The following is a 144,179-nucleotide window of genomic DNA, read 5'->3' as shown; positions in this document are numbered from 1 at the left end:
TCAGAATGTAATTCATGAAAAATTGAGTATGACAAATTTGCCAGGTCCCTGAATAAGAGGAATTGCAGTTGCATTCTCAGAATTGTTCTACAGACATTAGCTGTATTTTAAAATATATAGTAACACCTTACTTTGGAAAAAAATGACAATTTTTTTTAAGGAATGGCTGTTGCTTGTTTTAACAGTGCTGAAATTGCATTGGCTTTGCATTCACAGTCTGACAGACATCTGAAGCACACTTCAAAAAAAATTCCTCTATGTGCCTGGCATTTTTGAACTGACTGTGTTATTGGTCCTCTCCCACTGACCGATAACATTCATGAGTAACTGAACAGATGTCATTTTCAGAAAATATATACATACCTTTAAGCGCAACCGATACTAGAGTCTGACTCATTTTTTCAGTGCTTATTAGGCATTCAAAGTGTTTCTTTATCTTTTGAGAACAATGAAAATATCTTACAAGACTTTTGTCTCATAGTGTATTTCCCATTTGCATTCTTCTTCACATACGTTCTTCTCATAAACTGTCTCCATATATGTGTAAGTTCTGATAGAGAAATCCTTATGCAACTGATGTGTAGGAAAATGGCATGAAATTGTTTACAATAGCTATTTCCCTGTGTGTGTGAATCTTGGTCTGCCAACGACTTCTTCAGGCTTGAACAAGTAATGTTTTCTTACATTCTTCTTGCAACTGCTTTGTGGAAGCTGTTCCTTTTCAAGGACCTGTAGTTACCATTTAAAAAAAAAAAAATTAAGTTTATTTTTCATTTATTCTTGGAAAAGAATGACATATGATGTATTTCCATAGAAATTATTTTATTTAATTCTGAAATATTTAAGACACGCAGGTTAAGGTTATCAATCATTGAGCTTTAGGAACTCAACAAAATTCTGGCTTTTAGAGAACTAGTTAGCTTTTTCTTGTCAGTTAACAGAAAAGTTGGAGATATCAACGGAAGAAAATGTTTCGGTGGATCTATTTCTGTTGCTTCTAAGAAATACAAAATAAACTGTAGTCTTTGTGATATGGAGCTGTATTGAACTAGATACACTAACAAGTTTCCAGTGCTCTGGATATACTCTATAGTCTTGACTGAGACCTCCTTATGCAATTCACAGCTCCTGCACGTTTATGTACTTTGCAACTTGAATTATGCCCTTGCTACCACTTGCTATCACTACATTTAACAGGTCTTTTTGGAGATAATTTAACATCTCAGATTTTCAGGACATTAATATATATAGTAGATGTATCTTAATCTAATCACAGTGGAACTTTTGATCACGAGGCACTTCCTACAATATGTATTCAAAAGTGCAGGAGCTTACAAATTTACAGTAGTTGACATACAGCTCGGTCAGTATCTGCAGAATATCCTTCGCATCAGAATGCATAGGAAATTCTAGTTATTTTACATCTATTGTACACTCAACCACTGATTTTGTATCACATCCTAAAAGAATTTTGTATGGTTGGGATGGAACAGACTTCATTTGTAGCAATGTTTGTGCATGAGCCATGCTTACTTCATGGGACTGTAGCTGTGCTTTAGCCTAGATAGCCAGAAACTCAGTAGATTGCTGCTAAAATAGGCAGGCCTGTGTAACTGATTTAAGCCACTTTTAACCACCTAACTCTTTAACCAATGTTTTTCTAATGATGATTTGGTTTATATATATATATGCCTATATATATAGGCAATATTCCAGATGGGGCCTCATGAGACAAGGGTAGAGAGGAACAGTTACCTCCCTCACCCTGTTAGCCACCCTTTCCTGCAGCCCAGGATTTCATCAGCCTTCCAGACTGCAAGTACTGCTTGCTTACATTAAGTTTTTCATCTGCCAGGACTCATAAGTCCTTCTCAGTAGGACTATTCTTAAGGAGTTTTTCTCCTTGAAGAGCATATCTGGTATTATCACCCTGACCAAAGTGCAAAACCTTATTGGTTGTCCACTTCTGTAAAGGAAGATACATTTCAGAAAAATTTGATGAAGGCTAGAAGCCACTTAATTGAGAATGCCTGAAGAATGACTAATCATTTTGATTGTTAAGGTGTTTCTTCTCTGTAATCTTGTAGCAGCATTTTTAATTTTTTTTTCATAGCTTTGCAAAAATGTCAAATTTTTGTTTGTTTTCTGTACTGCTGTACATACACTGTGGAAAGAAAAATGTTGCCATGATTGCACAGTCCATATGATCTCTTCTGATCTCTGGTTTTGGGATTTGCTTCCTGGAAAAGAAACAGTCGATCAACAAATAGGATAGTTGATGGTTGTTTTTTTGGTTTTTTTGTTTTTTCCTGAAGAACATCTTGATCACCTTGTTTAATTTATTCCTCCTCTGCTGGCCAGTGTCAAGAATGGCAGGGGCATAACTGCTTCTGTCTTTACAACTTAATTAGATTGCTGAAACAAAATATTTAAGGAGCCACTCATTTTCTTCATTTGGAGTATAAGCCTAAATGCTGAGCTGAATATTCCCAACCTGAATGTTTAAACTTCTCTTACTATATCTCAGTCTTATTATATCTGTCTTCTTCAAAACATATGTGATTTGCTGGCGAATGTATTCTTGGAGTTTTTTGTTGTTGTTGTTGTTGTTTTTTTCTGTTTATTGTTCTTGTGGATAATGCTGGCTTTATGCAAAATTATGCTTTAGAATTTAGTTTTAGTACACTATCACTGCTGTCATTCTGAACTATTAATTTGAGTATTTTCTTTTTATCATTCTTATTAAAAAGTGCTTTCAACACAGTTGTGCGACTGATCATGTATGCTGTTAAGTTTCACAGGAAACTTACTGATGATAGATGATCAGTATTTGTATTGATACTTCAATTTTATTAGCTTTTGTAGCGACAAAAAATTAAGCTTTTTCTTTTTCTTTCCCTTGCAGCATCTCAAAGATACTTAACTTTTAGCACCTTTTCCTTTTTATATGTTCAACCCTTTTTCAGTATAGTTACCATATACTACAAAATACACGCATAACATCTTGGTGCTTTCCTTTTTTGTGTTTATTTTGTTAATGGTCTGCACCCACTTTCCATGTGCAAGAGGTAGTGTTGGATGGTAATGATGGTTTGGTGTGCTCTTGTGGATTTCTGCTTTCAGGAAGTTATTGAGTTCCTTTCAAGGACAGATTGGAGAGACTCAAATACATAATATAACATAGCATAAGAACAAGATTTCATCTAAAATGATCTTTATTTTTTTCACTAATAATCTATTGTGATAGAAAGCTTTTAAGATTGTCTTAAGTAATGAATAATGAATAGTGTAATTACACAGAAATAGCATTTAATTTTCTTTATTATTATTATTTATTTATTTTTGCACAGTGTGACCTATTAGCACTAGTTATTGAGGCTCATTAAACTGACAAAAGCTTTCACATAGTGTATCTTGGTCATGCCAGAAACACTTTGTACTATTCTGTACTGCTTGACATTGCTTTATTATGTTTGAATGACTGCAATGAAATATGAATTCTATTGTAGCTGAAATTAAAAATTCAAAACCAATTAATATTTGAAATAAATCTTTGTAATCCTAACATAGCTCCAGAATATTCTTTCAACATAACTTTCCAATTCCAATGTATCAAAACAAAAGGAATAATAATTTGTTAATGGAAAGGTATGTGGAAAATTAAACACTAATCATAGGCAATAAACCACCCTTTGCCCCAAATTAGCACAATCCATGAAAAATATACGGGGCAGCAAACAGTTAATGAAATCTCAAAATATGAATATTTAAATGAATGACTGTACATTCAGAGTCACGGATATCAAATTTAGAAAATTGAAAGGCTTTTATGCACCGAGGAAGCAACCATATGTAGTACAAGAATGAGTAAGGAAGAATTCATTCACTCATATCAGTGAAAAATGCTGAAGAATTAAAAAGAAAAGAAAAAAACCCTAAACATTTGAACGAATTGCAGAGCTGAAATATAATAAACGGCCAATCTACAGAAAGTCAGAAGTGCTATGAGTAATACTCTTCACTGTCTGCCTGAGAGAATCTGATTTGATTTCTAGATTTGTTATTTTCCCTTATCAGGCCACCAAGTAAATGCAGGATTCTAGCCAACATCCCCTTTGACTAAATCAGCCTGTGTCTTTGGATGTTGTCCAGCCTTTGCTGAAAGCATAATGACTGCTTTATTTTTCCGTACAGTTGTTGTCCCATCAGGATTTAACTCATACTTGGTAAAATACCAACCATCACGAGTGTGAGAAGAGCTAGTTAGGAGTAGAACCCTTCCCTTTGGTTGCTCATGGGAAAGGAGGCTGTGCTATGTAGTATAATGCCAGGGTGTGAATACTCAATAAAAATAAATCCAGAAAATCATATTCTGACTTCAGTGAGAGCAGGAAAAGTCAAGTATAGCTTCCATAATGAACACTGTGATACAAGCTGTAAGACTGCTATCATAAAAGTACATTCAACAGTAACTGTGCCCCACAGCTGAGTTGGCATGCCAAGCTTCACAACCTTTTATTTATTGAGAGTACAAAGAAGCTAATGACATGAATAAGATTATACTGTCCTCAGCACCTCATCTCACTCAACCTCTTCGAAGGCCTGGTGCTGCAAGACTGGCTGACACAAACAACCTTTGTAATTATGGCTAGACCCATCCTTTGCAATGAATGTCAAGCACAGAGGAGGAACAATTATTTCCGTGTGTAGAGAGCACAAAGGTTTAAATATCTCATTGAGACACAGTTGCTCAAAGTGAGCTGAGAAGATATGGAGATCTTTAAATGTGATCATTAAAATATGTAAAACAAATGCAGAGATAGAAAAGTCAACTTTGCAAGGTGTTGGAACCATACCAAGAATCTTAAGGATAAGCCATCTATTTGAAGTGAAATAAACCAATGACTTCAAATATGCACATATCTTAAGCAGCGCAGCCACATTATTCCAGTCTTGTTTTACATAAATCTCACTAATCATACAGTAAGGAATAATTAAGAATCTCAACTTTGATTAGAGTAACAATTAAGTTATATTTATTTTTCTCATTAAAAAGTCCAAAAAGATGTAACTGTATTAGAATGTAATCTTCACGTTGGTCAATGGCAGACTACTATCTTTCATTTGCAATTTAATTTGTGCTACAGCATACTGTTGTGCTGGGAGTAAAGCAGACTATTCAGCAGGAAATGGTATTTATGCTAATATGAAACAATGGATTAGCACTGCTGCCTCCAGCATCACATGCAGCTGTCTGGAAAGCTACTGTTCTCCAGTGCTCAGCACTGTAGTGCTGAGAATATGAGGGTTGAATGAGGATAAGAATTTCCTCTCTTTCCACAAATATGCAAGTATTGAATCAGAATTATTTTTAGGGCATCTGTATGTTCTTGAGAAATAATGGTTCGAAAGAGGAAGATTGTCGTCCTTGCCAGTTAATTTTAGGAAAAAGTACTTTAAAAAGTCTAGGAGAATCTCTCGTCTGATTATCTTTTCATTTGAAGAGCAACAAACCAAAGTCACTTGTAAAAATATTTGGCAGCAATATCAGCTGGGATCATTAGAAGCTTTAAAATCCCAATGAATTCTTGCTGCTTGGCATGCTGCCAGTGTGAGTTTCCAAACTCAGAAGCTTAATGCAGGTTATGTAAGACAAGATATAGAAAGAAGACTAGATAATTCCAACTGTTTGACACAATATACTTATAGAATATGCAGTGGTACTATACAAGACAGTTTCTATTTGGGACATGTTTAGAATGCTGCAGGTGCTTTAGTTTAAAGCACAACCTTCAAATAACGACAGCTATGATGCAATCTGGGATGCAGCAGCTGCTAATGTGTATTAATACGGCGCAGGAAAAGCAATTGTTTTTTTTGGCCAGTCGAGCTGGCTTTGAGTAGAGAAACGTAGCAGAAATACTCAGTTAAATGATTCTGTCAGAAAAACTGCCTGTGGATCACATTCTTTGCTTTGCTGATGAGTATTTCCAGTGCACAACTGAACCTGTATAATTTCTTGTCAGACTTGCTAACTCCTGTAGGAGTTTTAGCTTTTTATTATTCTTTCCTTAAATATTTCTCTTTTATAAGCTTTTAATAAACTGAATTACTGTGTCATTGCAATCACTGCTGAGTGAATGCAGTCATATTACAAGGACTACAGCAGAGGGTAAAGAAACTGTTGTAGCAGCTATTGCAGGGAGATATATTTTATACTCAAATCAATCTTGTCCAACTTTAATTTTGTTTATTTTTATAAACAGTGGATGAAATGCCTTGTTTTAAGATGTAGAAATGATATAAATGGTATAAATCTCCACTTTTACCACACCTTCACTATTCCATTGGCTTACATTTCCTCTGTGAGGAAAAAGTGAGCAGCTCTCTTTTAAAGATCTAACTGACCCTGGGAGTCAGTATTCCTAAGTGTCAAAAGGCAGTCCAGACACAGCAGCTGCTGTCAGGAACAATAAGCATCCCCTTGCTAGTCCTTGCTCACCAACTGACTTGTAAAAATATTTGAAAGCAAATATTTGAAAATATTTGAAATTCAGAGCAACAATATTTCACTAATTTCTGTTATCAATGGCTGTGAATTTACAAGGATTACTGAACTCACAGCTCAGTGCCTTGATTGCAGAAAGATTTTGAACAGAGATGAAACAAAATTCACACCCTTTCCATGTTCCTATGTTCCACGTTTCTCTTCAAATGTTAACAAAGATAAAGAGAATCAGCTGCCACCTGAGATGCAAGACTCCTTCCTGTAAGTTGTCATTCCTTTGAAAATGCTTGTATCAGGGAAAGCATGAGGACAGGGGAAGAGCAGGATATTACTCCTTCACTTCGGTGTAAAGCTTGCACTGCATTCATTGGCATACTGGCACTAAACCTGCTGACCTAACTCAAGCAAAGGCTTGAGTTTGTAGGAGTACGTCCTTTATACAAGTTGTACAAATAATAGTCTGTTTTCGTTCTCATCCATCATCCTCAGAATGAGTAACTAGCGGATGCCAAATTCAGAGGAATGAGAGCAAAGTCTGACTGTACTGCTGTGGATTTGCAATGGATAACAGTTATATTTCTTGAACTATTTAATTTATTTGGAAATCTCTAATTTCGTTTTTGTTTGTTTGTTTTCTACCAGACGATATCTATCAAAATGGAAAGTGTCCCCCAGCTGTGATGGTCTGAAAAAATCCTACGCCAGCTAGCATGACTATTTCTTTCTGAGTCTGAATTTTCTTTGAGGTATGTTTATGACTCTTTTATCTTCTAAGTAATATCTCTAAACAAATCACATGAACTGTGGAGACATTTACATTTATTTTGTTCAACTTCAATAAATTTGCAAGATAGGGTGAAGGATGTTAATTCTGGCAGAGATCAGCTGATGTACTCTATTATTCCTGGAGAAAATTGGCCATGTGCTTAAGCCCATATAAGGCATAAAAAGTGATGGTTAAAAATAAAAACAACAAAAAACATCTTGTTCTACTGAATTTGTGGCAGTAGATCTACTCTTTTGCTTTAAAGCAGCCCAAATCTTTCTGCTAACAATTCTTTTCTATTCCCTTATTTACCATTTCAGTCAAGCAAGAAAAAGAATTAAAAAATATCGGTATTGCCTAGATGCCCACCTACTCAATGTATGTGGGGCACAACCTTGTTCAAAGCACCACAGTATATACGCTACTGTGATATAGAAAGGGCAGGACTTACTAAAGTCTCTCATTTCTTTTGGTTCTCTTTTAATTTACATGTGCTAAGGAAAATACAGATCTTTTGAGGGACAAATTTTTCAGACCCTTTTCTCACCAGCATGATCTAAAACTGAGTAGTGTTCTTTTTCATTTTTCAGCTACCAAAAACCTCAGTTGCCCATACAAGAGGAAAGTTTAGATTCATTTACTGTGAATCCCTCAGACAGGAGAGAGTCCTAATGAACCATAAAAACTGAAGGCTTTGATATCTTGCTGTGAAAAGGTGCCCAGCCATTTTCTTTGAAAATTTTGATCAGTAAAAATCCAAAACTTCGTATTAAAAAAGAGTAAGGTGTCCTTCCTTAAAGTCTTTAAATACAGCTTTCAGTCATGAAATGTACTTGCTGCTAAAATCTGAATCACTTTGAGCCTATTCAGATACCCAAGATGATCTTTATCTGAAATAGTCTCTGTAGAGTCACTATCTGTAGATCACTGTTTCTGATTTTTTATATAAGCTTTAAAGTAAGTATTGAAAGGAGGCGCACTTTTTTCCTAGAGCTGCTCATGGGCTGTTGCCTTTGGAAGGATTTTACAAAGTATTTTATTATTGGTTGGTCACTTGTTACTTGAAGGATATCTTAGGCTTGAATTGATGTACTTCAGTCTTTCCCATCTAATAAACAGCACTAATATCCCCAAAATGTTTGCAGATATGAAAAGGTCTCAGTACTAGAAAGACTGCTGGAGAGCAAGCAGAGGAAATATTGCTAACTTAAAGTGAGGCTTTCTTTAATCAAGATTTAACCTTACTAGGTATAGAAGTGAAACTTAAAGTTTCATTCTAATTTTGCTTCTGGCATCACAGTTTTGGAGTGCAACCTGAACAAAGAGAATTGGACAAAATAACTCTTCTAGTTTTTTCAAGAATTCCTAAAATCCTTGTATTTTTAATCATTAGTTTATTCACAATCTCATCAGTTTGGTTACCAAGAAACTGTTCTTTATTCTCTCATCCCAAGAAACAATTTCTTGTAATTTTCTTCATTTATTATTATTATTTTTTAAATATTACTATTCCAACATGTTAATCAGAATCACAGAGTCATCTAGGCTACAAAACACCTTGAAGATCATCTAGTAGTTCCTTACATCCTTTCTTATACGTCCAAATAATCAATTTCTGTAAAGGATTTCTGCAAAATATGTGAGAAATTTTTCAAGTTTTTACTGGCAGCTTCTGAAATCGTATTTCTGCCTTCAGGCTTCAGTTAGCAGGAGAAATCATTAAAGAAGTTATACAGAATAAAAAGCAGATAGCCTTTGTTAATGCAAATTCGAAATAAGATTCTGGTCATTGAAAATCTACAAGTTAATGCAGAGATTCAAACTCTCAAATGGTACTGAATTATGATACCCTATGTAAATCTTTAATACTGAACTGCTGTACTCTGACCATTTGTAATAATTTTTTATAAATTAACCTGAACTAAACCTTTACTACAACATAGCACTTATAATTTAGAGTGGTTGGGTTTGGGTTTTTTTTTCAATGATCTAAAAACTAACTAAGTACAGACACGAGCAGCTTTACATTTAAGGATGTTGGAGTAAAAGTCTATAACTAGGCTTCTCTGAGTTCCATGATTTTCATACTTACAGCTTTGGACATGAACATAGCTGCTTGAACTAATTTCCATTTCACTGAAATTTGTGGATGAGTAGAATTATTTAACTTCTCTCTATATATATCTCTTGCATTTTTTGTCCTCCATCATATCTTTTTCATTCACCACTCCCCATGGAAATTGAAAGAACAAAATGTGAAGACAAGACAATTTATTTGTCAGTAACTGATTTTGATGGTTTTGTTTGTTTGTTTTGCCATAGCTTAGATTTTTTTGAAGAGGGTTAATCAGAATCCTAAGCAGAAATCTATACAAAATGGGAGCTGCAATGAAATTTTAAGTTAGATTACAAATATGAAGGTATATGTTAAATTTACAATTTTATGGATGTACCCTGCTCTGTGATATGGTATTACTGATCTCCACTGAATTCTACGGGAGGAAAAGTGCTTTATTACCCTTCTAGAATTCATTATTAACAGAGCAATACCTTAATAAAGATATCGTTCTCAATTTTTTTTTATTATTATTTTTTAATTTTTTTTGGTTAAAGAAGCAAGAAAAAAGTTGATGTGTCCTGCTGCATCATCACAACTGAAAGCTTCTGAAAGAATTGAGTTTGATTATTAAAGAGAAGCTACCTTTGGGCTAAGATCAGAGAATTCCTAAGAATTTAACTTGTTCTTTGTATGCATGCAGAGGTCAGACTGTTTCTGCCTGTTCTTTTGGGAAGCTTAGTGCTGCCAATTTTGTTCTGTATGACAAATACAAGTGAAGATAAATGACCTTCATTTCCAGAGTTAAACTGAAGTCATTTTTCCAGCAAACTAAACTGCAATTAAAGAAAAACAAAAGTGTGGTTCACAGCTCTCTGCTGTGTTATAGCGATTGATCTGAATAATCACTACCTGTTTTATTTCTACTGCTTGAGACAGATTTTTAGAAGTGCAACATACACAAACAAGAAGTCTTATCTACTTGTCAAATTATTTGTTAAGCCACTGATTATCAAGGGGCCTGACCAAAGATTCTGAAGACAGAAATTGTATCAATTGCCACAGGTAAACAGATATGCAGGATTGAGTAAGAAGGAAATCAATGTTTTTGAGATTTTGAAAAACTCTATTTAAGAAGAAAGAAAAAAAGAAAGAAAGAAAACAACAACAACAAAAGACCACTAAACTTGTTTGTTGGCTTGTTTCCTTGTTGTTTTCACAAGGAAGGATGTAACTATTCACTGTTTCCAGGAACAAATTCCCATTCTACTCAAACCATACATAGAACTTCAAATCTGTTCTTCTAAATTCCAGCAAGGACTCTAAATTTTAAGTTTGGTTGCTGTTCTGGTTCATCTTATGTAAATAATTACCCTGAACAAGTGTGCAAAATCGCATGTTTCCATGTAATATATTTGGCTTAATGAATCAGCAGTATATCTCTTCTGAGTCTTGCCTTGTCAGCTTCTCTTAATTCTTTCTAGAAGTACATGAAGGAACAATTTATTTTCTTTTTAGCTACACTGTTGACCTTTGCTAAGCAAACTCACAAGGTATTTTTTAATTTCAAACACTGTAATAATATTTTCAATCTTGATTTATGCCCTAGCTAGATCAGTTTTACACCTATATTATTAGACAGTATTTTCACTGAACAATTTTTATTTATAATTCATCTCAAATAGTCTGAAAGGGATGCATAGTTATCTCTTCACAAAAGATGTGTAAAGATGTTCCAAAGTTATTATGGGTTAGTGCTTTGATTATGTTAATTAAATTACACTAAACCACTGTGTAGAGATGGTTATTCAGAACCACAGGGTTTTAATTCAGATTAATGTGTTTTGAAGTGAACTGCACCAAATCAATTATGCCACTTATATTCAGAATGAGCATGTTCATATGGTTTGTACATAAGTTTAAGTAATGTACTTTAAACTCACATGTTTAGTTAACTACTTAACTTTTTTGACTACATCCATACAGCATGTTAAATGTCATGGTCTCTAAGTCAATTTCAGCATTTATACAAGCACAGTGAAATTTAGTCCTCATTCTTTTACTTTTATTCAGGCATATATTTGAGAATAACTAGAGAGAATGTAGAATATTTTTTTTTAATGAAAATCCTTTCTCCTTCTAACAGCTTGATTAAATCAGATCAAAGAGTCATTGAACATATTTCACAAATTAAGTATTACAATAATTATCCCTTAGTTGCTTGATCTTTAAATAACTGTAGAAGTATACCTACTTAGCAAATAATATTCATCTAAGTTGATAGTCAAGGCAAAAGCCCTTCTTAATTGTTTCTACTCTCTTCAAACAAAATTTAAGTGCAGAATCTTCTCTCTGAGTAATTCTCTTCTAGCTAGTTTTGAGCCAAGGAAATTAAATAACATAATACATTGCTAATTAACATTACTGATTCTCCTGCTAAAAAATAAACAAACATTTATGGATATCACTTCAGGTTCCCTCCAGGCCACTCTCCTCCCCTCTTTCCTGGCTGCTCACTCCCTTGATGCAGGCTGTACTCAGGCCTATCAGAGTGCTGATGAAGATCAGTGCCTTGTGGTTCCTGCTGCTCCAAAGTCGTTCCTCATCCTGAGTTTCCAATTTGTCCCTGCTCAACTGGCTGTTTTGCTCCTGCCCTACTTGGGGCTGCTAGCTTTCCTTCAGTGATTTTCCTGTTCTGCTGTCCTTCCTGTCCTGGTTTTCTTCTTACTTGTCTTGCTCCTACTCTAATGATATTTTTTGCTCTGTTTTCCAGTGTCTTTCCTGCTCTTATCCCTCCTTTGTGTTTTTTCCTGTCTATCCCTCCTGCTCTGGGATTGTTTTCTCAGCATTTAATGTCCTTTCTTAAATGCCTTCGCAGAGACACCATAAGCTTATCTAATTGTTCTGCTGCACAGTGATCTGTGCTGTCCAGAGCCAGATGGAAGCCACTGTGTTCAGCACAGTTCAGACCCTGATTGAACTCATGCACAGGCCATTCCTATTCCTTTTCCACTACCAAAACCCTGCCAGTTATGCCCTGTACTGTAATGGGCTCCTAAATTTCTTGTTTGGTCAGACTCAGACAATAAACTTGTCAAGACTTTCCCTGTGAAAAACCTTTAGAAATCCAAAAGGTGCACAATATAAATGACAGATTTCCTGTTATTTATTTTACACCCTTGTAAGCCTGAAGTGATTTTGCTCCTGTCAATGACCAGTTTAATAAGCCATTGACCATTTTTTATAGTCTTCACCCAGACAAAATTTTCTTGGCAGCTGGCAGGTTGGTGTTTCCAAAGGGACACAGCAATGTCTCCTGCCTTATAAGGCAAATAATGAAGGCTTTGTCATGTTCAAGCCAATTGCTTGCAAAAATGGTATCAACTCATAAAAACCCATTCTGTCAAGAGTGATTAATTGATTGCAATGTAGAAATCAATTCAGAATATTTATTTTTTTAATTTTGAGTTTTACTTAGATCTTGACAGTCCCCACCTAAACTAAAATGACAAACATTTCCTGAAAGATTTGGTATTCTTCACATCAGGCTTTCATCATTTGTTGATTGGTAACTGATGAACTAAATCAGGAAGAAAATACAAAACAAATACCAATCATTGACTTCAGCGTGGAACAAAGGTGTAAATGAGTTGCTAAGCTGAAGAAAGTGTAAAAATTTTCATGGAGATAGTGAAAACCCATATTGACTAATGCTTTCATGAAATCTGGAGCTAAATCTTCCTGCTGCTCCCTGGCACATTTTCATTTTTTCTTGCATTCTCAACAATCGCTTGATGCTCTGTTAAGCTTTTCAAAGCTGCCCATTTAGTACAGGAGGAAACTTCTTTGCTCAGTATTTTTGTTAGGAAATGTAGGAAATGTAAATACTCTGTCCACTCATCAACAAAGACCAGAATATTTTCTCACAAATTAAGTATTTGGAAACAAAAGCTCTCGTAATAAAATCTGATTGTGAATCTAGAGCAACGCGTAGTTGAGGCAAAAGGAAAGAAAAGATGTGTTTGAAAGAGTATGCCCAGAGGGCTTCAGCTTGATTTAAAACTTCAGAAATGGAAATTAGTTATATGTGACTGAATGTAAAATTAGAACTAGGCAACCAGAGCTGAACCACTTAAAACTGTCTGGTGGTGCTCTGATCCAAATATATATTTTTTGCATCTCATACTTAAGTTAAATCACTGGAAAGTAATGTTTCCACATCAAAGGGCAGAAGATTGCAAAATTAAATTTTGATCCACCAGTCATAGAATATCTGAATGAAATCGCAGATTAACATACCTTAATCATTGGCTGTCATTACCTGACTAATGTTCTAATATATGACAGGTCAATAACTTACTCTGCTTCTTAGTTGATAAAATCCATTCAAGGACATCTCAGGTCATTATTTTATTGAAGTTAAACAATTCTCGAATCTGCAAATAGTACTCCTACACTCAATTTAGATATAAACACTTTTTTGTATGGTCTATAATAGTTCACGTAAGTGTGACATTTTGAAAGTCTTAATTCAAGTGAAAGAAGATATCTTCTTAGGTTTTTCACTGCTATAGAAATGCACTGAATATAAGCTAGATTAACTGTACTACGTACTCATTTTTCGGAGCTTTTAGAGGTTACAAAATCAGTTTTAAAAAGTTTTTCAACTCTTCTCAAAGAGTGACTACTAGTTTATAGAGCTGCAGCTAAAAAGGGTTTTGTAAGGAAAGTTTCAAACATGTGAAGGAAACTGTAAGCGTCATTATGCAGATCATCATTTAGCAGCCACTCATATCTGAACAGATGGTGAAATCAATTCAAATGAATATGTAAACATATTTTCAAAGATCACAGCACCCTAAAGGAGAGTGCTAGAATTTATTTATCTTGAACATTTCAGATATCTTAAAATAAGACAGAGATAAGACTACTGAGGCAAACGTTTTCACTGATGATTACCATTTTAGATGTTTAAATACAAAGTATAGATCCTGGTCCTTAAAATCTTTTTATAGCTTCAAAGGTTTCAGAATTTCCCAATTTCAATTTTCTAATGTTGCATGACCTTTATGCAACTAAATTTCTGAAATGGGGTATATCCATGTCTGACTAAATTTTATCTTTTAATGCTTGATTTGCACTAAGGGTCAGGGGACATTCACAGGCTGACTATTTATGTAAAAGACATGGCTAAAGTTACACCCTCTATTCTTCATAGACCCAAATTTTGAGAGGATGAAATCCTTTCTTACAACTCAGTCCACCTGGAGAGTTTAACTGGAGTGTGGGAGACACAAACCTTGTTTTTTTCTCATCTATGCTTCTTAACTCTTGCTACCCTTTCTTTTCCTTTTGTGCCCTTCTGTTTTCCAAAATTTTATTCTCTGATTTTGAAAGCAATTTATGACTGACTGGTATCAGAAAGCTGTATTTTTCTTGGGATTATACGCTTTAAGTGTTACACTTTGTCATTTTGTATCACAGCAAGACTCTGTCACTGTTAAGAACGTTCAGTTGTCTGAATCTACCCTATCTTTGACTTTTTTCTTTTGTCCGTTAATCTTTTACAGTAGAAGTATAATGAAACTCTCTTGTTTTGTGTGCTAGTGGTTCATCTAAAAATCCGAAGCTTATCTGGTCTCTGAAATATCTAAGCACAAGCAACTATAGATCTAGAGATCCCTAGTCATAATAAAACTGTTTTTTGATACACAGTCTGAACTATTTTAAGATATTGATTGGTTGCTCACATTTAGCTAACAGTTTACATAATGAAAAATACCTGTGAATCTCACTATTTTCACAGATCTATTATTTTTTAATTGTAAAGCAAGGATAGCTATCTTGTTACTTGCTCTTGCCAGGTTACCATGTAAACTTTTTGACTAGTATGTTGAGATGTTTGTATAAGAATAGATGCCATTTTTTTGTTTGAGTTTGAGCTCTTGGATTCTTTAGAGGCTTGTGGCCAAGATGCATTTTGCCAAACAGATTAAGGAGCCCTTTCTTCCCTCCCCTCTCTCACCCAACCCCCTAGTTATTACTAGAGGGCCACTGAGAAGAAAGCAAGAACCAGCTTTTGTATATATGTAGCAAAAGGCACATACAATCATGCACAATCCTTGTGTGAGATGTTAACAGTCAGTACAGATAATTTAGCCACTATGGTAACCTTTTAAAGTTTAACTGACTCATATCTCTTTTTCATCTTCTCTGTAATTTCAGTCTCATCTGATACGTGTCTAGTTAACAGGAACAGAGTATCCTTAAATCTGTCTTGTCATATTCTTTTCATCTCCCAGTGAAACAAGAGTTCTAGTGCCAATTCAGTGCATCTTTTTTTTTTTTTTTTTAAACTCCACATGCCTTTTTTTCACCCTACAACATTACAGCTGCAAGTACAGCAATTCATCAGAAATTGGCCATAGAATTTGGGTATGGAGAAACAATAGTTGAAGTTACTTTTTTTTTTTTTTTTTTTTTTTTTTTTACAGTGGTCTGCATATACTTTTGTCTGAAGTGTTTCACTCTTAAGTGTTCCTGTGTAACAGGAAATTAGAAATTCTGATTGCAATGACAAACTGTATTTATGAAGATACTCACACAAACATATTTATATAAATGGGCACCAAATATAAATCCTAGATTGAAAGAATAATTACCATTAATCATGAACTACAAGAGAGCATGATCCACATGACAAAAAATTTACCTTTAGAACATTTTGTAGAATAGTTGATCGGGAAAAAAAAAAAAAAAAAAAAAACAAACAAGGAAATTAAGCTTTTCCTACTACTCCACTATAATCAAGATTTTAATCAAGCCATGCAGATTCATCATTTCATTTGTTGTATGTATCTGCAATAGTCCTCACAGTAAAGCATCTGGAGATCTGCTATGTTACATGACAGAGTAATTGTCTCAGATTATGGTAACCTCAAATGATCAAAATTGTAGATTGCAAAGGCTGAAGTATTCTAGGATTCTAGAAAAATATTAAGTAAAGTATCTTGAAGGAATAAATCAAGAAGAACCCAATCAACATTAATATCTTAACAATCATAATAAAGAATCAGATATTTTTAATGTATGCATTTTCACTCCTTTTATATTTGTTGCCTTCTTCTAGTTTTCTTTTGTCCCTGACTAAAAAAAGGCAAATGTCTCATATCCTGTAAGGCTGCTGTATATGTAGCAAAGTACTATTGAAGCTCATCTAACAGCAAGAAAATCTGAAATGGAGAAAGATACACATTACAAAAAAGAGAACTTGTGCAGAATTTATATTGTGTGTCATGAGATGATACTACAAAAACATTTTTCTTTGGCTTATGCAGCAAGCTGACAATCCAATTTATGAAATATTATTGGGAAAAAAAAATAAGCATTTTTTTTTTTAAATCCAAACCTAATATATTTATATTTTAGTCTGATTTATCCGTTATGTCAAGGCAGAGACATGCCACTGTAAGTTTATACTCAGTGCTAAAGGCCTAAAGAAAAAATAAGATTGTCGAAAGATTGTCAGTAGCTCTGATTTTATGTGCCAATATGTCTCTTTGTTAGATCCATATTTGATTGGTTTGATACATCCTTTTCCAGATTATGGTAAGTGCTTCATATGGTGGAGAGATCTCTGCAGTACAATATTACCATTTCTTGCAAAAAAAAAAAAAAAAAAAATCTGTCTATCTACAAGTAAAGGAATTGAGTTGCCTTATTTTTCTACTTAAGCATGCTCACTGGAAAATCTTGAGACACGGTTTATTCTTTCTATAATATTTGTTGGCTTGTGAATTCATGTACCTAATCTGCAAGGATTTGTTCATGTAATTTGTTAATCTACTTTTGTAAAGCCATTCAGGAATAAGCTGGTCATTCCTAACTGGAAGACAATTAGGTCACTAATTGTTTTTAACTTTGAAGAAAATCTTAGGATGTTTATAATATGTGTCTGAAAAATATATGGTAGTGAAGGGAAGTCTTTTGTTAGTGTGTTGCAGTTTACTTTTTGTTCATTTAAATATTTCCATCATTCCTGTCTTTTTACTTAAAACAGTGTAAGTTTTATTGGTAAATTCTGAAATTTCTTTTATTTGTCACTGGAAAACTTCCGGACACTGTATTAGTGATCCTCATTCTTGATTGTCCTTGAACAGAGAAAGTAAGATAGTTCTATAAAATTATAAATGTAATACAAATGCCTTAAGGAAAATACCTGCACAACCTTATTCCTATCTAATATTTTTGAAAACAACTTCCAGAAATTTGTTTCTTGAATCGTCTTCATTTCCCTTGATTGATTGATTGATTCCCTTGGTTTTCCCTTAAGACTGCAAGTATCCAGGTGGCAAACACAGAATGGGCTGCTTAGTTATTCTTCAGCTTAAATATACTGATCATCCTAAGTCTACCAAGTGAAATGCATAGCTGCTTTGGAAGATCAGAGAAAAGATCATTAAATAGTTCATAAAATTTTCACCTTTCATTTTCACAGTATTTCAGAACATGTGTTCCAGAACAGAACTGCATTCACAGGTAATAAATTATGCATGAATTAAATTCAAATTATGATACATGGAAGCAGGGAAACTGGATGTGTTGATCTTCTTTGGTACCTTGATCTCCTGAGATGTTTTCAGAATAAAGTTGCTATCCCATAATTGTCTGATCCCTTCTTTGTTTTTGGCTCAAAGCTTGCTTTCTGAGACATTTCTTGTGATAAGACTGACTTATATAGGAGATGAGAGGTGGTTGTTATCATGTGGCAGTTGGCATCACTATGAGGACAATTATACATTTGAAAGCTTTTCTTTCACTGAGGAATGGCCAAAGGAACTGGAAATGTTCAGTCTGGAGATGAGGAGGCTCTCTTTAACTACCTAAAGGGAGATTGTAGTGAGCTGAGTGTTGGCCTCTTCTCTCATGTAACTAGTGATAAGATTAGAGGGAATGGCTTCAAGCTGTGCCAGGGGAGATTCAGGATGGATGTTAGAAAATACTACTTCTCTGAAAAAGTGGTCAGGCACTGGAATGGGCTGCCCAGGGAGGTGATGGAGTCACCAACTCTGGTGGTGTTCAAGGAATGTTTGGATGTTGTGTTGAGGGACATGGTTTAATGAGAGCTATTGTTGATCAGTGGATGGTTGGACTGAGTGCTCCTGTGGGTCTTTTCCAACCTTGGTGATTCTACAATTCTATGATCCTCCAGAGCTGTTTGCCTTCAGAAGAGAGTGCTTAGGACCGTTTACTGGCCTGTGAACAAAATAACTCCAGCTTGCTATGGGAGACTGGGGTATGATACCATTTTATCCTGTGAAGGCAAGATACAAGTTGGCACCTCCGTACTACCTCTTATCTGCTGGAATGGCCCAGAAGATAGGAACAAAAGGAGTTCCTGCTGAGATCCGAAAGCCAGAAGCTGTCACTCTAAAAAGAGCTGACTCTTGAGTCACTTTGGACTTATTTGTAAGTTTGTACTGCCATTGGAAGGCATCGCCATTGTCACCATTCTCTCTGTGGTCACTGTCATCATTGTCAACCGAACAACAATGCCCAATGATCCACCACTACTGAAGATCAGTGACTGAACTACAAACCACGCTAAACCCATGGTGACTATCTCCCTCTTTTTTTTCCTAAAGAGACTCCTTGCTTCCATATCCTGTCTTTTCTATCACCCTTCTTCCCTTCTCCATCTCCCTGAATGACTAGGATTTGTTATAAACTGGTTGGGCTAATGTTTGACCCATTGTGTCTTAATCTTGCCATCAAGTATACATGTATTAAAAGAACCTCCTCTCCCTTCTATAAATTGGAGTGACACAATCACCTATAAATACAGGATACTTTTCTTCTCACAAGCACATATGATCAGAAATGTTTCATAAAGCATTTTGAAAATATTAATAGAAGAAAATTATATAGCTCTGTTTCTTGACTCATCTAAAATTGATTCAGTGACCTGATTAATCAAAACTGAAATGAATGGAGGTATAACCACCTTGCTGTTAAATATGTTCAGAGTTGTTTCCGTCTGGACTATGAATTCATGTGATAGAGATGTTTTGCTTTATTTCATTTGAAAGAAAAAAGTTCTTGCCAGGAAAAAATTATTATCTGTAACTTTTAGAGGTCTTCTGAAACTGTCTTGGCAAAAATAGATCAGAGTGGAGACACAAAAAATATACTCAGAAAGAAGTAATTGTGACCCCATCCCATGTCAGAACATCTTTTGTTGTATTGCATCATTTCTCATGTTGGTGAAAATCTCAGGATGCTTGCTCAAGGTCCTGACCTGCAGATAGAAGAATTTTTGATTGAGATTTTTCAGTGTTGTCTGAAAACTTTTTTGAATCCTCTCATCCAAGCGAATATCCTGACCTTTAAACATAAAGGGCATACAACATCCTTAAAACAGTCAAAGGTTTTTATTTTATTTTGAATGAAAAGATGAGCATAAATCTTAAGAAGAATGAAATTATTCTCTTCCACTATGTTCTATTAACAGATCCTGCAGATCCTTAGGGCAATGATCTATATCAGCTTTATAGAGGATTACAGCAGTCAGTTGGTAGTTTATAAGACACCAGAAATTCAAGTGTTTGCTTATTTTCAACTTGTAATGAAAAAGGGCCCAAGGACCTGCTATTAATATCACTGTATCATTCATGTCACTATCATGAGACTGCCTTTAGCAACTTTCTAAATGGTATTTACCCTCAAACTGGTACTTGAACAGCTTGTGTAATATTTGCCTCCCTCAAAAATAAATCACTATCAAAACTTTCATATCCCCAGACATGTGACTATACCATCAGCACTGTCTGTTTTCCTACATGACCTTTTTCAATATATTTAGAACTGTCTTATTATTCTTGACACCAACATCATTTCACACCACGTGAAAGACTTCAAACTAAGTGTCTGCAGGTGGAACTGCTAAATGAAATCTTGTCTGACTTTTCATTACCTCCTGGAAGAACTATATTCTCTTTTTGCAATGGTTATCCTGTAGGAATAGTAAAATATATTGCTCAAGGGCGTTTTGCAGAGAAGTATTTGCTGCATTGAATGTTTTTACATCATGGAATACCCTGATGATTTTGAAACTCTAACATTATGTTAATATATCTGACAATGTAAGACGTTCTTGCGCCTACATCCACATTAGTCGTGAACCTAGATATGTCTTATCATCTCATTTTTAAAGCTACTAAAGAATGCAGAGATAAATAGCTACACATTGCTTGCCCCAAGGACAGTGAACTGTAGGTGTCAAAGCAGAGAAGACTAATTAGTCACCATCTACTACCTCAAGGTCAGAGGAAGAGGTTTTCTGTAGCTTGCATAAAGTGATCACCTACTCTGTCCTATGGTCAGAGTGTTCCCCTCAATTTTTTCTTTCTCTGTACCTTCTGTCCGGGCAGCCATGAGGAAAAACCTCCAGTATTCAAGTCCTATTTTTGCAAAGTGCTTTGTTCATCACCAAGTCTTTGAATAATACGTAATTTATTTTCCTCATAGAGTCAATTGATCATGCCGTCGCCTTGGCTGTATTTCAGTAACTGAGGGGACTGGCATTGAAGTCTGTTTATCTTCTCATGCATTCTCATGTGTTTTGGTTCTTTTTGATGCATGCCAGGATTGTGCAACTCTATAGACTAAAGCCATATTGTACTTCTGTGTGTTCAGTGTGCATGCATGGTAAACAATTGTCCATCCTCATTCAAATTTTCCTATTTATAATGTCTTTGAAATGGCTTTATGCTATATTAATACTGAAAATAAGTTAATCATCATTTCTAATACACTGTCATACAAATTCATTCATTGCCATTAAAAATTTCAGCCAAGTAAGATTTTTGCCATTTACAAGAATTTTCCTTAAAGCATACTGTCAATGTCACATTTTACACCATTCTGTATTTGACTAGATAAAGCTATTGCTTAAGTAAAAAGAAATGAGTAAATAAAATAATAATTGAATTCTCTCTGTACTCCTGTGATTAATTACATGCAATTTCAGTGAAGAAGCAAGTATTCTTTTTTAAATGGGCTTATCTTACTTGTAAAAGTAGGACAACTCTTCTGACCTCGCCATGTGATTCTAGTCAGATAATCTGCTACCGTATTATTATTATATTTCAAGAAGGGTAAAAAGGATGGACATATTTGATTTTCAGGAGAGAAGGATCTTCTTTCTGTAGGAAAATCGTGTAACACCATCATATAGGAGAAGTGTGTCTGATGCACCATATTCAGAAATATGACCAAATATTATTAAAGCTGTTCTAAAATAATTCATATTCACAATGAAACAACACTCCCTTTCATTTAAGGCATCTTTAAGGTGTATAACAAAGTTAACCAACTAGCTGGCATCATCACTGTGCTTCTATTTCTGTTTCTGTTCTGTTTTCCCTTCATTTAGTCAATCACATGAACAGAACATTTGCTCTCAAGCCAAACATTGTTCAAACCTTAAATCGGTTTCTTTTCCATTAGGTCTGTAACAAATCAGAAGGGATACTACATATATCAGTTGTAAGTTTGTGTTAAATCAAGAAAAGAAAAAATTCAGATGATGATTAAGGAGAGGTTATCTTTTAAACCAGGACAAATAGCTTTTTCCTAACATTTAGGTAGGAACATAACATTATATATTGCGGGTACATCAAGATTTTCAGGATGTCATTTCTGCAATGCTTTCAAAACACCTGAAATCATGACAATCATGTTAAGAACGACCGAAACTTCTGAGAAAAATTGCATTTCTTTCCATCTGTATCTCAAGTCATATGATGAAAGTGAATTTCATTTTTTTCTCTTTGAAAGATGACCTCTCTATATAGTATTACGAAAAGGGACAAAAGTTGAACAAATTATTTCACTCAAGACTGGGAAACAGATAGGAGAAGATTATTCCACAAATGCAGCTTTTAGTTAAACAAACTGCTAACTTTTCTGTAAAGTTTTGCAAAAAACATGTAAGAGTCCAAGTTCTAATCAAGTTGTCTATTTTGTTCTTTCTTCATTCCTAATCATTGATAATACTCATTTTGTCTTTTTGCTTGCTGAAAATTCTAACTGATATCATTCAAGACCTCACCACAAAAATTCAAGACCTCTTTAATGCATCTTAGTAAACTACAGTTTTTTACTGCATGTCGCTGGGTGATTTCTTTTTTAGATGTTACTTGGTGTTACATCTTTGAGTTAATCTGCCGCTTTATCTTCTATTTTTGATACATCACCAAATATTATGAAGTTCTGTAATACATTCAGCTTTGACTGTTTTGCATTATTTTTTATTTTCAGCAAGCTATATTGCATTGTTTTCCATAAAATTTTCAAATTTAGATATAAAAATGTACTTAACAACAAAGAACTATTGAAACTATTTCTTTGAAAAGTCCCTACAGCTGTGAAAACTGCCCATTTATTTCAGCATTTTATTTCTTACCACATTGGATTCATCCCTGTTGTCACTGAATGTGCACACTGTGTTGAAGAGCCAAGAATGGTCTATTAGCCAAATAGCCTTTCATTTTCTTGCATGTTCATTAGTACCTTAGAGAACTCTGACAAATATGTCAAAAAATTACCTTCTCCAAAAGCTGTGTGGATACTTTATACCATAGCATATTTATCCTTAGGTGATCCTTGACTCTCATTTCTGCCATTTTGCCTTCTTTTAAGCTCAGACTGATCTGTGGTTATCCAGATCATTACCTGGTTTTCTTTCACAAGCAGACATCACTACATTTATTCCTCTATCAACAGTTTCAGTTTAAGTAATACTATATATTCATCCATAAAAAAAAGTTTCAAAGAGAAAATATCCTCACCTCTGTGATGAAAAAACAATACAGAATTTACCTTCTTTTTTATTTTTCTGATAGAACTTCATCTTTCTTGCATATTATATGTATAATGTCTTTACCTGCCTTGTATATCTAAGGATCTACCCTAACAGATTTTTATTAAACTTTGAAGTAATGGATACCAAATGATTGCATTCTATTTTTTTGCTGTATCATGTATTTCTGGTTCTGAAAGGTATCACAAAATCCAGTGCTAATCCTATTAAAGTTTTCATTTTATGACTCAGAAAGTGAATGTGGTTTGTGGTGTACTGTGGCAAATACAGCATTTCATTAAATAAAACAAGAGTGATATGTTTATTTGGTTCAAATCTGTTATGAAAATTCACTTATTAAGCCTGATCAATAGAGTTGGGGCATTTTTTCGTTTGTTTTTTAAATGATTAATTTTGCAGAGGTAAAGACCCTTGCAAACAGTGCAGTTATGATGAATTTGTGGTCATCTTTCTAAATTACACTGCAAAAAAAGTTAAGGACATACAATTTTTGTAACACACTAAGTCACAATAGAAAATCAAGAGTATGCAACTTGTAAGAGCATTTTTGAATTTTATCACCTATAATTTCTCACTTTCTGTATGGCAGCTCATTTCTGAATATTTTGAAAAGGCATTGGTATGATTAATGAGGATTACTATTTTATTATTTTCACAAATGCAGTTATCTGCTTGTCCTTGAGATTTTTTAGAAAATTTAGGTATTATCTGGGAATTACTTATATTCTAGCAAGCATGGTCTTGTGTGAAACTCTGCCTTGACATTATATGTTGTGGATAAAGCATAAGGACTTTATCATTTGTTTCTTTTCTTGGTTCTGAAAGGCTTATGCAGAAATGGGCTGTGATAAACCAAATTGTGATTTGTAGCATCAGCCAAAACAAGTAAGTTGAACAGTAGTGATGGACTTGTTCCATGTACTGCATTAAGTAGATGGGAGAGAAATGAGGGAGGAATATTTGGCATCCCAAATGTCTCAGGCATGTGGTGTCATATTATATCCATGCCACATAGTGTTTAAATGGTGTTACAAAACTAAAACTGCAATACTTTCCATAAACCACTGAGAAATCACTTTAAAAGTTCCACATGTAGCTTGCTCGAGCAGTAGAAATTTGACAAGGAGCTCCTCTGCAGCCCATCTGGAGGTATTATAAGTGTTAAACCTGTGGTTTATGCTTTGATGTACCCCATTTTGATATCTTCTTGTGAATTCTGTTTGAGCCAAAGACTAAACTAATCATAAAGTTTAAGTGCAAAATCTAGCTCCCTTAATGGGGGGAGTAAGCTTCCAATGAGTAACACCATGATATTCAGATCAGTATAAGCTCATACTCTTGTAATGCTTAGACATGTTCTGTTGGATGGTGTACTTTGTCAATGTATGGTTAATTTGCATCCAGAGATTCAGGTTAGATATTAGCATAATTATTCTAATAATAAGGTCACTGAAGCATGGAAAGAAATTGCCCATCTAGACTTTGTTATCTCCTACACTAGGTATTTTTAAGGGTTGGCTTCACAAGCAGGCATCAGGAATGACAAAGATATAGTAGTTTTTCCTGCCTTGTGCCAGAGAACTCAGTGACCTCTTGAAGTCCCTTTCAGCTTTATTTTCCTATGATTCTATGAAGATTTGAAAATAAATATAATAAAAGCTTTGAGATGCTCACAGACTTCAATATTGGAGCCATATTATGTTTTGAATAGATGACACAAGTGCTCTGTTCCTGGGACTTTTGCCAGCTAAAGGGTTTTGAACTATGGCTTTCCTGAATACTTATACTGCCGAATCCCTCAATTTATCTCTAGTGAAGCCTTTATTCTTAAATCCATATAAATAAATTAGGCATCTGAACAGAAGAGAGCACACTCAAATTGTTGGGAATTGATTAGTATGCTGCAAGTGCTAATAAATAGAAATACATACCTCTACAGAGGACGTTTCTCTAATTTAGTCAATTTCCCCTTTCACCTGCAGAGACCTCCTTGACCTCTGATCTCTTTGTGGGTCATCAGATCAATTACAAGCACATGCAGATGTAAAGATGTAAAAACTTGTCTTTTAAAATTTTGAAAATTGCCTTAAAATGTACATGGAAATGTCATTACAAGATACATTCAAAAGTTAGGTAATGCTATATGTGAATTATTTTATTATCTTATTACGATACCTTATTTGTGTAAGTTGTGTGGATTTATACTTATCACAACCTAATATTTTTCTAAAAAGATTTTTTCAACAAGAGCTAAGCAATAGCACCATCTAGAAGAAGTATTGTTTCAGTTATATGTTAGTTGCTACTGTTTCCATCCCTTTTTCCTTCTTGATGGAAGATAACTCTAATAAGCTTCTGAAATTAATTCTAAGTCTTTTAATTTAGTCAAATTTGGGTGGACATTTATTAATTTGCACAAGGCATTAGAGACTTAATGTAAATTCATATTCCTCTATGTAAAATGAGGTTTCTGTAAAACTTTTCAGTGAAATAATTATAATAAAGAATTAATGAAGAGAACATTTTTCCTGTGCATCAGACTGAGAAATGGCCGAACCATTCTAGGCATTTTTCTAAAGTACAAAGATAAAATCAGATACTTGGAAGAAGGGATAAAGCTTAGAAAAGTATAAGAAACTGAGATTGGACCTTAAAATTGAAAAAGCTGAAAACTCAAGATAAGCATTGATACACTATATGGGATATATGCTCATATCAATAACATTGGGCCAATACTAACATGTCACATGATAATGTAGCTTAGTTAGATAATACCATGATAGCCCTGATAAACTTTTCTCCCAGGAAAAAAAAAAAAAAAATAGAATGCATAAAATTTTATCTGTAGGCAAAGATTGGGTTTTCAAGTGTGTAGCACACCAAAAAAAAAAGTTTCACTAACGCTGGATCACTGAATGGTTGAAGAAGTGAATGGTTAAACTCCAGAGAATGAAGGATTGAACATCCCTCTCTGGATATTTATGCTGGTACTATAAATTTAGGAGCCGAGTTCAATAATATTAGTTCTATGAATATTTATGCTTAAATTTGGAGATTCAGTCTCTCTAAATTCCAGAAATTGGAACTTGGCACTTGAGCTACAGAATCCTCATGAACTGTCCAAAACAGTTTTAGTCAGTCAGTAGCCAGTGTATCTAGCACCATTCAAGTGTTTAATGTATTTTAGAAGGTCTGTATTTTTTTTTCAGGGAGGAGACTTATGGAAGATTTTTTTTTTTTCCCTAGAAAAAAAGGGTTCTCAAAGTGAAATTTTTAATGTCAATGTGCATACGTACCTGAGTTAGCACCAAGCAGTGGTTACACAATCATAGGGCAAAGTGAGCACTCTATTCTAGAAAATAGAATATGTTTCCCATAGATGGCTTGTAGCTTGAGCTCCTTCAGGCCATGGTCATTATCTTGATGAAAGTTCTCATCTGGCTGCAAATGGAATCAAAGCTAGTTCGGGAGCTGCCATGCTATGCTTCGTGACACACTGTGGACAACCCACTGAGGCTTTCATTGCTCTCCTCAAGGAAATGAAATCACCAAAAAAGACACAGCAAAATTGTAGTACAAATTGAATTGCCTAAAACTCATGTTTCTTCAGAGGTAGAGTGCCTCTCTTATATGTAACATAAATGATAGCTAACCTGGAGAAGCTGTAAATTTAAAGAGAATAGAAACCACAATTCCATAGCTTCACATGAAAGGTGTTGTGGACCTTAATTTTTTTTTAACCTACACATGGCTATTTCCATTACTTCACAACTGAGATCTGTTATTTTATGCAAAATTAATATGGTAAGGAGATCTACTATGTACCAGTTGTTTTTCCAATTTAGAATGAGTTGAAAGAGAATCAAAAAGAAAAATAGCATAGCTAAGAAATATGATGTATAGACTTCTACTTTTTTTTTTTTTTTCTTTTGGGTCAGTTTATAAATATCAGGAATGTGACATATGTCTTTAACATATTTCAACTTACATTTAAAATGCATTAAACATAACTGATTTAGACTGGTTTTTTATATTCTAAGTACAAAGAAGCAGGACATTAGTATTTAGTGTGCTTTTAATTAAAATAGCAGTTTACTCTAAGCCCTGGAATTAATTACTTTTTGAACTGCTTCTCTGCTTTGCTAATAATGTTTGGCAGTTTTAAAATAGAGTAGCTAAACTTGAGGCTATTCATTTTAGAAAGCTGATGCAGAATACATTGGATAAGCAGAACTGTAATTAAAAAAACTGTCATGTGCAAGTTCATACAATTAATTTAACCATGAAGACCACTGTGAAAAACTGCATATGTGAACTGTGAATGAAAAGCTGTTCAGAAAATGGAAATCAAAGCCGACTGTTGCATTATTGACCTAATGACACAAAATGTTGCCCTAGCGAGGATTTTAAACAAAGATGATTACCTTTCCACAAGCTTTGCCCTTGGAAAGAAACAGTATGTTTTGCAAGAAATGTGTACTACAAATACTGTAACACTGTTTTTTATCATATTTAACTGTGGAGAATTATTACAGAATTAAATAAAAAGACATGCATTTTAAAGTAGAAATTGAGAAATGTTTTCACCTGTTAACAATGTGCTGATGTAAAAAGTAGTCAAGGAAGGATTCTGTATTTATAATTAGCTTGCAAAAAATGACTACCTTGATACCTATTAACATTATGCTTCATTTAGAGTATTTTGATGCCAGTCTCCTAAAAGCAAAACCACCAGTTATGTGGAACAAGAAATACTCTCCAGACAACTTTAGGCATTAATTAATAGGTTTCTACATAAGGCAAATAAACTTGGAAGTAATACAGAGACCCAAGGATGGACAGATGTGGAATTAGTGTGTCAGTTACTGGCAGGGACTGGTAGTTTGATTCACATTGGTATATAAAATTATAAAACAGTATCGTCCAGTTGCCAGTCGCACTTGTAGGTGATGATGTGTCAGTGGCTCTCTGGAGTGCTTTTCCTCTTCTTCCTAGGTCAACTACACCTTGGATTTGCTTCGACATGATTCTGTTTTTACTCATGCTCATTGTGTTTAAACCTCAGAAACCTGCTGAGTGGTGTAACTGGATGAGATGATCCTGAATAAATCCATCAGAGGTTGCCAGTGAATACATGAATTCAGATCCTCAAAAATATTTAATTTTCACTGCCAGTTGTTGGTTTAATATTTAATAGTGAAGCTTCCTGTATTCGGATGTATTTGTAATGAAACAGTGCTATCTGAGAAGATTTGTTTGCAATGGTACATATTAGGAGGGTGTTCTGCTTATCACTACATATCCAGTCTTTCCAATCTCTGCCAACCTTCCCTCTTCTCCCCACCTCAGGATTAAGAGCAGAAAAGTACAATGCCAGTTTAAACTATGTGTTAATCTAGAAGCTGGTAATTAAAATTGAACTTCATTTGGACTGATAAATGTGTTTCCAACAGCCTCAGTGAAATTTTGTTGATTTACACGTGCTGACCCAGCTGGACATGTACTTCTAATTCAGTGTTCCCGTATAACTCTTCCTCTTTTACTGTCATCTCAATCTAGTTACCAGTACATCATTTATTTACTTGTAGCTTTGCTGTATATGCTACATATATAAACCTTGTGATGGATATCACAAAGACGCTGACTTGGCAGTAAAAAAATAACATGCAACATTCCAATTCTTTTCCTCTAAGACATTATAATTAAGTCTTTTTTTGAATGAGGTTTACAGTAATGAGCATTTCCATGCAATCTAACTATAATGTATTTCTGTCCGAAATGTGTGACCTGCCACTACCTCCCTTATTCTCTCACAAGTATAAAATGTTTGACTAGACAGCAAGATTCATACTCTTCTTTCCACTACATGAGATTACAAGCATACCATTTAAATAATAAAATAGAGCCACTCTGCCTCCCTAGTGTAAAAAAGGAGTATTTGTCTTTAAATTTGAGTCTTATTAACAGTTCCCAGGAAAAATGAACTAAAGCTGTTCCAATTGAACATTAATGAAATAAGAATTAGTTTAACTTTCCGATTAATTCTTTTAAGATTCTATACTGTCAGGTAGGAGAAACCATGCTGTTCAGTCTTAATAAAGACTTCATTTCCATTGTCATTGGCAAAGAGAATATTTAACAAACTTGAAAAATCCAAGTATCTTCATGACAAAATTAAACTTTGTTATAACATACAGTAGAGAGCAAGTACTTTCGTACATTTTTCACACAATCTTTGTGTAAATCATTATTTTTAAATAAAAAATTTCAGGTGGGACACACATTTGCTATTGGATATATTTCTCCCAAATGCATTTGTCGGAAGAACAGTTCAAGCAAAGCTGTAATGAGATGGTTCAGAGTTAACTAAGATGAATTAGCTAATATCTAATAAACCACTGAAACAAGGATATTCACTGTGGTGCATAGTGGACTTTACCTGTACATCGTGCCAAGATCCCAATGGCATCGATCAGTAGGCTATAAGTCATTACCACAGCGGTTATTTCTAGACGTTTTCCATTCACATATGGCAAAAAAAAAAAAAAAAAAAAAACCCACAAATGAATACTCTGTTAGAGCATTTGAACATTATTAGTTAAAGATGACTGATGTAGGAGAAATTTTCTGTTCCTCTGTGAATTGATAGGGAGGGTTATATTTCAGAACACCGATAGAGGCAATGCCCAGAACTATTTCACTTACACTAGTAGAAAGTTCCTGAAGTCCATCAGCAGCTTCTATTGGCTGCCTGCAAGCACTGGAGTCCTCATGAGGATGAAGTCACTTGATTTTATTGAGAAGACCATCCTACAGTTTACACTTCACTCCTCCACTTGGCATCCTCATGGTTTTATCTGGTGTTTTCATTTTGGATTAACATTTTCGACTTATCAGGATTCTTCCCCTCAGACTCCCACCATTTATCCCTGTACTTCTCCCCCCCATTTTTTTTTTTTTTTTAATGTTAAGATTGAGCAAGATTTCAGAAAGGATTCATTTTAATTCATGTAAATGAAATATTTAAGTGTGTTCTGCCTTGTATGAGTATTCGTATTTGAATTAGCATAGTTCAAATAAAATGAAGTCAGAAACCTCAAAGTTAACTTGTAATCCTCATTATACAAGATAAAGCAGTTCTACTAGGAATACCTAATTTCAAAATTCTGCATATGCATATGACTGTGTTTATGCAGATACGTAGCATTTGATTTTAGCAAGATTTAGAAATCTGAAACACAGTTTAGGATGTAAAATGAAAGATGGCCTACATATTTTGCAAGTTTGAAAAACTCCTGGAATATTTTCTTGTGTGTGCAAATATGAATCACACAAGAGAATATTTTTTCCAGTCAAAGGATTCTTTTATAGATTTAAAAATGGCTATGTATCTATCTAAATATTTTGTGTGACCCTGAATTATTCTTTACTATCTGATCCTGAATCCTTTAGTACCTCATATCATCCTTGAATCTAGCAGTCTTTCATAGTATTAAATGTTAGTTTTAATAATAAAGTACTTAGAGAAGGACTGATAAAATATTTGCAAATAATATATAGTATTTGTAATTTATTACTTCATAATGAAAATCAAATAGTTACAGTCCTTTAATGCATTCACCCAACGTAACTTTTTTGCTGTAAACACGTAAAATAATGTTGCATGTGATTTTGCAGTTGGTCTTTACTTACAAAACCAATTTTTGGTTATATGGTGGTTATTAGGTTTAAAGAGTCAATGTTAATGTTAACTAATAAGCCAATTAATGCGGTGTGGTCCCAAAATCTAGTAAAATGTTTTTAGTAAGACTGATCTTTGTAAAAGAGATTTTCACAAGCATATAATATGGCTGTTTTTTGGCAACTAGGTAGAAAAAAATATTTGGGGAAAAATGCAAGTAGCAATTTTAAATTAAGTTTTCATTGTGTTGCAAGTTAAAGATGTAGATTTTTTGAGGAGGAAAATATATATTTTAGAATTAATTTTAGCTTCTGCCATTTTGGTTTCCATTAAGCACATTCCTATGGTTTGTATTCAACAGATTTCTTAAAATTCTTAGTCTGTGATAGATGACTCAGAATGTAATCTTGGGAAAGTTTTGATGTGAGATTTCTGTACTCTTAAAATGTCTTATTTGGAAACTGATTATGTATATGTTTTTTTTATTTTCACTTTTTTTTTTTTTCTAAAACTTTATTTTGATCACAGTGGTAATCACAAAACTCCTGCAAAATGAATTGGAAAGGAATCTTTCCAATATTTCTGTTTAACAACTTTCTTCCAGATTCTGTCAATAATAAGCATGGAATTTCAAGAGTTCTTTCATATACCAATATATCTATGCTTAATGATAAAACAATTCACCAAAGTGTGAATATGTGAATTACCAAAACAAACAAAAAAAAAAACCACCAAAACAAAAAACAAACAAACAAGAATAAAATAATAATTGAATCCTGGCTAGCACTTTTGCAACTATCATTACTTCAGACATAACAGCTGGCAGTGGTTTTCTAGGTCAGTGATCCCCAAAAGTTTTTGTTCATGAATCTGTTTTTGTCCATGAATTTGCAGTATGTACCTTCCAATACACATATATTTTACTTATACATTATACACATATATCACTGTACTAGTATATTATGTACATTATGAAATATATGTCAAAAAAAGAAATTAAAAGATTAAATAAACCTGAAAGAAACACATTTTTTTAAATTGTTTGATTTATTTAGTTTCATTTTCTAGTGATACAAAAAATACTTTCTTCCTCCTCCTCTCCAATGGACTGTCTCATGCATCTGCAGGGGTGCATCCCACTTTAAGACAACCATTCTAGTTAAAGCAAAGACTGAGTGCAAAAACAGTCTTGTCAATTCCTGTGTCACCCAACAAATATATTTTAATTAATTCAGTTTCTGAGTGAGCCTAGATCAGATGGGAATACTCTACTATCATTACCACCACCATCATTATTACTAATGCTGAGCTAAGGATCCTGTAGAAAGATGTCTGTTACCTCATTGAAATCATGATCTTATATATATGAGATGCATAGAGCAATTAGCTTGTAGTAAATGCTGGGCTAATTATGAGCAACACTGCAGATAAAAAGCACCAGATCTCTCTTCTTTCCTTGTTTAGATTGAGTTGCTTTTTTCTGATATTTAAGTGTTATAATACAGGCTGCCTTTAAGAGCAGCAAGAAACAAGAAATGTTTTTCCAATAAAAGCTAGTGAAAAGTGGTGCTCTAACCCTGCTATGTTCAGGGCATTTGGTTGGAGGCATGGAGCCTCAGAGTCCTTTTGCACTTATGAGAGAGAGATTTGTGAATGCCCAGAAAATGGGTAATAAGAGAACTGGTTTTAATGGTGACCTGAAGATGCCATTATCCTGACATCAAAGAGGACCAGTTTCCATTGTTTCAACTTCTGTCCTAACTGAAAGAAATATTGGGCAACACCAGGCTAATGAGTTATTCTGTGCAAAAAGATTTTACTCAAAAGGTGAAATGGGTGTTGCTGAGATCTTCATACTGATAAGGTTATCAGTATCTGTTTTGAGGGGAGTTTCTTAAGTTTAGCATAACTTTCTCCTGTGCTGCTTTCCCTTCAGGTGCTGGCAAACAAGACTGCTCCTGAAACATCTTTCAGTTTAGTTTCATCCATAAGTAACACAACTCACACGCTAATAGGCTGCTCCAATTTGCAATCCAAAATTCAGTAAGTGGGGGCAATTGGGAGATTCACTTCAAAAACACCCTCCTGATCTGAACCAAAGCATGAATGTAGATGTGATGATTGGCTTGGTGATTCATTTTAGCATTTCCAAATGTCAGGCTGTGTACATTTGTATTATTATGAGCCCGTAGTTTGGAATCTAGCAACAAAAAACATTTGCAGAGATCATAACGAAAAGTACATTTACGATTACATACATCAGCATAGAATTCACACTATTTTTTTTAAGTGTAGAGAAGTGAAATATCATTCTTATTTCTTCTTTCCCACCTTCAGAAGGGTAGATTGCTATCCATAAAACTGTAGAACAAATTCTCCTCCATTTCAGAACTTAGCTGTTTCTTGCGGTTCTAGGCATTTTATGTATAAGAGTGTGGGAGTGACTCATATCTACTTGGAATCCTTAAAGTTTTTTTTATCTACGCCAAGAGGAATTAATTCACTTAGTTATTAAAGGACATAGTAATCAATGGTAAAGTAGGGCTAGGATAAGACAACCTAAAATGGCCCAGGAAATAAGAAAGATTTTAACTGATAAATTTACAGGGGCAATTTACCTCAAGTACCTCCACATTGGGAAATTTTTGACTGAGACTGAGTAATTTTCCAAACTATATCCTCTGGTTCAAGGAGAAAATCATTCACATATGTTGCTAATTCTACTACATGTTACAAGTGAAAGCAAGCTAATTCAATCCTGATATTTAAAGAGATTCTTCTTCTCCTTTATGATAAAAAGGAGAAAATCCTTTTTATCCCTTTCATCATGCTTCTTCTTCCCCTGTGCTTAATTCTATTTATTGTATAAACAAAGAGATTAACTATAGAAGGAGAAAGCAAGACAGAAATCTTATTTTTTTCTTTTCTTGTGATTGAAACACCGCTAAACACAGTTCCAGAGGAAAAGATTTTTATCTATTGAGTGTCCAGTCCTTGACTTAGCACTAAATGAAAGACTGCACACTAGTGCTTCTGTCAGAACTGTCACAAATATTTTCATACTTGTTTGTCTTTTCTTTCACTTTACAGATCTCAGCTAAAAAATCTTCCATATTGCCTAAATTTGTGTCCATATGGTTGGTCTTCTTTCTGCCATCCTATCCATCTTCTCACTGATCAGTGCCTAAGGAACTACAGGACTTTAGGAAGGAATTGCTCCATATCTTGCTGAATAAAATCTTCTGAGCCCAAACAGACCCTCATAAAAATCAATAGAAAAACTCAACTGTGAAAGTGAAAGAAGGAGGCTGGCAGAGTGTGCTATGTAGAGAGATTGCCACATAATGGATGGTTAAAACTGGAAAAAAAAACATTGCACTGTATGTACAGAATCAAGAAACACAATTGTGTTTGGGTGCTTTGTTTATTTTTAGGAATAAGATTTCAACTGGCAGCCAATAAAGAGCTAATAAAAGATGAAGCTGTCACTTTTTGTAATAAAATAAGGTGATGTTCATATTCTAAGGAAAATACAAAACTTAACTTCAAACTTGAAAAAAAACAACACCCAACATCTTAAAACCAATTAAAAATCAATTGGAGTTTTACCAAACAAAATCCAGAGAATTCCAAAAAATAATAAGATGTCATTTGAGAAAGTATGCTTATTCTTTCCCATTTAAAAATTATAAATCTTTAAACAGGTCACCCTTTATTAAATGTGAATACATTTATTCCTTTATTATTATTATTTATTATTATTATTATTATTAGTTTACTGCTCAATAGAAATGTAGGACATGGTTACTGGCTCATTAAAGGCTGAAAAAAGAGTCCACACTAATTATATGAATATTTACCTACACAAAATCAGTGCAGTGAAAAACGTATGCTGGTTGATGAGCTGCCACTTTTTCAGGAAGAGTATTTATCAAAGCTGATACAAACAGATTCTGTGACAAAATGAAACATAAAGCCCTCCAGAATGTGCTGGTGAAGACTATACTGGTTGTATGAAGTTCAAAATTTTGTACTCTCTGTAAGAAAGAGCTCTGTATAATTGGAAAGTGGTTCTGGTCAGTCTCTAACTTGCAAACCCTGTGTGAAGGGGAGTTGGGATAAACAGCCCCTTTAATGGCCCCTTCCTACTCAAACTATTCTATGATTCTATAAATACATTTGAACAAGCTTTTTCACATCCAGTTATGTAGGTCCTGACATGTCCCCAGGATGCATCTTTAGTAGAACAGGTAATGGTCACTGTGGCCATTCCTCAGCTTTCCTGTAGATGTCTTACTCTGTCGTGACAATTGCTGATTACATTTTGGTATAATTTAGGCATACCTGCAATGTAGCAGTCACTATCTGTCAATACTATTGCAGTGGTAACCTTCAAATAAAGAGTGCCAACCAAAAGATTTCTGAGATATTTGAAGATATAAGCCCCCAACTCAGAAAAGAAAAAAACCCTAAGGCTTGCTGTTGTACAGTGTGACACAGCACATTTCCTCAGAAGAGCAAAATCAGCTGTTTTGTGCCTACTTGTTCTTTAACCTTCTTTTAAATAACTATAACTTGAAACTTATCCATATGGATGGCTGCATCACCCTGCCAAAAAAACATCTGACTGCCTATAAACACTTCTCTGACTGTTCTCAGCATTATCCTTTTTCAGTTATTCTACTGTTGCTTGACTAAGGCACACTGCACATCTGTAGTACAGAAGTTTATCCTATGGATAAATCAGAAGACTTTCAATTACGGAACAAATGAAGTTCTTTAACTTGAGGTGGAAGAGAATAGGGAAGGTCATAGAAAGCGCTGAGAGGGCTGAAAAGCAGAGCAGGACAGTTTATTGAGATTAACAGCTGCAGGCTTGATGTCGCTAATGGCAAGATAGATTGCACAAAACACAGGTGAATCTTTTCACAGTCTTCTTTTTGCTACACTCCTTATTGTAGAGTGCTTTCTGCAGAATCCTGTGGCTGTGCCCTTCTCACCCCACATCACTCGCGAAGGCACAAGGCCAGGCTGAAGGTGTAATGGCTGATGGCCACATTAGCAAATAATTCTGCCAGCCAGGATCCCCTCTGCTCCACCGCCAGGTGCAGGCTGCTGCACTGACTGCCTGCAATCATAAGGGCCAATGGAAAAAATTTCCTTGATTTCAGAGTACAGAGCAGACAATCCACACTGTGAATAAAAATGATGTTCTTTGTTATAGTATGGAGACCTAATGGGAAAACAACAACAACAGAAAAACCTGAGGGTTTCATATGGTTCCCCTCCTCAATTCAGTGCTGTCCCAAAGGCGGCAAATAATCCCTCGGCTCGTTAAAAATCTGCCCTAACACAGTGGTCCCGCAGCTGGTACTCTCCCCTCCCCCAGGCAGCAGCATTCCCGCTCCGCGGGCGCGCATCGCCCCTCCGCGCCCGGCTGCGGGCACGCACCGTGCCATCTGCTTGCTGCGCGCAGGTGCGGATCCCGGGTCGGATTTTAGCTTCTCTCTCTTTGCAGCCCCTTCCCTGGCAGCTCCCCGCCCCCAGACGCGCTTTTCCCGTAGAGCATCAGGTGCGGGTATGGAGCAGCGGCCGCCCGCTTCCCCCGCACCCCAATGGCACAGATCCTCCTTCCCCTCACTCCCTCGTGCTATGTGCCCCCTCCATCCGCCGCCCTCTCCTGCGGGAGTCTGCTCTGTCCGCCCCGCTTTTTCTCGCTGACATCCTTTCCCCTCGTCTCAGTACTCTCAGTGTATTTGCCCCTCTTCTCCCTCCGCAGCCAGAGGGATGAGGGCCTGGGGGTGGGGGGGGATATAGCTGAGGAAGCGGATAAGCTTGGGAGAGGGAGGGGGGAAGCTAACGGGAGAGATTTTGCTGTCGTCTAAGGGCTGATTGGAAGAGGCAATCATTGTATCTGCGGTTGGAGGATTAGAGGAGAAACTTTTATTACTCCCTTTTGTGAGTGCATGCGTGCAAATGGAGAAGTCTCTTCTCCAAGGGGAACATCCTTTCGGTTGGCATAAGGTGCAGCTCAGGGAGGGACTGAGAGCATTTCCCTCATCCGTGAGCTGAGGGACGAGGGGAAACGACCCCTCTTCTCTCACTCTTCCTTCTCCAGTTCTGAAATCGTTCCTTCTCCAGCACTGCCGCCTCCCCGTTCCTCCCCTCCCCTTCCCTTCCCCTGCTCTGGATGAGTGGAATAGCCTCCAGGGTTTCCTCCTGCTCCTCGCCCCGGACCGGAGCAGTGAGGGGACATCACTAACCCTCATCCGTCTCCGTCTCGCTCCATCCGTTCCCGAGAGGACTTCAGACGGTGCCATGTGTTTTCAGCCTCTCGCCGCTGCAACCACTTGATACCACGCAACGCGCAGGGAGAGAGAGGCTTTTGCAAAATGGATTTGTTCGATTTTAAAGGATTTCTTCTCTAATAAGGATCGCATTGCACACAAATATGACTAAATCCCCTATTTGGTAAATCTTTCTTCCCCCACCCCTCCTCTTTGGGTTCCCTCCCTCCCACCCCCACCCCTTCAGAGGAGCAAGCACGGGGAGCTGATGACGGACCCATTAATCCCTTCTTCAATGCATCAAAAGAAGCCGAAGGGCTGGAAGTCGCTGGGCTCGGAGTCCTGCAGGAGATGTTTCCCTCCGCTCTGGGTTCTGTATGAAGCTGGGGACTAAGGCTCGGCTCGCCCCGCCGCCGCTCGCCGGCACCTGGAGGCGCGGGTCGCCGCCGTGCCCGCTGCCGCGATGCTCCGCTGCCGGCAGTGCTGCCGGGAGCTCGCCGTGATGGGATCGAGCCGGCCGTGATCGGTGGAAGGCGGCGAGGGAGAGAGCGAGCGGGAAGCAGGGCTGCTCCGCTCCGCTGTGTGTGGGCTCCGCGTTTTGGTGTTTTTTTTTTTTTGTTGTTTTGGTTTGGATTTTTTGTTTGTTTGTTTTTTCTTTTTTCTTTTCCTACTTCCATCCTCTCCCTGCCACTGGAAGTCCTCCCGTATCTAAATGGAATTAGTGGAGACCGAAGCCCCTTGTGTAAGGCACAGACATGACCCATGGGCGCAGCTTCCTTCACAGTGAGTATCTCCTCCCGCCTAGCCTTACCTTCCGCTGCCCCCACAACTCGTCCTACGGGACCCCATGGCAAACTCCCCCCCTCCAAAGCACCCCCTTCTCCCCTTCCCCAGCACCCCCCTGCGGTGCTGTGGGGGGAGGTCTGTGTCTCCCCCGAGCTCCCGCTCGGGCTGTCTGTTGGTTTTCACCTGGGTGCGAAAATGGCTTTCTGCGTGCTGTGGGGGAGAGGGGAAGCGGCACCCCTGCTGCCCCACTCGTGACTAGAACCGGAGGTCCCAGGGGTGGCCATGGGGTGCGAGGCTCCAGCAGCGCTGCGCCCATCGCCCGTGGGCTCTGCGCCGGCTGTTCCCCCCCAACCCCCAGAGGGGTCCTCCCCGAGCAACGGGGGGCACAGAAACGCACCGAGACCTCGGGCTGCGTGGTAGGACCCCCTCCTCCTGACACAGTTTTGGAGAGGATCCTCACTGCTGGAGGGGTACAATTCTTTCACCACCTTGCTATGCGCCCACACCTGTAAAACAGCAGTGCTACGACTGGGTGTAGGTTTTCCAAAAACTCTTCACTAGGCTAAACCACATTCATGCCAAATCATAGCCTCCAAAAGGCTTCCTGGCAGAGAGATAAACCTCTTAATGTGAGGTTTGCAATGGGAAAACGCACAAATCCATAAAGATTCAAAGATGCGCAATCAGTGGAAATAGAAAGTGTGATTATAATCACACTGATGATTAGGAGAGGAAAGAGAGGGAGAAGGCAGAGAGAATGCAACAAGAAATTTGGTGGAAACTCTTTGAAATAATTCCCAAACCCAGATAATGTCAATATTGTTGGTGTACTGCTAAAGATTCCCAAGTGACAGCTTTGAATGTGTAAAGACAGTGTGATTGGTCTCTTTGGAGGGGTCTTTTTATTTTATTTTTTTCCTGTGAAAATGTTCTTTTCTGATGGTTTGAAAAAGAAAAATGCAAGAGATCATAGCATAGAATGGACTATCATGACTGCTTGAGTGAAAGGTATCATGTTATCTTTCCCTGTCAACCCTCCAGTTTTAATTACTTTCTGGCACCATATGTATTTTGGCAATGCTGGTGTTAATGCCACCATGTCAAGAAAAAAATCTTTTTTTTTTTTTTTTTAGACGTGAGAGGTATTTCATTTCAAGTGATGGATATGATATATATGCAGAAAAAAATCTTTGCATCTCTCTCTCTTTTTTTTTTTTTTTTTCATTTTACATTTTATTGTCAAATTTATTTTGACTGTGATGATAAGTCAGTGTAGCTCCCTGCTTTGGAATAACACAGCTCTGCAACTTGGAAGCACTCTTTCTAGCGGTTAGCTGGAATTGAAAAGACCTGTGTTTTTCTATCATATCTGTAATTATATCTCAGTGACTTGGACCAAGTCTCTTTAATTTTCTTGACTTCAGTTTTTAACATTTAGAAAAGAAGAGTTGATAGATAAAGGGACCCTTTAAGAAAAAGACATGAACTGTGATTAATAGCCTTAGAAGAAACATTTCTCACATAGGGTTTGTTAAGCTACTGTTCTGCCCATTCTAGCTTTCATAAAGAATGCTGTCTCCACATTCTAGCACCAAACCTCCTTAACTAAGGAGAAATTTGGTTTCAGCTGGTGAGAATTATGCACATAGATGCAGTGTGTTCACTGCATGAAACACAACTAAGTAAATGAGCAACGCACAAAACCTTCATTGCCTCCAGATTCTGACATAGCCAATGGTCAGAATCCCAGCAAGAATGCATTTCCAGAATCCATCCCTGAGGAGCGTAAGGGCATGAATGGTTGGGTAGCATCCAGATCTGAGCAGAAGATGCGATGTTCTCACTGAATGCCCAAGATGCAGAAGAGTTTTTAACTACCAGCCCTGCCAACATCCTGTCTCTGTTAGCTGGGAGAATCAGAAAGACACAGGGACTGTGAGCCTGACCAAGAAATGGAGAATGTGCTGCCAAGACTTTATTTGCCCAGCACTTTAACCTTTTTTTGCTTAATGAGGTAGTCGACGTGCACACCTAAAACCTTCTGTCACATGGGAAGGGTCAAAGGCATAGAAATAAATCTCAAAGCTAAGCTATTTCCAGAAGGACCACTGAGGGTAAGAATAGGAAAGCACATCATTCAGTTATATGTGTTGAAGACCACCAATTCCTCCATATAGTCAACGATACAAACACAAGCTGATGTATCCAAAATACTCAGGATAAACAGGCAAGTTCATCTCCACTTTAACTTTAGTCTTGCCTGGGCACTAAGTTTGGGCTTTATGCCAAACTCACTGGGGTAAAAATCTTGAGCACTCCAGGAACTCATGCTCTTGCTATCCCACTTTCTCCCGGAAATAGCTAGAGAAGACCAGGGAGGTGGGAAAAAAAATCATAGAACTATGGAATGGCTTAAAATTGGAAGGGCCCTCAAAGCCACCCAGCCCCACCACGTTCCAAGGGCAGGGCTGCCCCCACCAGCTCAGCCGCCCAGGGCCCCATCCAATCTGGCCTTGAGCACCTCCAGGGATGGGGCACCACAACTTCTCTGGGCAGCTGTGCCAATGCCTCAACATCATCATTCCGTGATTTCTTCATCAGAGAGCTGGTTAGTTATTTTGGTCTTCTGAAGCAAAATTATCTGAACTACTATTGATCTGAACATTTCCCTCTTAGCTTTTTCTAGTTGAAACATTATATTCTGTAATACCCAAAACTCAAGAATTGTCTCCAAATTGAATTCTATATTTGTTCCCAAGAGCCACATCTGTCCTATCATGGTTGGAGATTATTTATGAAACAAACAGAAGCTTAACTGCTGCATAAAGCAACATACTCTGGTCAAGTCAAACAAACTAAATTAATGAGACTATTAAATACACACAATAATTTATTTCACTGAGGATTTGCATATGAAAACCTCAGCCCTCACTTCTTTCAAAGTCCCAGTGCTTATTTTTTAATTTTATTATGCCTTGATAAGAAACCAAAGTGATTCAGTGGCACTGAAACTTAATAGGTCTTTGTCTACTTTGGGTGAATACAGCTTTTTTTTTTTTTTATTACTGGCCCAAGCTATGATTATATAAATAAATATTGCTAAAATGTTTTGTAATATTAAAAAAGGGAAAATAAAATAAGAGGCAAACATTAATGCTTGGAAATTGTATTTTAAGCCAAATAGTCCTCCTCTTTATTTGAATACTTTTACAAAGATAAACACTTACGTGGGCAGATTACATGCAAATGAGTTCATATGAAAAGTGAAACTTAAGGATACAAGTACACATGAAATACTGAATTTTTTACAGTAATTCTATTTAATTTGTGTTCTTTTCAGATGTTTACATTTGATTTGATTGCAGACACTATTACACTATTATATCTAATGCAAATCTCTCTTTCAGTCGTAGCAAGTCTAATCATCCTACATTTGTCTGGGGCAACCAAAAAAGGAACAGGTATGTAAACTTCAGACTTGTTTTTCAGATATTATATTACAGTCTTAAGTTTGGATGCAAGTTGTTAATGTAGGTCTGGAAATTGTTTGTAGTCCACCTACTTCCAGTGTCTGTAGCTTGTTCATTTGTTTTCAGTCTGTAAACTGCCAAAAATCCAGTGGTGATTTTTTAACAAGTTAGTGACCTTATCCATGGCTAAATTTAACTAAAGGCTCGACCTGACCTTATCTAGTGGTTGCAAAGTGCCCTCTCTTTCAGACTAAGTGTTCATATTTGGTACCAAGTAATTTTGTCTCAAAATCTTTTTGATTGCTGAAATAGAATTCAAAATGTGAAATCAGGCTTCCTGGCTCCTTGTGCAGCGTGGGGATAGAAACACGGCCTTCAAAACCCTGCATGCTAAGTGAGCTGATGGTCAAGCAGGGAGGATGCTCAGCACAGTGTGTGTCTGAATGTATGTCTGAATGCTCACTCCCTGCAAACCTGAATTCATTTCAGAGGATCAGGATCCATTTCATTCTTAACTTGTATATGGACCATGAAGAAAGAGAAATGCATGCAGAATCTAAGGCAGATCTCAGGTGGTTAAAATCATGCTTGAAAGGTGCCTGTCTCCCTCCATTGATCTTAAGAACCTCAAATAATTCGGCCTTGAACATGAAAGTCTTGGTGGGACAGACTTGGATACAGGCACCTGGCTGGGAGCTAAGCATAGGAGGCCATTTTTGATTCCTGTGAACTCTAAAACCTGGTGCATTTCCTAGAGCCTGCTGTCCCTTCAAGTCTAAATTTTTTTTCCTCCAATAAATCCATCTTATTTTGGCTTACTAGTTAAAGCACAATGTCCAGAAAGCAATTCTTCATCCTTTTCAGCCTGAAAAGATTAAAATCTTAAAGTCTTCAAGCTCTCTGCCAATGTGCAGAAAGGGAACACAGAAGTTTCAGGGCTAGCAAATGAGGACTGACCCTGCTCTCTGATGACTCACCTTGGAGGAGGAAAGTTCTGGGCTGTGACCCTGTCTCTGTCAGGTCAATCTAGGCTCACAACACTGTGAATTAAAAACAGTTCTATTAGAATTCTGGAATGGTTTTTTTTTTTTTTTTTTTTTTTTTTTTTGCTTGTTTGTTTCCTTAATTTTGTGTCTTGTTGAGAAGGCACACACTTGGATTTTTTGAACTACACAAGTGAGAAACTCATGTCTTCGATTCTCGAGCATGTAATTTAAAAGGTGATGTAAGGATGACTTCCCTCAGATATTCAAGACTCCTCTCTGCTTTGAAAAAAATATTTTGAGGGAGAATATCCATAAAGAACAGTCTAATTTTCTTCCAGGTCAATGATCATACTTAGACACAACTGGAAAAAGCTGAGACCACCATCAGATGGAACTATTTTGTTCTGTAGAGGAGTTCAAAGTGTCAAATAGCCGTCATAATTTTTAAACTAACCATATGATTTTTAATGTCATCATTTCACAGAAAAGCAGACTACTGCCGAAGGACAGAAACCAGTGCAGTGTGGAACTTGGACAAAATATGCGGAAGGAGGCATCTTCACTTCTCCCAATTATCCCAACAAGTATCCTCCTGACAGAGAGTGTGTCTACATTATAGAAGGTGAACAGTCAATGAATCTTTGTAGTCTATCAACTGTCAAAAAAGTATTTTATTTTGCTGTATGTGAAGGGTAGATAAAGCTTCTAAGTTCATGATAGCATCAAGAAGCAAGATTTAGAAAAGTTCTATCTCAGCAATTTTTTTTAATAAAAAAATTAAAAAACATTGGAAAGCATACTAGGAAATACTGGAAAATGCTAGCTTTCCTAACAGACTAATAAAATAGCTTAGTATACATAAGTCACTTAGGAATAAACAGTATTTTAGAGAATGAATAGAACCTAAAATCTGTAATACAATAGAAACCAGAATATTTAAAATGAATAAAAGGCATGAACACAGGAAACTAAAATGCTCTTGACTCCTCATATCAATTTTTAAACATGTCATAACTGAATCAGGGATGGCAAGCACAGCTAGGTGAAGTACAGTAAAGACGATTATGCAGAAAACATCCATACAGTGAGTATAAAAATATTTTCTACCCAAGTAATCATAAGAAAATAAGGAGATTAACAAAATGAAACAACAACTACGAAAAACAGCACAGAAAATAGTAGATGTAAGATTCAGTTCTCAATGAGTAGATAGTTGAAGGTCTGGAGTTGATGTAAAAAAGGCTTATTACATACCTGTAATTTCTTTTCATGAATCTTAGAAAAATGGATGCGAAGGGATTCTTGTATAAGGAATCTGCTGAAGGTAAGAAGAGATTAGATACTGTTGGAAGTTAGTAACAGAAAAGATGAATCAGGAACAGAAGTGGTAGAACTCTGAAGCTAAAAAGATTAATAAGTTGTGATTACATGCAAAATGCTACACTGGTGATTGCCCTATCCATGCTGAGTTGGACAGAACTATTAATTCAACGTGCTGGAATCAGGAATTGTAGAAATACTTATTTTTTTTTTAAAGATGCTGATTGTTCCAAGAGAGATTCTGAAAGCTGTATAGATCATTCTAACTAAATTAGCTGCTTTAGAACCCTCCAAAAAACACTTAGAGAATACAGTTTGTCTTTCCAAACCTAGTGCTGAGTAGAAACATAATTCATAAAATAAATATATTTCATAAAATAAATAGAAACATATTTCATAAAAATCTTTCAGGGAAATGATGGATGGTAAATGTTGTATAGTTTGAAAAGAAAATAAATAAATAAATGAGATATCTGAATTATACTTTAGTGATAAGTAAACTGACTGAAGTCAGAAGTAAAGAGATGGTTATAAATAAAGGAGTCAACAAGCCCTTTGAGATAAATTTATGCTTCTACAGTCTTCCATAATTCTTCCAATATATGTCTGGAATTTAAGCAGATGTATGGTAAGCATCTCAGTTCTTTCATAGCTTAAAAATCCTTTTAAAACAGCAATGAAAATCAATAATAATAATGAATATATAGGGTCCATATGTTCTACTTAGTATTATATTTTTGTGATATTTTTGTATCATTTATGTTGCTACATCCAGGTCTTTTTGCACACTGCAGTGAAATGATCTCAACATTGCTCTAAGGAGGGGAGGAAACATGCCTGTTTTATTTTCTAGGAATTGAGGCGCAAAGAGAAAGGTGGTGGGAAAAAACAAACAGAAAAACAACAACAACAATAATAAAAACCCATCAATTCTGTAAACCATAATCCAGTCTCTTAAGCCACGAGGAATTCCTTCTGTTAGTAAGAAGGTGCCAGAAAAATATTTATTGTAAGGACCTGTCTTTATTATTTTAACTACTTATGAAAAGATAATACAATGAAAAGTGGTAAAATCTGCTATTAAAATAGACTGCTTTAGAATAGCTCAAATTGGAAATGTCAAAGTATAGGAAGGAAATATTTAATCAAACATCTGTGTTCTAGATGGTGAAATTATATGTTGACAATTTTGTGGTAATTTCTACGCAGTGCAGGAAATAATCTGAATTCAACAGACATCTTTATATTCTATGGGATAAATCGATTTTAGGCTTCTTGCTTCTTGTCCAACTGTACTGAGGAGTCTGGATTCCAACTGGATAATTTAAAAGCTATGATGATGCCATCTGTAATATGTAATTTAGTGGGAACCATGCATACTGCACAACACCTTTGACTCTGCCTATTTTTGTCTTCCAAAACGGTCAAGAATAGAATGTTTTCAAAAAAACACCAAAATGTAGAGATGTCTTAGAAACTATACTTTCAGTAGTATCAGTTTTGGAAAAGGCCAAAAGGAGACACACTGAAGTAGAAAAAAATAATCTTCTGTACTTAAAGTAATGTATCTGTTCCAACTCTTTTTACAACTGATAAAGACAGCATAAAATGACAAAGAAGGCTAGCCAATGAAGATATTCTTGCATATCTTTTGTACGTTGTAATATTTTCTAATCCAAGACATTAATGTCTATAAACATCTCTCTTTACATCTCATTCCTATATTTATTATTGAGATTCAGCATGCTTGGAGTAGCTTCTGTCTGCTGTTATCTTCCAAGTATCAAATGACAGGGACTGTTGATGTGATCCAGACTAGCATTCCTATACTGAGATCTCTTCTTTGCATTTCTTAGCTCATTGTGCCAGTACCATAGAGTTTTGACTACTGTGTAACCGACTATAAATACATATATGGCTCAGCAGGTCCTTTCCTGCATGCTTTCTTTCTTTCCTTCATTTTTTGCTATCAAGTACTATCAAGGGTAAATTCTGATGGCTTCCCACAAATACAATTCTGACTGACTTTAAAGGATTCAAGTGAGCACTGCAGCAGATAGTCTGTTATAATAAAATTGATTTTCATCTCACGATGCAAGTTTTCCCCCATATTTTAAGTCATCTTAAGTGTATGCAAGCCTTTTATCATTTCAAAATTATATTGGTGAAGTAAAAAGCTGGCAAAAATTGCCGTGATCATACACAGTGAGCTTTTAAAAGTGAAGAGGATTTTTGATTGTAGAGTCTATACTAGCAGTCAAAGTTGCAAACAGATCAAACAGCTAGAACTTTCTTTTTTCTTTTTCCTTCTTTCCTTTTTTTTTTTTTCTTTCCTTTTTCTTTCTTTTCCTTCATTTTTTCACTTCTCGTTTGGTTGTAATGACAATTAACTTTTGGAACAAGCAGAATTTTTTGAAGTCCAGGTTGGATGCCTTTCTAAAAGAAGTGCTTTAGGTCATCCAGAAGTCATGGACTCAGTACAAAAAATTTTATGCTATAAAGCAGCTTCTGGTGAGTCCCATCTACCTTTCAATATGAATCAAGATTTTTTTTTTCTTTGTTGTTGTTGCTGTTGCTTTTTGTTCAATCCTACTGGGCATATAGAGAACATAGGAAATAGCTGAATGTACACATTAAGTTCTCCGCTGGGACTAATTTTACCCTTGTTTCACATGTTCATGACTCTTACCTGGCAAAATTCACAGCTGCTTGGAACAAACGCAGGAGCAGCACTAGACTTTGCCAGACTGCAGAAAATTGGGCACACGTACTGTAGAAATTTGGAAAACCAAATAGGAGTTTTTTAGAAGCAATCTTTTGTTGGTGTTAAAAATATGTGGGCAGTAGGACCGTCATACTTTACGTAGTATATTTTAAGAGCTGTTTTGGAAATAAATAATGTTAATACTTATATGTTTTTATCAGCTCTTCAGTTTTTACTAAATAAATGCTTATGTATAAATAGAGTTATGGACCAGAACTGCTTATGAAGGAAAGCATCGCTTCACTTATGAAGTAAATCTTACACTTTATATCCTTGTGGAAGTTCAGAGTAAGTTTTTTTGAAAATCTTCCATGTTTTTTCCTAAAGACATTAAACTCTTTACTCCTAGATATTAACCTGTATAAAAATTATCACCTCTCAAAGTTCTTTCATATTTCAGGTTGATTTTCTGTGTTCAAAAATATTCATCAAAACAAAGAAAAATTCCTCTTTCAAAGGAGATTGTAAGTGTCTTTCCCATCAACAATAGCTGTACAACCAGAAATACTACGGATCATTCGAAACTGTTAGTACTGTAGTATCCCAGATAGATGATGTTTGATTTTTCATTTCTATGCTGTCTGGTAAATTGAAACATTTTTTGCTTAAATTCCTTTGTCACTTACAGTCTCAGAGACTGATCAGAATCTAAATCCTAATCGTGTGTTTTGTTGCAAATGTTCTTCTTTAGCTGGAACTCAAATGACTTTTTTTGTAAAATCTTAGTACAGCTCTTGTAAAAGATAATTAGATTTAAAAGATGACAAATGTAAACATTAAGTAGCTTTTCTGCCATATTAAATGTCTTTGAAGAAACATAATTGGAAGTTAACTACAGAAGAACTTATGATTTGAAATTTCTGAGGTAGCTTCAACATAAAGCTTCACTATGAAATTCATTTGAACACAGCAGAAACTTTTCCTGTGATACTGTAGTCACAAAATAAGATTCGAAGATGTTAGATGTGAATGTGATTTACCTGTGAATGAGGATCATTTCATCCCTCCTCCTTTGATTAGACAGTGGATTCCAATCCAGTATGGAATAAATGCTTTTCTTTTTTTCTTTTTTTTTCTTTTCTTTTTCTTTTCTTTTTCTTTTTTTTTCTTTTTTTTTCTTTTTTTCTTTTTCTTTTTTTATTTTTTTCCTGTCTGTTTACTTGATTTTCGTGTGTGTCTGTGTGTGTGAGTACTTATGCATACTTTGTTCTTAGTCATTATTTTAGTCACTGTATTTCCATAAGGCTTACTGTGATTATATTTGCATACACTGTTGCAGAAAGAAAGCTGTGACACAAGGTATATATTCATAGAGTGCCTGCTTTCTTTAGTTTGCTTATAGCAAGGAAACCTTTTACTGATCTCAGAGTAAAACTGTGAAAAGATTTTTGTTTGTTTGTTTCTAAAGTGTAGATAAAGCTGAGAGTTTGAATTGTGTTTTTATCTCTTGTTATCATTTTCAGGAAGGTCTGGATCACTTTGGTAGATTATTGCAACAAAATGTTTAACCTTTTGCTCTAAGATGAAGCAGGGAAGTGCATATAAAAGTAGAGAAAAGGTAGCATGAATGCTTACTTAGTATCCCTTTCAATCTCTGCCCAGTCTTCTGTAATCACCACAGTCACTGTAATTTTGGAAACAGAAAGTGTTGCATTCCTGAGAAGAGTCAGGAGAAAAGAGCCATCATCCTTTGAGCTAGTGTGCAGAGAAATTTGTGACACAGACTACAATAAATTGGGAAGCATTCATTGGGTTTAAGACTGATTGGTGCAAATCTGCAGGAACATATAAGCTCCTTTCATCTTCCCAGTGACCAGTACAGATCCAAACCATTTGTTGTGAATGGTCCTTGGCTGATGAGGAAAACCACATCATGCCTAAGAAGGCTTTCTTGGAATTCTGACTGTCACGGGCCAAAATCATTCTAGCAGGTGATTTTAATGGTTATGGAGTGAGAACTGTCGGTTGCCAGCTTCTAGACTCACTCCCTGGCCTTCTTTTATTTAGCAGTGGAGAAGCAGAGCTGATGAATGGTCAGCGCTCCATTCTTAGAGCAGAGCAGCCTCTAAGCATGGGAGACCTGGTGGAAAGATAAAAACTCTTCCCTGGGCACTCTGTAAGCTGATGTGATTTTCTTCGATCCTTTAGCAAGAACTGAGGTTGACTGAAAAAATCCTTGTCTTGGCTTTGTTGGAAAATAAGCAAAAGCAGAGGAGAGTAAGCTACAGCAACATTTTGATCCTAAAACTAGTTGGCCTTGTGAAATTCAGATTTTTAGTACCTATCGCTAAAGTGTTTTTGTTTTTTGTTTGTTTGTTTGTTTGCTTGTTTGTTTTGTCCAAAATGGCCACTATAAAGTTTCTTCAAGGTTATTCTAAATAACATTTTTTTGCTCTTTAGTAAATTACTTTTGCTTCATCTTCATTCTTAAATGTGAATTAACTTTACTTTTCCATGTTTTAATGAGATAATTGGTATGAATTGTACTCAGACCTGCATTGACTACCGTATGTATGGGAACAGAATTTGTGCTTAGTGCTATACCACAGTTCCGAACAGACTTTTCTTCATCTTTGTATTAATTTTAAAAGTATTCTGATTCATATTTCCCCTCAAATAGAAGACAAGGCTGTTTTTTTCAGATACATAAGATTCTTAGAAAGCTGTTGTGTTTTACATAATTGTTCCTAAATTATATTTTGCTTTACGTCATAGATATCTCCTTTAATTTTACTAAAAAATTACACATTTTTCTGTGAATAGATGAGTAAAACAATGTGTTTTTTGTTGTTGTTGTTGTTGTTTTAAGTAATAATTTTCAAACATAGAAAGGGGTTATTTTGTTTTGTTTTGTCTATGGACAATGTTAAAATTCGTATGTTAAGGTGTATAAAAATTGTTTGATTCTCTTAATTTTGTATCAAGTTTGAAGGATTTTGCTTTAGAAAATAATACAGTAATTTTCTTTCCATCTCCAGCTGCCCCTAGACAATGCATTGAACTACACTTTGATGAAAAATATTCCATAGAGCCTTCTTGGGAATGTAAATTTGACCACATTGAAGTGCGAGATGGACCTTTTGGCTTTTCTCCAATCATTGGACGTTTCTGTGGACAGCAAAATCCACCTATGATAAAATCCAGTGGCAGATTTCTGTGGATTAAATTTTTTGCTGATGGTGAGCTGGAATCTATGGGGTTTTCTGCTCGATATAATTTTACACCTGGTAAGTATAAAACATCACAATTATTGATAGAGAACTTTGCTTTTAACTTTGCTTACGATGTACAATGTATAGTGGTATGTTATTTAATATCTTTAATGGGGTCTATCTTTAATATCAAAGAAATTATTAATAGATAGGAGATAATAGAAGATACATTTCACGTAATAAGTAGGGCTTATTCAAGCAAGAACTTTTCAGTACAGTTCTATCCAACATACATATACTCTGGCTCTGCAGTTTTATAAGAATTGTTTTCAACAAAATTCTATTACAGTAAATCATTCAAAATATTTCATGGGAAATGCTGTGCATTATGCCTGACTGTTACACTGTACAGCTTATCCTTCAAAATTATTATTGATAAAGTATTCTAATAAAAAAACTAACTACCTCAGGAAATTCCATCTTTGCATTTCCACTTTGCCAATTATTTCACCAGTTGAAGAGTGGACTAGTTCTCCCTTTTCAATAAAGTGATTTCATATGTTTTGCCAGAAAAGTGTGAAATACTAAATTGTATTAAGTAAATCTTAATTGTAATTATACAGCTATTCACTTGTCACTTTTAAAACTTAATTCATCAAATTAAAATAAAATTCATGGTCATGCTTTCCAACTGTTTTTTCTCCCACTTATCAACAAAAGATTGCTGCCTTTAAATTTCATTTTTGGCTGAAGCTACAGTATATTGCACTGAACTGCTGGATTTGACGTGCTTCTGTACCTTCTTATGTATTGAGTGATGAGTCATACCTTAATATAGCTTGCTCTAAAGCACTACAATTATAATGTAATTTTATCAAGTATGTCACCATTGATTCAATTAAATTATTGTATTAGGTGGAAAAATATTCTTTTATAGACATATATATACATATATATATATATGTATATATATATAGATAGATAGATATATAGATATAGATATATAGATATAGATATATATATGTATATATATATCTCTGCTAAAAATAAAGAACCTCAGATTCTGCTTGCTTAATTATTCCAGCAGCATTACAGAAAATACCAAGGCTACTTGAATGTTCTTCTATGTGGCTTTATTTCTCTAATGCAAAGAAAATAGTTATAAAATTAATTAGAGTAGTTCAATCTTCTTTAATGTCAAATATTCTGGTTTCCAGAGGGAAAGCATACTTAGATAATTCAAAGAGCAACAGAACACAGAATTTCTGTAGGAAATAACCTATAAACAGGTAGATGTATATGTTGTAGATGCAAGATAATACATGAAATTGCATTATATCCTTACACACTTGTCTCTGAAAAGTGAGTTAAATTAGTATGTTTCAGTTGCCATGGCTCTCTGGACTTTTGCCATTTTCCTCTCCATCTTCCCCAGAAGTTCTTTGCTTCAGATTTCATTTCCTTCTTTTTCAAAGGGATTTGTGATATGGTTGAAAATATGTCCATAGCATGACCTGCAGTTTAGTTTGTCTAAAAAAATTCTCAAATGATTATTTCATGGACAATGTTTTATTCTCATTTATTTTCTTCTGATGTAAGGTGGATTTCTACATGGAGATCAATGCTGTTAAATTTCTGTAACAGCATGAGTTATTCCAGACTTCAGATGGAAAAGCTGTCTTTTTTTTTTTTTTTTCCTCTTAGATTTTTATAGGAAGCTTTGTAAATGATAAAGGGTTTCTATGAATACTGGCCAAAATGAGAATATGGTTAGTTTTACAAGTGCAAAGCAGCACTGCTGCCTCATTAATCCTCAGTAACAGGATCCAGATCACATTCTGGATGAACTGCTTGACCAGTTCTTTGTGATATAAGAATGGATCAGGCCTCATATTTTGAGATGTACTGTCCAAGTATTTGCAGTTCAAGGGTTTGCTGTCAACTCATCAATGACTGACAGCTTTCAAGAGGGTGTAAAAGAGAGGCATTGCCTCTAGAAAGTAGCATCTAAATCCATCTTTGACTATTTCTGCAATTAAACTATTTACAAAGGAAAGGTCAGAAGAAAAAAATACAGCTGACTTATTTTTAAAGAACCTCAAGAATATGACTGAAAGTAATTTGACAATTGTTGGTATCTGGAGCAGCTTAATGATAGCTGAGTGATAGTTTGTTACCTCTACCTGTATGGGTGTAAAAAGTACTTACAGCTCTGTGTAAGAGGCTTCCTTCACTCTTGTGGTAAGCACTACACAATTGTCTTTTTTTGTAGCAGCACTCTTTGATGTTTCCCCATGTGAATTGTCCCCCAGAATTCCCCAAAACTTCCTCAGTTGCCATTTTTGCTCTTGGTGTCTGATGGATGTGTTGGTTTGTTGATGAAAGAAACGTAGTGCTGAGTGTGTGGGTGTTTGTGGTGTTGTGTATGATAAGATTTACAAAATAAGTAAGTAAATTTGGCTAAATTGAAGCTGTAACCATTTATTATTATTTGACTAGTACATGGAAAAGTAGAGAGAGAGATTATTTACTTTGTCTCCAGGGTGTACAGAAACAGCTCAATAGATGGAAGTTGAAAAAATATCAATAAGGGCATCTAGACAAATGTTCCAATGAAGATCTATTAGTCTGTGTAAAAGGAAAAAGCTCTGAGGCATTTTAAAACTAGTTTAGATTAAGTTCTAATAAAAAATAATTTATGTAGAAGAATCCTAAGGAATAGAGTAGTATTTTGCATTTACTAAACCTTTCCTGTTTAATTTCTTTCACTTTTGGATTTGAAATGATTGGAGCCCTAAACCGTATACATAGATAGAACTTCTTCTGCCAAAGCAAAATGCCAGTCTAATTTCAGCAGTTTCCCAACAGGTTAGGGTTTCAGGCATCTTTAAACAAACATCACTGTCTTGTCATATACTCTATTTAAGTGAGACCACACTTTCATTCCTCAGATTACTTTTCAGCATTCTGAAAGATGAACTCTAGGAGGACAAATGACTTTTATGACAAAAATTTCCAGAAGTCTATATAAAAACAACATAATCATATACCAAATAAGTGATAATAAGTGTCAGGTCCTACATTTTGGACACAACAACCCCAGGCAGCCCTACAGGCTTAGGGAGGAGTGGAGGAATGCTGCCTGATTGAAAGGGACCTTGATGTACTGATGAGCAGTCAGCTGAATATGAGACAGCAGTGTGCCCAGATGGCCAAGAAGGCCAATGGCATCCTGGCTTGTATCAGGAATGGAGCGGTGAGCAGGACTATGGAAGTCATCCTGCCTCTGTACTTGGCATCAGTGAGGCCTCAACTTGAGTACTGTGTTCAGTTTTGGGCATCTCAGTACAGAAAGGACATTGAGGTGCTGGAGCAGGTCCAAGAGAAGGGCAATAAGGATTGTGAAGCACTTGGAGAATATGCGCCACGAGGGGAGACTGAAGGAATTGGGGCTGTTTAGTCTGAGGAAAAAGAGGCTGAGGGGAGACCTTATTGCTCTTTTCCAATGTCTGAAAGGTGCCTAAATGAGAGCGGGTTGATCTCTTCTCACTGGTGACAGGTGACAGGACGAGGGGAAATGGCCACAGGTTGTGCCCGGGGAGGTTTAAGTTGGATATCAGAAAACACTTCTTTACAGAAAGGGTTGTTAAGCACTGGAATAGGTTCACCAGGGAGACGGTTGAGTCACCATTCCTGAGTGTGTTTAAAAACCCTTTGGAGTGCTGCTCAGGGACATGATTTATCAGAGGGTTGTTAGAGTTACGGTAATATTGTTAAGTCATGGTTGGAATTGATGATCTTTAAGGTCTTTTCCAAACTGAGTGATTCTATGATTCCATGATTCTATGATTCCATAAAACTACTGACAACTGCAAAAAAGTAGGCTTCTGGTTTTGTGATTTTATAAGCTATAGGGTTAAGTATGATTAGGTTGAATGGTATAATTCTTGAATATTTTTAACGTTAAAACTCTGGGTTAAAGGAAAGAGCTTTTTATTTTGTTATATCTAAGTACCAGTAACAACCAGATGCAATTTGGATATAAAATATCAAACATGTTATATGCCTTTATGTTTTTAAAAGTAAAAAAAAGTTTAGTCATTCATTTTATACTAGTTTGATTTTATATTTATTGTTAAGTAGAATTACTATCAAATAAAGATTAACTTCAATCATTTCTAAATGAAACTATATGAACCTATTAAATCTTTCTAAATACATATACAACCTTTTATTTTTACTTTCCAATCTCAGGTATGAAAAAAAAATGACAATACAGTATTTTGATTAATATTTGATATTCAAAATATTCTACAATATTTTGAAGTTGGTCTTTGGTTCATTCTGAATGCAAAACATATTGGTTAGTGAAGTACACAAAATGTCCCTTGCTCTTATTTCATTATTCTCTGGACCACTGAAACATCTATAGCTTTCAAATACATGACATTTCTGGGTCTTATTCTCCATCTCTTGTCCTCCTTTCTCCCAAAAAAGTTATGTCTCAAGAGCATTTTCCCAAACGATGTTAAATTTTTTGTCCAGTGCGCCACATGATGTTATGATGTGGAATACTGAAAACCAAAAATCACAAAACCATGACATCTAATCTTGCTGTTTCCAGCAGTACTTCGAAGGGACTTATTCTTGACAACCACTCTTTAAAATGACTCAATTTTTCAGAATAGACAAGGATTCACATCGAGAGTGGACATATTTATTCCATCCCTGCTACTCAGCTAGAATAATCAGATTTTTGTTTATCCTGGTCTCTGATTTTGCAGGACAGTGGCTTAAGATAGCACATCATTACTTTCAGTTCCATCACTTAGTAGAAACCATCTGTGTTTTTATTTGTCTTGTTAATATAAAGGTCAGACAGTAATGTTTTCTGTTCAGCTGCCTGATAACAGAAAACTGAAAAAGCTTTATACTCTTATTCCCCAAAAATGGACTGTAAAACTCTGTCTATTCAGAACAATGATTCTTTTACATCCACATTGCACTGGTACAAGTAGATCTAGAAAGACAGAATACAACAATAACATCAGCTATCTTGAGGGAAACAAAAAGTAAACCCAAAAAGAACAACAACAAAAAGTCTTCTTGATCAGGGTAGGTCTGTATTTTAGGAATGATGAAAAATGTTTGATAGATAAACTAAATTGAACTGTAATTCTAGAGAACAGTCATTTCGACACATAATATCCTTGTCCTTCTTTGTGTGTATTTAGGCATCCCAGACACCCAGGACAGGTGAAGAGTGCTTGTGAAATCTTGCTCACTTTCATGTTATTTTATTTCATTTTATTTCATTTCATTTTATTTTGTTTCATTTTGTTTCTTTTCATTTTGTTTCATTTTACTTTAATTCCCAGTTCTCTTCAGACATTGGTCTAATTGCTTCTAAGTTAAAATCAGCCACAACAATTTTTAACTAGCTTGTAATCCATTTAAGTTTTCTGGGAAATAATGAACTGTCTCAGAATGCATGAGACTATATGTGTTTGCCTTTTCCTCTAGGAAATTGTCTAACATTGTGAAAGATGAGTCATTGTAAATCTTCCTTTAAGCTTTTGAGCCAGAACAATATTTTTTTTTTTTTTTTTTTTTTTTTTTTAATGTGTGAGTTTGTTGCATTTATTTCTAGTCCTCAGAACTTCAAATTGTTATAAAATACTTATTTGAATTATGAATTTTTAATGTGTTCATGCAAGTGTGCAGGAGACAGCACTGCACTGCCTTTTGTAATGCATGTATTAGGACTTACGGTCTTCTGAGTGAAAATGAATTGCATGTAATATCTAGTATGATATATTTGCTCGTTAGAATGGACGTCGATCAGCTACATAAATGTATTTTCAAGGGAATTTGTTTTGCGCTCTTCTGTTCTACAGACCCCATTAATTTCCATGAACTGTAGGCTTACGTCAGAGTATTTCAGTACCATACATATTGGAAGGTAATGAGATAATGAGTTTCTTTCAAATACCAAGAGAAAAAGAATGCCTTGAGTGGAACAAATGAGTATATGGAAGTTCTCAAAAGATTCTCAGGTCCCATGTCACCTCTTTTTATCACTTTTCTTCCTCTTTTTATTTTTTTTTTTTTAATTTTTATTTTTATTTTTCCTTTTTTTCTAATAATACCTTGCAGAACTTCCTGCTATAGAAATCTCTGCATGCTGGAAGTATTATACTACTAGCAGAAAGAAGCTGTACACTGAAGTCCCTGCTATGATGAACTTTGCTGTAAAAATAAGGGTAATAGAAATAGATGACGTGGCTAATATTGAAAAAGAGAAGAAACCTATTGCAGAGTTTGGTAACAACTGCGTTAACTGGAGGCATAAGAGTTGCATTTGCATTGACTATGCGTACATAGGAGTGAAGGGACTTTCCAAGATGTGTGGTCCTAACACCAGGACTGCAAGCAATATGTTTCTAACTCAGTGTTTTATTTTATTTGGGTATCTTCTGCCTCAGACACTCCTATGGAAGTCCTATTGAAGCTTGGAGATGATAGTCATACAGAATCATAGAAATTACTCAAGTTGAAAAAGACAAAGATCATCAAGTCTATCCACAACCTGACCATATTGCCCTAACAACCCACTGCTAAATCATGTCCCTGAGGACCATATCCAATATACTTTTTAAGATGCCAGTTTTCTTAGTTACAAAAGCTAAATTCTTCTTCCTTAATGCCACGTTCCTTTTGACATCACTACCGTCCCTCTTCCCTCCACAAGTCTCTTCTCCGTGTCTGTTCCACAACTACTGAACACAGAATACTAGAGGAGGTTGAGCAGGATATTTTACAGTATTATATGTGCAAATAATTGTTCTCTATCTCCACTGGAAAAACTTTTCCATATATGTGTGGTATTTATGTGATCTTACCAATAAAGGTGATTATGGTTTTTCATTGCTAAATATTTTTAACTGAGGAACAGTGTTTCCCTGACAAAGAATTTGTCTTTTCAGAATCACCTAGGAGGAAAATTTAACAAATTTATATGTATGTTCAAAAATAATCCAAGCAAACTTTTTTTAATATTAATCCGTATTTTTACAACACCATCTTCTCAAAATAGTTTATATTACTACTTGATAGAGAACAATTAAAATGAAATCTTAGAGGCAGAGGAGAATTTTCTTTAAATATTATCTTTGTTATGCTTTTCCCCTAGAGACACTCTTCTGTCTTTACATAGTTACTACACTGAGTTGGTAAGCCTCAGGTCTGATTTAGAGAGGTCATCCTCTGCTTTAAAATGTAGAAATAACCAGTGAGCCCTAGACATTTATTTTCCTTTTTAATGTTTGATCTGACTGTAATATTTGTGAAGCACTTGGAAGTGATAGAATAGGGGAGATAATAAAGAATTTGTACTGAACAGAAGCCTGGGTAGTCTTCTTCCACAAGTGCTTTGGAACAACTAGTCTACTATGAGCATTTTCATTATTAGTGTATATATTCAGCATATTACCTCCAAAATTTATAAGTCATCTTCACAATTCTCCTTCAAATATTTTCACACCTATTTCATCAGGTAAAAAAATGAGAAACTTCTTACCTAATATGTAACAAATAAGTATCCAAAATATTTTAGTTCACTATAGCTCATCTGACTTCCTTATCTGTCAAATTTTTGGTCTATTTTTACTGGGATGCATTTCTAGATGATTGTATTGTGACCCCACCCTGGAAACACTTCTGTCTGTAATGTTTTCTCTTGGTGTCCTTGGCAATGTGAATGTCCAATTCCTCTTTACTTATCCATTCATTAAGTGGTTGAATTTTCATCTTTATGTATTGAATCTACAAGTTTCTGAGGTGTATGGCCAGTAAATCTTGACAATGATCTCTGTCCTTTTGTATAATCAGCATGACTGTGACTCTACTGTTAGGCAGAGAATCTGTTTCCTATTCTAGCCACAGACCTGCGAGTAGTCTGATTCTTTAGCTGTCCGTATTGAAAACTATGCTTTTATGTTAGGTACAAAAACATGTTTATATCACTTGTTTTCATTTGTCAGTTATCATTTGTTGTTAATTTGACATCTGCATAAGTGATTGTTGATTTTTTTTAAAATCACATTATTTACTGAAGTATTTCTCAAATCTAGCAGTAATAATTAAGGCTTCTTATTGTTATTCTTCTTATTATTATATTCAGCTTTTCTTAACAGATTTTTGCTTTCTTTGTATAGTTCTTCTGCCTAACTGTCCTTAAAGAAATTGAAACAAACCTTTGTTTTAAAGTTCTATACTCACCATAACTGAGAAAAAGTGTTCTTATCCAATAACTAGGAACTCTTATTCTGCATAGTGTAGTCTTTGAAAAAGTCAGTCATATTTCCGTTTCTAGAATTGAGTATTTTTGCAATATGAATAGTAAATTAGTAAATGCATCAAATTCAAATTGGCTGCAAATCAAACTAGTGGGGAAAAAAAAGAGCTTGAATTAAGTTTCTAAACACAGAGATTATTCTCAGCTGTCTCTCCCAAACTCTTCATAATTACAAAGCTCTGACAAATCAGAATTACTAACATAAGCTGCTGACAAGCTCTATTTGCTGTATTCATCTTTACCTGCACTAAGGGTTTATGAACAAACCCCATCTCAGTAACTTTAACTTAGACATATAGTAAAAGTAGACATACTGTTCTAAAAATCGTCATGAAAAACAGAGAAAGTGAGAAGTTGAATTTTTAAAAGTGAAATCTTAAAAGAATCTAAACTTTTAAATCTGAAATTTTGTAGGGAATATGGATATGAAGATAATAGTAAGTTGATGCAAGAGTCATTTGATTATTGTGAGACCTGTTCAGTATTTGTGTATGCTAGGTTAAAAATGGTTTTTCTTCTAACGTTAATTCCCTCTGTGCACTGATACTCCTTTACAATCTCATATATAGCATATTCTCTAGGTCCAAAGCGCAAGGCTGACAAAAAGTTCTATTGCCAAATATAGGACATAGCAGGGCTCAGTGGTAGTTCTCCACTGCTACTCAAAATATGTGGTAGATATCAATTTGGTGACTGTCAATTTAATAATTACCATAAATCTAATATAACCTTAAGAATGCTAAGTTTATTCACTGACTCTCAGTTCTCTCTCTCTTTTTTTTTCTTTTCTGATGCAATAAATTGAATTTTGTTGGTGTTAGAACACCACAATTAGTGATTTGTCTGTCTTCCTCAAAATCATCTGAAATGAAAGTACTTTCTTTATGTAAAAGTGCATCTTTTTTTTTTTTTTTTTCAAATGTGGTTATTGGTTAGTTCAAATACATTTTTTATCCCAGTTCCATTCGTCAATCAGTTATACCGCTTGTAAAATGAAGTGATAGAAGTTCTGCAATAACTTGCAATGATTACTGGTTCCTCTCCTTGTATTTAATGTTTTGAATACAAAACAAGTAGATTTTTGCTACATTTCCACTACTGCCAGTTGGACTTTCTGAAATGAAAGTGTCTGAGAATGTTTTTTGAAAGGAACAATTATTGATAACAAAAGAGGCCTGTGACTTTTGCTTTCAATTTTTTAATTATTTTGTGTGTTTATTTTATTATGTGTTCCTTTCTCTAAAATTGGAAATTAAATTCCAGACAAAATTTTCACTAACAAGAACTACCAAGCAAAAGTCATGATGATCTTCAGTGTCTTGAGCTGTTTACAAAATCTCATTTCCTCACCCTATCTGGTGTTGGAATTTAGTAGAAGTCAGGATTGAGAAGTTATGTATATTGCATGCTTTCCAAAAATGAAGAAAAAAATTTCTTGAGTCTGAGCTAGGTCAGCTACAGATTTTCCATAGAGTGGTGTCTATCTTCCACATTATATGGTGGGAGCTGGCAGCTGTGTTTGCATATCATTAATTTACTTATTCCTTAGTCACCTCATTCATTTATCCAGCACTCTGCAGACACTTAAAATATCGTTTTGGTTTTTTTTTCTCAATTCATTTAGGAGCTAGTGTAAAGACATTTTGATGCTAAAATGTCTCTTGAAAGAAAAAGAATTTAAGTAAAATTGGATTTAGGAAGATATGAATTAAAAATGATTATTTTCTTTATGGGTCTGGCAATTAATTATCTTCCAATTACATTTTATGTGTTTGCACTGTGTGCATTTTCTTTCCCCTTTAAGTACAAAGCAAAAGAAATCTTGTTTGCTAGAAATTTCATTCTGTTAAAAGGTTATATTCTCAATTTATTAATAAAAGGTGATACTTAAAACTACTTTCAAATTTTGTATTTATGATTAGTAAATGAAAACAGAATTCCTTAATCCTTCATGTATTCCCAAAAAGTGCATCTTATTTTTCAAAGTGATTTCACTGCAGTACAGTGTTGATTTAATTAGTGCAATCTTATTCATAAAAGCATTGTCTACAACTTTATACAACACTGAAAAGATTTCACCTAAACAGAACAAATTCTTCTTCAGTGTAAAGATGGGACTGTAGTCATATCAGTGATATTATTTGCATAGTCAGAGACATTAGATTAAGTCTAGTTTTCCATTCTGGTGTGGTATTCCTAATCTAACCAAAGAGTGCTTTGCAATTTTAAGGACATACAGTTTAATTGATATTTTTTAATTAAAATTATACTGATTATTCATAACTATGTCAATAACATTACTGTGAGCTAAATTACATCTGTCCACATGTTCAGTTTCTTACAAAAAATGTACAGTATAATAAATATCATAAATATTCAAATTCACAAAAACCTTTTGAAATCAAGTAATTCTGTTCCCTCAGTTTTCTTTTTGCTCTGAAGACTCTACTCAGTTATGCCAAATGCACTTTTTTGAATGGTAGCAGCTTAGTTTAGAACTCACTAGGTAAATGAGGGTCTGATATTAGCGTTTCCTCAAATAGATTTGTAGAGAATTTAACTTCAGTGAGCAAAAATGTTTTAGTCTGTGCTACATGGTGTAAAATGGACTTGCAGTTACAGAAAAATTTTGATATTTATAGTCTACCAGATAAATGAAAATACTATCTGAGAGGAAGGAAAATAATGGCAGATTTCCAGAAATAAGTAAGCAAATGCTATTCAATAACTCTCAAAAAATATTACTTCAGAGATGTTATGCTAGATATACATAAAGGTTATTTGAATGCTTTGATATCAAAAGACTATTTTGTGTTTGATGTTAAGAAAGACTGCTCAAATAATGAGAAAGATGATGAGAACAGAATGGCCAAATATTTTTTTGAGAATTCAGATTCAAATAAATGAATGGCATGGAACATCCATTATTAAAAATCTGTGGTAGCATGACAAAAGCAGGCAGCATGAAATGTGCTATTCTAGTCACATATCAGCCCCGTAGATGACAGTGAGAAGCCAGAAGTTGTTGTGTAACCGGACTTACAAACATAATTTGCCAGATGTTATCTGATAGTTGAAGCTCAAGAGACAATGTTATCAAATCTGCTGGTTGCGGTATGTGGGTTAATAAAAGATTGTATGATACCACTTCCGGTTTGCTTTTGAATTTTCTTTTCCTTTATTTTGTGTAGTTCATTTCTAAACTCTAAGTCAAAATTAATATTAAACGAGAATGCAACAAATTACTCACATAATTGTTTTGCTCTTTAATGCTGATTTAATTTTATGGATTAAACACTTGGTCATTAACTGCCACCAACTACAAAGTTCATGATGAAATTATTTAAAATAAGTAATTTTTTTTTTTGTAAAATACATACTGATGCAGCAGTTTAAAAATCAAGATTCAGGTAACTTTGAATCTCTTTCTCCTGTGTGCTTGCTCGATCTCTACAATGATCATCCTTAGCAGTAATATACTTGTTTGTATAAAGTTTTATTCATGTTGATGGCTTTTTTTTGTTGTTGTTGGGTTTTTTTTGTTTGTTTGTTTTTTTATCACTACAGCTTTAGATGACTCTTTTAAATCAAGCTAGGAAAAATCCTGCTGTTTGGCAGCCAGAAACCTGGTCTAGTCAAATGAAATGTAATTATTGCCTGCCTGCTGGATAAGCAGCTGACCTATACGTAAAAATCCTGGGTACTGTGACTGACCAATTTTCACTCTTTCTAAGACACTGAGCTAGAAAATTGCTGTAGCATTCAATACACAAATTGCTAAATTCAGGTCGGATTGTGGACATAATTATCTGTATTGATTAATTACTTGAATAATATTAAGAATGCCAGCAAATCCAGTGGAAGTCAAATTGTTGCTTTGGATTGGTAGTTTTTGAATAGAGCAGAAAAAGTGCAGATTTGTTAAATTACAGAATCACAGAATTGTAGGGCTTGGAAGGGATCTCTGGAGCTCATCTAGTCCAACCTCCTGCTAAAGCAGGTTCCCTACAGTAGGTTGCACAGCAAATCATTCAAGTGGGGTTTGAATATCTCTAGAGAAGGAGACTCCACAACCTCTTTGGGTAGCGTATCTCAGGGAAAAGTAGATATAACTATGGTGCTAGTAGACATCAGTTTAAAGCTATTCAAACTCTGGATTAAAGATCTCCAGCTCTACAATGAGCTATATTTTTCTAATTTCCATGATAAACCAGCTTCAGAATCATTTAATGAATACTGAGCATGTGGCATGAGTGATACATAAAATTACTGTCAATTGGTTAAAATGTTCTAGTTTACAGAAAAAGTTTGAAGACCCTCTGATTTAGAATTTATCAACCTGTTGATTTTTTTTCATGTGGGTATGTAACAAAAAATGTCTTACTGCTCCTGATTAACAACACTTATTAAGTATTTAACTGAAGTGGAAATCATTTGGGGCTAGGAATAGTATGAACTATGTTTATTTTAGACATATGTATGGATATCGTAGGGATTTCCTCATCAAAATAATAGAAGTCCCAGATGACGTAGTGTCTTGTTTCTAATAGATTGTCTATGCTATATAAGTATTAGCAATTAATTGTGGTTTGGATTTTACTTTGTCACTTTTAATTGGAGCAAAACTGTCAAAGAAAAGGAAACGTTACCTTCATGAAGTTTTAACCAACAGGAAGCAACAGAACCGTAAGGCAAAAAACTAGCTGTAAATCCTTAGGTAAACCATGAATTCACAATCTGCACATATATTCTCCTTCATTCCTTCATGTTTTTTGATTCTTCCTTAAGTGTATGAGGAACCAGAATGACCTTTCCAGCATTATTCTTCCCCAGCATCTGCATCATGGCATCTGTCCCCTGATCAAAAGGCATTGCAGAATCTACGTGGGGCTTGAACTTTGTCTAAGTGTTTTTGTCCCAAAATCTCAGAAATTCCATCAGGAAGTAGAGAAGTGTTATTGCTCCCTCCTTATATATTACGTGTATCTTCTTTATATCTTGATTTTATCCTGTATAATGAAATATAAAATTCATAACTATATGTGAAATTTAAGTAGAAACTCACAGGAGTCAGTCTTTTGAGTTCTGGAATATATTGAAACTCTTCCCCATAGAAAAAAAGTCTACTCCCTGCTGTTAACAGATGAAGAAAAAAAGGAGAGTGAAAGTACGACTATCTCCAAAGCAGTTCTACAGTACAGTCTACATCTCAGGCTGATATAAACCCACCTTCATAGGCCATATTACATTTAAGAACACTGCTGTGGTCAGCAGCTCAGTGCACTCAAAGGAACATGATTTCTAACCAAGAAAACTCCAAAAAGTAGCAGAAAGAAAAAGAAAAATGGTATGACTGAGAGTTATAGGGCTGGAAGGGCAGGACAGATGACTTATGACTTCCCTGCAGATGTTTCATTGACTTGCTGTTGAGCTCAACAATTCCTCATGTTATAGAAGTTTCACAGCTCCTCCTCTTGCTTACTGAAAGTGAATACTTAAGCTGCCACATCTCTTGTGGTAGGCACACATAATAACAATTGGATTTAACAATCTGGTTTAATTTTTCTGGTTTAATTTTTTTTTTTTTTTTTTTTTTTTTCCCCTTCTTTGGAAACAGTGGAAATTCAGGCTACAATGAGAATGGGTGAAGCTCTAAAATTCTCCCTCTGGTGCTGAAAAAAATGCATATTTCTACTGGATACTAAATACATTTTAAAAACATCCTACAGCTCTACAATATGCTTTATCCATTAACTTTCAAAAGTCTAGCAGCTACAGAGTAAAATAATGAAAAGCTCTTTTTCTATGATTACTTCTTTCCACTCTAAGGATCACATATTCAAGAGCATTATGTCTGCTTTATCTTTCTAGTATCTTATACAGACAGATGATTAAGCAATCAATTGTTTTTGCACGTTCAGCTAGATTTATTTTCTTACAAGGTTATTCACTATAGAAAAATACACCTGGTTCTCTGCTAGGTGCTAAGAGAAAAATATTTGAAAATGGCAAGACATCTGCTCTTAAAGTGGAAGATGAACTGTTCACTTATGACAATTAGGATCTGTTTAAAAACCGTTTGGATGTGGTGCTCAGGGACATGATTTAGCAGAGGGTTGTTAAGAGTTGGGGTGATGTGCTTAGGTTGCGATTGGACTTGATCTTTAAGATCTTTTCCAACCTGAGCAATTCTATGAGTCTATGTACTTTACAGCCTACATAACATTGCCAGCTACAGCAAAGGGATGTCAGTTGATGTAAGCACTGCTGACATTTCTATTTGTATTGAAAATATGTTTTAACGTGTGGTCAGCTAAAGGTTATTCAGACACAGACACAACTTGAACCAGCACAATTAATAATTTCATTTGAATATAATAGCTGAAAACAAAGTAGCACTTCAACAGAATTGAGAGTTCTCTTGAATGTTCTGGTTAATTTTTTAAAAATAAATATTATGTCCAGAATACAAATAAGAGAAAGCCTTTCCACTACAATAAAATCACAACAGTTACTTTACATTGCCAAATTATTCCCATACATTTCTTCCATCCTGGTAAATCCACTCTATGGTCTAATATATCATGAACAGCTTCTCTGAAAAGACAATGTGAGTTTTCACACAACGGTAGCAAGAAAAACCATGTATGAATTGATTCAATCTGAAGAATGCCAGCAACCATTTGTGGCTAAACCCACTGAGTCATTTTCCCCTGTATTTCTACAGCGAACTGAAAGTATTATTTCCTTGGACTGGGCTACCAGTCATCTCTAACAAATCAATAAGACAAATCATGAGCCTTAGTAATATTATACTGAAATTACATAACTAGGCCATACTTAATATTCAACATCATTCAGCAAAGGCTCTATAGCACTTTTATGTTGCACACCTTTCTCATCTTTCTCCCTGGTGAGGTTTAGGTACCATTAATCAACCACAAGAAACCACTAAGATATTATCTTGGGGACACATATGCAATACTGCCCTTGATAGTTGACAGCCAGTCCTGGCAGCCATATCAACTGCACTGTTGCATCAGAGATTGCTTGGCTGCAGTTCTTAGATAGAATGGGCTCCTGAGCTAGTTCAGTTTTTTTTCACACATTTCTGGGCAACTGGCAGACAAAGGTGTATGCAGACTCTGAGATATTTCTCATACGATGATCTTTTCCCCATATTTCTAGACACATTGTGCTGCATGAGGGGAATGTGATTGCTAATTGGGGCATCCTGCATCTAATACAAATATTTAACATAAAAACAATTATCTGCCAAACAATCTCACCCAAATCATCAAGGCTCCCAGAACCAATGTTTCCACTAAGCAGTAAGTAATTGTGGATATTCCTGTTCTCCTTTCTAAGTCTGTATTGCAGTACCAAGAAGTACTTCACACTTTTGAGATTTAGGTACAGATATCAAATAGTCCAAACACTCTTTGAGGATTTCAGGATGGCTTGATTCCCACTCATACAAAATTTATATTGGAGAAATAACTTACTCTGAAGAGATGATAGAGTAAAACAGAAGCAGGCTGAGATCCCAGAAGTCCGCCACTGCGTACATAGAGAGAAATCTAGACACTAACTCTGTATTCATATATCCTGTTCCAGTGGAGTTCATTCAAGCACTTCTTGTGTACATAGTCTCACCAAGCGTAATAAGTAGCTAAGATTGGATTCTCTTTTTCTGATGACACTGCCCTTACATTTCCAAAATTATGTCAAAGAAACAAATATTAATTTTTGGCATACAAATACCTGTCTCTTGCTAATGCATGCAGTATATCTCATCTCACTGATGTCACTACAGCTATGGAGGTTGAACACTGGTGTAACTTACCAATTACAGCATACAGATAAATTGATTGTGAACTAGCTGAGAACAGTAAGTGTGACATAAGAATTAAAAAAATAATATAAGTTAGAAATACAATTTCTGGGAAGCAGTCTTTGTTATGTCAGCAATACTATATGGAATCTAGTTAAAGTAGCTTGAGTAAGTAGACTGTATATTTCTATGATTTTTTGTTTATTTGTTTATTTGTTTTTTCTTAATATGATTTTACTTTCCTTACTACTTGCATCATTTATTTATAAAATTTCTTCTTAAGAAAAATAGAAGCTGTATACTTTACTGGGACATTGATCACCAAGCACAAGGCAGAGTAGTGCGTCCTTGCAGTCCTACATTTTCAAAAACAGAATTTCTCAAACTTCTTTAGGGCATTCACTTCAATTATGCCCTGGTTCAGCTAAAAAAGCATTAACAGCATAACCAGCATCATGGTTGCTGACGAGCAACGGAAACACACCCAGAACAGAACTCTTGAGGGGGGGGTGAGCCACAGCCATTATGTTCCAGCAGTAGAGGATGGGGTGGGGCCAGAACAGGTGGCCTGGATTGCTAAAGGGTTATTCCACGCCCTGTGACATGTGGAAGGCTATTAAGCTTCCTGCTTTATAGCTTACTAAGGGGAAGATGGCTAGGAGGGAGGTGTTTTCTTGGAGGATTACTGGGTGTTGGGTGAGATATATTGGTAGAGGGTTATTGGTTATGTGAAAGAATGATTTTGTGGTGCTGGACTGCTGCTGAGTTAAATCCCAATAACTGTTTTCTTCATGAGAAATTGATCTCGAATGTCGAGGTGAAATGCTGAGTTGTACTCGCTTCTTACTTACTTCAGTTAACTTCTTTTCTGACTGCACTGAGAAACTAAGAATTTGGAAGTGTTGTTCTATGTATAACCTCAAAAATATATGTTGTTGCTCACAATGTTTTCTTTAAAAGTCAGTACGTAAAATACCAAGGCCAAATATGGTTTTTGCTAGCTGTAATTATTATAGAGCTGTTTTTCCGGGTGTCTAGTAAACTATGTTTTTATTTGAAGATCCTGTTTTACAGACACAGAAATATTTATTGTAGTGTCAGTAAGACTACAGAGCCATAAAGATTCATTGAACGAATTTCCTTTTGGCTAACAAAACAATAATTCCTATATTTTTGTGCATCTGGTTCACTTAGAACTTTTTTGTTCCTTAGCACTTTTCCATTGCTCTTTTCTAGGGAGTAGCTAAATCCCCTTGCTCGTACACATCACAAAATATTTATTTTTAAAACCTTTTTCCCCTTCATTTTAGATTTGTTTTTGTGATTCTTTAACAAATTTTCATGCTTTTAGAATATTATGGTCATTTTCCTGTTTGCTCATTGTATCATCAAATACTAGGAGAAAACCATTAAAAATTGTTTTGTATAGAGTTCTGCAAGCACTGCTTTTACGGAGAAGTATTATTTGAAAATGCAGGACTAGTTTAGGCTCCCATAAGTAACTGTGAAAGATACCTAATTTCATAAACTTGAAAATAAATAGCTGATGGCATGGTGAATGTTACAATTCTGTTTACTTTTCCACGAATATTTACATGAAATCAGTTCTCTGATAAATTCTGTGATAGAGATAGATGTGCATACACTAGAATACCTTAAATATTCATAGTTTAAAAACTGAATGACTGCTTCTAGTTTTTTAAATATAGGAAAATGAAAAGATATATCTGTAGTTGTCTGTTCAATAAATGAAACTGAACATGCGTTTTTTTATCATTAGCAATTTTAACTTGTACATGCTGTGATTCTTGCTCATATATGTAAAGTATATTTTTCTGTATAAAAAAGCATAAACATTTGTTTTGAAAATCAACAATCTATACTGCATAGTTCAATCAAGTAATTCCTTCATTTCTAAGTATTAGGGGAAAAAAAATTAACTGTAAAATAGGTCTCATACATGCACTAGGATTTTATAGCTTGTGTCTTCTAATCATACATTAATTGTTCATTGTTCATATTCTTCAGCATGTATACTTTATTCACATATAAATGATTCTGAGAAATTAGATGGATTCTAGATCTAAGATATTCTAGGAAATGCCAGTTGTATTATGATTTGGAGCAAATTCCACTACAGTGGACAGTGCACTCCAGATGAGGCCTCACCAATGAAGGATCAGCTGTTGGTGATACTTTGCCTAATGGTCTTGTTGCCCTCTGAGCCTCAAGGGCGTATTGCTGGATCATGTTCCACTTGGTGCCTAGGTCCTTTTCTGCAGATCTTCTTTCTAGTTGGGTAGCTCCCAGGATGTCCTGCTGCTTGAAGTTTTCCTTCCCAGGCTTTGTATTTGGGCATCACAAGGTTCCTGCTAGTCCATTCTTCCAACTTAGGATTCCTCAAGATGGCAGCAAGACCCTCTGGTGTGTCTACCAGTTTAGTGTTCTTTGCAGACTTGCTGAGAGAGCATTCTGCTGCATCATCCAGATCATTAAGGAAGATATTGAACATAACTGCAGCCAGCAAGTACCTCTGCAGTACACCACCAGTTAATGTCCTCCAACTAGATCTTGGGCCCATCTGTTCAGCCACCACTGTCTCATTATCCAACCCATTTCTTACAGGGTAAGAAAACCTACAGATATCATCAGCTTCTTCCTGGCTACTCTAAATTATCTCATTCTGTTTGTTTGGTGGTAACTCTAAATAACCTGGTACATATTTTGTATCTCATAATATTTTTTCAAATGTAGTACTGTGCTTTACAGGGATTTTGCAGTAAAGCTTGAGTTAACAAAACAACAATCTGTTATTTATGAAACTGATAGTGGTGTATCACCTAAGGAAATTTTTGGATACCCTTTTTTGTTTGCTAGTTTTTAAAGGAGGCATTTCATATCTAAGAAGCATTGCATTTATTTTGGCTTCTATTTACATATGCTTTACATATTTGCACGTTTCCCATGTAAATACCATGTTTCTCATATTTCAGTTAATGAGAGAGTTCCCCATAAGAAATAAAACAAGAAGTCAGTGTATTGCAGTGCTCTCAAGACTTATTGCATGTTTTTCTCTCTAGTTGTAGGTGATCAATCTTGTTTTTCACAATGTTTTTTGTTTTGTTTTGTTTTGTTTTGTTTTCTCTGACTTGGGAATTTTCCCTAATGGAACTTGATTTTCATTAGTTGCAAAAGAAATGACTACCTGGCTATCAGAAGATCTAGTCAGTCAGTGTTTAGATACCATTAAAAGAGTTCTGACTCAGCCAGACAGATAATAACAATTTAATTGAATTGCATACAGAAGAGCTGTTGAAGTATAATCTATTTAATGATAGATTATTTTAAAAACAAAATTTTGCTGGGTAAATATGCTTCAACATCATTGAAATTTCAGAATCTCTGATAATGCCTTACTTCCAGACTGTTGTATCAGCCAATATACTATTAATATATTACTTCAAGTGTCACGGACTTTATTTCACTGTCACTCTTAAGCTACAGAAAGATAATTTTTCACAGCCTGTCCAATTCAAGATCTAACATATCTGTAGAATTTTAACAGATTTTGTACTTTGGTGTGACTTTGTAATAACTGTATTGCTAAAAAATGGGAAGGTATGACTAGAGTTTTTTGATGCATTAAAATGTATGGTCTGGATTACACTTCAACTTTATTAAGTTTACTCAAGTAAGATGCTTTGAAAATTGATAATAAACACTGAAACAGCAGGTAGAATGAGTTTTACATCTGGAAAACAAAGGTTTTTTTAAAAAATGTATGAATTCTTTTTATCTTCACTTCGCTATCATTTTGAAAAATTTAATTTTATTACCATAATATTAATACTTATGGAGAGCAGATAACTTGTCTTTCTACTTCTGTCATGAACTACCAAAACTGGACATGGAAGCCTTCTAACACAAAGCGTATCAACTACCTGGTGGGCATGACTGAACAGACACATTTTCTCTCAAATTATTGGACTTGGGTCCGAAAGCACTGCATAATAAGTCAGGTCTTTCTTTTTGCCCCAAGTTTTCAGAGCTTTCTGTCCTTCGCAGCTTGGCAAAAGGTTAATGTATGCTTAGTATAGGATGTGATCAGACTTTAAAACCTGAACAGCAAAAGTTTTTCACAATCTGACACACAGTCTGTGTCCAGTTCTCTCCACCTGTTTCTAGTATGGTCAGCTGATGCAGCAAGACACTTGGACTCTTGCTACCACGACTCCTTCCTATGAAAATTCACTTCAGCTGAGAGAAGTTCCATCAAGATCTGTTTCTTCCTGTTTGCTTCTCTGTACTTTATAAGTGTGTTGGAGTGTTTGCAAACCAGTCCTTGTATACTCAGAAGAAATTTGATGGTTACACTAGGCATGGTTTTGATGTTAATTTAAACCAGTAGTTTAATTATATTTCTTTTAAGTGTCTTGCTTTCAGCAGTAGATATCAACATCTGAGTACATTAATTGAAATGTTTAATTATGTTTACTATTGTTTGTTATCATATCTATGTGCTGATCTATAAAACTATGTAATATTAATTGCCTACTCAATTATATTTGCAGTCTCCTAAGTTCATGAGTATTTAATCAAGATTTATATTGTGCCACTGTAAAAGAAAACTTGGAAGAACAATGGCAGCCTGTTTATAACAAGACAGTTTTAAAAGGTGATTTTACAACTCCAGTTCTGACAGTATATCCTCCCTGTTCGGACTGAAATGGCTGTTCTTGCTCATAGAGCACTGGATTTTGTTTTTCATATTATTTGTCAAATTTTCTCCTCCTTGTTTGTATAACTTTTGATACATTGAATTGAAGCAGTAATGTGTTCTGACTAGACTACACAGCTCAGACTCTAACTTGGTTTTCCTTTTGTACAGTCCTTCAGAGGCCTGGGTAGAATGTGGCCAGGAGAATCTTGATGCAGAGTGTTTGCATGTAGATGTTTATAATTGGTTTTGGAACAGCAGATCCTATCAAATTTTGTGGAAAAAAAGAGTAAAGAATGGTGGAGTTCTTTGCTGTTATATTCCCCCTGAAGATGAGCAAAACAGTATAGAATATTCGTATTAGGCAGAACAATAATGCAAGAGAGAAAAAGTACAGGCTAGTCTGTTCTGAAGAGATAGTTGTCCAGAACCAGAAATGTAAAAGGGGCTAAAGTGTTTCAAAGGAAAATATCTTCAAACTATGGAAAAATCTTGTGAAATACTGCTTGTCTATGGATACCTGTTTGAGACATAAATCTATGATCAAACTTATTTAAGTGTTGTCAGGCTGTAAAGGCATGATATAAAGCATCTTAGTAAATACTATGTTTATCAGATAAAAAATATCAGGCATATTAGACCTATTATCTTATTTATGTGATGAATTCCATTACTTATGGAATGCTAGTTGGGTGCCTCTGAGAAAGAAAGAGAATCCTCACTGTTGATAGGGGTGGTAGAGTATTCATAAATGCAGAATCAAGTTAAGTTGGGTGTTATAATCACACTGAAAATGCAGAATAGGCAAAGGGATTCTGAAAGGATTTGTAAATTTATCCTATTTTATGTGCCTGTATTCAAATGTCTTGGGGTTAACTGTGTAATGTTCTTGCATGCCTGGATCTGCATAATTTTTTTTTTTAACTCTCACTCATGAAACAGTGAGTGAGATAGAGGAAATTTTGACTAAAGTAGAAATAGAATAAGAACTTTGCACAATATTATCAATACTGTCTGCATTAATAATTACTGTGTTGCCATAGTTTTTAAACTTCTTGTATAAACAAGTCATGATCCTAAGAAATGTATGTAGAACTATATCACTCCAGTTAAAATTTAGCACACTGACATTACAGCCAAGATATTGAACAAAACTAATTTTCTCTTTCTCAATTTTTAAGATCCAGATTTTAAGGACCTTGGAGTTTTGAAACCATTGCCAGGTTGGTATGTTGTTTTTTCCTAAGTTTTGGAGGCCTTTGTGCTGTGCTGTAGAAAATATTTTTGTTTGCTGTTCAGGATTCATTTTTCTGATATTTTGTTATTTAGTTTGTGAGTTTGAAATGGGAGGACCTGAAGGAATTGTGGAATCTGTACAAATTGTCAAGGAAGGAAAAGCTTCTGAAACTGAAGCAGTAGACTGTAAATGGTACATCCGAGCACCACCCCGATCCAAGGTCAGTCCTTCATCCACTTGCTAATTTGCCACTTAATTTAAGAAATTGACTTTTCTAATATGCTGTGCATTGCTTAGTACAGACAGACCTTGTTTAATAACTTTACAGCTTGAACCTCTAAACTGTTTTTTTTTTCTTCTGCTGTAGAAAGGTAATTTATCACCTCAATCAAAATAACCTTCTTTCTCTCTAAATAATGATGTGGGCAGCATTAATGTGCTTTTTGTGCCATAAGTAATTTTCTTAAATTCATCTTTAATTTTGGTCATACTTTTAAGGCATCAGTTTGTTTAGTTAAGTGGGAAGCAATCTTATCTAACGTAGGGACTATTAAGGGAACACTGCTGGGTCCCTATGATCATTATTGTTTCTCATCTGGGAACAGTGAACATGGAGCCAAGGTGAATTAACATTCTTGTGTATGAAGCCTTTTTCTGTTATTGTAGAGCGATTGACAAAAAGAGATAGTATTCTCCTTTCCCTCTCCCACCATACACAGCAAACCATGTCTTTGCAACAAACAGGAGGGGGATGCAATTAATTAATGATTCTTTTCTTAGATTCTGATCCTCTCTTATCCATGGCTTATTTGTTATTATTCAAATTAATTTTTGCTGGCTACCCTACTGTTTCTTTTCTCTGAGCTCAAGCATCTCCATACCTCCAACCTACTTTCATTCCCTCTGCTAAAGACAAATTCTACGCATATTTTTATTAGCAGGTTTGTTTTTGGAAGGCTTTTTTTTCTTGTTTTGTAAGCTCAGAGCAGACTATACTGCATACATCTGATTGTTCCAGCACCCAATACTGAATAAGCAGCAGGCAGGTTTTCCAATAGAGAAAACTTATTTAGTATCAAGATCTTTCTTATTTTGAAAGTTCAGGAGTTAAATAGTTGGCACATAAGACTACAGATAAATTATTTCTAGAATATACTTCAATTTCATATTTTTTTTACATTTGCAAAATTCAATATTCATGGAAGTTTCCAATTAAGTAGATAGAATTTCCACTTCACAAGAGTAAGTAGCTATCGATGTGAAATTATTAGACTAATTAGTTATTGCACATTATATACTTAGTAGGTAAGAAAACAGGTAAACACAATTAAAGACTTAGCCTGGTTAAATAAGACAAAAGTTGCCCTACATTTGTATATCTGTTTAGTTTGTCAGATAATATCATCATGACATTCTTATCTAATCCAGCTCTAACGTGCCACAATTCAAAGTGCTCCTGGAAATCCCATATTTAGTTATCTGTAGGATTTATCCAGAATTCAGTCCTGATTTAAAAATACTAATTTTGCAGCCACATAACTGTAATAACAGTGTATAACACAAATATGCCAAACCATGTTGTTAAGAGGATAAAAAATTATTAGTTATTTGTGAATTTTTATACCTGGATTTAGCTTTGCTTCATTTCATAAAGTGTAGACCAGCTGAAGAGTGTCTGAAATAAAGAGCAATGAGAACATTTTATAAAATGTGAGAAAAGATTGGAAGTTATATAATGTTACATAGAGGTTTTTGTGAAGGAGGGTGTTACGAGGCAGTATCCCTAAGTATCTAGTGAGGAGGAGAGGCTGCTCAGACGTCAATTCATTTGCAGAAGACACCAAGTTGGCAGGAAATGTCAGTCTGCCTGGGGATAGGAAGGCCTCACAGAGAGATCTGGGGAGGCTGGAGCTGGGCTGAGACCAATGGGATGATGTTCAGCAAGACCAAGTGCTGGTCCTGCCACTTTGGCTGCAACAGTACCAGGCAACACTACAGGCTTGGGGCAGAGAGGCTGGAAGACTGTGTAGAGGAAATGTACCTGGGGGTATTGATTGATGCTCAGCTGAACATGAGCCAGCAGTGTGCCAAGGTGGCCAAAAAGGCCAATGGCATCTTGGCTTGTATCAGAAACTGTGCAGCCAGCAGATGCAGGGAAGTGATCATCCCTCTGTACTCAGTCCTGGTGAGACTGCACCTCAAGTACTGTGTTCAGTTTTGGGCTCCTCACTACAAGAAAGATATTGAAGCCCTGCAGCATGTTCAGAAAAGGGCAACAAAGCTGCTGAGGGGTCTGGAGCACAAGTCTTATGGGGAGCTGCTGAGGCAGCTGGGATTGTTCAGAGAAGAGGAGACTCAGGGGTGACCTCATTGCTTTCTGCAACTACCTGCAAGGAAGCTGTGGTGAAGTGGGTGTAGGCCTCTTCTTCCATGCAACCAGTGATAGGACTAGAGGGAATGGCTTCAAGTTGCTTCAGGGAGAGATTCAGGTTGGATGTTAGGAAATATTACTTCTCTGAGAGAGTGATCAGGCAGTGGAGTGGGCTGCCCAGGGAGGTAGTGGAGTCATTGTCCAAGGAAGTGTTCAAGAAACATTTAGATGTTGTAGTGAGGGACATGGTTTAGTGGGAAATAGTTGCAATAGGGGAATAGTTGGACTGGATGATCTTGCTGATCTTTTCCAATCTTGGTGATTCTATGATTCTGTGTCTTTAGGATAAGTCACAGTATTGCATGGGTAAACAAAAGATTTAGGTTAGATATAAGGGAAGAAAAATTCAAACAGTAGGACATGAATTATTGGCTGAAGGAAATTTGTTCAGCTGATGTTGTTAGCAACATTAAAGTGCAAGTAAGGCAAAACAAACAAACAAACAGAAAAAAAAAAAACATGGAAAATGTGAGAAACATCCCTAATCTTATGTTTTGTCAGAGAAGTGGACAAGCTTGTCTCTTGATGAATCACATTGCTCCCATCTTATAGAATTATCTGGCTGGAGAGAGAGGACAGTATAAAAGAATTTAAATCAGTGTTTCTTAAGGTGAAAGATTTTTCAGCAAGCTAGGAAAAAAAAAAAAAAATCAAGCCTAAAGGGTTTTATTCTGGCTTTCTTGTTACATACACATGTGTATAAATGTGCATGTGTGCATATGCATTTATATTCACGCGTCTGTAGTCATGGTATCGCTGTACTGGAAAATTTTTCAAACTGGGAAAATTTTCAAATATTGAAGAAGAAATTGGTGGATAAACTTTAAAAAGGTATTATATGAAGTAAGATCTATGGTAATACTGTTTTTGGATCAAGATTCTGTTGTCTGTATTTTACAGTCAGCTTCCTTTGTGCTTATCTAACCTTGAATTAATGACATATTCAGTACAGTGTCAGTGACATCATTCTAATTTATGGCAGGTTGCACCTATGAAAACAGGCTATCCAGCTAGGAACAGTAAGAACTCAACAGCTGTCTTTAAATCTATATGCTCATGTGTTCTGGGCTGCACAGTTTGTTACTGGGAACTATGCCTAAAAGGCCAGAGTTTCTCAGATGATTTTGAGTTGGATCTTTACATCTTTAGTTTCTTAATCTTTGCCAGTTTGTGGGCAATTTCATTTGGCTTAAGCTCATCCAATCTAGCAAGATGCAAGTCTCTGCCACAGTGCAATTCCAGATTCAAGCCAAGTCTGAGCTCAACATATATGCAGTGAGATCAATTGGGGTGTATGAACTTGAGAGCTCTAAGTCTGAGCTTCAACCTAACAGTTTGGATGTAATGCTGCTGCTCTCCTCACCAAGCTAGAATGGCAGAGAGCACTCAATTTCTTTCACAGGCTTAAAGTACTGAGTCATCACTGATTACCTTGTAGTATGAAGAGTAGAATGCTAAAAATGAATGCAGAACTGGAGCTTTCCGGAAGTCCAGAAGACAGGAGAAATACAACTGAAGTCTTTTTTACTTGTTGCGAAGTATGTCATTTGTGTAATCATTTGGAGACTATTTCTGTTGAGTAAGATAGCTGTGAATCTGAAATTCAGAAATACTGAGGGTTGTCAGCTATGTGTACGAGTACAAGTGGATGAGGAACTCATCATGAGCCAATTGTGTACTTGCAGCCCAGAAAGCCAGGGCAAACATAGGTAGAAGACTGAAGGAGGTGAGTCTTCCCCAGTGCTCTCATGAGACCACACCTAGAGTACTGTGTCCAGCTCTGGGGCCCTGAACATAAAGATATATTGGAGTGAGTCCTCATGGGGGCCACATGGATATTCAGAGGTCTGGAACACCTCCCCTGTGAAGAAAAGCTGACAGAGTCAGAGTTTTTGAGCTTGGAGAAGGATCCAGGAAGATCTTATTGCAGCTTTCCATTACCTAAAGAAGGCCTACAGAGAAGATGGAGAGAGATGGTTTATCAAGGAGTGTTGCAACAGGAGAAGAGGTAATAGCTTTAAACTAAAAGACGGGAGATTTGGATTAGACATTAGGAGGAAGCTACTCAAAGTGTGGGGAGGCACTGGAACAACAGGTTTTTCCATGTAGTTCAAGGTAAGGTTGAATGGGCAATCCAACCTAAGGTTGGATTGGAGCAACCTGGTCTGGTGGAAGGTGTCCATGCCTTTGCTGGAGTGGTTGTGTAACGATGTGGTCTTTTAAGATCCCTTTTAACATTAACTCTTCTGTTGTGATTCAGTTGGTGATGGTGACAGAATCTGACTCACCTTGATCCAGGGTGGCTTCTTGATACGATTAGACCAGGGCAGTGTGGTTGGTCATGGGCTATAAAATATCCTGTGCAGACTTCAGAGGGTCCATGTTCAGACAGAGCCACCTGCCCAGAAGCATGACACACTGCTCTGCTGTGTTCATCCGAGTCAGCATGGAAAAAACAAATTCAAGCCAAGCCTGCCCTTACGCCCAGGGTCATGGTGGGAGTAATCAGAACAGGACACTAGAGCTTGATCATTCAGGCATGCCATCAAAATATTGCTGTGGAAAAAAGGTATCTTCAAGACACTGGCACATTTAGAAAGAAGGATTTAAATAACTTCTCACTGTTTTCACAGTGAACCTTGAATTTACTTATCTAATCAAAAACAGCTTTCAATTCCAGAGCCTGACTCCAGATTGATTGCTGTCTTGAAGGAAATTTGGTTGTTGCTCATGTGTTTCTTGTACCCATAAGAAGAAGTAGGCAGTGAAACAAATTCTGGAGCTACAAACTGACTGAAAACATTTTCTGTTCTTGTTCACAAATGGCAATTTATGCTCTGAGATGAGACCTACAAGAGTGACAGTTTAAACTGTCAGCTCTAATATACCAGCGTAATCCTGATTTTTTTGAAGGATTTTTTACCAGCACACTAAAATTGTAGAATCATAGAATAATCAAGGTTGGAAAAGACCTCTAAGATCATCTAGATCAACCATCCACCTACCACCAATGTTTCCCCCACTAAACCATGTCCCTTAGTACAACATCTAATGTTTCTTGAACACCTCCAGTGTTGCTGACCTCACCACCTCCCTGGGCAGCCCGTTCCAGTGCCTCAACACTCTTTTGGAGAAGAAACATTTCCTAATACAATTAACGGGCATTTTAATAGTGATTCTTGAAAAGTTAAAGAGAAAAAGAATTTAGAGTTTGAAAAACCTAAGGAACAGATGCGTCATTAATAGCTTTAGGTAGGTTCCATGTCTGGAAAACTCTGAAGCCTGATAGTATGCAAATAATATTATGAATGAAAAATCCTGTGCATTTTTCTGGCATATGAAAAGCTTTTTCCCTGGAACAAGAGGGGCAAATTCTGTTTGAACAAGTAGAAAATGTTGTTTACCTATGTTAAAATATTAAAATCACTTTTCTGAAACAGTTTTTTCAGATGACATTGCAAGACGACAGTATGTGTGTATAACATTTTCTAGCCGATGTGATAATACACATGGCAGACTGGCACTTGCAGAAAAATGCTGTTAAGTTAGCATTAATATATTCTGTTCAGGTATAGAAATAGAATTATCCTTAGCATCCTCAGTCCAAATGATTGTTAGGAAATACAATTTAAAAAGGTACTCATGAAGGTAATTAAAAATCCACCAAAGAGAACAGCAGAATCAGAATCTATCTATGGCTTTCAATGTTAAAAAGCAGAACAGTATCAAGGGACGTTAGCTCCCACTTCCCGCTATTTTTCCATTGAGCAAGAGAGAAAATGCAAGTGATAATGGCTAGAATAAATGTCAATTACTGAGAACTTGTGGAAGTCTGAAGAAAAAAACAAAACAAAACAAACAAACAAAAAAAAACCAGAACAAAATAGAGGATTCTAGAGAGCTTCACTCCTTAGGGAAAACAACAGCCAGTATTTCTCAAGTGCCAGGAAAGAGGAAAACCTGAGATATGGAGTTCTGTCTTTCCACGGTATCACAGGATACCACCATTGATGCTTTTTGGTTTATGATTATTGACAGAAATGTTTAGAATCCAAGCAACAAGATGAAAGATTTTTAGAAGAAAAAAAAATCAGTGTTTTAGTAATATGACTCTGTTTTGGCTGTTATGTTTGTCATCTTTTTGCCTTGAAGGAGAATAATTAATGTTGCAAAAATCTGCTTAAAAAAACTGAACTTGCTATGCCAAAATAATTGAGCTATTGTTAAACTCCATTGCTAATTGCATAGAGCTGAACAAGATGCAGAATAAAGCAAACGTAAATGATCAGTAAACAGTAGGGAAAGACATAGGACTCTTTACCCTAGCCCTGTGCTTGCAAGAGAATTGACTGAACCTATAAACTGAATATGTAAAATTTGGAACTTAGGACCTGATGAAGAGGAGGTTTTTCTCTCACTTCTAAAGCATTGTTGGCAGTTGAATTATGGCTTTTTCTTCTTTCTATCATTTGGTATTTTTTTGTTTTTTGATGCATTATAAGGGACTGAATGTCTGTGCACATATATTAAGTCTGATATGCTAGGATATGGTGAGAAGGTTTTCATGACTGATCTGATCAATCATGTTGTCAGCACTAACCTTCAGTGATTGATTAAAAAGCAGAACTCATCAAAAGTGATTCACTATGAAGAGATTATAATCTGACTATTTTACTGAAGTGATATATTATTAATAGTTAACAATCATTCTTTTTTTTTTTTTAATATATGCAGTAAAAGATTTCTCTTGTTTTCAAATTTAAACAAAAAATAGTAAAACTTGTCCAACATTTCCTTTTTCATTATTATGATGACAATGGGAACCTTAAAAGTGACAAGACAATTATTTAAACTGTAATGTGACTGAGCATTAATTATATATACCACAGTACAGTGAAGGTTTATCAGTTTTGTTTCTAATGACATTACTATTTGTAGTGACATCTCAAAGCTCAATAAAAGCTAATACTTGAGTACTAGCAACCTGTTTTTCTAAATACTATGGATCTGATTATGTGAGGAAAACGTCTTATAAAAATTTTACAAGAAAAATACAAAAGGACGAAATACGGCAGTTATGCTTCTTTTGTATACAATGTTCTCTTCAACAAGAAAGGCCTCATTATGCTAAGATAATATGTCAGTACCTACAGAAATAGTAACATTCAAAAAGCCTCCATTGGTATCAATGGAAGAAGGCTTAATGAAAACAGAAGATAGTATTTCAGTTTTTCTTCATTTGTTTGCTCCTGAAGGGACAATTTCTTATCTACTGTTGGTGGAAGTAACGACTGAGATCACAGCAAATGAAATAACCAGAAATATTTATAATTTTTCTCTCCCTCTGCTTAATTTATCATAGTGAGATCTACATAACAGTGAAAGTAATCTTGCCACTAATTTCGGAAAGCAATGTATCTGAAATGTTTTGCATTAAATAATGATTTGTTGTATAATCAGATTTATTCTCTCCTTGGGGATCTCAATTTATTAGTCTTTTTTTTTTTTTTTTTTTTTTTTTTTTCTGCCAGTGTGGACCTCACCCCCAATGACAGCAGCAATGGCAACTATATTGAATAAGACTAAAAATTGGCAAAAATATGCATATGAAATTAAATTACTTTCATCTCTTTAAAATAAAATCTGATTCAATATTAGATTGTCAGTTTGTATGAACAGTTTCCAATATTAAAAAATTTGCTCCAGTCTTAATCCATAGGTATGATTCAAATAAACTTAACTAAATTGATTTCAGATAGCTTTGGATCAAGTCCTCATTGCTTTATATAAAGTTCTAGACATAGTTGTCTCCAAAAAAGAATATAAGAACTAAATTCCAGCTCACCTCAGACTATAGTAAATTTATTTTTTCTAATTTATGAAACTTCATGCCACTGTAGAAGGTGCCATCTTTCTTCTGAAGGATGGGCATAGATTTTTTTAAGCCAAATATTTATTTCCAGTGGTGCCAGCACCAAATCTCTGTCATATATGTGTGTGTGTATATATATATTTTAGCTGAATTTATCACATACAGGAATCAACAGAAGTGACCAAAAGCAGAATTCAATCTCGGAAAAAAGTCTGTAGTGTCTTCCTCACTGAAAGAATCAAAGCAGAATGCTAAACTGTTGTTCTCCTGTTCCCTTCTCAGCATTTATAACTGTTTACTCTGAGATATATTTACCATTTTAGAAGGCTAGCATGATATCAGAAACAAGAGAATGTCAAATGATAAGCTTATAGAAAATATATAGCTTATAGAAAAAAGAATTTGGCCATACAGTTTATGAGTAGTCTCTTTGAACAGATCAAGAATAAAGGATGAATGCTGGAAATTGCTGTGAGAGATATTTTTTAAATAGTGAGAATTTATTGTAAGAATGAAAACTCTTGAATTTCATTTCGGTTTTGAAATAGTGTATCCTGTACAGACATATGTATGTGCTTAAAAATATATGTGAACAGATATATACAAATATATATATATATATATAAGATATCAGGGTAGGAGGAGAAGACAAGAAAACAAATGTGAGTGATCCTTGCCCCATTAAATTACATATAGTTTTACTGATGTTATAGCAGTCAGACTAAGATATTTTTCTTCTGGAGTAGGTAAGAGTTTTCCTGAAGACAGCAATAAGACAAAAAATATAATCTGTGCATTTTGCATTATATCTATATGGTCTTACTATGTCTAAATATGATCTATTTTATATACGTATGTATAGTGATAAGTGAAATATTATGCAGACATGGACTATTTCAGCAGATTCGCAGGGAGGCTGAGTGCCAGGGTTTCACGGTGCCTGTTAGGCTTGTGTTTGAACATTGACTGGTCTCTAGGCCACAGGAAACTGCTCTTCAGACCTGTCCCAGTTATGGCTATTTGCAGATGTGGGAGTTCTAGTTCTGGTTCCTGCCATACTTTCCTTCATCTTCCAAATCTTGTTCTGGCAGTACAGTGGTGACCCTAGGAGCTGCTAGTATAGGAGGGCCTTGTCAACCACTGGAGTGAGGAGCCCATCTCACCCATCTGATTTCTGCATGACTTCATTTGAATCTTTTGCTGGTCCAAAACTTGTGCCTAAACCTCTCTTACTAGACTTTTGTTGCTCATTCAAGTTCGTTTTCCAGTTGACTTCTGCATGTTTTCACACCTTTCCTTTTAGAGGTGTAACAGCTTCTAGGAAGTAGATTAAAGTGAATTCCAGACATGGAATTGTAGAATCATTAGGTTTGGAAAAGACCACTAAGATTGTCTAGTCCAACCACGAACTCATCCCCACCATGCCCACTGACCATGTCCCTCAGTGCCACATCCACACCATCCACGCGTTTCTTGAACACCTCCAGGGATGGTGACCACCTCACTGGGCAGCCTGCACCTGCTCTTTATGAGATGTTCTGAACCCAGTCTGAACCTTCATCTGCTTAGTGGCCCTGGAAGAGGCTGAAAAGGGCAGGAAACTGAAAACTGGGATTCCCCTGAAGAGTTAAAGTTGCCTGGCATCAGCAAGACTTAAATGCTCTAAATGAATGGAGAATGGCAAGAGCAAGGTTTGGAGGGAAGAGGAAAAGGGTCAGATGCCTTGGCACATGGTGAAGGGAGAAAGATTGGAGAGAATGAAAGAGACTTGCAAAGTGATACAGCCAGTGCAGAGAAACTTCAGAAATACATTTCCTGTACTCAAGAGATTTAAGAGTTCAAAACAAGCCTTTAAATATGACTTTGCCAAGGAAGTTGGTGACCCATTTTAACCAAAATGGAATGTCTATGCTCCTAATACAAGAGGAAATTACAGGACAATTCCAGACAATGTATTAATAAAATTGGTGGATGACTGAACTCAAGTAATTTTTCATTTCTCTACAGGAGTGGAACAAGGGCAAATGAAATTAAAAACAAAATTATCAAGAAGACCAACACTACAAAAACAATTTCTTTGCATATTTGCCATCTGAAAATTATTACTTTTTGCTGCTAAATGTTCAATTTTGTGGAGATCAGTACAGCTGCTTCAATTTGTAGTATTCAAAAATAATAATGTAAAAAGACGCTGAAAGAAAGATTTATCTGTAATTTAATTGAAATATGTTCCTCGCAGTTCTTCTGGAGGATGGCTATGTTGGAACAGAATTAGGGTATGCTCTAAGAAATGACATAGTGGAAAAAATGAAATGAAATTCATATACTGAATTTCATGTGCAAGTAAAAAAATGTCTAGCAAATATTTGCTTCAAAGAGACCAGTTACAAAGAATAGCAAGGAAAGGAAATGTGCTGTAATACGATATCTTAAAAAAAAAAATAAATAAAATAAATAAATAAATAAAAATCTGAGCTATAATTAAGCAGTGTCAGACTTCTTAGTAAAACTTCTGAAACCTTATGAGTTCTGATATGTCAGTGAGGAGATGTGTTGAGTGCTGTATGCTTCTGGAATATAATGTTTGTGTACTTTGTGCCAATCCATAGAAGCCTTTTTGTGAACTGTCCTGTGTATGTAAATAGCTATCTGATGTTAATAAGACTATTTGTAAAGTTAATCTGATGTATAATACAGTGGAGTTTTTTGGGGGATTGTTCTTTCAAGATGCACACAGCCAGATGTTCTCTGACTTTTTACGCAGTTTCTGCCCTACTCCACCTTTCTGTATCATTCTCGTGAAGTCTCCCAGGTACCCTTAGATGTTTGATTATATATCATCTATCTAATGGAAATTTTACTTAGTTTCTGTTGCTGGAATATTTGATGTTGCTTGTTTTAGCAGTTGCCTTTAAAATGAGATTGTTTCCCTGTTCAAGACTGTATAAAGTTGAGTACCAGAAAATAGCATTTTCTCCTCACTTCTTCTATTGGGTAGGTTTATAGACATCTTTGTAAAGGGTAAGACATATATTACATTTGTAAGAGAACTTAACTTGAATGCGAGTGATATTTTCTAAGGAAAATTTCAAGGTTTCTAGCAGTTTCCATGGAATGATCTTGATTTCATCCCTGCTAAATTATGAAGACAAGTACTGTAAGAGCTTTGTTTAGAAAAGCTGAGATGGTGGCCAAATTGCTTGAGGAAACATGAAAAGATTAATGATTGAGTTCTGCCTGTCTCCTAGATTCTCACTTCCTGATCTGTGTAGCTGAGACATATCACAAAGATGACACATTGACTGTGGGGAGAGAGTAGCAATTATTTGCCTTGTTACTTTCCATGTCAGGCAATAATAGAGCAATACTGTGCTAGTTAAAAGAAGGAATTTCCAGCTTGTCTCTGTCCTTCAGCTTCAAGGACTGTTGTACATACTTCTACTGAAGGGGCATATGTTTGGAAATTAGGACCATGCTGCAAAGTATAAAAATCTCGATCTTCTATTTTGGAGTTCTGTTTTGGAGCAAGACAAAATACAAGGAATTATAAATAGTTTGCACTTTCTGTATTAATGCCCACTCAGGGAAGTTGTATGTGAATCACTAGCTCCAGAAAAATTATTTTGATGCTGTTGTGTAGCCTTTCTCCCACAAGATAGAGCACTGTTGCTTAATGCATTTTCAGTCATTCTAAAATGTTTCTATATGTTGCCTTTTCTTTCTTGTTTGTTGCACAGATATATTTGCGATTCTTGGACTATGAGATGCAGAATTCCAATGAATGCAAAAGAAATTTTGTAGCTGTCTATGATGGAAGCAGCTCTGTGGAGGATTTAAAAGCAAAGTTTTGCAGCACTGTTGCAAATGATGTAATGCTGCGGACAGGTCTTGGAGTAATCCGTTTGTGGGCAGATGAAGGCAGTCGAAGCAGCCGATTCCAGATGCTCTTCACATCTTTCCAAGAACGTAAGGTCTTAATCAATGTGTCTGCCTTTCAGTTTGTTAAACAATACCAGTCCCACAAACTGCTAATGTTTTCTTTGTGCAGAGTATACACCAAAGGATTCTCCTGAACAAGCTCTGTGAACCAACAGAACAGATTTAATTCTATGAATTTTTAATACTGCACAATGATTTGTAACACAATAGGTAGAGCACAGGATTCACAGGCAGGAAGGCAAGTACAGCTTGTCACTATAAATATAATTTTTTCCTGACTCCCAATCTACTGGGCTACTCTGTCAGTTTTCTCTTAGTGGCTGGAAAACAGTACAACTCTGAATGTTTTTATCAAGTCTCATGTTTTTTATGAATGTGATTTTTTAGATCTTACAATGATGGTACTTTAAAAATGCCGTATGATTATTTTATAGTAGATGATGGGTACGTTTGTTCATACACCAGAATTTCAACAAACATGTATCAGACAGTGTTAGGCAAATAATGAAGGATTTGGTGGTTTTAATATTCTCTCTATGCAGCTTTCATTCATACATCTATATGATTTCTGAGCTCATGTAGTAGGAAAGACAGCCTGTGAAAGAAACAAAAGGTACTTCTTGCCAGTCTGAAAAACATGAAACCCAATTATCTCATTCACTGAAAATTATTAATTCAGTTAATCACTTGTGAAAGATTTTGCTTTGTTTTCTTTAATGTAAAAATGCACATATGGTCCCTCGAGGAAGGAGTGTATATATTTGTTTTCTTGTTCTGATTTATGTTCATTTTTAACTTATTTTTTGGCTCGTGTTTCACATTATTCACAGAAAGGTTTCTATGTGACTGTCAGTGATTGAAATGAAGGTGCAATCCTACCAAGCATATCCTTCATCTGTATTCTGTGTGTGTGTACCCCACAATGAGACTGTTGAGAGCGGCCTCCGTAATTCTTTAATTATGGCACTGAATAAAAATTTCTGGCAGTTTACGTGCTTGAAACTGCATATGCCACTGTAGTTGCATGCTGCAGCATTAGGGTAGATTATATTTTTTTTGTATCTAAGTCAGACCATAGTCTAAAAGAGGCCTCAGTTGAGATGACACTGCCCTTTTCTCATTTCAGCAACTGGAAATGTCTTGAATATTCAAGATCTGATTTTTTTTTTTTTTTTTTTTTTTATTTCTCCACAAGACATCCTGATCTGTTACCTTAGAAACAACTGCATAGACACTGGAGGTTCAGAGCATAAAGAGAAGAGTGAAGCACTGTGATGACTAACTTGAGATGAGGGTTTGAATAAGTGTGGGTTTGCAAGATTTCTTCATTTTAAAGGAGAGTAAGGAAAGGTTTTGTTAGTTTTTATTTTTGTTTTTATTTTTCCTCCAATAACATTCTAATACTACATATTATGAACTCCTCTGTTCTTGTAAACAGCTAATGTTTTATAATGGATGATATTCTGACTGGGAGGTTGAAAATAATAACATGATGTGCCTTCCGTAAATTTATTCTGAACAGGTGTTGCAGACACAAAGCTGAAAATTTATAAAGGGATAAATTGTGCTTTGAGATATGTGTACACAGCCTGATCATAAATATTAGAAGAAAATGCATCTGTGTGTTAATGCTGGAAGCTGACTTAAAAGATATAAAGGTGACACTGACTGTACTCTTTGTGCCATGTTAGTTGTGCGTAGTGCTGCCCCATACTGCAGATTTGTACTGGCTGTGCAAAGTCAGATCAAGCAAACGCCCAGTCTGCGTGGTGTGATGCAACACATAGTCTTAGTCTTCCATAGTGTGTGGGAATAATTAGATCATCTGCATGGAAGAGGAGGAATGTCAGATTTCATTCAGGGAGATAAGTATAAAGAAACAGACACCTGTGTCTCTATGCACAGAAAGGAAGAAAAAAAAGCTTTTTGTTCACTTGGAGCTGGGGAAAAAAATAAAAAATAGAGGATGACTCTTTCGTTGTGGTTAACTTGCATGTAAAAGAGTGACAAAGTGACTGTTCCTGTGGGAATGACCAGGTGACGCTATGTATAGTTATATGGTGCTCCTTGAGTTCTCCAGTGTGTGGGTTTGCTGACTGTAGACTTAAGTTGTTGAGACTGTGAACTCTCTGTTAGGCAAGGCTCCATGAATGTTTTCTTTCTGAGTCTGTTCATTGTTAATTCTTGTTACAATGCTGTTTTGGGGGAATTTACATTTGTGCAAAAAGAGGAAATATTAGAGATTTCTTAAATGATTATTTTCATACTATTTCTTCAGTCTGCTCCAATTGTAAATATATACTAGTCCTCTTTTTTTGGCTTCTGAAAACTGGTCTTACAAGTTTCCAAAGCCTTAATGGTGATGCTCTGCAGAACAGCAGTGCTGTTAATATGTTTCAAGGAAGAACAGTCATGAGATGCAATAATTTGTAAAGTTTACTACTCCAGAAAATCGGTAGTGATTCTCATATCATCAAAATTTTAGTAGAGTTCTAAGTAACATTTAATAAAAAATATAGCTAATATTGTAGAGTGATGATTTAACAGTTTATGATCAGTATTATCAGCTATTCCAAATATCATTGGATTTTATCTGTTTAAGTCCTTACCTTTTCAATCTTTTATATGCCCTATTAGCACATACATTTGCATCATGTTTTTCTGTTTTTTTTTTTTTAAAGGCCTAAAATATATTTCAAATATCAAACTAAGTTAAGAAGCAGAAAAAGGAGTGGGGGGGGGGGGGGAACAAAAACTTGTAGCATCATCAAAAGATTTATGGCCTTTGGTGTATGGTGGCATTGAGTGACATGGTTTAGTGGACATAGGGGGTGGGGGGTGGTGGTCTGACATTTGGGCTAGATAATCTTAGTGATGTTTTCCAATCTTAATGATTCTATGATTCTATATGTTCATCTGGTAAGAAGACTAGAAAAATGAATTTTTGTTTTTTTCACCCACTAGCTGTTCATTTCATTTTCCATTACTGTGATGTAGATTAATGACAGACATGCTACACCTACAGTTTCTTCAAAGAGATGCTCTGGAGCAGACACACCTACACTTGAACCTAAAAGCAGATCTGTAAAACCAGGGCATAAGGGATAAAATAAAATGCTTCTATATGCAGAACAAATTGTTTATTCTCTCACCTCTGACAGATGTTTGGTAGCATTGCTTGTCTCTACATTCACAACTCTGCTTCAGAAAGCTCACATCAGAAAAAATATCATTTCTCTTATTTTTTTGCTGCTTTGAGCTTTAAGACTGTTTTAAAGGCTCTGTCACGTGTAACTTTCTTAAAGAAGTACAAAATATGACTAAAACTTTATTAACAAAACCTATATTTATGTAGAAATCTAGAGTCATCTTTGGAAGAGCACTGCACAGATTTATAGAGTAAGAGCAGTCAAGTCCTTATTTGCAGACAGAATCCTTGAATACGATCATCCCAGCATGAGTAATTCTCTAATGGGGAGAGGGCACTGCAGGTATTTGGTATTAATGGCTGTGTTTATTGTGATAATGCAAAAGGAACACTGAGAAGGGGAACAGAAATACAATAAGTGCAATGTATGCAAAGAAATAGTTTCCACTTCGGAGGACTTAGAGGTGTAAATATATTATAGCCTTGCTGGATTTCTCCCTGCTTCCACACTGATATATAAAAAAAGAAATCGTTGGGATTGCCTTCTTAATAATGAGCACTCATCTGTGATTTTCAGCCCCTCTATGCTATCTTAAACTGTCTGTAATCACTAATCCCCACTGATAAAGCTTCCCAATGATTTTCTGCCCCTGAACAAAACAGGTGTTTGTGGTGCCTACAGCGTGTAACTGTGCTGAATGGAGTGGTGCCTACAGTGTATAACTGCTGAATGGAGCTCTGAACACAAGCTTCTGAGCTGCCAGTCTCTAATAGACTCATATTGACGTGTGTCTAATACTAACTCTCAGAAAAGATTACATTTCTTTGGAGCAGAGCTGTCTGAAGCTGGCTGAGAAAGAAAATTCAGAATTAAAGGCATTTAATTCATTTTCAAGCTCCTAATAGACGCATTTTAATAAATTCTTTTTTTTTTTTTTTTGTGGGAAACGAAAAAGTAATTTTTAAACACTTCAATATACACTTCTAAAGTCAACTGAATTTTATAATTTTAATAAAACAAGTAAACCCATCTATCAGTATGGCTGATGGACATTTCCTTGGGATTGCTGAGAGACAAGTTCCTCTGTTTCCAGGATGATTTGAGGAACATCTGAAGAATTTCTTTTTTCTTTCTCTTGTGATGAAAAGAAAGCTCTATTTTTCAGTAAGGAGCAATAGGAAATTCTAAATGATCTATGCTTAAAGAATTGATGTGCAGAGCATGATGCAATGAGCTATCTTGAGAACATTAAGAGTAGGTGTGAAATGTGTAATGAGTTCAGCGGAAAATATTTTTCACATCTAACCATTATTCAGATTTCAGAATTTTCTCATTTGCCCTCAGGAGATGGCAAGACCTCTAAAAAACGTTATGACAGGAATGGAAGAGAGGAAGCCTGTAAATAGTAAGTAGGATAAGGCATTCATCTAAGATAACAGAGTTCTGGATTGAAAACCCTATCCTGAAATTGACTCAAAAGATAAATTCTTAAGTTTCAATTAAATAAGATGTAGATACCCAAGATAGCTTGCTCAGAGCTATTGCACAATGTAGAAATAATGGAGTTAAAACTAGCTCCATATAGTGCTGAGAAATAGTGTAAATACACTGGGGAAAGCAGTGCACTGGACCAGGCAGGCATTACACCAGATATGTAAGAAGTCAGCTTTTGATTTCATCATGTAAAAATACTTTGACCCCATTGTGTCTGCATTTTATACCCAGCGTATAGCATATACCCGGCGTAACCCCTCTAAAAATCATGCTTAGCACACAGATAACATATTTTGTTCCTTATACTACTATATCTCTATACTGTACTATGATAGTATAGTACTTTTACTACTATTATTCTATACTATTACAATTATTAATATCACAATGAATATGTTATAGTCCTATATATATCATATTTTTTATATAGTATAAGTGGGTGAATACTAATTTGTGATTATTTATTTTGTAACCCAAGTGAAAGCAATATTTTTGGGAAAAAAATATGAAATATGACTGCTTTTATTTCGTTTACTTTGTAAGCATGGCGTATAGAAGAGCTACTAATGCTCTTTATATTTCTCTGCCTTAGGGCTATTCAAGATTAAAAGAATTTGTGATTGGTTTGGATTAGTAAATGAAAATGTATGAATTATTACCTCCATGTGCATTCCAAGAACCTTTTAACATTGAAAAGATGTAGACAATGCCATTGGCTCAATTGTCATAACTTTTGAAATTATTCTTCAAATTCTAAACTTGGCTTTCTTAAGTACCAGGACGGTAACCTTCTGGAAATATGATGGTTGTAACAAACTTGTAGTCTTCTAACTTGTCTCCACTAAGAATAAATTATATTTATTAGTCAGGTAACAGTAATAGGTTTATTATTCTACAGTTTTTTAAAGTATATGTTTCATAAACCTAAAAAAGTCTCTCTCTATATACCATCTCTCTACCTTCTTAAAACACTTGTTTATGTGTCTTCTAGGGTAAGTGCTCCATCTTGTGTTCAGAGTAAATACTTGTTGCAAAAGAGAAGTTACTACGTTAAGCTTTGTTCCATGACCGCAAAATTCGTTTGTGTATTGAAATGCAAGGCACACCTACACATAACATAGAACATTTTTAAGAATGTTTTACATCTTAAAGGGAAACTGTTTGAAGGTTTATATACACGCACATATATATGTATATATATATATATATATATGTATAATTTCCATACAAATAATGCATGGTTCAACTCTAAAACAGAAAAAGGTCTTTGAGTAATTTTTCTCATTGAATTTTTAAATTACAGTATTTTTGTACTTTACAAATTCAATGTTTTAGGAAAGACTTTCAGTTATTAAAGTAGATCAACTTGAATTATATGAATAATTACAATTTGTTTACTTATGCTGTTAACATTATGAATTGTTCATTGTGCTGAATATGTTACTAATTTCTAGGCCAGTACCTTGGCTGATTTTGATTCGAGATTGCATTGGGATACAGTAAAAATAAATGCAACTTTGTGATCTAAGCTGTAATTTTTAATCCTATTATCAAGCCATGTCTTTTCAGCCTCTTTGAGGCTGGAAGAGACTTTGGGGTTTGAACTCTGCCTTAGACCTACTCAAAACAGGGTCAACAGCTGGTAACGGGGTGGTGGGGCAGTGTCTAGTTGGATTTTCGATATCCCCTACAAAGGAGACTGCAGAAACTTGTGGAAAAACAAATCTTGCCCAGTGTATGACAACTCACAAAGTAAAAACTTTGTTCTTGTGTTTAGGAGGAATGTGTTTCATTTAGAGCTCATTGTGTCTACTAGGTACCACTAAGAAGGTCCTAGCTCTGTCTTTTTTACTCTGCCCCATTAATTATTTGTACAGACTGACAGTATTTCCTCTGAGCCTTCCCTTTTCCAGACTGATTCAGTTCCAGCTCTCCCAGACTTCCCTCATATGTCAGATTACACAAGCCTTTAATCATCTTTGTGGTCTTCTGTTGGACTCAGTCCATAATGTTTGTGTCTTTCTTAAGCGAGGGAGCCCAGAACTGAACACAGCACTGTAGATGTGAATCATAGCTGCTGGGCAGAGGGTCACTTCTCTTCAGCTGCTAGCAATGTTCTTTCTAATGCAACCTAGTACTTGATTGACTTTCCTTGACACAAGGGCAAAGTGTTGGTTCATTATCATCTTACTGTACATCAGCACCTTTTCTGCAAACTTGCTTTCCAGTCTGCTGTCCGGTCCCTAGAACATAAAATTATTCCTTTTGTGCCCTCCAGTGCAGCCCTACACATGCAGTTAAAATCCCACTAAGCCTGTGAATATGTGGCTACAGACGCTTAATGCAGTATTTCTCTATTTGGTAGCTAGTTGGGTATTCTTAATTTCCCTTTTGTAAGTTCTCTCCCTTTCTCTTTAATTTTTGCTTAGAGCGCACAGTTAGAGTGCCAAATTATCTCCACACTGACCAGAACAAAAGGAGTGCAGCTAGACTGTGGAAGAATGATGGTGCCTCTGGCAGGTTCTCTACTACATCATGATGTGACACTGTCCCCAGATAAGGACTGTTCCAAAGTACTCTCATTTTCTAATATGCATGTGTGCTGTTCTGCTTTTCTACCTGCTTTAAAGTAAAAGCCTTCCTTTAACAAACTTAATACCTGATCAGGCTCTCTGCAGGCTGGAGAGATGGTATATGGATGTTTTCAAAACTGAGCACTGCTAATTGGCAGAATCAGTTTGGCCAATTTGCCTTCTGTAAAGGCACTCAACTCTTCCCCTACCTTTTCCACGGTGTGGCTTCCCCAGGCCTTGGTTCCAGGTACTGTGCGGCCATGAAACTCAAGCTGTAATTTGGGAGAAGGAAAATATAAAGCTGTAAGCATTAAAATAGATCTTCTGCTATGGAATTCTAACCATTGCCACTAAGAGATATTATGATGTATTATATATATTTTAGTAGTATTTTCTACTTTTTAAAAGCAATGCAAGCAGTGGAAATGAAAGAGCTGCTATGTTTCGTATTTTAAAAACACATAAAGCCAGCTTATAAAGCCTCCCAAACTGAAATTTTAATCTACATTATTTTATGTAAATATCTGTGTTTTAAAAATGTGTTATTTACATAATAGATCAATAACTCTTTAAGCCTCTGACAATACTGGACTTCTGTGAAGTCAACAGAAGCGTAGTTTAGAAGGTATATGCTATTTGAAGATGCAAACCTTTATATATGCCATAGATAAATGTATTTATGCTATAGTATGTGATTGGATAGATCTGTACAAGGGCTGCTCTGAGAACAATGCCTGTTGTACTATAGTGGCCCATTATATTATAGGTAGATGATGGTGATATAGTAGTAGAGGTTGAATCTTCCCACCGATATCCCATTACTTGTTGCAGTGTGACAGATGGCAGCAGAGGGGCAGTCAGACAAAGTGGTGTCTGACATGGATGTGTGTACGAAGTAGAGATATGCTGCTGAATTCTCCCATGTGAAAAAAAAAAAATGCACCCATGGATATTCACTGGCACTTTCTGAATGTTCATGGAGACCAAACAGTGGATATGACTACAGTGTGGCAGTGGAGACAGTGACATGATAGACAAGGCTAGATGGTCATTCACAGCTGTTACTCCATGAGAAGACAGGCATCTCAATCAGCTAATTTGTGTGAGTTGGTGGATTTCAGCCAGGGAACTGTGTGTAGAGCTGAATATCAACTTCATTGTATTGGAAACGATGGTTGCAGCATTGGAATACTGCAAAGTTTGCAGCAGATGGGTCCCATGAATTCTCATGCAGGAGCTGAAAGAACACTGTGCAAGTTTATCAGGGTCTATTGAACAAATACAAGGCTGAAGTTCACAGTTTCATGGATCACATCATTACCATTGATGAGATGTGGTGTCACCACTATGAGCCAGAGTCAAAACAGCGCTCAGTGGAGCAGTGACATGTGAATTCCCCATACTAAAAAAATTCCATATGAAGCCCTCAGCGGGTAAAGCAATGTACACTGGCTTTTGGGATAGGAAAGAAGTGATTCTTTCAGATTTCTTGAAACCTGGACAAGCCATCAACTCTGACTGCTGCACTGTGACAATGACTATAAGCTGATGGCTCGATTTTCCAGAATCAGGCCAGAGAAGAAGACAGCCTTTCTCCTGCAATGTGGTAGCACCATACCCCCTACCAGTTTGAAAATTGTGGAGTGCACTGCCAATCTGGGCTGGACTGTCCTGCCACACCCACTGCATTTCTGGATTTCACGCCTTCTGACTTCCATCTGTTTGGGCGCACGAAAGATGAACTGTGTGGCAACATTTTCCCACTAATGGTGCCATCACAGCAACTGTGAAACAATGGATTACCTCTGCTGGTATAGATATTTACAAGCTCAGCATTCAGCAACAAGTTCCTCTTGTTGGTGAAATCACACAGCTAATAGTGGTGACTGTGTCAAAAAATAGTGTTGTGTAGCTGAGAATTACCGTCAGAGAAACCTCGTATCTAGGGATATATACAAGTTTTGATGGCTTTTATTATTTATTCAAAAGAATGTAGTTGATCTGGAGAAGCCATTATAGTCAGTTATGCATATCTGAACTTATACAGTTACTGAAAAGGGAATTTCCTGATATAATATATGAAGTCATTAATTTCTGAGACACAAAGCCTTTGCATTGTCCTTAGCAAATCACTGAAGCAGTATTCTGCTCTCAACCAGTCTCCACAGTGCAAATGTATCTTACTATATGAAGTATTTGTAAAAGTGCAGGAGAGAAAAATTTCCATGAAGCATCAAATTTTGTTACTGTCAACATCATAACTGCTTTTTGATTAGCAGGTTCTTAGGTTATTTTTTAAAAACTTTTCTTTAGGAAATATAATAATGGTTTGGGATTGAGCTAAAATAAAATTGCATAAAGAGTTCATTTTTGTTGATTTCACACTGATAAATTGTGTAGCCTTTTTCCATAATGAGGAAGATTTGTTTTTTTGTTTTTAATTTAATTAAAAGAAATATGAGAAGTGAATTATCTTTACTATATCAAATGATTTTGCAATACTGTCTTTGTAACCCCAATACCTGAGAATCAGGTCCAATTCCTATTGATGACCTCAAAGCTGCCACCATTGTAAAAGTTTGTTCTTCAGTAAAGCTTTAATCCTGCATGATTCCCTTAAATTATGAGCTCTAAGGACACTGATGACAGTTGCTGTTTTTAATCTTCACATGTGGCTAATAGGATACTTTTTTCTACTGCAATCTTTCTTTTTAGCTTCTTTTTTAATAGTTTTATTTTCTCTGAATATAAGGGTTCAGATATCATTGATACAAGCACTAAAGTATGTATCTTCATTCAGCCATGCAAGGTTTCTTCTAAAATTGGAGTTTCTACAACAAACTTTGAAATGAATTCTTTGACTTGTACTGGATCTAGCTATGATATAGTCAACATTCTCCTTATTAGCTCATAAAGTACTGTGTTTTGGATCTATGTGGCTAAAACTATGATGATTACACACCAGTGACCCCCCATCAATATATGAGGTGTCAACCCGCTGCAGCCAACAGAGTTAAACTGTGGTGAAAAAGTCCATCTGTCTTAGTCAAAAGTGAAAATCTGTTGCTCCAGAGTAACAAATGGTGTGTGACTTGAGTGCTGCTGATAGTGTATGTCAGATATTAAATATGCTTAAGGAACCTGTGTTGTACAGCTTTCTCCTAGTACGGGTGGTTATGATACAGCCTTGATATACTTGTTGTAAAGAACTGAATGATTTACTATTTAATATCAGCTTTTTATTTTTGTTTTTAGCCCCTTGTGAAGCCAACACTTTCTTTTGCCACAGTAATATGTGTATTAATAATACATTGGTCTGCAATGGACTCCAGAACTGTGTGTATCCTTGGGATGAAAACCACTGCAAAGGTAATGCGTAGAATTGAAACCGTCAGTTTATCAGACACATGGAATACAGCATGTTCTCCTTAGTTTCTTGTTAAGTATGTATCAGGTTGATCGAGGCTCATGAAATGTAATTCAAGGGCAGCATGCATCAGACAACAGATTAAAATGCAGAGCTGAAAATCTTTGTGGATTTTGCTTTCAGTGTTTGCATTTGTTTTGTTTGGTGCTTGTTTGTGTTTGTTATATCCTTCTGGCAGGCTTTATGACCGTTTGGTTTCTGTACAATATAAAAGTTAATTAATAGTAATCTTTTGGTTCCTTTGGTATAGTTGCCTATGCGGTGGAGTAGCATATGCATAAGCAGGTGTCTGCTAGCTGCATGTCATGCCAACAATAGCCCAGGTGGGCTAAAAGCAAACAACATAGCTGAACTGAAATTAGCAGCATTAAAAAGCATCCAGATCCATTTGTAATTGCCTAGTGAAATTGAAGTGCAAGGATAAGCACAGGCATCATGTCTGTTTCATAGGCAGGAACTGATATTCCCAATCAGGTGTTGACAAAGTTTCTAAATATTGCTCTATATCTCCATAGAAGCCAGCATCTCTGTTGTCTTCATAAGAAAGAGCTTAACTAACTTGCATTGTAGATCCAGGATATGGTCTGCTGCTTCTTTTTTTTTCCCTCCTCTGCTACAGCAGATTTGTTCCTTAAAACATGAGTAATGCCAAATTTAGGAACCAATCAAGAAAAAATTCAGAATTACTGGGATTAGCCATCAGCTTGTGAGTCTGCTGAAGTCTGTAAAAGCCTGACAAGCAGTGCAGCAGGATAAAAAATAAATGAAATCATGTTTCAAAGGAACACGTCAAAATTGTGACATCAAAAAATATTCTTCAAAGAAATAAACAACCAGGGAAGAACTGTGCTTCTTCAGCACAGACGAAAATAGAAAACCTTCCCCTCTCTAATTTCCAGAGTGATTTTCATCTTTCACATGCCAAATATTTTTTTGTTGGGCCCTGTGCTTGTATCCCATCCTGTTAGATGGTTCCTGCAAAAACAACTGTTTGCTGCTCCATTGCTTTTTCTAAATCTGTTCTTTCCCTACAGACTTTGTCAGTCAGTTAGAGAAACCCCAAATGGATCTATAAGAGTAGGCAATGGGGAGTACTGAAAAGTTCATTTTGTGTATCAAGAAGATTATAAAGAGCTGGATTTTATCATTTGGGGGCCGGTGACTTTCATTTCAAAGGCTTTTTATTATGTTCTCTGGTATGTTTTAAGTTGATAGAAAAATAACACTAGTTAGGGTATTGAAACTTAATCACAGTTGTCAATTTTGATGTGCCTGTGAGAAGCTGATGTGACTGCTTTCAGCTTGGCTCTGTCACTGTCTCAGGTGTCATCAGCTGTTTGAAATTAAATAACGGAAGAACATACAGAACACTAGAGTGATTTTTTTTTCTCTGTATTATTTTGTTGCATATTTTTCTTCATTCTCAACACCAAATTTTCTGGCCAGCTTCTTGGCAGACCTTGAGTAAAGCATCATAGCTCTGATCAGCTTTGAGCATTTATACATCTTTTGTAATGTTCTGGAAAGTAATAGGTCACAAACAAAATAAATAACCTGCTCTCTTTTTTTTCTTTTCTTTTTTCCCCTTTCTGGAAGCTCAGTTTGAATAGCTCTTCTATTTTCTCCTACTTAGCTTTTCATTGACTATCAACAGTCCCCAGTTAGCCCATAAATAAACTCAAAAAAGTTCCCAATGCAAAGAATTTATTTCTAGAACCTGTAAAGACTTGCTGTTTCATTAATCTTAATGTTCCACCTGCATGTATTTACTGGAAAAAAGAGTAAATAACGGAAGTTTTGCATCTGACGTGGGGGCTTTAGCAGGTGAATAGAGTTCAGAGATGGCACTAAATCCATTTATTTCTTATTGTGGTTGCTTTTTCTATTAAACAAGCATATAAATATTTCAGCTAGCTAAGATTATAATATACCCTGAACAAAGCACTAACCAAGTGTGAGGCCAGTTGGAGGACCTACGTGTTATTTATTTGGTTTGCACAAGTACCTGATTTCTTCCTTTTCACTTTTCCCCAGTAAGACCAATTATGTGAACTTAGACATAATCTAGGCGTGGCTTTGCAGTGATCTGTGAACACATTGTGGCTGTTTTTAATCTTGATATGAAATTAATTCTGTGTTTTATTTCTTTTCTTCATTGCACACAGAAAAAAGAAAAGCTAACCTATTGGACCAACTCACCAATACCAGTGGGACTATAATTGGGGTGACCTCTTGCATTGTCATCATCCTCATTGTTATCTCTGTGATAGTACAGATCAAGCAGCCTCGTAAAAAATTTGTCCAAAGGAAAACAGACTTTGATCAAACAGTGTTCCAGGAGGTGTTTGAGCCTCCTCATTATGAGTTATGCACCCTCAGAGGGACAGGGACTACAGCTGACCTTGCTGATGTTGCAGATGACTTTGAAAATTATCATAAACTGCGGAGATCATCTTCAAAATGCATTCATGACCATCACTGTGGATCACAACTGTCTAGCACTAAGGGCAGCCGTAGTAACCTCAGCACAAGAGATGCTTCTGTCTTGACAGAAATACAACCCCAGCCTGTAAAACCCCTCATTCAACCCGTGAACAGGAGAAATATCCTTGTCATGAAGCATAGCTACTCACAAGATGCTGCAGATGCGTGTGAGATAGATGAAATTGAAGAGGTACCAACCACAAGCCACAGGCTGTCAAGACATGATAAAGCTGTTCAGCGGTCAGTATCAATAGATTTTTGATGAAGACTGTTGTGTAAGGACTTGATTGCCCAAACATAGTCACTTTTTTTTTTTTTTTTTTTTTTTTTTTTTTCTCCAGTAAAGGCATATTCTTTTATTTCTCTGTTTATTGCTTAAATTTCTGTTTCTTGACAGCACATGCCATTTGTTATCACTCGCTGTCTCTCATCTCTGCTCCAGTTTCATGGAGGCTTCTGCATCTCAGTTTCAGCTTTCAATCCAATATCTTTCTTTCACTGTTTTATTTGCATGCCCACATGCGTGCACACACAAGCCAACAGAGAACAGGTACATTTTTTTTTAAAAACCAAAGATTTTATCTAATTTTAGCTTTTGAAATAGCCACATGCATACGGTTTCCTTGAAACTGAGGTGGCCTTGAATTTTGTCCACTACTGGTCTAACATTTCTAAATCAATGCAACAACAACAAAAATACATTTATTCATTATGGCACATGACAGAACAAGGAGACAGGCAGTAAGGAAACCCATGAAATAGTATCTTTTATGAAGTGAGTGACAATATTTGCGTAACATTAATGTATGTGTTCCACTATCACAGTGTATTTTTTTATATAAACATATATTAATTATGAGACAGTGTAGCAAATAGAGAATGCTCATATATTTACATATAAGAATGTAGTTAAAAAAAATCTTTTTAATCAGTGAAAATATCAAGCACGATATTTTTAATAGAAAAGTTAGGTTATTGTATACTGCACTCTAAATGACTGTAAATATGAACTATTAGAAGTTTACAAGTAGAGAAAAAAGGAAAAAGAGATATGAACCATTTATTTGGAAAAGCAAACAGAAGCTTTTTATAAATATTTGTGTTTTCTCTTGCATGCATTATTTATGCACTTCTTGTGACTGTTTACATGCTCTCCATATTTTCTTTGCACATTAAGGCATTTCTTTCTCTTAAAAAGAAGTTATCTTAATCTAATTGCATGCCAATGTAAATTACTTCATGAATATTGAACAGCTAATCAATATGTACTCTCTATTAAGTATCTATATGCATATATTTCTTTTTTTCTATGCAAACATTATTATTTTGAATGAAATAGCCATAACATTCCAGGTTCTGCCTCATTGGGTCTCTAAGCAAACATGAGTCTGAGTACAACACAACTAGGGTCTAAGAGACAAACCTGAGGTAAGTAAACATACCTGTACAACAAATGAACCATCTGTTGCATTTCATTTTATTTGTTATATTGTTGAAATGTCTGTTAGTTCCCACTTTATGCACCACCTCATAGAAATCTTTGCATAGAAAGAGATGTACGTTTGAATACAGAGAAAACTAAACATCAGATAAATGATTAGTTTAGCACTGTGAACTAAAACAATAACTATTAAATTCTTATGATTGATTGTAGAATCAGCTATGTATAATCTTTCATCTAAATATAACCTGCATTCTAAACACATCATGAAAAGAGATGCTTAGCGTGGCTCCAGTGTTTTACTAATTTTTTGTTTATGAAAATAAAATTTAGAGTCTTGCTATGTGAAACTATGTGAAATTCATCAGTCTAACACATGCCATGAAGATAGGAAATACTTGTTTTCAGTTTATTTTACTCTTTAATCTTGTTAAGTGTCAGGGGAAAAAATTATGGGAGTGCAGATAAATTTAGAAATTCTTTAGAATTAATGTTAATGTTGGAAATTAAATTTTATTTCTGAGCCTTTTCCTAGGCATTTAATTTTATGTAATTTCTTATCAACTCTTAATAAACACCACCTCATTTTTGTATATTAAAGTTATAGTTGTTAGTCTGCCAATTTATGTATGTCTATATGTATAGACATATATATGCATGTACATGTTTACATGTACGTGCATCTATACAACAATTTCACTGAGAGATTCCACTAATACTTTTTTTTTTTTTTTTTTTTTTTTTTTTTTTTTTAATTCTAGTAGTTTAAGTGAACCTAGAGAAAACATGTTTTAACCTTTTTTTGCTTTCAGAGAAGAAATATTTATAGAGTCATGTGAACTGAATGGAAAAATCTATAGTGAATTACTTCAGCTGTCAGAAAGAGAGAGTGGACATGTTTCTAATTTCATTTCACTGCCTTTATCCAAACCTAAGACATTTCTTACTTCTTTAGCAAAAATCCCCATTGCACAATAATATGTTTCTTTTGTAGTTTGGTTGCTGGCCACCAAGTGCTCCTTAGTTTTTAAATACATTTTAAGATTTGCTGCAAACTTGAAGAAGAAGTTAGATCCTGGCTTAGACTGCCCCTACTTTATTTTTTTTTCTTAGATTTATTTTGTTTGATATATTTCTTTTTGTCTGTTATCTACATGTATGTTGTGTGATATGTGGAAGAAGAGTTACACTGAACTTTTGTTGTATGTACATTGTTTTCATTATATAGAGTTCTTGAGAATAGTGCGCACCTGGGTGATTTTGAACATGCTACAATGAAATGTGAAACTATGGACCTTGGAAACACCAGCTAGAGGTTTTATGGACTCTCTGACCAGCTATTCTCATATCATGACAAAATTCAGCAAACAGTGTTGAGTAAAATCACTAGATGGCAATAAGACTTTCATCATTATGCTTATCAGTCCTTTCTCTTTTTCTATTTCTCTCTTCTTTTCATTGCAAGTAAAATTCCCAATTTCAGGAACAATTTATTAAAATCAGGTATTTAGCAGCTCATCTTCAATAGAAATGTTTGTTGGATAAGCATCTAGCAATATGGCTGAATTTGACATTGAGAAAATAATCTGCATGTATGTTACTGAATATTTGAGTTGGCAAAAATCTCTTTATTAGACACATTGTAAAAAGCATGCATTCACAACTGTTGCTGTTACTGTTCCATTTCTGTGTCATATGCTTGCTACTTGTAACTTTTTATATAAAGATACATAAAAAAATGTATAATAATTTCCTACCTTGAGTTTAATGGCAATTTTTTTTTTTTTTTTTTTTTTTTACTAAATTTACAAATCTTTTAGCATTCATGAGTTTAAACTGTTTAAACTCAAAGCTAGCTCTTAAGAACATGAAACCCCAATACATCAGAATCAGCTGCCTCTCATCCCTTATTTATTTTGCATCAGCCTCTTCAGATTTGAGCATTCAGAATACACAACAATGAAAAGGTTTGTGGCAACATTTTGTTGTCACAGCTCTGCACTCTTAACTAATTTATTTTTCCGGCTGTTAATGGGGAGTTTGCTTCAGTGCAGCATAGCAGGTGATTTTTACCAGTTATGCAAATATTATGGCTGCACTTCAATTTTAGAGATGCATACATACGCTACATTCTCATACAAGACAAAGTGCTATCTGTAATTCAAGCCATAAACAGTAATAACCAACATTGGAAGCAAACTTCTGATGCTAATTGATTAATGAAATATAGTAGGTTGAAAATTCAAAATTAGGTACACTTGAAAAAAAAATTATCGGTTTAAGAACTCAATAACCTTGCATAAAATCATAGTATCAATTAGTTACCTTCTAAATTCTGTCTAAAAAGAAATCTCATTTCTTTCTTAAACATTTTGTCATTCATAGTGGTTTGCTAGGTTTAATACTACTGTTACGTATTTCTGATAAATATTTCTATTGGGTTTTATTTTATTTTTAACTGGGAAGAATTCCTTGGGTCTTCCCAAAGTATAAAAGGATGGGGAAAAAGAATACCCGAGGCTGAAAAAAAAAGAAAGAAGGAAAAAAAAAGAAGTATTTTATCATCTATTTATATATATGCTACATACTTTACATAACAGCCAACACAGAAAATTTGTTTTCTTCGAAACAGATTATTTTCTGCAGATACATTTTAGGAATTACATGTGATGAAGAAGATTTCCTATATTTTCATGTATATTCAGCATATTATACAGAATCTAATTTTAGCCTGATTTATGAAAAATACTCCCTCTCCACTCACTGATAGTCACTGAGCCATTTGTAAGTGGCATAGATCCTGAGCATGTGTTAATTGTACGTTTTGAGTATCCATTTCGAACTTCATACACTTTGGTTTTTTATTTCTTTTTTCCTAATCTTCCAAACTCTATTTCATGATAATGTTTTTTGTCAGTGCTGTGCTTAAAATGGATGCAACTATGCATCCATAGAAGTAGGAAAGACTTGCTGAAAAAATGTATATACATGCACACACATTTTTGTATATTTATAAATATTTGCTAATCTGACAATGTATAAATAAATATATAAGGAGAAATCTAAATATGTGAATTTAGCTCTGAATTATATCTGCCACCTAGAAAAATACTGAAGCCTTGGGTTTCAAAGCTGCTATACATTTAAGTGTCTAAATCCCACTGAAGCACAGAGCTGGTCTACTCTCCACTATGAACACAGGAAAATCCAATTTATGATTTTTTAGTGAAATGCTGACTGAGAGAACATAACTGGAGAAGACGTGGGCATTAATGTTTATGTAGCAAGCACATCTCTACTTTCTTAAGGAAAAATTAGTTGCATCAAGGAATATGAATGCAAAATGCTAACATCTGTGATAATGCAGCAGTTCAAGCAAAACAGTCAAATTATACAGAGGAAACAGTCAAATTATAAAATTATTGGCTAAAGAAATAAACAATTTCAAACCCAGTTTAAATATTTGAATAGGAAGAGTAGTTTTGAGAGATTTTATTCTGCGTATAGTCTGTGTAAATAATATCCACTATATTACAAAAAATAATGATAGATTTTATTTGGTGTTACATAACAGTAAGATATCTTAATCTGATATATGAAACTCATCACATTAAAACAAAGGGGATTGTTGCTGAAAATATACAGTTTGCCTTTCCTATAAGCATTTTTTACTATCATGAAGCCAGTTCTTTCAAAAGCAGAAAGCAGTTCAAGATTTTCAATTTCAAATAAAATGAATCTCACAACTGGTATTCGAACACAGATTACAAGAAAAGTTTTACCAACTCCATACCTTCTTCATTCTATGGAAAGGTTTATTTTATTGAATTAACATAACTAATGTGCTTTGTCTGACAACTCAGTTAACTAGTAAACTTAATAAAAAACTGAGGATTAGATGAGTTGGGAATTATAGCTTCATGCGTTTGACCTCATGTTTGCCTAATGCTAAAACCAAGACCAAAAGTCACTAGAACATTTTGATTTGACTGGTGGATGCAATGTGTGTGATGTATAGCCATGCTCACTGTATGCTCATTTCTTACATATTTGTTTTAAAGGCGAGTTTTTGTAATCATGGTGCATAGTCACATTACTTTTATCTTTTTCTGTTCTGACTTTCCAAGCCTGTAGTGTTATGTATTTACTTTTCTTTTTAGGTAATGTGTGAACTACTCCTACTCATTTTTCTTCAATGCAGGAAATACATTTTTTTAGTCTTCAAATATTTTTTCTGCATCAATATTAAAAAATCCCAATAATTCCTTTTCATAAACCATCCCAATGTAAACATATTCATTCCTTTCCTAATTTTAACAACAGCTGGGGAAAAAAAAAAATGAATCTGAGAAGCTTAAGTAGCTTACTCTTCTGCTTTTATCCATTTTTTTTTTCTGGAGATATTCTCTTGAAGCAAGTAGGTATGATTTCCTTTTGGAAAAGGTTTTCTCCTCATAAGAGATTACTGGCACCCAACTAAGCCAGAAACAAAGGGAAATAACAGAGCAAGGAATGCAAATGAAGTGTTGTAATTCACAACCAATCACAAATTTGCAGACAACACAGATAAATTGTATTGCCATCCAGTAAATATACTGTCCATGTTCAAATCCAAAAGGGAACTATAATACTTAAGAATACTTAATAATTTTCTTGTCTTCTACTTTCTTTTTGTGGAGTCTCCTGGCTACCACAGAGAGGCACTTGAGTTAAGGGAGGAGAGATGAAGACCTAAATGATAAAAAGATGAAAAACTGAACCATTCAAAACTGCTTTAAATATTAAAGTTTCTATCTGATCTTGGAGTCTCATATCTCCTTACACCTGACTTAGCATTTGATGTGAAGTTTTTGACTCAGGTCTCCACTTCTCTTCCTTTTCATCAGTATCATCTCTCTTTACTCTGATGGTCATTTTACCTTTCTCACTATCACTTTTCACTTCTGTCCTCATTTAATTCAGTTTTGATCCCTTCTCTCCTCCAAATTCATAGAAAATGCTGAACTCGTGTTAGCTCATTGGACTTCCACCTGGCTCTTCTCCATTTATCTCATCCAGACCCATCTTAACCTTCTCTTGTCCAGAAGCAGCAAAATGAAAACGTGATCACAGCATATCTTAATTACCATTACTCTGTACAGAACAACGAATCTGTTAAGATGTATTGGGAAGGACTGGGGCAAAGTTTTACTGGGAATACTGTTTTTTTTCTTAATGATTATGCATCAGTGTTGTCTGGGCCATATACCTCTGGGCTGGCATGCATGTTTCTGCAAAAACCATACTTCAGTGTACTGGGAAAAATAATCTCATCTCCACCAAAATCTTCCAAAGACATCTGTACCATTGTTGAACCAAATTTTGCTTAAAGCACTTCTATGTTTTCTCCCATGCTGTGTTTGTAAGAGTATGTTCCTCCACACAACATAAATCACCATTCTAGCTTCCTTCACATGTATAGGAAAACAAATTTGTGCTGCATAGCCGTGCAAATATGTGGCATAACAAAGCTGTCAGCAGTGAGGCAAGAACATCAGCTACCGGGAGAAACAGGAGCTGCTGCTTCCCCTTCATTTTCTTTCTCAGAAAAAGGATTCAGAAAAAGTTGATCTGGAATCTCTAAGTGTCATCACAGGAAAAAGGGAAGCTACCAATCCCTCCAAACAACAAGCCACAATGAGAACAGCCCAGCTGCTTGTGATAAAAAATGGAAACAACGCTATTCTGGTTTCATTATCAAAGTAACAGGCCTGACCAACACCATGTAGAAATATTGCATCTCTTCATTCTCAGAAAATGGAAGACTGCAGTGCAATCCTGTTTTATTCCAACCGGCGAAATTCCACAACTGTGAGTACTAATTTGCCATGCTCTGGAAAGGATTTAGTAGATGCTTACACAACTATAGGAAGACAAGAACTTACTGGGTCTATAGGAAAATTCTCATGCTGCCATATGCAGAATGTTCTTCAATATCAAATTATTCTGTCCTTTTAGGCTTACTTTTCTTCAGTACATTCTCCTCAGCTCCAGTGAGAGATACAGTAAACATATTCTACTATTTATAAAGATATGGCTTCATTGGAAAGTGGTTATTTGGAATTTAGCAGTTATTGGATGTGAAATGTAGCAATGGTGTTTGTTGAACTGATCCTAAAACAAAAAATTTGGGGGCAGGGGGTTGCACAAATCCTCAATGATGATATCTGGTTAAATAAACATCCAGCTGTAACAGCTGAATCTGCAAATGAAGATACCTTGCATATGAGGTTTTGCTAATACAACTGCAAGCTGTAATTCATGCCCTATTCACATCTTAATTCTTGATCCTGCTTTGCTTTGTTCAATCAAAATTTTAATTACAAAAAATCAGTTTGTTGGAAGTGAATGGCTTTCACTGCCTTTAGTGATGAACAAAATGCAATTTACGTTAGGGATAAACTACTTCAGTCCTCAAATTTTTGCTAAGTGCTCAAGGACTTTTCAAAGTCAGTGACGATATAGGTGAGCTGCACATTAACAAATCAGTAATTCAAAGAATCCTCTATGAGTAATCGACAGTTGTAAGTTAGAAAATAAAGTAAAACATTGAAAGGGAGCATAATAAACAGAAGAAAGTGATTTTCTCAATGACCAATGCAACGACGACAATTTTAACAGTTACAAGACTAAGAGATGGAACATTTCATTACCATGCAAATACAACCCTAACCCCTATCCATATAATAAATTTAAGCAAAAGGAACAATGGTTTTCTTTGATTCAAAGGTAGGTTCTTGTATTTTGAGTATTCCTTGCCAATGGCAGACATTTTTAATTCCTTTACAACTTTTTCACTTCCACATTCTGCTGAATGTTTTGGTAGAAAAAGCATCTGTGGGATGACATGGTTTGATATTCTGAGTGTATCTGGCACCTTCTTCATAATGAAATGAATGTTACAGCTTTCTTGGAATGAGGAATGTATTCAACTGTGGCCTAAGTTTCATGGTAATGTTCCAAGCCCAGACACTTGTGTTATCATAAGAGGGTAACTTTAGTAACATAACATTTCTTCTTAACTTTTAGTCTATTGGTGAAAAGTCTACAACAGCATAGGCAAATATTGAGCATTTTGACTTAGTTGGTAATAAAGAGTACTATTACAAAGTTCATCATCACATTGGTGACTGAAAAAGAGTAACTGGGAAAACTTTCAGTTCTTGTCAGAAGGAAGAAAAGTTAATGTGACCTTAATGTTATAAGAGCTTGTTTGTTCAAATCTGCTTTTTTCTCCCAAAATCTAGCTAGAATTCCTAGTTTTACTTCTCTTCCTCTTTTTTGATGCAAACATGCTTCTGTCAAATGGATGACTCAAACGAAAAAAATATTTGTTGTGATATGATATAATACAAGGCTTTTTTAAGAAGTGCTATCAGATTTCATTAGAGTTTAGCTGAGTCACTTAACGTACTGCTGGAAAATGATTAGATCCAAGGTGCATAAAAACAAACATAAGAAAGTGCACTAGAAGATCTGCATGATTTTACTTCTCTCAGCTTTTATTATTCAACTTGCTTTGATCAAAAGATGAATCTCAATAGCACAAGCTTTTCTGGAAATCACTTAACATAAACTTTATGCAACATGATGTTTTAAACACACATCTGTTTGGAGTATATGGAGAAAAGAAAGAGAACTATTAGGAAATTTTTGATGGTTTGAGAAAATGAACGTTTCTTCTACCTCTTAGGATTAGTTGAACAGACTTTGTACATGTTCTTTCTGTTCATTGGTTGCATTACGATGAAAAATATATCTGAACATGAGGCTATTTTTTTTTTTTAACTGTAAGCAATATGGTTTCAAGCTTCTACACACTGAGGGGGATGTATCCAGTAAAGTTACTAACAAAAATTCTTAGCTTCTTGGCTAATTTCTGAATCAGGATCTTCTCATACAGATGAGAAGATTCTCACATTCTCTGTGATGGTGAGCTCACCACTCTTCGTTGCTGTTGACACTAAATGGAATAATGATACAGATATGGTGGTCTTTGTTGCCTATTTTGGTAGCAGTGTAAATCCTTCCTCTAGTCATGGTGATAATAATAGAAGTTAGTGAGCATTGGAGAACTTGGTCTAGTTAAGCCTCATCTATAAAGACATTTACATTGTCTGCATATGTCTGTATAATTTAACAGTTAAATTGGAAATAGCTAATTAAATTTAAAATGAAATATTTTTTATTTTATTTTTTTAATTTTATCTCTTCTTTATTTTAAGTTAACATATTTCTAATATTTAAAAAACATAAATTCATATTACATTCAAACACCCTGTTGGCTGCATTCTTCAGAAACATTTATATCTCAACTATTACTTTCTAAATGCCATGGTTCAAAGAACACTGAAATTGAGCATGAAGCTCTGAGGAGAAATTATTTTTTTTCCCCTGAGATTTAGGAATATTTCAAGGCTCTCTCTGAAACAGCTATACTGTTTGGGACTGACTTTTCAGTGATGAGATCACCTGGGTTAAAACAGAGAACAAACTGCATGTGAATGTTGTTAAAACATTTTCTCAATCTGAAGAACAACATTAGTACTGTGGCTGCATGGCTCCTCCTAATAAGAGGGGATTAAAAAAACCTAATTTTCTAATCACTGAGGTTTACATTACAGTTGTATTTCCTACATTTGAATGTAGTGCTAATTATCCTCATTTGCAAAGTAGAGACAGGAGAAGTGGAAAACAAAGAAGGATTCAAAGAAAAAAGCATCGAAGAATCCAACTGTGGTAAGTAAATAAATAATTGTACACTATGCTTACGGTTAATGTCTTATACCATAAAATGGACATGTTTCTGTCGAACAGTTTGCAAATTCTCTAATGCATTTACTTGTTTTGATTTTAGATTTTGACTGACATTGGCTGCTAACTTTTTGATTATGTTTCTTTCATACAGTTCTAATAATTAAAAACTCTGCATTCCCAGGTACACTTGAAAGCTCATTCTGAGAGCTCAGACACTTTCTGCTCTACATTTTTTAGTAAATCCTTTAGAAAAGGAAACTATGCAATGGAATGCCTATTGTGCCCAGCAAAAAAATTGCACTATGGCATCTAGCCAGTACTGTTGACATAATACATTGTTTGAAGGAGAAAAATGCGATGACATAATACAAGATCACATTCAAGGACCTAATCCACAGAACTCTGAAAAGGACCCTTACTTAAAAAGGCAGTGTAGAATCACTTCTGAAGAGCAGGGATGTCTAAAGTAAATAAAATACATTGTGAAGGTGAGAGGAAGAACCACAGCATAATCTAGATTGTTTCTTTCATGATAGTAGTAACGAATATGGCTAAATCTGCTGCTCAGGTGATGTGTTTTTAGGGGAAAATTTTGTGCTGATACAAGCTTGTGATCGTGATGTGTAACAATTATGCTTATATAAGCCTCTGCCAAGCTTGTTATTTAAATTTTATCAAATTCTTAAGTTCAGTGAACATGGCGTGACTATATTACAACATTTTGCCTTTTTCTGTTTTCAACAGGACATAAATTCCAGATTAAAAGTTTTCAAAACTGTGAAGTTTGAAGAAAAGGCATGAATTCCCCCTATATCATGCATGTTGTGGAGCTTAACAAAGACTAATTTGTAAAATGCAGAGCATGTGCTGATATATGCAGTAAGTTTTATAATATGGCATAATTTCTATCATTTAGTATGCATACCTCACAGGTATGTGGATACTTCAGAATGAACACAAGGGCTTATGTGTCCCCAGACAGCAATAAACAGTGATCAGATTGCTGAAAACTGCAAATGTTCCCAAGTTAATGCTATTTGGACTGATATTGTACACAGAATTTGTCTGAGAAATAGAAAGGAAGGCTTTCATCCATTTCCAGAACATTTCATGCTTGGCATTACAAAACGTACTTGAATTCCTATGAGGATGAACATCAATTTAAAAGATTTATTGGTTAGCTTGCTGAGGATGCTTCTAGTGTTTTATTCTGGGGGAAAAAATAAGTAGATAAAATGCCATGATTCTTAGAAAATATCTGTTCTACCAGATCATGACTAAATCATTTTATTTGTGTTTTGCTAACTTTTTATGCCTTTTAATCGTTCTTGATGAATCTCAAAAGCTGTTAGTCAAAGATATATCTTGAAGCTGAATGTTGCTTCAAGAAGATCTAATATGGGTTGAGTACTCACTGGGATGAGCAGAGTAAAATCAAGGGGAACTATGAGTACTTGGAACTGCTTCAAGTTAGTGCTACTGCAGTGACAGCAGTGCAGGGAATAGCCTTGTCTAAAAGTTTCTATATATCTGTTGTACTCTTTAATTCTACTGTGTACTGGAAAGCATTTTAAATAAAGCCCCTCTTCTGTAGAAGTACTTCTTCTATTGGCATCAGTGTAAGGCAGACTGGCATTCTCTCTTTGACGTTCCTTTGCTTTCTCAAATGTTTATCTGACTGCATTAATTTTTATAAGTCAGTTTCTCCAGGGACTAAAGAATAATTCATTATTCCGGTTATTTGAATTGGCAGCTTTAGGTAGCTATATCTGAAAGCCTCTGGTTGAAAGGAAGCTTGGATATTGCATCCTTCCATGTTTTGGTTCTGCTATTGTAATTGAATTTGGAAGTGACTATGGAACATAGTCACTACAGAAAATGGACTGTTCCCCAGTAAATTGGACAGCCTTAGGTAGCCGTTCCCCCTACCAGCTTAGTCACTCTCACAGGTGAAAAAGGTCAAATACTTGTCAACACCCAGTGGCAGATGGAGGAAGGAGATCCTGAGGTGCAGTTGCTGGTAAGAGAAAAATGGGTTCTATCTTTGTTCTATTAGTACTGGTGCTTCAGCATGAAGAGCTAATAAGTTCTCATGCATGGAGGAAAAGGGATTGAATGTTTCTTTAAGCAGGTCCTCCTTTTGTGAATTTCCAAAAAATGCCACCTGGAAGAAAGCACAATAAGCATGAGTGGATGTGTCCTTTGTCCTCAACTAAACCTACATATTTCTCAGAGAAAGGCTTGATGTTTGTTGTGTTTAAATAGGACTTCCTTCTCAGCAACGTGGACAGGTCAGGACAGGTTTTAGATGCTTCTATAGAGCCAATTTCAACAGTTTCTAGCGCTGCCAATAAACTCATACTCAAAAGTTACTCTCCCCCATAGTAATTATTGCCTTTAATCCAGGTCTCCACCAATCTTTTTTATTCTATTTTTTTCTTCTAGAATTTGAAGACAAAGGGAATAAAGTAACATTTCATCTGAAGTAATTTCTTCATTCGATTAGAACTTCATCTTGTCCCAGTTGAACTCACTGGCTTTTTGCCACTCACTTTAATAAGGCTAGAATAAGAATCATAACATTTCTTATTTCTTCCAAATAACCAATTAAAATATTAAGTATCTCAGGGTGAATGCTTTCTTCTATTCTGAACCTCCTTTTAATATTCTTACTGCTTTTTTCTTCTGTCCTTCATTGAGGTTTATTTAATATTTCCTTAGTATGTAGAAGGAGATTATTTTATTTTAAAGCTTTTCAGGATATAATTCAGCATTGATTGTTTTCTACAGAGAGAAAAACACAATTGTGAACATTACTTTTCTAGTGGATGTTTAATCTACAAATGTGTTTTTCCTGAGGATGAACTGGAAAAGTAAGGAATATGAGAACAAGAGTGCATTCTATCTCCTCTTTTAATTAAAAAATAAAATAAAATACGTTTAGTTAATAAAAATTCTGTTTCTCCTCAATGTTCCCCAGATGGGAAAAAAAAAAAAAAGACTTTCTTCCCACTGTGGAAGCAAGATTAATAGTACTGATACTCGAGTTTATTTCTGAAGCCTCATTACATTTTTATCATTTCATTCTTCTTATAAACCTGTGCAATTACTGCTTATTATTTTTCATCAATATCAACCATAAGTAATGACTTTTGATCTAATTTGTGGCATTGTTGCTGTGAGTGACAATATAGGTGTAAAGGATGTGATAGAAAGGACTATATAGTCAGGTAAGGGAGTGAAGGAGGAGATGTGGGCCAAGCAATATTTCTGAAAATATTCTTGAATGTTCTAGCATGAATAAGATATCTATCTCCCTGAATGATGGAATGAAAAAAAAAAAGGAAGGGGAGCGATTTTGTACATTTTTCATTTGGATTTGTACTTGCAAGGTTCTCGTGCTTGTATCAATAATGTTGCCTGGGTTATATATGAATTAATGTGTATTGCCTTCATTTCAGGTACATATATGAAAATCATAACTTTGGTTTATGTGAAGATTTTATACTACAGTTAATGACTTAGACTTCTTGTGCAAGGCCAAAAAGATCAGTAGTTGTCTCCTGTGTATATTTTTAGCAGTACCATTACAAATTAATTAAAAAATGAAAATGTTTAAACTTTTGAGCCATTCCTGTCTGTATGCATAAGCAAGGTAAATTAATAAATACTGCTAGTGGAAATTTAGTGAAATGCTAGCAATGGATAACAATAGAGTTCCTTTGGAATGTCTGATTCATTCAGTGGTTTATCAGAAAAATAAATTTTAAGCAGGAAAAGCACAAAAGACCTTTGTTTCAGATATTTATTTTCTATAAAACTGATCCTAATGTAGACATATATTTGTATCTAATTGAATGATTCTGTAGTAATTCTGTTCATTTACTGTTTGTCAAAGCCTACTAATATAACATTTCACAATGCACATCTGCAAGCTCAGAGAACTTAAAGGTCTTATTACTTTTTGTAATGTCAATATCTTTCTGCTCATCTCATTATGAACTGATTGTGGTTTGTTGTACAAACTGAAAAAACACTGTGACAATCTTTGTATCATGTATTGTCTGTTAATTTAAAAAGAAATTAAACTAAAACCCTTATGTAGTTAACTGTACAATAGTTTATTTATTGTGAGACTCTCTTCTGATCTCTCCTTACATTCGTTCCTTGATGAAATCAATGTCTATATTAAGTTTCTGAAACAAATATGGTTTGAAAATATATTTTTCTTTGGCTTCAATTATTTTCTCAGGATGCCTGAACTGGTGAATTTGACTATAACTAGGAGATCAAAATACCGCAGTTAATTTTTTCTTATCACCCAAAAAAGACTTCAGCTTCATCTTTCAAATTTCAGCGGACTGCAGTCTAAAGTGAAATTGTTCAGCTGAAATTGCCGGGACTTTAGGTACTCCACAGTACTAGAAAGCCGTCTTGTTATTAACCCTGCATTAATGAAGAGATTGGACTTAGGGCATGATCCAGAGCCCATTGTAGTCAATGGGAGTCTTTTTCCATTGACTTCAGCGGGGTTTGGATCAGGCCTTTACTTCCTGAAAGGATAGACTCCCAGGAAAAGTCTGCTGTAATCAAGAGGCATTCTAAGATGCTGAAGACCTAACAGTTGTGACTGGCTACGGGTATGGCTCACTGCTTATGGGGAAGTGTATCTTAAGTTCTAAGCTTTGCTATTCACATTCAGAACACTGAATTTATGTTTGTATATTAAATTGGTAAATTATGAGAAACAATGAAGATACATTTATAAGTATTTCCCAAGGGGGAGGGGAGAATTTAATTTTAAAATTTGCAGAAATCTAGTTTGAGAATCCTTGTTACTCTGAAATAAAAAGCTATAATATCACAAGGGATTTCACTTTCTTTCACAAGCACCGTAATGAAAACTAACATAACCGTTATAAGTACTAACATAAAATCATAGATCCTCAGTCACTCTTTTCAAAATGCCTACCTCTGTGAAAAGGATCTAGGCATGATACATACCTGAGGGAAAATTAAGGATTTTCTTAAAAACAAATAAATATTAAGGAGTTCCTTTTTTTTTTTTTTTTTTTTTTCTTGAAAAAGTTTAAAGAATTTTCCTGGAGTGAAGAGAAATTGAATCTTCCCCTACCTCTTGAGCAGATATATATTCAAAGGAAAAACAAAATCTCTTTCAAACCATGTAAATGTGTGAAATCCTGAATGAAATCTTTAGATGAAAGACTGGGTTAATGGATTCAGGGCTTTTGGCTTCTTATTGTTGTTTAGTTATGTGATGTATCATTTATACACCTGCAGAACTATCTTAACATCTGAGCTAATTGCTGAAGATCTTCCCTATAGATGTTGTAGGCACTTTTGTGGAAAAAATCTAACCAAACTTTTCAGTTGTTTAAAGTAGATGTGTTGAACTGTGCCCCAAAACCACGTTCTCTACTGACTGTGAAGGAAATAAGTATGACAATTGAAAAAGATATGTTTACAGATGAGCATGTAATTTACTTCTGCCTCTGTCTTCATATGATACTAGGAACAACAAAATCCTGCACTGAAGGCTGGAAGTTTAAGAGCCATGGGGTTGAGAAAGTCTTTGGACTTGCAAAAGTCATTGTAACATCGAGAGGGCTTGAACACTGACTGTTTACAATTTACATGGCTGTAAACAAGTCAGTTGCAAAGACAAGAATAGGGAGCCTACAAGATTTCTGCTAGATCTGTCCCAAATCCAACCACTTCTGATTTTTTTCCTTCCACAGGAGTTTCTGGCCAATAGCCCAAACCAATCACTTTCTGGTACTTTTCAGAAAAGTCAAAATTTGTCTCATTTTTAACAGAAAGTTCAGCATTTCTCTCCTAGGCATTTGAAATGCAGAGAAAGGAATAACAAGTCTCTGAAATTCTTGTTCTGTCTGGCACCTCTGAAAGGAATAATCTGTAATGTTTGAGTAGCATAATCTTTGACAAAATTAATAATTTATGGCAAATGGATTTTTAAAGGGAGAATTCTTGATACATATGGGGTGGTTGCATTCTCGAAAATCCTTTCATAAAGTGGGAGTCCTTTGACAGACTACAGTGTGACTTTAGGGAAAATGAAGCTGTTTGAAATACCTGCTTTGAAAAGAGAATTATACATAGGAACCCTGAAATAATTCTTGTATTTTTTGTCTTTTCCTATTAAAAACAGAATATGTTAATCTTATCATTTAACACAAAGTTCACAGAAAACGTTATAGTCAAATAATGCATCTTAATTGGCATCACTGATATAACTTCATTTCTTTGTGATATTTCATCTCTCTCTTGTTGATGTGGCAATATTTGATCCCATTTTTACAGTTAACAGTATTATATATATATATATAAATACATATATATTTATATATATTTTGCCATTGCTGCTATGTAAATTATTTCTGGTATATATATCAATAAATTTTAATCAAGTAAAGCCAGGTTAAAATATGGAGAGGACAGCTTTTCATCAGCTTTGGCAAGAAGTTATGCAAGGAAACCATTTTTACAAGCGAGAATGGGGATTAGGAGGATCATTTATGTGAATGACATTATAAAAGAAGGGTTGTATTGAAAATTATATGCGATAACTTATATCTTCAGCTTAAAAAAAGAATCTGCGTATTTCTTACACAGTGCGATAATTCAATAGTGACCAAATTATAGGGATGTCAACAAACTTCCTTTTTTTTTGACGCCTTCCTAAAACAAATCAATTTTTCTTGTCTTACTTCCTCTTCTCTTTCCTATATTGTTTTTCCTCTCCTTTTTGTTTTTCCCACAGAATCACAGAGTGACCCAAGTTGGAAGGGGCCTCAGGAATCTCCAACAACCCCACTACAGGCAGGGCCACCAACGTCCACATTTAATACTACACCAGGCTGCCAAGGATCCCATCCAACCCGACCTTTCCCATTTTTCTCCTTCTCCTTCCCTTTTCTCCTTTATCCTTCTCTCTTTTCCTTGTTTTTTTTTTTTTTGTTTTTTTTTTTTTGTTTTTTTTTTTGTTTTGTTTTGTTTTGTTTTGTTATTTTTTTGAGGTAACATACAAATATGAAATGCTGTAATTCACTCAAGTATGCTGTAGGGAATCTGTTTTGTCACTGCCTGAAATGATGATTGAGCACCTGGTTAATTGGATGACTGGCCCAGGAAGCACAGGTGTAAGCAATTTACCTGTGCTTCCCAAACAACCACAAAGGGTAGATCCAGGGTCTACTCCTCCCTTGATCATTTAGAGGCTAGCCTTTGAAAGGAGGATGTCCCTTGGATGAAGGTTGCTTTCTGAAAAGGAGTGTTCTACTGTTAGAGAACTTCATCGCTAACAGAGTGAGTCAACTTTTCTCCTTTTTGTGATTACTGGTATTTCAAAGGGTATTTTGCCTGGGTTTGGAAAGAAGTTCTAGAAACAGTTTTGCAGCTCCATAGGGCGGTCAAATGCTGTTGATGGTGTAGTACATTGCGTATTGTTCCAGGTTAGATGGAGAGTTCTACAGGAACTTTACACATTATCTGAAATTTCATGGTTTCTTTGTAGAGACTGCCAGAACGTTGTCATGTTCTTATTTTTAAACATCTTTGGAAGTTAGCTGTGCATGTGTTTATAAAACCATGACTGTTTCAGATGCATCAGGAATATCTTGCTGCTCTTTTTCTTGTATGAAATTCGTGTTGTAGCGTTCTCTGAGAATAGAGATTAAATGGTTGAATACTAGAAAATCATTGTAGGTGATAAGTGAGCAAATAAAATTCAATTACACTATAAAGAACTGAATGATTATATAGATTTGTTATTCCATTGATTAAGATTTACTCATGAAAATAACTCAAACATTTAAGAAAATAATACAATTCATCTACTAGAAGAACAAATGGGTGCTGATAGGGAAATTAATGTCTTAAATAATCATTACATGGAGGGGTATTCTATGAAGCATAGATACTGGCAAACATTTCTGATTTTTCTGTATTGCTATGTATGCTTGAAATAAGGCTATAGAACAATTCATTCATGTGAAGATGCATCTTTTGAGCGCTAGAGAGTGACAAGGTTATTTATTCACACGGATGCAACTTAAAAGAGAAGCCAAATCAAGGCTTCTCGCTTCATGTAAGACACCAGGTTAAGAAGAATAATCATTCTGATTCACATGTGATAGTCTCAAACCTTAAATTACTTTCAATGTTTAGAACTGGTATATCCCAAACTATGCATGTAGGAGATTCTGAGTCTTGACAGCCTGGAAGAAAACCTCAGTTGCCATGCTCACTTAAATATGCAAGAAAAAAATACTTCTCCTTAATTGAGCTGTGGCAATGTGATACACAGAGATATACAGATAGAAAGGCACACACACACATTGTTGATACTCTTGCTATTCATTGTTTGAATGACTTAGCTTTAGTATTTCTGGTGTATTCCTTTTTTAAGAAAAGTTTTTTGAAAGAAGGTACTTGATGAATTACTCAAGTAGCAGTTAGAGAGATGATTTTGACACATCTAATAATTAGATATGGAATAGCTTCAGTTTCTGAAGCCCCAGAAATGGTTGTGTAATGGTATAGGATTCAACTTCACTTGCAAATGGTGTAAAACTAGCCTGATAGCCTGCATTGTTGGCTCTGTTAAACTTCTGTTCTATGCAGGTTGATCAGATCTGCAGTAGATCTACTACTACTTTTTTTATTTTGATGCGTAAAAAACACAAATCTGTTAAAAGAATTTCACTGTGCATAAGAACTGCCTCCTGTGAATCATAATAAGCAGCTCCTATTATTCCTGTAACTATTGAAACTATCAATGTGGAAATTATATATTAACTCTCTTTAACATCCTTAATAAACGATTATCTCTAATGAATTTGGAAGTGAAGGTAAGTATTTTTTCAATTGTTGCAAATTAACAAATGAAGTTGAAAATTTTAAATGTGATATGAATATGATCTTGAAGATGATGTTTTGTGAAGTAGGCAACTACTGTGATCGCTAATTTTAATTTATGTAGTTATTTGCTGTTAGCATTAAACTATCAATCTCCCTGACGAGCACTGAAACTATGATATTCTTATTACTGTTTTTAATAAAGAACAATCTTATCAGTTATTCTCTAGGGCATATTAGCTTAGAAAAAAAAAAAATCAGGTTTAGATGAACAGACAAGAATATTTTCGTTTTTGTGTCTGCAAACATTAAAATCCTAAAATGAGCCAGAAAAGCAAGAGGTTTTAGGTAAGTTACTTTACTTTATATCCATTTCTATGTACCTCACATTAAAAATCAAGAGTGTAGTTCTATCGGATTTAAGAGGTGAGGTACCAATCTTATATTTTCTGTTACATCTTTCGTAGTTTTACCAGTAAAAAAGGACAGAAAGGCTTCAAAAAGGCTCCTTCCCTCTGTCAGGTGCTTATCTTTTTGTGTATGTTCTTAAATTCACTTTTATATTTTTTTTTCTTCCAGGAGAGACTTGGGGAAAAAAATAGTAAGATGGATTTGATCTTCCATATAAATTGTCAGAGCTCTAACATAAAAACATAGGTGTTTCTACTGTTCTAAGAGAACAAGTGCATCCTTTAGGCCTGTGGATATACTGGCAGTATTATATTCTTTTATGATACCAGATGGTTTTTAATTACTAAGGCAGTTGCCTGGAAGACTACTTCTAGTCACTGACAAGCTGTTCACATCCTATTTACATTTAAATGGTTCTCAGATGTACCTAATAGCTTCTGAATATGGTGTCAGTAGAGGCACAATTCTACTCTCCAGTTCTATGCAATAGGTACACTGAAATAGCTACCACCTTGCTACCTGTCTAGAAAATGTATATTTCTGCTTGAGGTGGAGATCTGTGCCTGTAACGTGATGAGTAGTTACCTGTTACTTTATTATTCAGAGCAGCCCTCTTGTATGATAAGTGAACTTCTATCTTTAACATAAAATACTCTTCAGACAACCTATTACACATTTCATTACAACTTTTTCAGAGCTAATATGAATTTCCCTAATGAAGTGAATGACTTCCAAGTATGAAAGTTACTGTGCCAGAGAATCTTCCCTTTACTTTGAAACAAGAAAATTAACTCAATTTCTTTACGTAAAGCTTTCATCATAGTGTTATCACTGTAGACTGTTTACTGTGTTTCATCTGCAAAGAAGTTCAGAAATAAATTATCTTCTATACAGGTTAGCTTTGTAGAATACCATTTACAAAACTGAACTTTGCTTCAAAAGCAATGACTTATTTCTGTTACTTGCAAATCCTCTGTAGATGAGGATTCTGATTTTTGAAAGTTAAGGAAGGTGGCAGGTTGTTTATTAAATGACTATGCCTTCAAGATAAATGCTCAAAAACAATCCATATAATTTTTCCATATCCAGAAGTTTTATTTGTTTGCATTACACTTTAAAAAGTATTTAAGCTTATGATTAGAACTCATAAAGATGAGAAAAATACTAAATTCTGATTGTTCCATCATATCAGCTAATGGTGTGCATTAACTTTTGCAAGCTCTTCTAAATGTGTTTCGCTGATTGCTCAAAGCATCTTTTTATATTCTATAGCAGGTTTACATATGGTTGCTGTTGAACAACTGCAGTGTCTGTAAAATGCGTTTTCTCCACCTTGAACCTAACTGAAAGCTCATGTTGATGTTGAAGGAATTATAAGTGCAGCCTGGTGTATGGAACCTGCTTTGGCAGGGGGGTTGGACTCGATGATCTCTGGAGGTTCTTTCCAACCCCTGTGATTTTGTGTTTGTGATAAGATGGGCGGGTAATTGTTCGCATGTGATGTATTATTATTCCATTTACTCTTTGCGATTTGAGATTTTAACCCACCAAAAGCAGGGCCTTTTATAAGGCAAAACATTTCTTCTACTCATATCAATGTTAAAGGACTCCCTAAGCTCAACTAGGCCAGATTTCACCTCTGGTATTTATACTCACTTTAGACCGAAATAAATGTGAAAGCTCTTCAGTGTGGTTCTGTGTTTTGGGTTGTGTTTTTTTTGGTTGGTTGGTTGGTTTGGGGTTTTTTTTGTGTTTTTTTATTCAGAGTGGAATTAGCCAGGTATGATTGCAGACAGGAATGTTTTCTTGAGTGAATGAGCACAAGTCGTACTCTTGTTCGGGAAACTATGCTTCTAGAATTTCTAGAATCTGTTGCTTTTTATGTGCTTTACTGAGGAGTATTATTACTGCCTAATTGTTGGCAGTACTTATACAGCTGACAGCTGGAAGCCCAGTACAACTTACAGCAGCAGAAATCTTTTCTTTGATTTCCGCATCAGTCTGGAATGAACTTTTGGTTCTGCATATTGTTTATCTGCATTCTTTTTGAGTTCCCTTTGCAGTCAGTAGAAAGGCTTAGGCCTCTATAGAGGATGAGTAACTTCATTCAAAAGCAGGTGTGAAGAAGTGCATGGAAGATGATTCACATGAGTTATTTCTATCCACTTACTTGGAAGGAAATGAATGACGTGACTAATATAGATCAGTCAAGTATTCAGATGACACTAGTAAATGTGCTCTTTGAAATAAGTATTTTTTTAAGATCTTGACATAACTAAACACTTCAAAAATGTTCAACATTCAAGACCAACAGTCATAGAGCTGCATCGTGTCTGAGGCTAGAATAGATCTCTGGGTCTGTTTATTTTAACCTCTACTCCTGCCAGGCCACCCAGAACAGGGTGCCCAAGCCCATGGCCATGTGAGTTCTGAGGATCTCCAAAGATGAAAGTCCACAGATTCTGGGTAACCTGCATCAATGCTCCATCAGTCACGCAGCACAAAACTTCTTGGTGCTCAGAGGGCACCTCTTATGCTGCACTTGGTCACCACTGCCTCTTGTCCTGGTACTTGGTTCTACTGGAAAAAGACTGGCCCTATCCTCTTTGCACCTTCCCTCCAGGTACTGATAGACATTGAAGAGATCCCATAGAGCCTCCTCTCCTCTGGGCTGGAAAGTCCTAGCACTATCAGCCTCATAGGAGGGTGGTCCAGTCCTTTCATCTTGATGGTCCTCCACTGAAGACCTTCCAGCATATCCATGTCTTTCTTAAATGATAAATTATGATCAACAGTTTTTAAGCTAGTAAGGGTGAAAATAATTTACTTTTTTATTTTGTTTCCTGCATAAGGTGGTTTGATAATGCAGGCTGATTTTTTTTATTATTATTATTAATTTTTCAGTTGCATTTTTAAACCTAGCTTTCTAAATTTTGATGTCAAGGGCAAAAATCCACTGATGTTTTTGAACCAAACTGGACAGGCATAAGCACTATATTGCTACAGTTGTATAAAAGTAGACATCATCCCTCCCTGCTGTCTGGAAAGGTAATGCACTTTAAGAATCTATATAAAATCGCTGTTTGCCTAACGTGCTAGTATATGACTTCTAATGAAGAACTAATTTTTTAAATTGGTAGCGTGATAGCTGCCTTTAAGGAGTTCTAATTCTGTAGTAATGCTATGGTAGAAAATATTTGAAATTGATCCTGACTTGAGCAAATAACAGAATCTGGAAAGACTACATACAGGTTCTGGTGCTGCCACAGTTGCAATGTCCTCTGCCTGGGAAGAGGAGAAGGCGCCCTGGTAGGTACTAAACTCAGCTCTGGTCTTATGATCTTCATTTCTGCCTTCCTCCTAGAGATAGGGTAAACTGAGAGCAACCAAGGAACATTGGGATATTTAGAGCCATAAATCATTTGTAGAAATTTATTGGATAGCAAGTTTTCTGCCTTGCCTACTCTTTAGAAATTAGAATTAAAAAAAAAAAAAAAAAAATCATGTGTCTGCTGAACAATTCTTCTGCATTTCTTTGCAAATAAAATGACTGTCATTCTTCAATCCTTTAATATCAAGCACTCTGGTGTATAAAAAAAAAAAAAAAAAGAAAATTGCATTTACTAGTAGGATTTAGCTATTCTAAAACAAGCTGATGGAACAGTGTTACCAGCTGAATCTATTCATTTCACTTTTATTATGTCAATCTATCTGAACCTGTTTTTTCTACATAGTCATTTTTCCTGTTCATCAGTTAATGTTTCCAAAACTCTGGCAGTTTCTGCTACCCAGCAGAACAATATTGCATCTTTTTCTTTAATTAACTAAGAAATATGTGTCTAAATGAAGTATAAAAGGCTATGACTGATGTGTAAATTAATCGACAAGCAGACCACAGCCTAATCCACTTATTCATTCAAGTACCATTTACTTCTGGACTTCCTTTGCATCAAAAGCAGTTGCCGCTATCTTAGATAATTGAAGAAATAAATATTTTATAGCATTGTTCACTAAATTCAGTGATTTTTTCAAAGGTAAAGAATGACTTCACTCTTTTTAGGAGTTATGTCCAAGCAGAATGTCTGTGCATAGATATTTAAACTAGTTCAGTTGCAGAACATCTCTGTAGTTTTTTCGTAGATACTACTTTAGTGAGATATGTCTTGGTACAACCCTCTGGCCTGGAGAAAAGATCAAGAAAATCCCGTGCATTTCTGAAAACTGTAGATCTATGAAAACTCCTCTGCTAATCATTTTTAAAACCTTTTTTGAATACAATGCTAACGCCAAAATTACTATTTCTAGTTCACTTACCCCTAAGAAATTTTATCTGTGCTAAACACAATATTCATCTCTGGTTGTCAGCTAAAGAAATGACCTTTGATCAGAAGCATAATGTATCAAATTTATTATCTAAAGCACCAGCTCCTGAAAGTCATCCATATGTACAATTTTTAAACAAACACAGAACCCAGGTAACACAAATAGAATTCTGGCCAGATTGGTTTTCTTCCAGATTTTTTTGTGTTCCTTTTGATATACTGTTGTCATGCTATAGTAATAAAAAAACTTCAAGGAGCTAATGGGCTATGGTCACCCTCACTGCTGACAGCGGGATTTATGATGATCTATTTGAGCATAAAATACCATCCTGTTGTTAATTGTTTGAAGTTATTGTCTTTGTAACTGTCTATCTATGGATATAAGAAGAAAGAAAAACAAGTATTACTGAGTTCCATTTTGTTACTTAATTTATGCCTTCCACCAAGAATTTCAAGTTAGTCCTTGCTAAATGAACAGAAAGAATTTTATTTGCAGTGTATCTGTAATGCCCTCAGCAGATCTCTGTAGTATTCTATTTAGGAAAGATCAATTTACTCAATACTTCAGGAATTCAGAACTCCATTAAAATAAGATTGGACAACACACGGTTGAATCTACACAAACTTAAAAGTTGTTTACATCTATTACTGAGCAGTGTTCAGTGTAGGTACTGAGAAGTAACTCAGTAACAGCAGATCTGGTGGAGGGTCACAGAGCTGATCAGGTGGCTGGAGAATCTCTCCTGTGAAGATATGCTGACTGGGAGTTTTTCCTCTTGGAGGCTCTGAGGAGACCCTGTAGTGGCCTTCCTATGCCTAAAGGGGGGCCTTAAATAAATAAATAAATAAATAAAAATGGAGAGAGACTCTTTATTGGGAACTGTTGTAACAGGACAAGTTGGAATCAAGGTGGAATGGCTTTAAACTGAAAAAAGTTAGGTTCAGATTAGACATTAGCAAGAAACTTTGCACAGGGGGGTGAGGCATTGGAACAGACTACCCAGAGAAGCTGTGGATGCCCCATCTTTGGAGAAGTTCAAGACTAGGTTGGATGGGGCCTTGGAAAACCTGAGCTAGGAGGAAGTCTACTCACTCATGGTAGGGTGTTAGAATAAGATTATCTTTAAGGTCTCTTTCAAATCAATCCATTCTTTGGTTCTACAGTTCTATGATTTTATATTAGGCACAAAAAGAGAAGTGCTATGAGGATTTTTCTGGACATCTCCATGAAAATTATCGTCATTATTTCACTGGAGTGTCTTCTAAAGATATATATACTCATGAGGATATTTTCATACTTGTCAGGTGCAACAAATCTGTATAAGATGTAATTATTACCTTTAAATTTGAGGTTTTTAAATAAATGAATTGATCATCCTACATGTATTTTACTTAAGAAATGCCTCTTCCATCATCTCGTGGGTTGTGAAGTGAGCTTGCATTTGGCTGGTGCAAGGTTTGTTAAAATTCTGATATTGCCTTATCTTTTAAGAACAGCTGGCTGGTAACTGTTGCACATTGGGTTGTTTGAGCTTAGTCATATTTCAAAGCATGTTTATATCTGTCAGTGAGCAGTTTTTAATATCCCTCTTATATATTTTACATCAACAGTATTAACTACAAGTAGTCTCGTTTGTTTGCTATTAAAAGTAACAGATGGTACACTAAGCTGTTTTTTCTTCAACGTAAAACGTGCACCGTTTGACATTACAATGTGATTCAGCTTGGAAATGTGGTTTTCATAAAAACATATCTTGTGAATTCTGCATTTATTCTTTCTTGGTTATCACTGAATGTGATTTCTATTTTAGAAATTAGAAATTGGATTTTCTAGATGCTTGCAAGTTTGTGTGCTGTTTTGGGTTTGTGTTTTTTTTTTTTGGTGGGGGAGGAGAGAAAGCTGTTTTTAATTGTACCAGAATCAATTGAGAAAAAGACTTTGCAATGAATATTCAAGTATCAATTTTGTTCATGTTATGTGGGATAGGTAGATATTCTATCTCAATCCACAGAATGGTTTGGGTTGGAAAGGACCTTTAAGATCACCCAGTTCCAACCCCCTTCTATAGGCAGCATCACCTCCCTCTAGACCAAGTTGCTCAAAGCCCCATTCAGACTGGCCTTGAATGCTTCCAGGGAGGGGGCATCCACAGTCTCCCTGGGCAATCTGTTCCAGTGTCTCAACATCCTCAGAGCAAAGAATTTCTTCATGATATCTAGTCTAAATCTACCCTCTTCCAGTTTAAAAACTATTTTCCCTTGTCCTGTCACTACCTGGCCTTATAAAAAGTTCCTCCCCATCTTTCCTGTAGGCCCATTTTAGGTACTGGAAGGCTGCTATAAAGTCCTGGAGCCTTCTCTTCTCCAGGCTGAAGAGCCCCAGTTCTCTCAGCCTGTACTCATAGGGTATGTGCTCCAGCCCTCTGATCAACTTTATGGCCCTCCTCTGGACCTGCTCTGACAACTCCATGTCCTTCTTGTGTTGGAGCTCCAGAACTGGACACAGTACCCCAAGTGAGGTCTCATGAAAGCAGAGTAGAGGGGCAGAATTATCTCCCTCAAACTGTTGATAAAGGGTATGGTTGGCCTTCTGGGCTGCAAGCACACATTGCTGGCTCATGTTTAATCTCTCATCAGTCGGTACTCCCTAGTGCTTTTCCTCAGGCTGTTCTCAAGACATTCTTTTTCCAACTTGTATCTGTGCTTAAGACTGCCCTTACCCTGATGCAGGATTTTGCATTTGGCCTTGTTAACCGTCATGAGGTTGGCATGGGCCCACCTCTCAAGCCTGTCCAGGTCTCTCTGGATGACATCCCTTCCCTCTAGTGTGTCAACTGTACCACTCAGCTTGGTATCACCTGCAAACTTGCTGAGGGTGCACTTGATCCCAGTGTCTATGTTGCCTATGAAGATCTGTATTAACCCTACTAAGCAAGGAGGACTAAAATAAATATACATCGGACAGCATGTAATTCACCCTTCTCTTTGAGATAAGCCCTTCTGGATGTACCATAGATTGTTGGCATATGCTATGTATATAATACTTAGGCAGTTCATCTGTCTTTGGCTAATTAGGCAGATAAGGTTTCCATACTACCTGGATAATGTAAATTAATATGGAAAATTCTGGTGTCTGTTTTCTCCCTGTGACAGTGCTATTTTCAAAGGTTTCTCTTTTGATTGTGTAGCTTTGATGAAGCTCTTGTTGTAAGATCTCAGACATTGCTGAGAGTTTTTAACTCCTGTTTCTTTTTTCTCTGAAACGCGTACTGGTGTGGGGACATCTGGCATAGAGTTATGGCTAGTTTGCGTTCTAGATAAGTTCGGAACATTTGGAAGTCTATAAAGTGGGGAAAATTTGAATTTTCTACATTCTAGTTAGAAGACCAGTCCACAGTTAAATGGAGTTCAGAGGCAGTTAGGATATCGAGATTCAAGAGACAATGTCTTATCACTGTAAGACCTTATCGCCCACTTTTGCTCCACTCAAGAAAAACTGAGAGAAGACATCCATAAAATTGCTGAGAGGGGACAAAAACCCAACCTTTTCATAGTTACTTTTAGTGATAATTTGAACTTTATTTTGACTACAACAAATTAGTATTAAGGGACTTCTTTCTCTTTGTTGGGAAGCAAATTTTTAGCTAAATTCACCCATCTCATTAATTGAGTTGTGTATTTTAACAGTAACACCTTTGAAACATCTCACTAATAAAAACATAAGCAAGAGGGATAAACAGACTTCTTTAAGCATGATTAGGAAACACTGAAAAAAAAATCATGCCACATTGATGTTTTGCAGAGGATAACAGAGACACCTAATGGCAAAGAACTGGAACTTGTTTTAAAATTAATTCTGAATACAACATTCCTTTTAGGGAATTTTGAAGTAAAAGGAGCTGTGCTCCAAAGGAAATCTTCCTTTTGATATTCTGGTCTAGTTGTACACCCACATATATGGGTGCAGAAAGGATATATTTATGCTCTTGGAAATTAGTGATAGTTATTACCTATTATATGACCATTTATTTGGTTCAAAGTTTTTACCTACAAATAATTCTAATTTTTAAAAACCTTTCTTTTCTTCTGAGCAAATATCACTACAAAAATGCTCTGCTAGTCATAAGAGAAATATATATTAATCTTCCATTTCAAAAAGATCATTCATCAGAATGCACTGCTTTGACAAAATTTCCACTTCACTGAATAGGATTTTTAATCCAACCTCAAACAGTAAGATATAAAGGAATTTGCTTTATTTTTTTCTTAAGAAAAGCCAACAGTTGAAAAGGACCTACATCCCTTCACTGTCTCCTGTGGTGGAAGCTGTGGTGGAAACATAAATGAAGTGAGAATTGAAAATCTGGTTTCACCAAGTCTTGTGCAGGCAAAGCAATCAAAGACATTAGATATAGACAGTACCTGAAACTCAGTATATGTGAATAGCTGCCTCCCTAGGCAAATACTATTCTGCTGGCATCTGCATGCCAAAATCGTAGTGATACATATGAAAGCAGCAGTCTATGCTCTTTATAACAAGTCCCATGGATTCATAGATCTCCTTAAAACATGGCAAACTCTCACATGGACAGCTTTCATATTCAAGATATTAGATTATACACGAGAAGAAAAATGCATGGTTATTTGCTGTTATTTCTCCTATTAATCACCCAAGAAACAAGGGTAAGTGAGGTTTCTTCCTTGCTAAAGCACCAGCTAGAGCAAAGGGTTAAAAAAATATAATTGCAAATTACTCATGCCACCAGCATGAGGAAAGTGGGACTCCTCTTCTGCTCACCTGTTCAACTTTGGGAGTGTCAGGCAGTTACTTAATTAGGCTGAATTGTGGTTATGGTAGTGTCTAAGGTGAAAGTATCAACCACTCATAAAATATTTAAAGACACATAAAATTGCATACTTACAATTCTCTTCTGATTTTTCTGCTTTTAGATTAATTGCTATAACACACCACTGGCTTTCTAGGCTAGCCTGTGAAATGAACGTATTCCCGTGACTCATCTAAGGAAATACATATAAGATTTTTAATTCCAAGTGGCTTCAGAATATGTATATATTTCCGTCTTTCTGTAGACAATCTTATTCTTAAAAAATATCCTGTGTTATCTGGCTTTGTCTATTCTTCCTTTTCCAAACAAAAAGTGAGAAAGGAGGAAGACTAAAGAAAATTATAGGATCCAGTTTCCCTCCTCCTCTCTTCCACTAATACAAGATCTTCCTCTTACTATATATATATATATATGTATATATATATGTGTGGGAGTTTTGAACTCTTGAACAACTTGACAGAATTCTTCAAAATTAGGATATTTCCAGACTTTTCACATTTCTGCTTGTATATGCCAATCTCTGTGTTATGTTTTCAGATAAACACTCTATAAATAGCTTTTTAATTCTTTACTGTCAGTGTCAGCAATTAGAAACCTTGGGAAATATTTTTGTAAAATGCAGAGAAAAGCAAGGTCTTCACTGCAATATACTCCATATATTTTTCCGAGTCACAATCACTTTAAAAGTCATTTTCCTTATCATGGAATCTGCAAGTGAAAATCATATTCATAGAGAGACAACAGCTAACCTTGTGTTTCTTTTTTTTTTTTTTTTTTTTTTTTGCTTCATATGTTTCTCTCCTCAAAAAATACGTAACAATTGATGAATCTATCCCAGCCTACAGTTCTGCGTTTGGTCTGACCACAGACATTCCCCGAAGCTTGCAACACCTCTCTAGAGTGACCTTTTTTCAGTTTTGCCAAGAGCAGTTTTAAATCTGATTTATATAAAACAGGATCAAGACCTATGCTGTCATCCTGTGAAAAAACTTGTGCCAAGAGGCAATTGAAATAAAAACTTGATCAAGGAACTTTTCCTGGATAAACCCTAAAATTATATTGCTTTCAGACTCTGTAACCTATAGGCCCACCTGTGCCCAGATATGTCTACTGACATCATCTACATACTTAATCCCTACGTCACCCTTAACTTTAATCATAGCTGCTGTCATTTGCAGACCAGCACAAACCTTGCTGGCACTGCAGAAGTTTGAGCTAAATTTATGCTAGTGCCACCTCTACAGCCAGCTACAATCTAAATTATCAGGCATCTGAAACAGTTGTTGATCTTGTATCTGCTGTCAATTCCAGAAACAAAACAAGCAAACAAAAACAGACAGGGAAACCAAACCAACATCCAGGATTTCCAATGTTTTTTTTATTTTTCTTGCAGGTGCTATCTTAGGCTGTGGCTCTCGAGTTTGTCGGTCCAAACAACCAAACTGTCATTGACAAACTCAGAGCAAACTTAGCAAGGTGATAGTTCTGAGTGGCTATTCAAAACTGGCAGCTGTTGATAGCTGTCACTGTTGAGCAGGCTTTCCAAGCCTGGTTGCAGCACCAATACTGAACTAACTGCTCTCTCTAGACACAGCCCTTAATGTAGTTTGCAGTTCTTTGCTCATTCTATCTTTAATTACATCTGGAGTCATTAGCAGTTTCAGAGTAATTTTAATCAAACAGATCTCTGATGATATGTGTAATGGTACTGTACAGGTGACATTTAAAACATATAAATATGCCCTTACAAAATTTGTTCTCCATCTGTGCAACCACTCTGGTGTGGTTATCTGCTAAACATGGATCTAACTCTTGTTTTTTTCCTGGCAAGCAGCAGACTCACAATTAACAACGTCAAACAACACTTTCTCGTCTAGAAATAACCCTACTGTGTTGGCTTGGGGTATTCTGTGATTCTACGGACCTCACAGGATTCTCTAGGTTCAAAGACAGTTGAAGGTAAAGTAGGTGGCTTGTCCTTGTGTTACTGAGGATCTTCTGAAAAATAGTGTTTACATCTCCATACCTTAAAAGTGCAAGAACGCAACACCTCAAATATGGCGAATGACAGCATGACATATATGTCCTGTGCTTAAATATTTGTATTAGCATTTCTTTTCTTCTAGATCTATCAGCTGGATAAAAGGTTATTTTATTAACATGTCTGCAAAAAAGGACTACAGGTGTTAGGAATATAATGATTTTGTGTTTTGTCTTGTGTATGTTGATAGTTATTTTTGAGTTATTCACTTTCATATACTCAAATCTAAATTCAGTAGGTAATAGGTAAAAATGATGGACCAGAGTTTCATTTCTAAATAGCTATGATAACTACAGATGGTGTCAGTATAAAGCATATTTATTATGATGAAAGTCTGAAATAGCAAAAAAAAATATGACTAACAGTATATTAAATTTTCCTTATTTCTTAATGTAAAATAATAATGTATTTTCATTAGAAAACAGGAAAAAGACTTTAAAACAAGTGACAGACATTAGAAAACAATACTGCCTATGCTGGAAGTCTTAACTTACATTTCTGCAGTGTTCCCTGTTGACCTAATTGACTCTGAATACCCCATTCTTCATGAAGTGGCCCAAAAACTAATATTTTAAGAAAATTTCTGTACATCAGTGCAGAATAAGCGAAAGCTTCCCAGTCCAAGAAACATTGTTGTAAGTACTTAGTTAATATTGCAATAGCATATTTACATTGCTAGTGATTTAAATTATATCATGGATTTTTAAACGAATGCCAATCTATTTTTTAGAATTAGATTGTGATGGAAGCATATCTTTGAATTGTTGAAATCAATAACTAAATTATTATTACCTTGCTAAGCAAGGTCTGCTTTCCATTTTCTCCTCCTCCTGAGGTGAAAGGTGACGAGATTAAACCTATGTCAGCCATACTACTAACTACCAGGAAGGCTGACATAATCTTTGTGATTAAAAACTGGAGAAAACCTGAAAACAGAGTGTGTTACTGAAAATGGGGATATTCACATCATATCATCCTGTAAACAAAAAATTTGTTCTTTATTTAAAAATATTTGATGAATACTTCATAAATAAATTAATATGGAAGTAGTGCTGTTGCTGCATCATACTTCGCTGGAATTTGTAGCTTTGTGTAACCCTGCAGATGCTCCTTAGTCAGAACTTTCATTTTTGTGGCTCAAGAAAGTGTCACCACTGGAACAAAAAAGAAGAAAATAAATAATTCTCTGCTACCTAAAATGTGGGTTAAAAAAAAAAAAAGAAAAAGAAAAAGCTAAACATGGTATGTTTTCAGATATTGTTTTAGCAAAATATCTTCCAAATGGAAAAATATTGATGAAGAGGGAAGAGAATAGTTTTCTATGAATCAACATGTTGATTTTATAAGTTGTAATATACTGTGGAATAAATCTTGATCAACTACAAATCCTTAACATCTTAGATGTTGGAACTGCTTTGAACAGGAAACTAACCTATATAATTGACACCTTTTGACTTTTTTATTTTTTTGTGGTATGGGGCTTCAGAAAACAAAGTGGAGAGTGTTACTCTTAATGTAGCTCTCTAAGGCCTTAATTATCAGTATAGATTTCAGAATTTAGTGGGGGATTGTTGTGTTCATAGGAAACTGTCTGCGTCAAATTCCTACTGCTATGTGGTAATATGACTTTGCACAAGACCCTTTATATCAGTTTTGCTTATTCTGAGGTGGAGGCAGGAGTCTTCTCCTCTTCATAGAAGTCTTCATCACCTCTTCTTCAAGGTTATCATTCAATAGTGTGGTGAAAATACTGGAGACAGAACTAAACAGTTGTCCATTTGTGAAAATGTCCAAAATATGTTGGATCTCTCTACTGGAGAGTAAATGGCTCCCTCTTCAGTTTCTCCCTTTCTTAAGAGAAATGGCAAAGCATGACATGGTGAATTTCTATCAGAAGTTACAACAGTGGGCAGGTACTATGTTTTTTTTTTTTTCTTTTTTAATTGGGAAAAGATAAAGAAAATTATTTCAATTGAACAGATCCTCTGAATTCTATCGTATACAGGAAAGTTATGTGTTTTTAACAAATTGCCCAATACATCAGCACAGTTATTAACAAGTAGCTGAAATAGATGTTGGGACAGTACTAATAAACTACATCTCCTACCTTTACAGATAAGAAGCACTGGCTGTGAAACATATGATTTTGCAAAATCTGTCATCTCTACTCCTTTAGTTCTTGCTGTAATGATCAAGACATTCTCAGTATTGTCAGTAATAACGCTCCATTGACATAAAAGAAAGAGGGCATATGCGGCCCCAGGTCTGATAATATTTGCCTTTTTGCCCTTCATAGCATGACATGTGATGCGTACTGTTCTGTGTGTTGCCCTTTCTATGAACAAGTGCTTTGGGGAAGCTTATATAATCTTCTGCATGGCTGGGTAGGCACCACTAAACCTGGTTTCCTTGTTCCTACATGTCAATCAAACCAATGTGAAATTTGATTTAGACTATCCCTCTCATTGAAATTATATTTGCTACTGTCCTCTCCCCTGCTCCCCAAGCAAACAAAAAAATAAATAAAATTAAAAACGGGTTTAAATTCTACCTTAATGATTCCCATAGGAAAAGATGCACAGGTAAGGAAGTCACCCATGCAAATTTTGTTGCAGTTATCTTCCTGCTTGACTTAATTTTAACTACCAGTCACGTTATGTAAACTTTCAGCATATCAAACCCAAACAGAAAGTTAAAATAAATAAATAAATAAATAAAAAATTGGGAAATTCATAAAGTTTTATGTCCACCCCTCCCCTATTGAAAAAACAGTACCGAGAACAGGAATGGGTTTTTTCTAAGCATCTTTGGCTCTGGAGAGCATGGTGATTGAAATTTAAGTAGTTTAATGTAGTATAGTTACTTTCAGATTTGAGAGTTTCTGGCATTTTTCCCAGGATCTGTGAGTGATTTTGCCGTTAGGACAGAAACTGATACCTTACTTCTAGCGTTGCATATGACATGCAGTAAGATCGACAAACCACCAGAGGGTGCCAATTGCTTTCATAAGCAGGATACCAGAAATATTCTCGTCGGTAAATGCTACCGTATCTACATCATGGACGCATTTAGAGGGTTGTGCCGGGCGTTTTGCTGACCACCCGAAGCCTCTGGGTGACGCTTCTCATATGGGTTGAAGCTCTTGACACTGAACTGAAGCGTGAAGTGTGCAGCCCTACAATTGAGGGCCACATCGTGAATGCCTCTGGACCTGTTTGCAGAGATGGATGGGATCAGGTGTTTGATTTTAATGACTGCCTGCAAGAGCTATTTTAAAGCATGTGATGTGCCACAGCCAAGAAAGCTGCAGGTACATGAGTGATTAACAAGGTATGAGGTCGCAGTGTTGAATAAGGACCAATCTCCTTGCAGAGCAGGCAGTGAACTCTCAGTGCAGCTTTTTAACTGTAATATGTGCAATGAGATTGGTCATCTTTGCATCCACTTAGCCACTCCAAGGATGAAATTTAAAGGAGTATGATGGCACGGGATGTTTCCAAGCTACAAGACAATATACTCGATAAGGATCTTATCTTCCCTTGCCCATCCCTCTCTGTTGCTGCAGCTGTTATCTTCAGCAAATGCTCCTATTACAAACAGACAGTACTTAACCGAGCTGCCCAAGCCAGCTATTAGGTAGCAGACGCAGAGAAAGGAAGACAGGTCTGGGGGTAATTTCATTGAAGGAACAATTTATGAATTATGAACAATTTAAATTGATAGTAATGTCTTAGAGTTCTATAGTTATAGAGCATTAAAACTGTTTGTATTCCAACAATTAGTATTTTTGTTTTGTCTACATAAGATTTACTCTGAGCCTAACAATATATAATGCATAAAAGGAGCAAAAGAAAAATACAGTGGTGGTCCTGTTTTGATTTTTGTTCTTTTTTTTTTTTTTTTTTTTTTGGATGTGGGGGAGAGTAGAGATGTGACAAGTTGCCCCTAGCTGCCGTCCTAGTCACTCTCATACCCCTTCACAGCATGCAGAAAAGAAGACAAGAAAAGCTCACCAGTCTGCATAAAGACAGGGAGATCATTATTCAATTACTAGCACATGCCAAGCAGACTTAACTCGGGGAAGATTAATTTCATGTATTGCCATTCAAGAATAGAGTAGGATGGTGAGATGCAAAGTTAAGTCACTTTCCGTTCTTTCCAGAATCAACTTTACTCCTTCAAACCCAGCTCTTTGTCCTCTTCCCTACCTCCAAGCAGGGCTGGTGAAAGGGGAATGGGGCAGATGCCTTTCCTGTCCTCTCTGCTGCTGCTCCTCACACTACTCCCCTTCTCCAACAAAGGGCTCTCTATGGGCTACAGCTTTTTATAGGGCCCCATTGCAGTCTTTCAGTATTTAAATGGAGGTTATAAAAAGGAGGGGAATCAACTTTTTACTCAGTTAGTGAGAGGACAAGAGGGAATGTTTTTAAGCTCAAGGAAGGAAGGTTTAGATTGGATGTCAGGGGGAAGCTCTTCACAGAGAGAGTGGTGAGGTGCTGGAACAGGCTGCCCAGAGAGGCTGTGGATGCCCCGTCCCTGGACGTGTTCAAGGCCAGGTTGGATGAGGCCCTGGGCAGCCTGGTCTACTATTAGATATGGGGGTTGGCAGCCCTGCCTGTGGCAGGGGAGTTGGAGCTTGATGATCCTTGGGGTCCCTTCCAACCCAAGCTATTCTATGATTTATGTCCTGCGGTAGTGTATAAGGCAATTCTATCCTATCATAAATTTACTAGTTTTACAGTTTCTCCGTAAGATACTTTGGGGTTTTATCTGTATGTGCATAAATTAATTTCTGTCCACTCACATGCCATGTGAAGCCACTGTCTGACCCAAGGTAATGTTATTGACATATTTTCTACTTTCCAGCAATTAAGTTTCTTCCCGGACAACATTGATAAATCAATTAATTGTCTGGTGATTTAGTTTTGGAAAGGTTAAGAGCTGCAGGTAAACAAATGTATCTGTGGTAAATAGGAAATCTCATTCTTGGCTACCAAGACCGTTGATGAGTAGTTTTCACCATAGCCAAAATGCAGCAGAGGAAGATTTTCATCACTGCCTTCTATGAAACTGTGAAACATATCCTATTTTCACTGTGTAAGGTGTAAGGTCTCCTTACAAGCTTAAAGTTCATTTTATGCCTCTGTTAAATCTATGTAAAAAAGGAAGCTAGGAAGGATTTTGCATACCACATTCTCCTCTACTTCCAGCCTCAGGAAAGGTGTCAGGTGTTTTCTCACAGCTGCCTTTGCTCCAAGCTGACCATGCAGAGGGAGGAAATAAATTAGAAATGAATAGTCTGCATGTTAACTCTTATGTCTCTTTGAAGCATTTTAAGTGCCCATTAGCGAGGAAGTCAAGGAGTCAGTTGTTCTCAGGAGGAATATATCAGCATTTGCTGAAGTGTTTGTATTGCAGACCTTGACCTTGTGTAAGAGATTATTCTTTTACATCATTGTCTCAAAGCTTGCTGGGGACACACATGAACAAGTCCAGGCAAGTCCTGAGCAGGAGTTCAAAAATCCTTTGGAGAACTTCGGTGGACAAATCCTGGGCAAGGATTGTGAAATCCTTTGTCTGAGGGACACAGATGGACAAGGCCAGGGGCAACGAGAGAGAGATAAGCTGCAGCTTAATGGCTGTGAAGTGGTCTTTTGTGTGGGCTTATCTCAAGGAAGATGACCATCTCAGGGGGTACTCACATGACTCTTGCTCAAGTGCCCAGGGATGTCAAGTAGGCAGAAAAAGAAGGATAAAAGAGGAATCGAAAACCATGAGGTTTAGGTTTTTGGGCAACAGATTCCTCATGAAGAAGAGGTTCCTGCCACGAGAAGCCTCATGACCTGCCTCTTTCCCTCCTGGCCTTGCTCTGCGCTCTAGCACAATGCTGAAGAACAACAAAGGTGTCTGCCATCAGATTCCTCACTACAGAATTCCTGCATGCTGACAAACTCTACTGGGCCTGCTGCCTGAGTCCTGCTGCTTCATCCCGGATTGGATCCATGACTGCCTCCTGCTACCTGCTTGCTGCCCAAGGCTGGCCACGCTGCTGCTCCCCCCAACCTCCCCCCGCTGCTTCTGCCTCGAACCTTCGAAACATCGTGCAACAGGACCGCTGCTGGATCCTGGTGCTGACTATCCCTGCTTTATGCAATTATTGCTTCTTTCCTAACTTTTCAATCACCCTCCTTCCCTTCCCCTTCTCCCTGATTAAGATTTATAATAAAATGTTTGGACTAATGTTTCAACTGTTGTTTCTTAATCGCACGCTGGGTATACAGATATTAAAAGAATCTCATCTCCCTCCTATAAATTGGAGCGAGACACCTTGTAATGTGATCCATCCCTCAGTTCCTTACAAAACCCTCTAAGTTCTGGAGTTTGTGATTGGGAATGTCATCAGAAAACATACGACAACCTAGATCAGCAAGCACAGTAAGACACCTGCTGGTGTCCTGGTTCTTCCTCTTCAGTAGGCAGGGGATTCCCTCTTGAAAATCTGCATCTTTGCCAATGCTTATAATGACTGTATTTCATCGGTTTGATGCTGCTTGTACTGCATGTGGAAATGGCTTTTTTTACTTTCCCTTATTGTCACTGGTAAGACCAGAAATGGATCTGAAAAATTATGTCAGGATTTGCATGGCATTCATGTATCTGTCTATAGAGTCTTGGAAACAGAAAGGCCATCTGAATGACCAGAGAGAACCAAAAAATAGTATTTGATGTCAGCGAGGAATAAAGATCATGAAGATCTTTTGGGGGATGGAAAGTAATTTCGATTAGATCACCAATGATTTCTGACCTGGCAAGAGTGTTTGAGATGTTACAGAGAGGAGTTGCAAACTGAATTTGACTGATTGTTAGTTTGGCTGTAAGTAGGACTGCCTATGGAAAAGCACACATCCCCCAGCGTTAATGAAATTCTTCTGGTGCTCCTGGAAAATGGGGATACTGGCTAAGGGTAGTATCTGACTTTCATATTCTAAGAAAATAATAAGTGATTTGTATCTCTTTGCTATAAAATATACAACTTAATAAGAAGACAGCCATCAGGAGAAATGCTATTTGGAGTTTTCCATCTTTATATATAATAATATTGTGTTAATTCCTTAGAAACTGGATCAAGCAAAGCCACTTAAAAGGAAGATTGTTGCTTGCTTCTGGTGGCTACAAGTCTTGATCAAATGCAGAAGAGTGAGGAGATTGCAGGTGGCAGGAAAGAGCATGAGGGAAGGTTATCAGTAGTTGAGACAGTGAGACTGTAAGGCTGCTGAAAAGAGCAGGAGGAGGCAAGTTTTGGTGGAGAAGGAAGGACTTCTCTAAGCCCCTTCTTAAAGCTGTGCAGCTCAGAAAGTTATTAAGTGATTCAAATAACGGCTGGAGTCAAGACTCACTTGCAAGGACATGTGAGGCAACAGATGAGATTAGATATGAACCCTTTTATCCATGTTATGCTTGTCCAAATCACTTTGAATTTTCTTTGCTGAAGTTCATTACCATGGTTTATAGCCTAATAAAATTGGACTATCAGAATTTAAAAGTCTTTCAGTCCTTTTGGGGAGCTCGCTACAGAAAAGGATCTGAACATCTTGGACCTCTCACAAGGTATCCATCACAGGCTCTTAGAACAATTGCAGCTTCAGATCTTTCTCTTTGTTACCTGAATTCTTCATCTACTAATGTTTTGTCTGTAGCTTTCATTCTCTCTTCCTTTTTTTTTTTTATTAAAATAACTGTAAAATTGTTCATATTGGTGTTACAGAACAACTGCCAATTACTTCATCAGCATATATCTAGTTGATACCAGTTGTTTACAGTTTTTACATATTTTTCTTTTTTTAAAGACCATCAGCACTTGAAACTTAATAACTTAAATTTATGGCAAGTTGCAAAGATCTAATCTAATATTACTTGTTTCTCTGACTTATCTATTGAATTGTCTACAAATTCATAAAAACTGCATTCTGTATACAGTTACATTTACTTCTTCTTAGTAGTTGTGATCTACCTTTATCAAAAACCCATATATTAATCGGAAAACTTGAAGTGCTACAGTAATCCTGCTGTGCAAACTGGGCATAATTTCTAAGAACCTGAATGAAAAGAAATTTAAACTCTGTTTTCATATCCATAAGATCTCATCCACAAGTGACAAGCTGATAGCTACTATCATATTTTATTCATATCCCTCCAGGTGTTTAGGTAGTTCAGATTTACTCATTTGAATTTACAGAATTACATTTATCTGAAGGTACTTAATAGTGGAGAAAATAGATACAGAGATCGTATGTCTTCAGAGATCATGTGACAAATATTTTTACCATTTATTTCAAAATAAACCATAAAAATTAATGATACATTTGAAACTAGTTAGAAAATTGGAGAGTTCGTTCTCATTTCATCCAACAGTAACTTCAGTTATCTGAAGAATTTGATTTCAGAAGATAATCTAATTTGGCAAACTCCAATGCTGCATTTTAGGCCAAATGCAAAAAATGTTACACAAAATGTAAATATATTACGTAACGTGCTCATAAATGATTCAGTGTTTAGACAGTAATCTAATTTTATTTAAACTGTAACACTTGTAGGCTACAAGATTTTGAAGTTTGAATTAAACTAACGCATAACAGGCTTAGCCTGTTGTTGGATTTTGTGTGTGTGTGTGTGTGTGTGGTTGTTCTTATTCCCTATTATTTTCATGGTGAGGAAAAAAAAAAGCTTTTAGAGGGAAGAAAAAATAAAAACAAATAGAGAAAGGTGTTTCTGAGAAAGCAGTTGTTCATGAATTTCTTTATGTTTAACAGACAATTGACAACAAAGTATGTCCCCAGTTAGAGCAGATGTTCTAGTTTTCTCTCCTCTCTTATATTTAGCATTTTCAGGGGGGAAAAAAAAAAAATAGGAGCTTTTTGTAAATTCAGCTAAGTTTCCCAAAACACTTTGCAAATAGAAGTGATGATAATGAAAATAAAGTCTGCAAAAGTAAGGTGTATGAATGAGTTTAATTGATGCAGTGGCTCTGCACAGCAGAGTATGATCTGCTTTGTTATATGTACTACTCCCAGGGCTGCTAGGGATTTTGAAGGGATGCTTTGAAAATTTCCTCTTTTGTACAGATATGTACAGCATCTTGCAGAGAGAAAATATCTGCAATACAGGGGAAGACAAATGCTGGGATAAAATCATAGAATCACTGGAGTTGGAAGGGACTTTAAAAAGTCATCTTGTCCAATTCCCTTGTAGTAAACAGGGACACCTACAGATATATGAGTTTGCTCAGAGCCACATCCAGCCTGATCTTGAATGTGTCCAGGAATGGAGCATCTACAATCTCTCTGGGCAACATGTTCCAGTGCTTCACCACCATTATTGTAAAAATCTTTTTCATTATACGCCATCTAAATCTCCCCTGTTTTGTCTTGAAACCATTTCCTTTTGTTCTGTCACCACAGACTCTGCTAAAGTCACCTAGTTTGTCACCTGGATGCAGTACTCCAGGTGTAAACTCACCAGTGCAGAGCAGAGGGGCAGGCTTGCCTCCCTTGATCTGCTGACCATGCCTCTTGTGATGCAGTCAAGAATACAGTTGGTTTTCTTAGTATGTTGCTGGGTCATGTCCCGCTTATTATCCAAGACCTTTTAAGCAGGGCTGTGTTCCATTCTTTTGTCCCCCCAGTTGTAGTGTAATGGAAGTTGCTGTGACTGGGGGGCAAGACCTTGCACTTGCCTTTGTTGTACCTCATGAGGTTCTCCTGGGTCAAGTGCTGGATCCTGTCTAGGTCTCTCTGGATGGCATCCCATCCCTTTGGTGTGTCAGCCACGCCCTACAGCTTGGTTGTCATCTACTGACTTGCTAAGGATGCACTCAATCCCACTGTTGATGTCACCAATGAAAACACTATAAAGATTACCCAGTTCCAATCCTCTTACTGCGGGCAGGGCTGCCACCCATTAGATCTGTGTGGTTCCCCATCCAACCTGGTGTTGAACACCTCCAGGGATGGGGCATCCGCAGGCGCTCAGGGTGGTTTTCCCAGTGTCTCACCACCCTCTGAGTGAGGAACTTTTGACTAACATCTAGCCTAATTCTCCCCTTATTTAGTTTAAAACCAATTCCTCTTGTCATTTCACTATCAGACATTGTAAAAAGTCGGCCTCTCTTTCTGCTTATAAACAGAGCCCCTCAAGTACTGGAAGGATGCAATGAGGTCCCCCTGGAGCTTTCTTCTCTCCAAGCTAAATAAGTCCAGTTCCCTCAACTTTTTTTCAAAACAGAGATGTTCCAGTTCAAAACAGAGTGGTTCCATTAAAGAGCACCAGGCCCAGTACAGAGTGCTGAGTGACACCACTTTTATCACTGATCTGCTAAACAAATATCCACTTCAATATATATTTTTATTGTGCAAGAGAAAATTTTCCCTTTTGGAAGGTTTCTAGATAATTGATATACAAAATATGTTAGAGAGCTGGAGCACATCCAGAAGAGGGCCACAAAAATGTTGTAAGGGATGGAATACTTTCCCTGTGAGGACAGGCTGAGAGTGCTTGCACTGTTCAGCCTGGAGAAAAGAAAGCTCTGGGGAGATCCAATAATTATCTAAAAGGAGGTTACAATGAAAGAAGGGGACAAACTCTTTAGCATGATCTGTGGTGACAGGACAAAGACAAAACAGGGAAGATTTAGATTGCATATAAAGGAAATGATTTTTATGATAAGGGTGGTGACCACTGGAATAGGTTGCCCTGAGAGATGGTGGATTCTCCATCCGTGCAGACATTCGAGATCAGGCTGGATGGGGCTCTGAGCAACCTCATATATCTGTAGGTGTCCCTATTCACTGCAGGGGAGTTGGACAAAATGACTTTTACGATTCCTTCCTACTCTAATGATTCTATGATTCTACGTTTAAATGAAAATGTTAGGGAGGTTTTCATACCCAGAAAGAGATGTTCTTCAAAAAATAGAAGGCACTTCTGGGGATCAGCTATCTTTTGCTTTCAAAACCACTTGAGAATAACCTTGTTTTTTAAGAAAGTATAAAATGCAATTTCTTTAACTCATTACTTAAACCTGGTTTATTACAATTTTAAGAATCTGTTTCTTGAAATTGTCTCACAAAAAGGCTATGTTGCTCAACATTACTACTTTTGCTTAATGTCTATGTTGGATAGCTATATTTAAATGCATTTAACTTCCAAAGTGTTTCCATCGTGCAAAGATTTCTTTGTATCTAATGTTCACTCTTTTTCTGTCTCCACTATGAAAAGCAAGAAGCTCTTTATGTGTAATTGTGCTGAAGAGATGAACGAAACGCTCTGCTACAGTCAGTGAAGTTATGTTTTCTGTGTAATAAAGTCTAAGCAATGGAATAGGAATTTAACTTATATACGAGGAATTTTAATTCAAATACAGGGAATGCCATGCAGAAAAGCTCCTGTTTTTTGTTTGTTTGTTTGCTTGCTCACTTTTCAAATTAGTCTTTCAGTTAACTGATTAAGAACAAAAGAAGGTTCAAAGGTGGTTCCTATCCGGTTATTTTTAGTTGTTAACAATTTATGGTTTTTTTTGCAATGCCATGAATGTTTCTGAACGGGAAGGGAAAATCTCAGCAGGGCTTATCATCTCATCTTCAGGCTTCATTCTCTTAGACAGAGATAAAACCTTGTCTTCTGAATTAGATTGTCTGTGGTGGCTTTCCTCTCAGCTCCTATCCCAGCTTGATCTTCTTGTGTACACACAACTGTGCAGAGCATTTTGCTGGAGGTCCCATGTGGGCCTTGTGCCATGGCCATATGACTTCCCTGTTTCTACCCTGAGTATTGTATTTGTTTTCATTCCTTTGCCTATTTCCCAGACCAAAAGAAACGTTCCTTGTGATTTCAGTCATTCAGAAACAAATGACAACAGTTCTGTAGGTCTGTTTTTTGAATCTGTTTTCTTGAGTTCAGGCCTGAGGTCATACTTCTGACTGAATGGGACTTATTATAAAGAGAGGTTTTGTCCTTTTACCTTATTGTTATCTTTTGTGCACACAGTCTGATTGTTGCACTTTTTCACGTTGTTCCCCAAAATGTACTCTGTGGGATCCAAAAATAATTGTAAGCATGATGAATTTTAGAAGAAACTGAAACTGTGTCTGTGGTCTTTTACTTCTTTCTGTAGACTCTTAAATCTGATAGCAGCTTGAGACTTTAGCATCTGACTAGTCTGAGTACTCATTTCATATCTGAGGACATCATAAATAACCACTTAGCATAATACTTGCAGATTTGTATGATTCGGGAATAAAACTAGATGTGTCAAAACTGAATGATGACTTAACTTGCTTGATCAGATTTATTATATAATTATAATCTCCATTTCATCTCAGAGCTAAGACCACTATTATTAATTAGGAAAAAATATCACAATTTTTGGATGGGAGGTGTATGGGAACTGATGATGAATCACAGCATGAACCTCTGATTGATCACCTTGGACGAGCAATGAGTCAGCCACAGGAGCACAGTTGAAGGCAATTCACCTGTGCTGCCAGAAGGGGTGGAGCCTGGCTCCACCTCTCCTAGACCCACTTTAAGAGCTGACTACCAGGGGGAAAAGATCTCTTCTGGAGATCTCTCCTCTGGGGTTTTGTGGTGAGCCCAGAATGTGGGTAAGCCTTCTATCTATTTTCTTTTTGTTATTATAATCTGCTTTGCTAAATTCTCTTGTTTATTTCATAAATGTAACATCTTTATATTCATCAGTTATACAGTAGGAAAGAAATCTGCCATTGAAATGAGCATAAGAATGTTTTGGGTGTTGTCATAGAATTTTAATAGTTGTACTCCAAAGATAGTTGAGATCTTGAAATCTTGTTCTCTGGCAAATATGGGTGACTTATATCACTCTAGACAGTGTGTGTGTATGTGTGTATATATATATGTATATATGTATGTGTGTGTGTATTTAAATTCTATACAGTTAATCTTTTTGTTACAGTAAGGGGTACGCTAATGTTTATATGATACAAGGTTAATGTGCCTCGTCCTACAGCTGTCTAAAATGCTATTATACCATTATTTAAAAACATCTCCTCTCATGATCGAGAAAATTATTGTTGAAAAAACCATAAAAGGGAAAGTAGAGCATATTGCCAGTGTTATGCTGGAAGAGATGTATTTTCATATAGCTTTATATAGAAAAAGGAATAAACATTATCCAGAGTCTTTAATTAATACAATTGCTTTTAAGTGTTGATAGTTAGGACTAACGATGTTTGTTATAAGGCTTCATTCTTTTTCTGTCATAAGCATAGCAACAGGACATTACGAGGTGATCATCTAGATGCTGACTTTAATTTTTTCCACTTCATGACAGAATGGCATGGCCATTCTTTTGTTTTCATTATCTTTGCCTAACTTAATATGCAAATTGCCGTTGTTTGATATCTGTGCTGCTTTCTGCAAAAATATTTTAATGCATTTACAACATTGCTGAATGTTAGCTCTTTTAATTAGAGAATAAGAAACAGAAGAAATAAAGGGAAAAAAACTGTCCCTGTAATTCATAGTAATTAAGTGTTTTATTAAAATAACATTCCAGTGAGTTCTTAGTACTTTCTGGAGGCAAAAGACATAAGTAGGTGGAATAGCCTTCTCAAAACCATCTAATGATAATTATGTTCATGCTTCCATTGAGCACCATAATACTGAGTTTATAAATTCTCATTCTTTGAACTTCCATTGAAAACAGAGGGAGAAACGTCACAAGCTAAAAGTTCTGCTTTCTTGCTGTCAACACCTTTAAAGATGGTATCCAAAAGTATATTAAAAGTAAATCTATGTCAGCCTTTCCTAATGTACAACTTCACACCGTGCTACAAATACACTGTGAAAACAGTATTGAGTGGTTTGGTCATGAAACATGCAAGCAAGTACCTATTTCATAACGTCTGTTCTGAAGATATGAAGCCACAAAATGTGGAGGCAAACCTAACAACATTGTTGCTACAATGAGGCGTTGCAGTGAATCACGAATGTCAGTCTCCTGGGTTTCCTTAGGAGCTTTGTCCTGAAATGAAGGATAGGTATCTTGTCTATTCCATTTTTGTTGCTCTACAATGGCAATTTATAATTCATGAATGATGAAATATGAACTTTCTACTCTGCTTATTTATAGAAGTTACTCTCCAATTTTGATAAGTATTTTAAATTAATAATGTAAAAATCTATTGATTTTACTTATGTCTCATTTAATACACAGGAATACTTGTGGCATTTATGAGATAGTAAAAATAACTTAAAGGAAGAGATGATGGTTTATGTTTAAAGATTGCTCTAGAAAAGACTTTGGAGCGTTGTGACATTAAATTATTATTGGAATTTTTAATCCTTGGAGAAAGGCTATGTACAAAGATGTGAAGTAAAGCACTTGAACTAAGGGGGGAATGTTGAATCACCTTAACTCACTATTTTAAAGTTGGTGAGTTAGAATTCCCTGTATAAATTAGATCTTGCATTATGATATACAGCACCAAAAACACAATGGATTATGTTATCAGTTCTTGCAAATTAGAAGTCTTGTAGTGGTCTTCTATTTCCTGTATATATTGACTATAGGAACCAAATGATTTTTGAAGAAAACCAGTGCCAGATCTATTTTTGAATCAAAGAGTAGGTGGGCATTGCTCCATGTTTGGGAAGAAGGATTATTTCAGATTATGTTAAGCACATACACTTCTGACTTTACTCGTTCCTCTGGTTTTTAAGGGTATCTATTAACCAAAAATAATTTGTGATCTTTCTTGGATTGCTATAATACATGTTCATCCTTTAACACATTTTTCCCTCAAATCTTATGGATTAGTATTTTGTAAGAATTAGTAGAGAATTATCACTGTTTCTATCACAATCAATTGTAAGATGTTTTCCTGTTTTCATTGTTTTTTCATAATATGTAAGCTTAAAGATTAATCATTTTGTAAGAAGTTTCTGAAAGAAAATAAGTTAGCTCAAAAGTAGAACACCTGTAAGATAAGAATTAATGTGGTGCCTTTCTGTTATTACTGAATAATTTGTGCTGCCCTGTGACTGAGCTTACCCTCTGAAAGGCAAATCAACTCGAATCTGAAGTGTCAAAATGCGATTTCTAGCACTTCTGGATTAAACTCTAAGGGGAAAAACCCAGTTATTAAGATCCATAGAGCAATGCAGAGAAAAGAAACACACAAGTCTAACAATCATTTGTTTTGTTCAGTATGCAGTCTACTGTTAAATTTTTTGCAGCCATTAATAATGGCTGCTAATTGCCTGTAAAAATCTGCAAATTCTACTACATCAGCCAGCTAAAGCTTTTTATTTTTTAAACTACATAGAAGATGCTTTACCACCTATACTCATCAGAAATATAGCCATTAATGTGGATTTGAAAGGATTCAAAGAAGGTCCTAAAGATGCCTTACTCCTGGGTAAACTGAGCAGCAGTGACAGCAGTATGACAGCAGTGCACATGGCAGAGGAGTTGAGACTATTCGAACTTTAAGGTCTGTTCCAACCTTAGCCATTCTCTTACTCTATGGATTCACTAGGCTCCTTTTCCTTTTACTGCCTGTATGGGAACTGCTGAATCATGGCCTGAACTTCTGATTGACCACCTGAGGCAAGAAATGAGTCAGCCATGGGAGCACAGGTGAAGGTAATTCAGCTGTGTGACCAGGAGGGGTGGAGCATGGCTCTGCCTCTCCTAGATCCCACTTAAGTGCTGACTGCCACTGAAGAAGGATCTCTTCCTGAAGATCACTCCATGTGGAGAATATTGCGAGCCTACTACATTAGTAAGATTTTTCCATTTATTATATTCCTGTTGCAATGATCTTACTTAGCTCAACTTTCATGGATGTTTCTTAATTATAACGTCTGTATATTCATTGATTATACAACTGCCTTACATTGAATTTCATGCTGATTTTTTTTTTTTGCTGTATGTCAGCAGAGGTGTTCAGTTTGCTAAATATGAATCTGATACTAGTGCAAGTAATAGAATTATTATTTTTCAGATTCTGAATGTCTAAAGTATCTTGTAAGTCAAACATATCTGGGTGTTTTGTGTGTTTGATTGGAGGGTTGTTTGTTTGTTTGCTTTTTTAATTTGTGTTGTCTCAAACAAATTTAATCTGCTTATATCGGCTGGTAAATTCACTTCAAGCATAACTACCTTGATTCTTCGCATGGTGCAGCCAAAGCATTTTTTGGTAATCAATACGAA

General features: G+C 35.7%; 1 protein-coding gene across 1 annotated transcript; it reads left to right on the top strand.

Annotated features, from left to right (window-relative positions):
- The first annotated feature begins 37,935 nt into the window (after positions 1–37,935).
- NETO1 (neuropilin and tolloid like 1) lies at positions 37,936–98,585 on the top strand. Its single transcript, XM_042840095.1, has 10 exons — positions 37,936–37,963; positions 41,374–41,427; positions 42,907–43,044; positions 49,485–49,733; positions 71,747–71,788; positions 71,895–72,022; positions 83,843–84,071; positions 94,516–94,629; positions 96,853–97,411; positions 98,525–98,585. The coding sequence occupies exons 1-10, from the start codon at positions 37,936–37,938 to the stop codon at positions 98,583–98,585; spliced, it is 1,602 nt and encodes a 533-aa protein (XP_042696029.1).
- Positions 98,586–144,179: the final 45,594 nt, after the last annotated feature.

This window comes from Centrocercus urophasianus, unplaced genomic scaffold, assembly GCF_019232065.1.
Source record: "Centrocercus urophasianus isolate 14NV4802_14NV808 unplaced genomic scaffold, USGS_Curo_1.0 seq_11, whole genome shotgun sequence".
Taxonomy (NCBI): Eukaryota; Metazoa; Chordata; class Aves; order Galliformes; family Phasianidae; genus Centrocercus; species Centrocercus urophasianus.
This window is presented reverse-complemented; position numbering and strand designations above follow the sequence as displayed.

Excerpts from the sequence above, each read along its gene's own strand:
- NETO1 (XM_042840095.1), top strand. The coding sequence starts at position 37,936 with ATGACCCATGGGCGCAGCTTCCTTCACA. Across the intron at positions 37,964-41,373 it reads TGGGCGCAGCTTCCTTCACA|TCGTAGCAAGTCTAATCATC; the intron begins GTGAGTATCTCC and ends TCTCTCTTTCAG. Across the intron at positions 43,045-49,484 it reads GTGTGTCTACATTATAGAAG|CTGCCCCTAGACAATGCATT; the intron begins GTGAACAGTCAA and ends TTCCATCTCCAG.